The following is a 141,898-nucleotide window of genomic DNA, read 5'->3' as shown; positions in this document are numbered from 1 at the left end:
GGTTTCAGAGCTCCTCACAGTACAGAACGATCTTCTCACAGCCTCAGATAGAGGACTGGTCTCTGTTCTGGTCCTGTTAGATGTCAGTGCTGCATGTTGATCATGACATCCTACTACAGAGACCAGAATATTTTTTTGGGAATAAAGGTTCAATATTAAAACTGATTTCATCATGACTCTTCCCCTCGTATCAAACATGGAGTTCCACAGGGTTCTGTTCTATGACCTATACTTTTCACATTATACATGCTTCCTGTAGGGAATATCTCTCCCATTAACTTCCACTGTTATGCAGATGATACACAGATCTACCTATCAATGAAGCCAGATGACAACGATCAACTTGTCAAACGACAGGTTGATCTTAAAAACATAAACAACTGGATGAGTCATAATTTTCTGCTTCTAAATTTGGATAAAACAAAAGTTATTACATTTGGCCCAGAACACGTGAGGGAAAAATTATCTAAACAAATAGTGACCCTAGATGGTGTTGCTTTAACCCCCAGTAACACTGTGAGGAACCTGGGAGTGACCTTTGACCGGGACTTATCCTTTAACTCCCCCATTAAACAGGTCTGCAGGACCTCCTTTTTTCACCTGTAATATTTCTAAAACTAGAAATTGGCACTCAGAGAGCGCAGACCTCCGCCACAGCTCAAATCAGTCACCAACAACCGTAAGAACACCATATATAATCGCACAATATTGTGATTGGGGGGTGTGATCGGAGCAGAGCGCTGCAGTGTGCGGTGCCTCTCTCTGTCGCCCTGTCGCCCTCTCTCCCTGTGTGTATGTGTGTGTTTATCTGAAAAGGAAAACCGAAAAGTGACATAATTTATGTTATTTTACTTCATTTTAATTCGAAAATTGACCGGATTCTCTCGTATTTTCCGTTCCAGACTTCCTGTGTGGTGCGATCTGCTCTGTCCAGCTTTACAACTGGCGGTAAACGGCGCGCAGCTCGTGGAGAAAATAGAGAGGAGCAGAGCGGCCGCGATCCACGGTGCGGGCCGCTACGGACGCCGCGGTCCCCCGCGCCTCCTGTATGAACCATCAGATAGGTTAACGGGGTGCCGATCTGACAGTTGGTGAGCGGCACTTCCCACTTCCGCGTCGGAGGCGGCGCGTCTTGTGTGAACCAGGCGTTTGTCGCCCCCTGTCGGCGGGCCTGCTCAACCATGTGAAAGACCCCTATCTCTCAATGATAAAGAATCCTTTAAAAAATTCCTGGATCCAGACAGTGATCCGGATCATCACCAAAATTTAATCAATTCTAAGTTAGCCCAACACCCACCTTTCCACAAAGTTTCATTGCAATCCGTCAATTACTTTTTCCGGGATCTTGCGAACAAACCAACCAACCAACCAACAAACCAACCAACAAACCGACATGATTACATAACCTCCTGGCGGAGGTAATTAGGAACATGTTGACTCAAAGCGACACTGAGAAATGAATCCATGCATTTGTTCCCTCTAGAGTAGACTACTGTAATTCCTTGTTATCAGGGGCCCAACAACTGGATGAAGTCTTCAACTGGTTCAAAATGCTGCAGCAAGATTTCTGATAAGAACCAGCAAAAGAGATCACATCAGCCCAATATTAGCTTCTCTTCACTGGCTTCCTGTTAAATCGAGAATACAATTTAAAATCCTTCTCTTAATCTATAAAGCCCTGAACAACCAGGCCCCATCATATCTTACAGAGATGTGAGTCCCATATTGCCCCAGGAGAACGCTTCATTCTCAGAGTGTTGGTCTGCTGGAGGCTCCAAGGTTCTTCAAAAGTAGAACAGGAGGTAGAACTTTCAGCTATCAGGCTCCTGTTATGTGGAACCAGCTCCCAGCTTCTTCTGGGGAGGCTGACTCGGTCTCTGCTTTTAAGAATAGGCTTAAGACCTTTCTATCCAATAAAGCTTACAGTTAGGACTGGTTCAGGCCTCCCTGGATCATCTGCTTAGTGGCACTGCTTGAAGCTGAGACCCAAACTTGCAACCTAAAACTCATCACCACATCACAGACCAATCTTCATAAAAAATAGGAACAAAACAAATAAAAAACACATTCTCAGTCTTCTCCACTCTGTCGGGGGAGTGGGAACTTCCAGGCTGGTCCTGGCAGGTGGAGAGATCCAAGCCTGTTCAGGCTGCCTCTCCTTGGCTCAGACTCCCTCACACTCTCTCTCGCTCTCCTTCTCTCTAAAAACATATCCTAACCTGCTTAACATTATCCTTAATCTTAACTGTAAGCCTAACATTATCCTCTATCCTAAACTGACTCTCAGGCCCCTGCCATGTGGAACCAGTTTCAGTTAGGGAGGCCGTCTTCTATTCTTTCTCACCCCACATGTTTCACTGTGACATGCCATTAACTACTGTCTCTTCTAGTCCGTTAACTCCTTCCAGCAATCTCAATTCAATTCAAAGAAGCTTTATTGGCATGACAAACATACATTCACATTGCCAAAGCGTTACATAAAAAACACACAATCTAAGCAGTTTAAAACACTTCACTGGAGTGCAAAACGGTATAAAATAAGAATGAAGGTTAGATCGAATAGAAATATATCGTCTCTTTGTACTTCCTACATGCTAAAAGTACAAGTGTGCAGTAGGGGTGTAAAGTGTTCACAGTGATACTATTTTTATATACAAATGCAGGACCAGTTCCATATGCTTCCACACAGCCTCATCTATAGGATGGAGATGGTCTTGGTTCTGGTCCTGGTCCTGGTCCCGGTCTGTCTTCCTGCTCGGGTTCATGGAGGTTTCAGTTTTTCAATCCGACTCCTGTTGCAGCCGTGCACAAACCTGGTTGCTGTGTTTGCACACTGCTGTACTTCCCCAAGCAGGTGTGGCAGTTTGAGCATGTCAGGCCTGCTCTGAAAGTCAGTGTGTTTGTGTGTGTGTGTTTGTGAAGAGGGGGAAGTAGCTGTCCCTGAGATCCTGGTACAGGGGGCAGGCGGTCAGGAAGTGCAGCTCGGTCTCCACCTGACCCTGTGTGCAGTGGGGCACAGTCTGTCCTCTCGGGGGGTCCAGGTCTGTCTGTGCCGGCCTCTCTCGATGGCCAGGTTGTGCTCGCTGAGCCTGTGCCTGGTCAAGGATTTCCTGAGCTGTGGGTCGGTCACAGTGCTCAGGTATTCTGCCACCGTGTATTTCTGTTTAGAGTTGAATATGTTTCCAGTTTGCGCTCTCTCTCTCTCTCTCTCTCTCTCTCTCTCTCTCTCTGTGCATGCTGGGAGTGGGAGGTGTTGGTGAGGCTGCAGAGTGGCTGTGCAGAGTTTGACCAGACAAAGTGAGTTTTTGAGACTTTTTCTCACCTGTTCTAAGTGTTTCCAGCCCCTCCTGCAGCTCAGTGAGCTGTGTGGAGTGAGGTTTGGTGACTGACAACTTTTGTGGACTTGTTCCTGGTCTGCGGGGTCTGTGGTGCTGCTAGCAGGGCACTAGCTGTTAGCACCATGGACTACACCAGGCTAACAAGGAAGCATGGTTTCAGGTTGAAATCTGACTTCTCCTGCTCGGTGGAGGAGTGTGTCCAGGCTGTGGCAGGGATTATTGGAGCTGCCAGCATTGTATCAGCCGCCAGGATGAGTGGAACTGTGGTAATGTTTGTGACTGAGGAGGAAAAAGCTAACACCGTCATCTCAGCTGGTGTGGTGATCAGAGACCTGCCGGTTCCTGTCATGCCTCTGACCACACCGGCTAGAAGAGTCATCCTGGGCAACGTTCCTCCGTATATTAGAGACGTGGACATTATTAACGCCTTGTCCAGGTTTGGAAAGGTGGTGTCTCCTCTGAGGAAGCTGTCCTCTGGCTGCAAAGACCCTGAATTCCACCACATTGTGTGCTACAAAAGACAGCTCTTCATGGTTGTTGAAGAACAACAACCAGGAATTAAACCTGAGCTTCAGTCACCATGGAGGGCTTCGACTACACCCTGTTCACCACAACAGACAATATGAGACGCTTCAGGTGTGGCCAGGAGGGACACCTGAGGAGGACCTGTCCTGAGGGGGACGCTGCTGGAGGAGGTGACGGAGGAGAGAGGAGTGGAGCGAAGGAGGAGGCTGCTGGAGGAGGTGACGGAGGAGGAGGTGGTGAAGAGGGAAAGAAGAGCGGTGGAGGAGGTGACGGAGAGGAAAGAGGTGGTGGAGGAGGTGGTGGGGATGACAGGAGCGGAGGAGGAGGTGAACAGGAAGAGAAGCGTGGAGAGAGGACTGGAGCAGAAGGAGGTGGAGGTGAAGGCAAAGATGGGGAGCAGACTGTTGGAGGTGGAGCAGAGGTGGAGCCTCTCTCTCAGGAGGGTCCTGTGGGTGGAGCTGCTGGTCTGGACTCTCAGGAAGGTGGAGTTCTGACTGGAGGCCAGGAGGCGTCGGAGCAACCTGTGACAGGAGGAGAGAGGGTGGATGTGGAGATGGAGGAGGGGAGCAGCAGGATGGTGCTGCGAGAGAAACGCAAACAGAAAGAAGTGGGTGGAGCTAAAGAAAAGAGGGTCAAGTCGAATAAAAGGAATTTGGTGAGTTCTCAGGAGACTGAGACTGATCAGAGTTCTGGTGAAGAGGGTGGAGGAGGGACCAGAGACTCTCTGGAGGAGGGTGGAGATTATCACTGGGACTTTTTGGCCGAGGAGATCCAGGAGGGAGCTTATGGTACAACAGCAATGAAGAGTTTCTTGGAAAAAACCAAGAATAAAAAAGGTGTTAAGGTGGAGGATTACTTTTCAGATCTGGAGGATTTAGTTTGTTTTGGTACGGTCAACATAAAGTACAAAGGAAGCGGGGAGCTGACGGATCGGGAGAAATTCAGACTGAAAAGACTGGTGCAGAAAGTGAGAAAACAGCTAAAAGAACAGAAAGAATAGGAGTTCACATTACTCTTTTTTTTTTTTCTTTCATGGAGAGGATTCTGTTTGCTGGGACTGATGGAGACTTTAAACCATGCAGGGAGTCTGTGACCGATCCTGATATGTGAATTTCTTTAACAACTTGTGAACATGAGAATGGTTATGGAAATGTAAAGGATTATTTGAAATGTGAATAAAGTGTGTTTTTAAAATCGAATCTCTGTCTGTCTGTCTGTCTGTCTGTCTGTCTGTCTGTCTCTCTGTCTCTCTGTCTCTCTCTCTCTCTCTCTCTCTCTCTCTCTCTCTCTCTCTCTCTCTCTCTCTCTCTCTCTCGATGCATGCTGGGAGTGGGAGGTGTTGGTGAGGTTGCAGAGTGGCTGTGAGAGTCTGACCTGGCAAAGTGAGTTTTTGAGACTTTTTCTCACCTGTTTAAAGCACTTCCAGCCCCTCCTGCAGCTCAGTGAGCTGTAGGGAGTGAGGCTTGGCTTCTGGGAGCTTTGTGGACCGGTTTCTGGTCTGGTGGGTCTGTGGTGCTGCTAGCAGGGCGCTAGCTGTTAGCACCATGGACTTCACCAGGCTAACCAGGAAGCATGGTTTCAGGATGACACCTGACTTTTCCTGCTCCGTGGAGGAGTGTGTCCAGGCTGTGGCAGGGATTATTGGAGCTGCTAACATCGTCTCCGCTGCCAGGATGAACGGGGCTGTGGTAATGTTTGTGGCCGAGGAGGAAAAGGCTAACACTGTCATCTCAGCTGGTGTGGTGATCAGAGACCTGCCGGTTCCTGTCATGCCTCTGACCACACCGGCTAGAAGAGTCATCCTGGGCAACGTTCCTCCTTATATCAGAGACGTGGACATTATTAACACCCTGTCCAGGTTTGGAAAGGTGGTGTCTCCTCTGAGGAAGCTGTCCTCTGGCTGCAAAGACCCTGAATTCCACCATATTGTGAGTTACAGAAGACAGCTCTTCATGGTGTTGAAGAATAACAACCGGGAGTTAAACCTGAGCTTCACAGTCACCATGGAGGGCTTCCACTACACCATGTTCGCCACCACAGACAACCTGAGATGCTTCAGGTGTGGACAGGAGGGACACCTGAGGAGGACCTGTCCTGAGGGGGACGCTGCTGGAGGAGGTGACGGAGGAGAGAGGAGTGGAGCGGAGGACGAGCCTGCTGGAGGAGGTGACGGAGGAGAGAGGAGTGGAGCAGAGGACGAGCCTGCTGGAGGAGGTGATGGAGGAGAGAGGAGTGGAGCAGAGGACGAGCCTGCTGGAGGAGGTGACGGAGGAGGAGGTGGTGAAGGGGGAGAGAAGAGCAGTGGAGGAGGTGACGGAGAGGAAAGCAGTGGCAGAGAAGGCGGCGAAGACGACAGGAGCGGAGGAGGAGGTGAACAAGAAGAACAGCATGGAGAGAGACTTGGAGCAGAAGAAGGAGGTGGAGGAGGGGAAGGCAAAGATGGGGAGCAGACTGGTGGAGGTGGAGCAGAGATGGAGCAGCCTCTCTCTCAGGAGGGTCCTGTGGGTGGAGCTGCTGGTCTGGACTCTCAGGAAGGTGGAGTTCTGACTGGAGGTCAGGAGGCGTCGGAGCAACCTTTGACCGATGGAGTAAGGGTGGATGTAGAGATGGAGGAGGAGGGGAGCAGCAGGATGGTGCTGCGAGACAAGCGCAAACAGAAAGAAGTGGGCGGAGCTAAAGGAAAGAGGGTCAAGTCAAATAAAAGGAAGCTGGTGAGTTCTCAGGAGACTGGGACTGATCACAGCTCAGCTGAAGAGGGTGGAGGAGAGACCAGAGACTCTCTGGAGGAGGGTGGAGATTATAACTGGGACTTATTGGCCGAGGAGGTCCAGGAGGGTACGTATGGGACAATAGCAATGAAGAGTTTCTTGGACAAAACCAAGAATAAAAAAGGTGTTAAGGTGGAGGACTATTTTTCTGATCTGGAGGATTTTGTTTATTTTGGAGGAGTCAACATAAAGTACACCGGAAGCGGGGAGCTGACTGATCGGGAGAAATACAGACTGAAGAAACTGGTGCAGAAAGTGAGAAAAGGGTTAAAAGAACAAAAAGAAAACGAGTTCCCGTGACTCTTTCTCATGTGTAAGATTCTGTTTGCTGACAATGATGGAGGCTTTAAGCTATGGAGGAGTCTGAGACCTGATATGTGAACTGCCTTAACAATTTGCGAACATGAGAATGGTTATGGAAATGTAAAGAGTTTTTTGAAATGTGAATAAAGTGTGTTTTAAAAATCAAAAATCTCTCTCTCTCTCTCTCTCTCTCTCTCTCTCTCTCTCTCTCTCTCTCTCTCTCTCTCTCTCTCTCTCTCTCTCTCTCTCTCTCTCTCTCTCTCTCTCTCTCTCTCTCTCTCTCTCTCTCTCTCTCTCTCTCTCTCTCTCTCTCTCTCTCTCTCTCTCTCTCTCTCCCTCCCTCCCTCCCTCCCTCCCTCCCTCCCTCCCTCTCTGGATATCCCCGAGGATCTCCATCTGAGGACTGAGGACTCGCATATTTGTTTCAGAGAGTCAATCTGTCCGTCCTATTCTTCTCTTCCTTTATATCCCCTCTCCCCAACTGGAATAGCAGAAAGCCGCCACCTCTGAGCCTGGTTCTGCTGGGCCCTTCCTTTAAAAAGAGAGTTATCCCTTTCCACAGTCGCTTATGTTTGCTCATGTGGATCTGCTGGGTCTGTTGTAAAAGCAGCCTTGAAATGACGATGTTGTATTTGGGCTGTGTAAATAAAGCTGAATTGAACTGAATTGAATTCAAACTGCTGGAACAATTGTGTTCCACTTTTGTTGTGAATCAATAAATCAATCAATCTGTCGGTCTTCATTTATACATCACATTAAGACCAGACCTTTTCAAATATTTTAATTGTATTTGCGCAGATCTGCGCTCCTCAGTACATGGCAGACTCTTCGTTCCTTTTTGTGGATTTTGGGACTTTCTGTTTTGGACATTCTGAGATTTTGAGTTTTTATGAATAAAAATAACTTTTTGATTGGATGATGGAAGTGCCTGGCTTTTCGGGTCCTCCTCTCTGCAACTTTCACCCTCAACTGTGACATCCCTCGTATTTTATGGGTCTGTTGAATCCATTACTCAATTTTTTTTGATGGCCACAAATACACGTCCTCTAAATTTCAATAAAACACATGTAATTTGTCAGATAAAAATAAAAACTTGTTTGACTTGCAACAAACAGTTAACCATGTGCTCACGAGGTAATGATCCAGACCAGAGGATCGTTAACTGAACTCATGCATTTTAATTTCATATATATTGCCCAAAACCAAATCTGCTTTGCACATTGATATTCAAAGTATTATCTGATACATAATATTTCAGCAATGATATATCACTTTGCATCTTGAACTCATACAGGCTCAGCAGAACCCAGATCCCCTGGGTTTTTAATCTTGGGCGCCACCTGCAACACAACAGTGCACTGTCAGTGGGATTCTAACTTCCATTAAAAAGATTCACATTGCAAACAGTGAGGAGCCGACTCACCGCACCGCAGCAGGAGCAGGAGAAGGTTGCACGACAGGCGTATTCTGCCAGGATCATTGAAATAGCGAGCTCCAGTAACTGGAAGACAGCCACCACAGCCGAATAGCCACCATAGAAATGCTGCAGAGAATTTCAGTTAGTATCCGCATACAGGGAATTGCAGCTACTTGCTTTACTTGGATACAACTCGTACTGAAAAGCTAAAGGAGAGAAGAGCCATTGAAACACACACAGGTCAGGGTCATGTTTAGCTATAGCAATCTACTGACGTGACTGAAGCTCGAGCTGAGTGTCTCCAAAATATGAAAACTATCCGGATGTCCTGGTCAAAATCCCGAAAAGGAAGAACACTATCTAATAAAGTTGACTTATATCCTCTTCGCAAAGGACTAGAATACCTCTGGATATCTGGTAATTTGTGACTTTCCCCCTGACGTCTGTGTTTCTTTCGTTGCATTGGCACGGGACAAGAGAACTCTGTGTTTTACTGGAATTCACAGACATTACAGCCAGATATGATCCCAGATGGATGCATCCATTCTGGTCAACATATTGTTTTAGTATATTTTTATTGCGCAGAGCTGTTGGATCTTCAGACCCAGTAGCACGGAAGCCATAAAGATGCTTTTTATTTCTGCACCTTTTTGTCTTGATCATGATTGATTTGTGTGTCCATCGTGGATGGGTCTATTTCTAAAAGATGCATTTCCGGACAAATTCAGGTCAAATATTGTTGTATTACCATTTTTATTATATAGACATAATTACAGACTTTTTTCTCTTTTTTTTCCATGAACATGTTGCACTGCCCCGGCCCACAGACAGAGGAGAGGAAGGTTATGTCTGTTTCTTTGTGCTGCTGCATATTTGTGGTTTAGAGGCACATAAATTAAAAAACAGTGTCCTGTTCCATGAACGAACACTAACCGGTGGCTTGATTGTATGCATATATGTGTGTACAAATGCTTATGATGTCCCCCAGACACACACACACACACACACACACACACACACACACACACACACAAAACAGAAAATGACCTCTTACAGTTTTTCTCCATTGGTTTGGCTCATTTCTTGAAACCGAAATTACATTTTCAAAAGTCGAAGATCGTTTGGCAAAATGGCCTTACAGTTCAGCTCAGCACCATAGTTCACTTGCAAAAGCTCATCTCTCTCCCAAAACTGGTCACACTTGTTTCATAGCTTCATTTCTTTCCCATATAAACAGTCGGAGCCTCCAAAATGTAAAGATCCTTCTTAACAGCTTTGGCTCGTTTCCCAAAACAGAGCAGGTGTGTTTGTGTGTTTGTGTGTGTGTGTGTGTGTGTGTGTGTGTGTGTGTGTGTGTGTGTGTGTGTGTGTGTGTGTGTGTGTGTGTGTGTGTGTGTGTGTGCGTGCGTGTGCGTGCATGTGTGTGTGTGTGTGTGTGTGGTGGTGGTGGTGGGGGGGTTCTTCCTCACTTGCTCCACGCCTCCCCTAAAACCCTCTGGCGCCCCCCAGGGGAGGCGCACCTCACACTTTGAAAACCGCTGGTTTAGATCAACATGACCTTTTCATTTGGGAATTGTGCTAAATATATCCTTACTGTACTTCAATCATTTGCAATGATTTTCTGATACATTGTGACATGTACTAAGACATTTCCAATGTGATGATATGAATGAGAAACACCGTTCTGTTGTGAGCAGCTACAGGGTAGTTTGGAGGTTTGTCCATGTTGTTTTGAAAATGGAATTTCGGTTTCAAGAAATGAGCCAAACCAATGGAGAAAAACTGTAATACTAAATGACAATAAACCAACACAGGAAATGCTTCTGTTTCTCTCAATAATCTGGAATAAAAGAGCAGATAAACAGCTTGCAGGGCCAGAATAATTGACATTAAAATGCAGGCACTCTGCATCAGGAGGCTAAATTACACTTCAAAGGGACAGGACAGATGTTTTTTTATTTACATGCCCATAACTCTGAACCTGAAATGTGCAAAAGCACAAAGAAATGCAGATATAAGCTAAAGGCAGGTGCACAGGTGCACAGTGGGGGCGTCCATTAGGGACTGCACCGCTGCTGGTTCTGTGTGTCTTCCAGATCAATATCCTCCTCAATCATTCCTATTACAGCCTCCAGTACACTACCCAATACGTCCAGGATTGTCATCCTGGAATTATGAGAGAATGGTGGAGATTATGCTTGTGTCCCCCCCCCCCCCAGTTACTAGTTTGTTAAAATGGCACAGTGTGTGGCCATAAATTCAACCAAGAAAAAGTTGGAAAAAAGATGGGTAACTAAAAAAAAAACCCTACTATACACCCTAAATCACTGAGGTGCAGATTCAGACTGGACTTCTATTATCACAGGACGTCGGTGTTTGGCAAATTAAGGTTAATTTAGTTGGCAGAGGAATTATTACTAAACAAATTACTGACATCGAACAGGAATGGACTAAAATCACAGACGTCCTCCATAATTATTACAAATCACCAGATGATCACTGTGCAAATAGGGCTTCAGTGCCAAAAGATGCTGTGCTGTGGTTAATACAGAGATGTTTTAAATCACCATTAGAAATCTTACGTGAGAATTGACGTTGAGGAACATCAAGAATAAAGGATCCAGAGCATACAGTCCAACACCAACTACAGCAACAATTGCTGCAATAATGTTGAACGTCAAAGAAATGCTGATCTGGAGACAGGAGAGAGTCAAGACATGAGACGGAAAGTCTGACAAAATCTAATGAAATGTTTAAATTTTCTGATTGTCAAAGACTGTCAAACACTGTCCTGTTTATGAGCAACAATACTGGTGTTTTAAATTCATAACTCAAAGAAAACTCATCTATAGCAGGATAAATGCCTTTTATGGTCATCTTTTACTAATGTTAGTAAATAGCAAATATTAATTGTGTGTAAGTCTGTTCCTTAGGACAACTGTTATATTACATCTATGAGATGTGGTTCTGCATTAATAAGGGTGAGTTGTTGAGAAGTGGTTGGTGGAACCTTTGCATAAGGACCACCTGTCCCCGGCTGCCCTTTGCAAATGGACCCATTTCAGATGAGATCTGGAGAAAGGAGTGGTCTTGTGGTTCTCCTTCAACATTCGCTTCAGCATCTCACTATGGGACACGGCCCCTGTGCTGTTCCACAGAAGCAATACTACATTACGTCAGTCCAGACTGGCCGACAATCGTAACGGTGATTCCCCAGGGGGAGGGGCTTTCCCCCTGCTATAAGAGCCCTACGCCACCGTCATCTCAGTCTCAGTCTTTCACCTCTTCACACTTCTTAAAGCAACTCTCTCAGATACTTTTGTGGATAATGGGTTAGCATACTGTTCAAAGAGCGAGCTAACACCTCCTAACACTACCTATTGCTGCATTAAATTCCTGAGATTAGAAGCTGGTCTGTCTCCAAACAGCAGCTGCTGTAGCTCGTTGCAAAACGACTTGCCCCTCATGTCCCCTATTTTTCACAGAGCTAGCTGACCGGAGGAAGCGCTCTCATTCATGGCTTTTTGTCAGCATTGTGTTTGTCTTTCTCTTAAAACCCATCAGTGCAGACTAGCGCACCACGCTAGTCTGTCAAACATAGATCCTGTGATGGGAGCAATCATTCCCCCAACACAGGAATCACTGAGCTCACGTGCGGTTGCCATTTCCAAGGAAGCCAGTTGATGAGAACAGCTGGACATTGTAGCCCCTCGTCTATGACGACGGTGTCAGCCTGATGATGGAGCAGTACAACATCAGCGGGGAGCACCACGAACCCAGGGAGGAGCCTGTCAGCCTCGGTTCCGACGAGGATGATGAGGATGCCAGGTCATTCACCCCCCTCCCGACTGCAAAGCCAGTGGCTGAAGATGACATGCGCAGCGGATCAGCAAACCCAGCTGCCAGCATGGCATCTGCCGGAGAGAAGCTGCAAACCTGGACATTGCTTGTCCTGAAGGCCCCACCGAGACCACCACATCTCGCTATGAGGGAAAAAGGCTCCCATTAGCCAAAGCATTTGCCAGACAACTCCTGCCAGTCTTCCTTCAGTGCCTGGAGGAGGCCACCCAGTCATGGAGCAATCCTCTCACCGCCAAGAACCTCATCCATGGAGGGTTGGCGATGGATTGGAAGAACATGGGTACAAGATGGGGTGATGTCGGTGAAGTCACTGAATGCTTCGTCATTGTTTCTAGCCTTTCAGGCTGAACGAGAAGAACTCACTGACACCAGATCTGTGGGAAGAGCTGTGCTAGGTGTGCATCTGCACAGGTGCGCGGTTCAGGCTTCTGGACAAACCTTGGCCTTCATGATTGCTAAGGAGAGAGCCAGATGCTGAACCTGTCCAGCCTCTACCAAAAAGAGAAGGGGAACCTCCTCGATGTCCTGGTGGACCCAAAAAGCTTGTTTGTGTTATATATTTCAGACCCAAACATCTCCCTTCCAGCGGCTCTTTCCTTACTGGAGCAATTTGGTTCTATATCCGGCTACAAGATCAATATGCATAAGAGCAAACTTTTCCCACTTCATAAAGAGGCATTTAATCTAGACTACAGCGGTATTCCACTTCAAATTCAAGATAAACAATTTACCTACCTGGGAGTGGTGGTCACTCGACGTTATAAGAATCTTTTTAAAGAAAATTTCATTGCTTTGTTGAATAAAGTCAAAATATCATTATCACAGTGGTCCCCTCTCAATTTAACGTTAGCTGGTCGAATTAAAGCTATAGTGCGTAACTTTTAAATGTCTATGAATGTCCGTTTTAGCCAAGCCACTACTACTGGAGATGACAAAATGCAGATTAAGCCGATCAGCTCCTACAACATGTCGCGGGACTTTTCAATATATATAATTCTTGCTTTGCGTGTCGACTGGCGACATTCCCGCGCTGGCGCGCACGAAATTACGCATTTTACGTCACAACAAGAAGGGAGGGGGAGGACGCACGGAGGGTCTCATAGCAACAGGCTCAGCTCACAGTCTCAGGCAGACCGAGGAAGCGACGTGCTACTTCAGGGTTTCTGCCAGATCTTTTCAGTCCGGGCGCCTCACCCGCGCTAAATTGTGCAGCGCCCGGACAACGGAGAGGAGAAGAAAAAAAAAACCTCTCCTACCATCGAACACCGGCAGCATTAGCAGCATTAGCAGCGTTAGCAGCGTTAGCCAGCTGTTAGCAGCGAACCACACGCTCCCCCCACTCCGCCCCTGGCCAAACTCTTTTCCTGCAGGAAACACTGTATTTTGTGTGTAACACTTCGTTTTTCATCAAGAAGCAGCTACTGGAGACCAACGGACAACAAATGATTTCCGCTGACGACCACTGGGACTCTGAGACAGTGAACCGGGATGAGGGGGCCTTTTTGTTTTACGCACTATAGCTTTAACTCCATAAAAATGAATATACTCCCAAAATTTATATATTTATTTCAATGTGTTCCAATACTCATTCCGAACTCATTCTTCACTTCACTAGATTCAGCTGTGTCTGCATACATATGGCAGGGTAAGAGACCTCGACTTAATAAAGCTTTTCTTTAGAGACCTAAAAAAGATGGTGGTATGGGGTTACCGGATTTTCGCCGTTACGACTGGGCCACCAACATTTGGTGTGTTGCATTCTGGAATCACTTTTATCTCCAACTCGATGGTCCCAATTGAACATCCCTGGAATTAAATTCATGCTGCGATCTGTCCCTACCCACGCTCTTAGGTGCACCACTTGACTGTACAATACCGAAATCACTAAATAATCCAGTGGTATGCCACTCCCTTCGAGTGTGGATCCAGTTTAGGAGAGCCTTTGGGTACGAAGCCTTTCCCTTTCTGAGTCCAATTGCCTCCAATCATCATTTTACTCCTTGTCGCTCTGATTCAACTTTTGGCATGAGAAAGGTATCAAATCGTTTGTGAACATGTTTCAGGATGGACACTTTGTTTCCTTTAGTCAACTGACTGAAAAATATAATCTTCCCAGAACACACTTCTTTCGGTATTTACAAGTGAGACACTATGTTCGTGCAAACCTGCCTACGTTTCCCTCAACACCTATCGCTAACCCTATCGATACCTTTCTATCTTTTGACCTACTTTCTAGGGGCGCTCTTTCCAAGCTCTATAGTATTATTGCAATGCAGAAACACCCACAGCTCGAAAGGATTAGGGTGGCCTGGGAACAGGATCTAGGACACATTTCTGATAGTCATTGGGACTCTATTCTTTCATCAATACATAAATCCTCCATCTGTGCCAGACTCTGCTTACTCCAATTCAAGGTGGTTCACAGAGCCCACATGTCCAAGACCAAATTATCTAACATCTATCCTGATACATCCCCCATCTGTGACAAATGCAATCAGGGTGATGCCACCCCACTACATATGTATTGGCTATGCCCTAAATTGCAAATATTTTGGCAGGATGTATTTCATACTTTATCTACGATACTAAAAAAGAATTGAACTCTTATCCCTACTCTTGCCCTGCTTGGTGCTACTGGTGGAGATAACCCTCATCTGACTCCGTCACAACTCCGTATGGTTGCTTTTGCCTTGCTTTTGGCCAGACGTGCGATTCTACTGAGGTGGAAAGGTGCTGCACTGCCCACGCTTAACCAGTGGCGTCAGGATGTAATGTCCTGTCTCACACTTGAGATGCTGCATTTCTCTGTGAATGGCTCAAGGAAGGGGTTTATGAGACATGGGAACCTTTTCTCACCTACTTTCATAATATACAAACTAAATCATGATTGGTTTAACCCTTGACGTGAAGTGCGGTTTGACTCTGTATGGTATTTCAAAATAGACACTTCTAGGTAGTGTGCCTTATCTATCTGTTGTTAGTTCTTTCTACACCGTTGAGTGGGAGGATTGGAAAGGGCTGACGTACATGGTTTTTTTTTTGTTTTCTTTCTGTACATGAGTACATTATTTGTGAAAACATTGAAGGTTACTGTGCAACCCTGTCCTCCACTTATTTTTTTTTCTATCTCTCTCATTTTGAGTTCTGTCATTGTGTCTATGTGTGCGTTTTCCTTTTTTTTCTCTCCTTTTTCTTTTTTCTTAGTGATAAAAGATCAATAAAATATTTGAACACTAAAAAAAGCTTGTTTGGCTCAGCCATGGCCGTGCAGAGCCAGTGTGAGGAGAAGAAAAAGAGCCCCTTAATCAAGGCGGGAAAAAGGGGTTCCGCCAGACCCCAGTTTCATCCCTCCCTCTGTTCCACATTTGAGGCATGCTCCAGCCGACGCAAGATGGTTGCAGAGACCATGGAGCCACTCACAGTTGACGACTCAGTGAAGAGGAGGAAACTCAGACCGGTAGAGTGGTCAGTGGTTCCTCAGCTGAGTTGAGGTTTTGGTTTGCTGTGATGGACTTTCTTAGATTGTTTGCAAAAAAGACTTGGAAAAAATCCATATTGAACATTTTACAAGGTACGCATCCAGGGCCAGTGCACCTGCTGTAAGAAGCAGAGTTGCTTCCAGCCCTGTCCAGCCCAGCACTCGGGCAGGGTCTCTACTCAGCCCTTGAGCGGCCTAAGCCCAACAATGGCGGGCATAAGGAACGACAGATTAGGTGATAAAGACTGTAATCAGAGGTTACAGGCTCCAATTGGTGTCCACTCCTCCCCAGCTTAAAGAAATTGCTCCCTTGCCAAACAAAGGAGCTATTCGAATAGTACTGCTGGAACAGAGCCAGAACGATTCTATTCAAGATATTTCCTGGTCCCAGAGAAGGGTGGGGGGTTCTGTAAGCAAATCAATGAGACAGTACAACAGGGATCTTCAGTTCTGGTCCTGGAGGGCAGGTGTCCTTCATGTTTTAGTTCTCTCCTTGCTTCAGCACACCTCTGTCTGATGTTGATGTCTTCATCATGGTTGTAAAAAAGCGCAGTAACGAGCCCTCATTGCAATCAGGTGTGTTGCAGCTGCGAGAGACCTCAGACTTGCAGGACACCGGTCCTCCAGGACTGCAGTTGAAGACCCCTGGCCTGAGGTTTATAACCAGGCATCATCCTATTGTCCTTAAAATTGCACTTCAAAGAACACTTCAAAGTTTTTTCTCAAATGCAAATATCAGGGTCACTCACCAGACTCAGATCCTTCTCAGCAGCCACTGCCACAGCTCCAGATGTGATGTACTGCAACAATATTTATCAAATGAAGCATTTTTACAATCAGATTCAGAATAATCAAATACAACCAGACCACAGGCCTTTCTTAAAGATAAAGAAGATAGTGTTACCATTGGTATTCATGTTTCTAATAACACAGTTTATACTGAACGGGTGATTTTGGACAAATCTCAGCAGCCGCAATGATTGGGAGAGGAGAATTCACTCCGAATTGTCCCGATCGTTGCAATTTCAGATTTTTTTTAAATGTTAATGATAAAAATGATATAATTGCAACTGCCAGGTGGAAATCGCCGTGCCATCACAGTTCCAACTGTGAACCTCAACTGAGCCTTCTTGGCTCTTTCAAATAAAAGCAAAGCTCAATCATAAAGAGCTCAGCAAAGGGAGATGGCCACCACCACCCACCTCCCATTGCTGAGCCAGGCAGGGCGAAGAGTTCACCACAATGTGACGTCTTAACTTTTGGAAAAAGTCCAATCTAGAGGACGTCAACCCCAACAAGGGTAAATGAATTTAAAATTAAATCACAGACTGATAGGTTACAAGATCATTAAGACACTAAATGGAGTCAATGCAGTGATTTCTAAAACCATTCCAATGTGAAACCATCTTCTGGTCCTCAGCAGCACGGTGCAGCTGAATTCTGGGGTCGTGGAAGGTAGATGATACTATCTTTTTAGGAAAATCAGAAAGCTGCAGATTGGTTAAATCAATATCAGCATCACGAAACGTCACTTCCTTCCACTTTGCAACTTGGTCAGTTTCTGTTGACTTTGTTGTCAAAAATTAAACATTTATTTCATTAAATCAATGAAATGAGACTCAAAACGTAACCACATGAGTGCATCACTGATCTTCCATAATCATAAGTTCGGCCTCTGAGCTGATGATTTCACTGTGAATACACAAAAAAATCTATCAGATGCCAGTTTGACCGATGTGACGTTCTGATGGTCAGTTTGACAGATTGGACAGAAGAGCTGGATCTTACGTCCTGTAATTTTTAATTTCGGTTGATAAAAGAGGCCGATTTGATTGAAGTATTGATAAATTGATATTGAGCTGCACCTCTCATGATGTTCTGTAAATGTTGTCAGCTGCTCCATTCTCACACTTAACTAAACTCAAACTGAAGACTCCACCCAGTGATTTTCTGAAAATAACGAGTTCAATGAATGATCAAGTCCTGTCTCTGAAGTCATGTACGTTGTGTCCTTCTCTTGATAATAACTGTATATGAAAATGGACAGAGACAACTTGAAGCCTGAGGAACATAAAACCTGGACTTACAATAAAAGCTGCCCAAATAAAGAACCTGGTGAAATCTCCGAGTGAAGGTTGGTAGAAATTCGTCGCGATCCCAAACAGCAGCGTTAATGCACCAATCATGATCCCAACGGTCTACAGAGACAAACAGAGGACACCGGACTGATGACAGACCCTTCAGATAAATAAAGGGTGGCATACACAAAAATGCATTTTATAAAATATTCAAATGACTGAGTCAAAAATAGACTTTACGTAGATTATTCGAAATACACTCATTAGTTGTCAGAAGTCTCCTGTCATGGCATGTGATGGGATTGCGGGAACGTAATCGTTTAATTAATTCAGTGCACCTGGTCGGGTGGCCATTTTCCCTTCCAATGCCCCTATAACGCTGAATCTGTAGGAGCAGCTCTGATTGGCAGTAGGGAGACAACAAGGCATCTGGTGAGTGTCTGTCGTTAATCATGTCAATGTCTGAGAGCTGATATGAAGGAGTAGGACGGTCAACTGTGCACCTTCAACTGAACTAATATTTTCAGGGAGAACCATGGTGAGGTTGAGTGTGAGGGGTGTAGAAAGCCAGGAAGTAGGGAGGTGTTTGGCTTGACATGGAGCGTGTGTGTGTGTGTGTGTGTGTGTGTGTGTGTGTGTGTGTGTGTGTGTGTGTGTGTGTGTGTGTGTGTGCATGCTGTCCAGTCAGTGGCGGGAGCCGCTCCGTCACATCATCCTGCTCCTCCCAGAAACTGGCGATGTGCGGCAATCTGGAGAAGCAGTCTGCAGGGCATGTGTTGTCCTGTTTGTGCTTGTGGTTTTTCTGTGTCTCTTGTTTCAGACTCTGAGGTAGGGCTGCACGATTAACCGACACCTCATCGAAATTGAGGTTTTAACTCCTGCGGTAATCGAACCGCACAGGGCTGAGGTTTTTCTGAGGCATTTGAGTGACAGACCTATCCGCCAATCAAAACGTTCGAGTCTCTCGTTCCGGGCCACCGGCCAATCAGAAATGACAACAGGAAGCAAGTATGTATGCACTGCACTGCTGCAGCTAACTAGCAGCATGCTAACAACAAACCCTGCGTGTGTGCTCTGCGGTGTCGTGAGGAGCAAAAAGTTTTCAGTGCGACTCGTTCACGGTGTGAAAATGGCTGAGATGACAACAGATGAGGGAGCGCAGCAGCTGGTATTAAAAAAGAATCTTAGTTCAGTTGTTTGGTCTTACTTTGGGTTTGAAAAAAACGACGTGGAGCCAAATGTAGATTGTGTCACTGTGCAGCAGCCAGATCAAGAGGAAACACATCTAAATTGTGCCAACGCCTGAAGACTCACCGCTACACATTACAGAAACGTCGACAAGTCGTAGGTTATTCTCTCTCTCACCCGATCGCCCCACAGCTCAGCCTTCATCCAGCATGTGAATGCGATCATCTTTCTCCATGAAAACATGGAGCTGCAGCCCAAGAATGTGAGGGAAGATGACCCCGAGTAGGATTACTAAACTGATTGTGATCTAAGAATATTACAGCAATAAGGATTCATTTGTTCACCCTTTGTCTTTAGAGGCTGGTGAGTTGTTTTTTTTTGTTTTTTTTTAAATTGCAAGTTGAAGTTGGTTTCACAGTGGTGCTTATTTGCGGTTCTGGTTTTTAATTTCCATGTATTTCATTTTGAAAACTGTTGTCTAAGTAATTTTCTATGAACCATGCAAGCAAGACCAGTATTGAATTACAATTTCGACAGCATTGGGTTTTGATTATTTTGTTATTTCATTAAAACAACTCACTCTTTTCTTTTCAAACGTGATGCAGACAGCACGGTGGCATCTCGACTGCCGCTGCCTGAAGCTTTGTCAATTGTCAGTTTACATTAGGTTATTTTATATGTCAACTTGAGCAAGACCATGTAAAAGTAACAAGAATTTTTTTCAACCATAGTTTTAGCTGTTTTCTGCATTTGAAAGAATAAAATGTGAAAATTGCAAATCGAATCGCAATCGCATTATTGGTCAGAAAAATCGCAATTAGGTTTTTTGTCAAAATCGTGCAGCCCTACTCTGAGGCTCCCTCTCCCAGTGTTGATTACTGTTCCCTGTCCTGATGTGGTTCACCTGTGCCTGGTTCTTCATTACTGTCACCTGGTGCTCTGAGCATATAAGACACTCTCTGTCTGTGTTCTGGTTGTGGGATAGTCTTGTCTCCGGCACCTGTCTTCATGCTATGTCCTCTATGCTGTGTGTCCATTCAGTCAGTGCTGCAGTGAGAGCTGCATGCTGAGCTCCTGCATGGTCTGGAAGATCTCAGTTCCTGCCTCTCTGTCCTCTGCTGCAGCAGCCCTGGCTTTTGGAGGTTTTCACCTCCTGAGTCCTTAGCGGACTCCTCCTTTTGTTTGGTGTGGACTTTTTGGATTTTCAGGTTTTTGGACTTCATATGTCTTTAAGGACAGAGTTTCACTCTGGCAGTCCCTGCATTCATGGGTCCTCATCCCTGAATATTCCTTCCTCACACATGAAATCTCCAGGGTAGATTTAAACTATTACAGGTGTTACATGTTCAGTGATTAGCTTCAAAAATATAAAGAAATATGGAATTTGTTGAGTGGAAAGTGCTTTCAGGGGAATTTTAAAGGGCTTTGAATGGATTCTGGAGTACAGTTATGCAGAATGTACTGATCGGTTGACTCTTAAATTTCTTTGCATTGTTGAAATTTTACTCAAGATAATAGTTTTTGATACTGTAGCTTACAAACACAGATGGGCTCATTCAGTTGGAAAATATTTATTTCAATAAGATAAATTTGTGGTGGCTGGAGGAGCCGATGGTGCAGAATGGCAGCCTTGCTTCAGTCAGTCTGCTCCAGGGTAGCTGTGGCTCCAGACGGAGCTTAAACTCACCCCGAGTGCCTGAGGATGTCCCTCCCTGAAGTAGTGTCTTCTGTCCAACGATGGCTGCTGCTCCCTGTTGGGAGCCGCTGGGAGCACATCGGTGACCTCCACCGCATTTCCCGGGGTGTACGATTCAGAGGAAGAAGCCATGTTCCACGTCCAGATGTTCCTGTTATCCTCTGAGCTCCTCCACTTGCTGTCACATATAAATCCACAGGTTAATCACAGTGTTAATTTTGACAAATTTTTCATTTCATTTTAGTTTTAGTCACTCACCAAAGACTTGATTTAGTTAAAGTCACATTTTAGTTTTTTAGTTTTGTTTTGTTTTAGTTAAAATTTAGTCTGTGGAAATTAGTTTTAGTTTTAGTCTTAATTTTAGTCTTGATGAAATTTGACAGGTTTGTTGTACTGTAGTAAATTAGATAGATAGATAGATAGATAGATAGAAAACTTTATTGTCCCAGTAGGAAATTTGTCTTGGGCAAAGTGCACAGTGCTACATCAACATACATATGCACATAAAAACAACACAACATAAAACCACAGTAACAGAAGTGCAAAAGGATACGTGTCACGGTTGTAAAAACTCCACTGTAAGCATATCTTTAATTATGTTTAGATATTTAAATTTAGAATGTATCATATAACTCTTGTATCATAAATACGAAAATCTATGGCTTGTTGGAGAAAAAGTACATATATGACCTTCAGATTCTTTCTGTAAATTCTTACAACAAATGACAGCCTGCAAGAAAAAAGCTCCAATCATAATGACCAGCAGGTGGCGGTACTGTAACCAACGGGATGCAAGCTGCCTTAAACATCACAGAAGAAGAAGAAGAAGAGAAGCACAACAACAAACAGTGCTGCTGCGGTGCTCAGACCGGAGCCTGACCGGAGCCAGTGAGCCCGGCGTGAGGATGGTTGTAACCCGGCTTGTCCGGCGCCCAGACTGAAAAGGTCTGGCGGAAAACCTGAAGTGAAAGAGCAGCAGTATTAATTTTGGTCAATGATCCATAACAACGCCCTTTATAACTGTAAGTAATGTGCCCTGCATTAGAAATGTTTAACTTTTTTATTTTTCTAATAGTGACCATCACCAGCCCTTACAGAGGTAAAAGGTCTAGTACCTCATACTCATGATAGAGGGCAGTGTAAGACCACATGGGGGTTTAAAAAAAAAAAAAAGAAATGTTTAACATTTTGCATGTGCGACCTTGTTAATAAATGCATTCAAATGAATTTTCATGATTTCTTTCTAATAGCCTTTGTAAATATTATCTGTGATGGAAAGTTAATACAATTACTCCCAAAGTAATATACAAACATTTATATTAATAAAATAACAGCAAAACGAACTATTTAAAAGGCATTCTGGGTTATCCTTAACTCCAAGGTAGGTCTCATAGAATCTCAAAATTAAGGGAGATAACGCTCCTCAGTCTCGCTCCTTTCCTCAGCTTGTTTAGGAATGGGACAACACTTAACTTCACGGGAGCGCGCATTTTGAGGAATGAGGAGTAAGATTGAGGATTAAGCAGAGAATTGGGATTCGCCCTCTCTGTCTCCTCAGTCTCTGTCTGCTTCCACTTATTCCTAAGAAACGCATCATTGCTGGGAAATCCCACGCCCCCAAGAGGACATGTGCGTGCATGTCCTGAGTTTATTTCTCATGAAATTAAATGGTTCTGCTCTGGTGTTTATTAGTTGTGAGAAAAGGGAGAGGAGTATTGCAGTTTTACTTCTGCCCAGGGGCGTGACTGTCATCTCAAAAATGAGATGCGTTTGATCTTGATGCGTTTAAAGAGACATGTTAATGACGGATTGTGCATTTGTAAACGGCTGAAGAAAGTGCAGGGAACCAGAAGGCACAGATATGAGAAGAGCGGTTACATGTCCCCCTCGTCCGTGATGCCCATGCTTCTTCCAGCCTCTTTTCAGACATGTTAGTTTTTCCTCAGTCGCTTTGATACATTTCTCAGATCAGAATTGAAATTCTCAGAACTTCTTCTTCTTCCTTCACATCACTTTGTCACTTGTCCCCATCACTTGGTGCACACAGGCAAAATATCTATTGTCTCCTGCATTATCAACTATGTCATGTGGATCAAAATGTTTTATAATGGCTCTCTATTGAATATTCCAACCCCCCATACACACACACACACACAACATTTAGGCATTAGTTCATCATGTCTTTAGTAAAGCATATTTCTATATATCGCCCATTACTTTTTTTTTCTAAATCGGTCCTAAATTGGTAAATTGCTCCCAGACGAATCTTGACTTCCTCAAAGGAGGAGCAGGTGGTGGAGCTGGTGGAGCAGACCCAGCAGCTGGGGCGGTCCGTCCCTCTGTTTGCCAAATTTACCTTTCCCAGGATGACCAGCACAGACAATCCCCCGGTTGTTTACCGAGGTGATCCAGACATTGGGCGGCGGACGAGTGGGCAATGAGGCTACTTCCCCTCCTGACTGGGGAGGCGCTGACAACGACACTGTATCTGTCGCCAGCAGCCCGGCGGTACTTCCGGGTCGTGACATCGGCGGTCATGGGGTGGCGTGGTGACTTCCTGGAGGCCTACTGCCGTCGTGTCCAGGAGCTCCACTACGACTGCAGCAGCGAGGTTGAGTCACACGGTGTTCAAAACGACGACGTTGGAGGTGGCGGCCCACCACACATCTTCGCCGAGGGGGTCCAGTGATGTGAACAAACTGCGCAACAGCGAGTTGTCTAAAGAGCTCCGTGGCAGACTACCAGCGGCCCGCCCAGCCGGTGTTTTGGATTAACTAGTTCCCATGTTAACAAGTGACAGATTTCTGTCAACACATGCTGGTTACAGCAGATGTTGAAATAAGACTCACAAAAGGCTCTTAACTTATAAATGTACTGTAACTGTAGATAACCGAGGTTCGCCAGAACATCTGCAAGTTTCAGTCAGTTTTTCAACATCAGTTGGTCACAAGTTAACATGGACACCAGTTAATTCGAAACATTGACAACATTTTTTCCTGTTTGTCACTTTGTATGTTTAACAGATGTGCCTCCCCCTGACCGGGTGTGATCTCAAGAAGTGTTTATGAAGATGCATCCCCAGCCACAAAGGGGTTGAGGTGCGTTGGGTTTGTTCATAGAATGGATGTCATAAAATGTTGGTCTGCTTTGCAGAACTTCAGAACTCGCACTGAACTTGTGACTTCAGGTTTGTCTTGTTGCTGCAGCTGGAATACAAGAATCAAGGAACCCATCGCTGGTGCATGTATTTAATAGAATTTCCACAACACAATGACAGGAGTATTGTGGTTGCCAGGGGCTGATCCTCAACCCGGAAGGAGGTTGATCTGCATCACAGATGTTTCTTTACGGAGGGAATTGCAGCTTTTTTTTTGTCCACAAATCCATTTCTGTGCCTTAAAAACTTGTTTGTTTGTCAAAAGATATTTATTGATAATTTATTTTTGATTCAGACCTGTGTATTCATACTGCAGGAACAATTTTGTTCCTCTTCTGTTGTAAATAATCAATCATTCAGTTTGTCTGCCTGCATTTATGAATTAAATCACAAAATTGATGGAATTCCTTTTCAAATGTCTTGATTATGACATATTGCCATAACAACAATGATAAAGGATGATAAATTAATTTCTTTGAGCAAAGGAAGACAGCAAACTTCATAAAAATGTTTACAAAATTTGGGTTGACAAGTATGTGTGTGTGTGTGTGTGTGTGTGTGTGTGTGTGTGTGTGTGTGCCAGCGTCCCATTTGTACCTGCAAATAAATATCCTCTGAATTTGAATAAAACACATGTAATTTGCCAGATAAAATCAAAACTTGTTTTACTTGCAACAAACAATCAACCATCCATGTGTTCACCAGCTAATTATGAAACAGTTCTAGACCAGAGGGTTAACTGGACTGAAGCATTTTAATTTCATAGAATAACCTCAAACCAAACTTATTGATGTTCAAAGTATTATCTGATACATAATATTTCAGCAATGATACATCACTTTGCAGCTTGCAGTCATATATTGACCTTCTATATGTTTCTCCCTTAATCTCTCTTCCTGGCTTAGTAAAAGTCTCAAGCAGAATCCAGATGTACCACCATGAAGGTCCTTCAAACATTCTATGAAAGTCTGGTTACAATTTTTATTTTTGTCCTTTGTAGTTCATCTGTTTCCACATCTCTCACTGACATATTTTTAAGTTGACAGAAAAAGAAAGACAAGCTCAAGCTGTAGCTTTGCAATGATCAGAGTTGATGTGTGTGGGTCAGTAAGGTGAGTAAGCTGGAGGCTCAGCAGAACCTAGAAACCCTGGGTTTTTAACATTGGGCGCCACCTATAATACAACAGTGCACTGTCAGTGGGATTTTAACTTGCATTAAAAAGACTGAATTTGCAAACACTTATTTTATCTACCTGAGGGTATGGCTGTGCGGGGGCAACAGATGCTGCTTGGAAAAGGGGCGGAGCCTGAGGGATGAGCGTTCCTTCTACAGCTTGAAAAAAGACTTGCGGCTCCTGGAAGATGAAAAACACAGACAGTCACTGAGGCCCCATTTACATGAGAAAGTTTCAAGTGTTTCACTTTGGAAAAACGTTTACACTGAAACATTTTTAACATGTCCGTTTCTCCTGAAACGACAGAAACATTGGAAATGAGGTTGTTTTTCATTTTGGGCCATGAGTTGGTGCTGTTGTCTGTTTATATGCTGAAGCCACACACACAGACTGAAGGATGGGGAATAAATATGGTAAAACAACACGAACACAGATCAGCAGTGAGAAGCCAACTCACCTCCGTGCAGCCGCAGGAGCAGCAGCCGCAGGTTGCATGACAGGCGTATCCTGCCACGGTGATAGAAATAATGAGCTCCAGGAACTGGAACACAGCCACCACGAACGAATAGCCACCATAGTAATCCTGAAGACAGTTTTAGTTAGTATCTGCACACAGGGAATTGTAGCTACATGGATACAAGTCATACTGAAAAGCTTATTTGCACAATGTGGAGTAAAAGTAAAGTCTAACAGGAGATTTGAGCACAGACTAAAGTTTTTTTTATTGAAACACACACAGGTCAGGGCCATGTTTAGCTATAGCATTCTAATAACTTGACTGAAGCTGGAGTTGAGTGTCTCCAAAATATGAGCAGGAAAACTATGGTTATCCAGATGTCCTGGTCAAAACCCTAAAAGGAAGAACACTATCTAATAAAGTTGACTTATATCCTCTTGGCACGGGACTAGAATACCTCTGGACCTCTGGTAATTTGTGATTTTCCCCCTGACGTCTGTGTTTCTTTCATTGCATTGGCACGGGACAAGAGAACTCTGTGTTTTACTGGAATTCACAGACATTACAGCCAGATATGTTCCCAGATGGATGCATCCATTCTGGTCAACATATTGTTTTAATATATTTTTGTTGTGCAGAATTGTTGGATCTTCAAACTCACAACCACAGAAGCCCTAAAAATGCTTTTTATTTCTCCACCTTTTTGTCGTGATCATGATTGATTTGTATGTTCATCGTGGACGGGTCCATTTCTGAAAGATGCATTTCAGATAAATTCTGGTCAAAATATTGTTGCATTACATTTTTTTTATTGTACAGACATAATTAATTATGTTATCCTTTTTTTCTGTGAACAACATGTTGCACCGCCACGGCCCACAGACAGAGGAGAGGAAGGTTATTTCTGTCACGGGTGCAGGGTGGAAGGACCCACGCGCAGGCAACAGCAGAGTACAAAAAAGGGTCTTTTATTTCCAAAAGGAACTGAGGAGGTCAGGAAACCAGGAACTCAGGAGGTCAGGAAACCAGGAAACCAGGAACTCGGGAAACTCAAAAAACACAGCAGGTGCAGGCCAGGACACGCAAACACATGGACAGACCCACAAGGAGCCTACAAGACACACCAGGACATCGGGGCTTAATAAAGGGGGCAGGACACATGCAGCACATTAGGTAGTTAACGAGACAGACCAGACAGGAGAACAAGAGGAGCAGGCAGGTGACCAGGCAGGAGAACATGAGGGCAGACAAACAAAACAGGACCCGAGCGCCCCCACATGGGTGCAGGGGCACAGGGCGTGACAAATTTCTGTTTTTTTGTGCTGCTGCACAATTGTGGTTAAGAGTTATGATGAACATACATGAAAGACTGCCCTGTACCATGAACGATCACTCACCAGTGGCTTGAGTGTATGCATATGTACATGCAGCGTAGATACTTAAGATGCCCACACACCCCCAACAGAAAAAAAAAAAAACAACAACAACTCAGCAACACTTTACTTGAAGCTCCCTCTAGAACTGCCACCTTGGCGTGGTGGGAGAGTTTGAGTTCCCGTGTGATCCCAGGAGCTATGTTGTCGGGGGGCTTGATGCCCCCTGATTGGGTCTCTCATGGCAAACAGGTCCTGGGTGACCGGCCAGACTGAGAGCAGTTTGAAAGCCCCTATGCATAGAAAATGAACAAAGGTTGCTCGGTCTCCCAGTATGGCGCAGTCGGGGCCCCACCCTGGAGCCAGGCCTGGGGTTGAGGCTCGTAAGCGAGTTGTTTCGGCTCACGGGCCGAACAGCAGTGCAGAGTATCCGGCCTTCTTGGAGTCCCTGGGAGGGGTGCTGGACAGTGCTCCATCTGGGGATGCCATTGTTCTACTGGGGGACTTCAACGCCCACCTGGGCAGCAACAGTGACACCTGGAAGGGGGTGACCGGATCACACGGCCTCCCTGATCTGAACCTGACTGGTGTTCTGTTACTGGACTTCTGTGCTAGTCACAGTTTGTCCATAACAAACACCATGTTCGAGCACAGGGGTGTCCATAAGTGAACTTGGCACCAGGACACCCTAGGTCGGAGGTCGATGATCAACTTTGTTGTCGTGCATCTGACCTCCACCTGGTGGTGAGTTGGATTCGCTGGTGGAGGAGGAAACTGGACAGACTTGGCAGACCCAAACGCGTTGTGAGGGTCTGCTGGGAACATCTGGCGGAACCCTCTGTCAGCATGGTTTTCAACTCCCACCTCCAGGAGAGCTTCTCTCATGTCCCGAGGGAGGCTGAGGACATTGAGTCCGAGTGGACCATGTTCTCCACCTCCATTGTCGAAGCAGCTGCTCGGAGCTGTGGTTGTAAGGTCTCCGGTGCCTGTCGTGGCAGCAACCCCCGAACCCGGTGGTGGACACCGGAAGTAAGGGCTGCCGGTCAAGCTGAAGAAGGAGTCCTATCGAGCCTTGTTGGCTCATGGGACTGCAGAAGCAGCTGACAGGTACCGGCAAGCCAAGCAAACTGCAGCCCGAGTGGTTGTGGAGGCAAATCTCAGGTCTGGGAGGAGTTCGGGAAGGCCATGGAGGAGGACTATCAGTCGGCCTCGAAGAAATTCTGGCAAACCGTCTGGCGCCTCAGGAGGGGAAAGCAGGTCCCCACCAACACTGTTTATAGTGAAGGTGGAGAGCTGCTGACCTCAACTGGGGATATTGTTGGATGGTGGAAGGAATACTTCGAGGACCTCCTCAATCCCATCGCCACGTCTTCCGTAGAGGAAGCAGAGGCTGAGGTCTCAGAGGCAGACTCACCATCACCCAAGCTGAAGTCACCGAGGTGATTGTTAAGCTCCTCGGTGGCAAGGCACCGGGGGTGGACGAGATTCGCCCTGAGAACCTTAAGTCTCTGGATGTGCAGGGTCTGTCTTGGTTGACATATCTCGGCAGTCGGGGATGGTGCCTCTGGATTGGCAGACCGGGGTGGTGGTCCCCCTGTTTAAAAAGGGGGACCGGAGGGTGTGCTCCAACTATAGGGGGATCATACTCCTCAGCCTCCCTGGAAAAGTCTACTCCAGGGTACTGGAGAGGAGGACTCGACCGATAGTCGAACCTCGGATTCAGGGGAAACAATGCGGTTTTCGCCCTGGTCGTGGAACGGTGGACCATCTCTATACCCTCTTCTGTTCATCATTTTTAGGCCCGAGCCCCTGGCCTGCCAAGGGCGAAGGGCCTATTGTTTCTGCAACACAGCTAACAACCAGTCGAGCGCACAGCGCTCGACCAAAGGCTTTTCACACACTCAAAACACACAACAATGACAAGTCGAGCGCACAGCGCTCGACCACAGACATAGGCCAACATGTCCAAACACACACACCGACATGCACTCACATGTACACATGTACAAACACAAAAACGCACACACACACACACAACTTGTCGAGCGCACAGCGCTCGACCACAGACACAGGCCAACATGTCCAGACACACACACACCGACATCTACTCACACACAAAAACACACACACACACTCTCACACACAAACATGAGTTGTCGAGCACATAGTGCTCGACCACAGACATTCACACTCTCAAACACCTCACAGACGCGTCAGGCTTGTCGAGACCTTTCCTAAAATATATAACATGTGGGCGAAATAACGGCAGAAAAAAAAAGATCGCATATTGTTTTTGCAAAAAATATTATTCTTTCTTTCTTTCTTCTTCTTCTGCTCTTTAATCAGGAATTTCACCCCCTAAACATGCTTGAAAACTCATCAAATTTTGCACAAAATTCAGTTCCGGCGAAATGTTTTTTTTTAATGTGTTTCAATCACTACGTTTACATGCAGCTAAAATTCGGGTTCAGGTCAATATCTGGGTTTCTGAAACATTAGGAACACCCCATTTACATGCTGTATTTTTTTATCATACAAATACGTTTTTAACGTGCATTTTCAACCGAGATGGGGGTTTGGGCTGCTTTCTACGAGTTTCAGATTTTTTTACGGCCTAGATCGACAGATCTGGCAACCTCCTCCACTGGACTGCAGAGGCAGACGCTGCTGCGGTGACTCCGTTCTGTAGACGGAACGCAGACAGAACGGTTGTTCTGTTGTTCATGATTTTTCTGCAGGCCGTACAAATCGCCGACTTTCAGAAGGAAGCATGTGCGATGTGCGCGCTCAGAATAACAGTTCGTATCGTGCGTTACGGGAGCCTAACACGGACAAAAGAGTGGTGAGTTTCGCGCCTACTCGTTCCTGGACTCAAAAGACCATGATTCATTGCGGATGGGAGCATGCGCAGAACCAAAAACAATGTCCCTAAACTCGTTATCCGTTTACACGGCGGCACTTTCGAGTTTGAAAAGGAGTAACCCAGCGGTCTTTATCGGGTTTTACAAATCTCGAAAATGAGCTTTTCTGGGTTTTGGCGAGTGTTTACATGGCCACGCGCTACTGGGTTATTGCCAACATTCGAGTTTGAAAAGGGTTTGAAAAGGGTTATTGGCTGCATGTAAACGTACTGAATATTGGGATTTAAAAATTGGCTCTACAGCGCCACCTGCAAAACCCAAAATGCATTGCGTCAATGAGAGGGGGTCCACAATAAACTTTGTCGTACAGCCACAAAATTCGGTATACACATGCGCCTTGTCGGGACAAACAAAAAATATCACTGTGACCCTGTCCTCAGAACAGCAGGAAAGCAGCTATCTGTGATTGAATTTTCAAAAATGCCGAGTCATCGTTTTCCAGGACGTCGTACAAAATGTTCGTTTTGATTGCGCGCTTCTCCAAATGAGCTGAAATTTGGTGGATACCATCTACACAAGTAGACAATTAAAAGTTATCCAAATCACAAATCTGGCTGTCATTCGTACATACCAAATCCAATCTCAACCAAATCTTAAACACTTATTGACACTTCCTATCTGGACACATTGACAGTGAAATTTTGACAATCGGCATTACAGCGCCCCCTACAGAATCAAAATAAAATCTGTATGGGGAGTAAAATCCTTAGTTTGTCAGAAATGAATGAAATTTGGGGGGTAAATTCTTCATGTGGTCCCCATCAAAAAAGCAAATGGTAACCATATTGTAATATCAACGGTGTTGACGTGGCGATGGCTGAAGTTCCCTATGTTATTCTAATGGGCCCAAGTGGAAAATCTCCCATCAAATCAAATGTACTTGTTGCCATGGAAATGTGCCAAATTTGACAAACATCAATGAAAGAATAAAATGGAGCGGGTCAGGTAAGCAGCGGGCGAGGGCCTTTTGACGCCGCTTGCGGCTTTAATTTATTTTTATAGTTATAAATACTCATAAATGATTACAATGCCAGGACTTAACCCTAACCCTAATCCTATGCTGTATAGTGGGTTTTCAAGCATTGTGATCATTTATGAGTTTTTATAACTACTTATAATGTGTGATACCGGGTGCTTCAAGTAAAGTGTTACCAAAACTCTTAATATTAAATTACAACTAGAAAATACCAGAGGAAATGTTTAGTTTGTGCCTGCCAGCACTGAGCATATGTGTGTATGTGTTTGTGTAACTCCTCCATATTCACTGTAGCTCTGAACTGAGATCAATTATCCATTATGGGGACCAAACTGCTGCTGGTTCTGTGAGTCTTCCAGATCAATATCCTCCTAAATCATTCCTATTACAGCCTCTATGACACCACACAATACGTCCAAAATTGTCATCCCAGAATTATGAGAAAATGGTGGAGATTATCTTTGCCCTCTCCCCCTAAAATTACTGACATGACGCAGGACTGGACTAAAATCACTGACATCCACTGTAATTATTACAAATCACCAGAGGTCTCTAGGTAATTCAAGTCCCATGTAAATAGGGCTTTGATGCCAAAAGATTGATGCTGTAGTTCAGGGGTCGCAAACTCCAGTCCTTGAGGGCCGCAGCCCTGCATGTTTTCCATGTCTCTGTGCTTCAACACAGCTGATTGCAATGAGACTCGTTATCTGGCTTTCTGCTGAACCTGGTGATGGAACCTTCATGAGATTCACGTGGATTCAAACAGGGAGAAATGGAAAACACGCAGGGCTGCGGCCCTCCAGGACCTGAGTTTGAGACCCCTGCTGTGGTTAATACAGAGATGTTTTAAATCACAATTACAATTCTTACATGAGAACTGAAGATGCTCATGAAGCTCATGAAGACAGGATCAAATGCATACAGGAACACACCAGCTGCAGCAGCCATTGCAGCAATAATGTTGAACGCCAGAGAAGTGTTGATCTGGAGACAGAAGAGAGTCAAGACATGAGACGGAAAGTTTGACAAAATCTAATGAAATCTTCAAAAACCTCTAATTGACAAAGACTAGTATTCTATTACTAGTGCTAAGATAAAATTTCAAATATTAATTTTGTGTAAATACAGTCTGTTCCTTAAGACCACTATTATTTTACATTTATGAGATGTGGTTCTGCATTAAAGGATAAGTTTGGTTTAAACAGTTTTCACATTGTTTATAGAATGAAGTACAACAATATGCTCTCCCAGAAGGCTTTTCTGAGCTGAACAGTGCTTCGGGAGAAATTTAGATCCAAAATTGAGCGGCACACATCCCTGAACTGTTAGCAGACGGGGCATCGGTAACGCCACTCCTAAAATGACTTTAATCGTCCAAAAACTCATTAGTTTCACCAATATTTCATCACGGTCCGCTCAAGCCTCTCCTCCACGACAGCCCGGTGTTGCGAGATATGTCATATATGCAGATATATGTTCGATTTAAATGTACTACTTGGCGTCCACAGGTATCTAGACAGCTATATCTAGATATCTTTGTCTATATGTCTCTAAGTAGTGTGTCGCGGTAGTGTGACGAGAGCTACAGAAGCCGCAGTGTTGTTGTGTGTCTGGTCCCAGAAAAGGGCGAGGGGTTACGGTTGATATTGGATCTATGTTCTGTGAACAAATTGATGAGACAGCACAACAGGGATTTTCAGTTCCGGTCCTGGAGGGCCGGTGTCCTGCATGTTTTAGCTCTCTCCCTGCTTCAGCACACCTCAGTCTGATGTTGATGTCTTCATCATGGTTGTAAAAAAGCCCAGTAACGAACCCTCATTGCAATCAGGTGTGTTGCAGCTGCGAGAGACCTCAGACATGCAGTACACCGGTCCTCCAGGACTACAGTTGAAGATCCCTGGCCTAAGGTTTATAACCAGGCAACATCATATTGTCTTTAAAATGCACTAATAAGAAATCTTCAAAGTTTTTTTCTCAAATGCAAATATCAGGGTCACTCACCAGACGACGACTCAGATGCTTCTCAGCAGCCACTGTCAGAGCTCCAGATGTGATGTACTGCAACAACATTTATCAAATGAAGCATTTTTATCAACAGATTTGGAGTAATCAAATACAACCAGACCACAGGCCTTCCTTAAAGATCAAGAGGATTTTGTCAGCATTGGTGATCATGGTTCCAAGATCACAGTTTAAACCGCACAGGTGATTTTGGGGAGATCTCAGCATCTGTAACTATTGGGAGAAGAGAATTCACTCTGAATCTTCCCAGTCGTTGCGATTCCAGATTATTTTATTTATTTATTTTTTAATGTTAGTTCCCACATACAAGGCGGTACCGGAAAGAAACCGGACTGTGTTTATAAAATTAAAACAAAAATGATTTCAGATTTCTGGTCGTTAAATCTCGCTACAGCATGTTCTTGTGCAGATCTCTGCAAAGTATCATCTCACAAAGTTACACAAGGAGAGCACAAACAGCGCTAACGTCAGCACAGCGGGACTCGCTTCTTCGGAAAAGCACAAAACGACGGAACACATCACTAAACGTGATCAGCGCGCAAGCATCAGATTATTTTTTTTTGCTGGGAAAAACAGCGTCAGAAACACTCACCATGGTCCAGGAGGTGTATAAAGATGATGTCCTGGGGAGAACGCAGGTTTTCGAGTGGTATGGGCGCTTTAAAAGGGGCGAAATGTCCATTGAAGACCAGCCCCGCTCCGGACGAGCCGCATCCTCACGCACGCAGGAAAAGATCCGCGAGGATCTTTTTTCTGGAAGCCGAAGACAGCGAGTTTGTGCCACCTGGGCAGTCTGTTAACCAGGACCACTACATCCAGGTCCTGAGGGGCTCCGAGAAGCAGTGAGGCAGAAGCGTCCGGAGCTTTTGCGGGATGGCGAGTGGTGGCTGCACCACGATAACGCGCTGGCGCACCGGGCCCTGCGCGTAATGCAGTTCCTGGTGAAAAACGGGATGATCCTGCTGCCTCACCCACCCTATTCACCGGACTTAGCCCCCGTGACTTTTTCTCTTCCCAAGAATGAAGAAAGAGCTGAAGGGGCGGAGATTTGAGGACGTCGAGGAGGTTAAACAAAAATCGAAGGACGCACTGCACGGCATCATTACACAAACGCCTTTGAAAGCTTTAAAACATGGATGCAACGGTGTATTCAAACCAGCGGGGATTACTTTGAAGGCGACAGCTTTGAAAAATTGTTACAATTAAACACATTAAAAGTTATAACCACTGTCCGGTTTTTTTCCGGTCCGCCCTCGTACACGACCGCCCACATGGCACATGCAGGACTCGTGGGATTGGTGTGCGGCCGGCATGTAGCAGTAAACCAGAGAGCAACTGTCTGCATGGCAGCAGACAGTACCCGTGTGGCTGTCTGGGCATTACCTCACCCCAACAATGACCGCTCACCAGGCGCCAACCGCCTGCACATCACTCACACACCGCCCGCTCACCAATCTCCTTCCCACTGCTGCTGATCTTGCGGTCGACGCCGTTCCCCAATTTTTCACAAAGTGGTGCATTTCTGAACGTTCATCTTTTTCGGGCTATAGCAGCTTACTGTCCTTGCTGCTGCGGGAAAAAAAAATCACAACTGCCAGGTGGAAATCACCGTGCAATCACCTCAACTGAGCCCCACCCACCTCCCATTGCTGAGTCATGCAGGGCGAAGAGTTCACCAAAATGTGATGTCTTCAATATGGCTGCATCACTAAACATCACTTCCATCCACTTTGCAACTTGCTCAGTTTCCGTTGACCTTCTTGTCAAAAATAAAACATTTCTTTCATTAAATCTATGAAATGAGACTCAAATCTTAACCATGAGTTCATCAGTGATCTTCAATAATCATTATTTCAGCCTCTGAGCTGATGATTTCACTGTGAATATACAAAAAATCTCTAAAATGCCAATTTGACTTTTATTTTGTTTCATTTTCACAGGTTGGACAGAAGAGCTGGACTTTGTTTCATGACATGTCAGAGGAAAGGTGATTCCTGGAGCTTTCATCCTGAAATGTTTAATTTCTGTTGATGAAAGAGGCCAATTTGATTTAAGTGTTGATAAATGGATATTGAGCTGCACCTCTCATGATATTATGTAAATGTAGTCAACTTCTCCATTCTCACACTTAAAGGTGCCTTAAGGAGTTTGCACGTTTTATGCGAAACAGCGCCCCCTGCAGGCCTTGGGCGTAACGCAGCTTAGTGAAAAACACGTCCCTGCGGCTCGCGTGCACGGAAGAGGAGGACTCCGTCTTCGCTCGTTTAGAAGCGCTCAGGTAAGATTTAAGTTTCTTCTACCTGGTGGAGTCTGTGCTGGAGCTGTGGCAGTGCTAGAAGCCAGTCTTTTCTTACTTTCTGGAAGATCCTGCTCAGTTGTTGCTCACTAAGCATCTGGCGGAGTAATGGCGGACATAACGAAACCTAACCAGCCGGAGCGAGCATTACGTCATTCCTTTCAAATTCTCCCCAAAAAAATGCTGGTGCCGGACCGGCACTGCAACTTTTAAGTGACAATTTAGCGCTGTCAGAGGTACTTGCAATGAATATGTCAGGGCACATTGTACACATCATTAAAAATGTGTAACATATTTATGGTGGAAAATAAGTATTTTTAAGGTTGTAAAACTCCTTAATGCACCTTTAACTAAATTGGAGCTCAAGACTCCACCCAGTGATGTTCTGAAAATAACTTGAGTTCAATGAATGATCAAGTCCTGTCTCTGAAGTCATGTACGTTGTGTCCTTCTCTTGATAATAACTGTATGAAGACGGACAGAGACGACTTGAAGGCTGAAGAACATAAAAACTGAACTTACAATCAAAGCTGCCCAAACAAACATCCCGGTAAAAACTGTCAGTGACGGTTCGTAGGCAGCCGTCGCAATCCCAAACAGCAGCGTTAATGCGCCGATCATGATCTGAACAGTCTGCAGAGACAACAAAAAGAAACCCAACTGATGACAGACCCTTCAGATACACAAAGGGTTACATACACAAAAATATATTTTATAAAATATTCAAATGACTGAGTCAAAAATAAAGACTTTAATCAGAGCTGATGCAGGTCAAGGTTCATGTTCAGGGACCCGAGAGCCAGGAGGTAGGGAGGTGTTTGGCATGGAGCTCGTGTGCATATGTGTGTGCGTGTGTGTGTGTGTGTGTGTGTGTGTGTGTGTGTGTGTGTGTGTGTGTGTGTGTGTGTGTGTGTGTGTTGTCCCTTCAGTGGCGGGGGCCACTCCTCCCAGAGATTGGCGATGTGTGGCAGTCTGCAGGGCATGTGTTGTCCTGTTTGTGTTTGTGGTTTTTCTCTGTCTCTTGTTTCGGGCTCTGAGGCTCCCTCTCCCAGTGTTGATTACTGTTCCCTGTCCTGATGTGGTTCACCTGTGCCTGATTCTTCATTACTGTCACCTGGTCCTCTGAGCATATAAGAGACTCTCTGTCTGTGTTCTGGTTGTGGGATGGTCTTGTCTCGTGCACCTGTCTCCATGCTATGTCCTCTATGCTGTGTGTCCATTCAGTCAGTGCTGCAGTGAGAGCTGCATGCTGAGCTCCTGCATGGTCTGGAAGATCTCAGTTCCTGCCTCTCTGCCCTCTGCTGCAGCAGCCCTGGCTTTCGGAGGTTTTCACCTCCTGAGTCCTTAGCGGACTCCTCCTTTTGTTTGGTGTGGACTTTTTGGATTTTTAGGTTTTTGGACTTCATTTGTCTTTAAAGACAGATTTTCACTCTGGCAGTCCCTGCATTCATGGGTCCTCATCCCTGAATATTCCTTCCTCACACATGACATCTCAAGGGTAGATTTAAACTATTACAGGTGTTACATGTTCAGTGATTAGCTTCAAAAATATAAAGAAATATAGACGTTGTTTACTATAGTTGTTCCCACCCTCATCTATGGTCATGAACTTTGGGCCATGACCGAAAGGACAAGATCCCAGATACAAGCGGCTGAAATGAGCTTCCTCCGTAGGGTGGCTGGGCGCTCCCTTAGAGACAGGGGGAGGAGCTCAGTCACCAGGGAGGAGCTCGGAGTAGAGCTGCTACTCCTCCACATCGAGAGGGGCCAGCTGAGGAGGCTCGGGCATCTGGTTAGGATGCCTCCTGGACGCCTCCCTGGGGAGGTGTCCCACCGGGAGGAGACCCCGGGGAAGACCCAGGACATGCTGGAGAGACTATGTCCCTCGGCTGGCCTAGGAATGCCTTGGGATCCTCCTGGAAGAGCTGGAGGAAGTGTCTGGGGACAGGGAAGTTTGAGCATCCCTGCTGAGACTGCTGCCCCCGCGACCCGGCCCCGGATAAGCAGTAGAAAATTGATGGATGGATGGATAGAAGTTGTTTAGTGCGTTGAGTGGAAAATGCTTTCAGGGGAATTTTGAGTGCATTCTGGAGTGCAGTTAAGCAGAATGTCCAGATCAGTTGACTCTTAAATTTCTTCGCACTGTTGAAATTTTAATCAAGATAATAGTTCTTGGTACTTTACCTTACAAATACAGATGGGCTCATTCAGTTGGAAAATATTTGGCAACACTTTACTTTAAGCACCCAGTGTAACACATTATAAGTAGTTATAAACACTCATAGATGAACACAATACTTTATAACTCACTATACAGCAGTATACAGCATAGGATTAGGGTTAGGGTTTGGTCCTGGCATTGTGATCATCTATGAATGTTTATAACTATAGCTACACGTGTTATAATGGCATTAAAATGCTTTATAAATGTACTTATAATGTGTTATACAGGGGGGCTTCAAATAAAGTGTTACAAAATATTTATTTCAATAAGATAAATTTGTGGTGACTGGAGGAGCCGATGGTGCAGAATGGCAGCCTTGCTTCATTCAGTCTGCTCCAGGGTAGCTGTGGCTCCAGGCGTAACTTAAACTCACCCCGAGTGCCTGAGGATGTCCCTTCCTGAAGTTGTGTCTTCTGTCCAGCGATGGCTGCTGCTCCCTGTTGGGAGCCGCTGGGAGCACATGGGTGACCACTACTGCATTTCCCGGGGTGTACAACACAGTGGAAGAAGCCATGTTCCACGTTGAGAATGTGTGATCTTCTGAGCTCCTCGTCTTGCTGTCACATATAAATCCACAGGTTAATCATTAATTACTGTTATGAACGGTGGTAGCCAAAGCCCACGGCACACATTTACTGGAAAACACAAGGTAATGATCTAAACAAGAGTGTGTAGAGTTGTGTGGGACACATTTTTTCTGTGAACAATAAAACTATGCTGGATGCAGTTCACGGTTTGACATAAATAAACAACAATTAAAGTTGCAATAAAAACATAATGTACTGCTTCTTAGAGTTTCCGAGGTTTTGATCTGTGCTGAATATAAACTAAAGATGTCGTTCTAAAAAAATGAAACATGAACCTTACTGAAGATACGAGGGCGTACCCAAAAGAAACCGGAATTAGGTCATAAAATACTAATAATAATGAGTTCCGACTTCTGGCCGTCAGATGTGCTGCAGGTAAGCCTCGTGCATATCTGTGAAAAAGCTGAGCTCCCAGAGTTACACTGACGCCTGTCAGGCGCTACAGCGGCAACAGAGTGCAGCTGCATCTGCGATTTTTTCCAAAATGGCGACATTAACTCGAAAGCCAGAGCAGCGCGCAAACATTAAATTCTGCTTTTTGCTGGGATAAACAGCAGCAGAAACACTCACCTTGTTGCAGCAAGCCTACAAGGATGATGCTCTGAGAAAGACTCAGGTCCATGAGTGGTCCGGGGGTTTGAGAAGGGCCAGATGTCGGCGCGTCAGGTCCGCTCAGCCGTGAAAACAATGCTGAGCTGCTTTTCCGCTGTCCAGGGTCTCGTCCACAGCGAGTCTGTCCCTCCAGGTCAGACTGTAAATCAGGACTACTACAGGAAGTCCTCAGACGCTCCGTGAGGATGTGAGGAGGAAGCAGAGCGTAGTGGCGGAGTGGAGCCGGTTGATCCACCACCACAGAGCGCCAGCGGACATGGCGCTGCGCGTCACGCAGTTTCTGGCGAAGAATGAGATGAATCTCCTCTCCCATCCGCCTGATTCGCCAGATGAAGCCTCCAGTGACTTTTTCTTGTTCCCCAAGTTGAAGAAGGAGCTGAAGGGACGGCGGTTTGCAGATGTGGAGGAGGTGACAGAAAAATCGCAGCCGGCCCTGAATGGCACAATTACGCACGGGTCTGACGACGCATTCGTGAAGTGGGAGACACGGCTGGAGAGCTGCATTAATGCGGATGGAGATTATTTTGAAGGCAACGGTGATGTTTTATTTTGAAATGTCAGAAATGAAAAGTTACAGTCAAATTCCGGGAACTTTTGGGTACGCCCTCGTACTGCTCTCAGGGAGAAGAAACCAATCCAGGATCAGTGTGATCGATCACAGATTTACAGATTCTCCATGACAACCACAACAGGAAGTCTAAATAATTGAAATTTTCTATTTATTCAATAGAAGGTCGCCGAGGCTGTGGATGTACAACTCACTGTGACAAAGGGAAATCTTGAAATGAATTGTATCTGCAGGGTTAGAATGAAGAATACATCAATTATGCTAAAACACACAAAGCACTTTAAAATGTGGAATAAATGAAATGCTGAATAAAACAAATGGAAAACCCATACTAAATGTTCCTGTTGTGTTGAGAATCTTCTCCTCAGTTTCCTGTTCAGAGGTAAAACACTTTTCACTCCATGCAATGCAGAACAAACACATTCAAAAAATGTTTCCAGTTCGCTAATTGAATAAAATTACTAAAGCAGTTACATGGATCAAATTGAAAATGCTTTGGTACATTCCTGCAAATGTTTTTGTTCAGTTCTCTGCTGTTTCCTACATTTTCAACTGCTTGTGTCATGTGGATCAAAATGGATTCGAATGGGTCTCACCCCCCACAACATTTAGGCATTTCAGGCTTTTAGCTTGACATGCAAAATAGCTGAACAAGTTGTCACAATATGTCACAATCTCAACTTTCTCTCACGAGGTGAAACATTTGATCAACCGATGATTGATTGATAATGATTTTGATTTTGAAAAATGCCATGATCAGGAGGCATAATGTCATTCTAATAGTCAGCATTTGAAAATGAACAAACGCAAAATCTCCAAACTTCAATCAATATATAGGAGACCATGACTGTGTAGGATTTTTGCATGCATTACAGTGAAATCATTTAATGTGGTTAACATTAATTAGAAACTTCCATTAATCCACTGTACATAACAGTCAAGTTATTGAATGGTACTATTAAAAAAAAAGTCATGAATAACTTTTTTTTGGCTCAAATAATTGCTGTAGTATGATCAACAGAGCTCATTTGATAGTTGGACAGTGTGTCGTAAGTGTACTGTACATTGAAATGAAATTATTGAAAGTTATTACTAATAAAAATGATTAAACATTATGATGTATTTTTTGTCAAACTGATTGCTGTTGTATGATCAGCATGACTCTTCTGACAGTTAACACAAGTTTCATAGGCACACAGTACTTCACAGAGAAGTTATTTAATTTCATTATTCAAAACATGAAAAAGCCTTTTTCATACATATATATAAAGTCAAGTGTTGCGTATGATCATCATGTAGCATATTGCATATTGTCCTCCTCACAGCAATGGGAAAGTGTTAATTGTGTTAGGTGTTAGTCATCTGTTAGTTCTGTTATGACAAGTTGAGTTATGATAACTGCTCGTTGAGTTACAGATGAAAGTGGATCCTTTCACATTTCTATCTTTCCTCACTCACCCTCTGGACGTTCCGCTGTTTTTTAGAGAGAAAGTTTCCGAGCTGGATGCGCCGATCTGTGGGGTTGAGCAGGCTGCAGCAGCAGGGAGAGTCTGTCTCCTCAGTCTCCTCCTACTTCCACTGTTATTGCCAAAAAACGTATCACTGCCTGGAAACCCCCAACGCCCCACCCCCCTGGCTCTATTAGAGAGCAGCTGGGAGGAAGGGGGTAGGAGTAATGCAATCTCAAAAGGGAAGGGGCCACATTTTTCAGAGATGATTCATCACGGCTATGTTTACATGCAGTCAAAAACCCTTTCATAACCAGAATATTACAGTAACCCGGTTACATACAGCCATGTAACCATCAGTGCATGTGCTGGGTGGCGTCTGTTGCCCAACCCAGCAGAAAGACACAGGCAGAGGTAAAGAAACACGGTGAAACTCTGACACAGATGCAGCACAGCGAGTATCAAGGCAACAAATAACTTTATTAAGAGTCATTTGCATGTTGCAGCGATGTCCTCGGCAGCCCCCTCCTCCATCAGCCACCACCGGTTCCACCGCCAGGGGCGGGGTTTAGGGGCGTTTCAAACCTTTTCCATGTTGTGACCACAGCATCCACAAATCAAGCAGCTGCCACAGCTTCAGTTCTTAAATCTGTTGTTTCTAGTTAAATTGTTCTTTAGTCTTGATATTCTTGCTTTCAAATAGCAATTTGTAATTGTTTTGCAATCCCCTGAAAAAAAGTTTTGTAATCGTGTATTATAGTTGTGCAGTATAATTTCTGTGACTAAGTAACACAATGTGTAAATGTCTATTAGCAGAGAAGATTCTTTTATCACTTGTTTTTATGTTTGTTGTTTAAAACCTTTAAAAAATGTCTTTACAATGATTGGAAAAAATGTCAAGACAGCAAATGGCGTGAATGAAAGTTTGGATCATGGAGTGCAATAATAATGAAGACAAAAAATAAACATGACAAGAAAACTTCTCTTTATTCGGCACATTTTTTTATCCACACCATGGAAATTCACTACAACATGAAAAAAAAAATATTTAAACGTACAAAATAGAGCATGATTTATAAATGTATGTATACTGTGGTATATAAACTAAACCTTAGACTTTGTGAACTCATTCCTCTGACCCCTCTCAGTCATGAACATCATACGAGGAGAAAACAGCTTGTAAGAGGGAAAAAGCAAAAGCTGAAGTGCACCAGCTTCACTGTTACATGTAAGGGTCCTGAAATCTGGAATGAGCTCGATAAATCCATCCAAGAATCCACAAGTCTACATGTATTTAAAAAGAAACTAAAAGCACAATTACTTCAGAAATATGCGTGATCCAAACCCCAGGTGGCTGATGAACTTCATTATACTGTTTGAAGCCCTATAATAATATTGTGTTTATTGAGATGCTCTCTTAATATTGTAAATATAATAATATTGCAAATTTAAGGAATACTGAAAAGAATATACATTAATTGTAATTATAAATTGTCTGATGTGTGAGTTTGTATGCAAGGTTTGTAAGTTTTTTTTTTGTTGCTTTTTTCTTTCCTTTTCTTCTCTTTGTTTCCTTTTTTTCTAATGATGTGGGATTCAATTTGTGCGATTCTTAAATGTGAAGGGGTAAATTTAAGAAGTTCTTCGAACTTCTACCTGCTCCTTTTTGAGCAGTTCAAATATTACTGTACTATTACTACTATAAATGGACAATTGATGCTATTATTGTTGGTCAAATAAAGAGATTGATTGATTGATTGATTGATAAAATGATATCTTTCAAAGAATAAGGATGACAATCCAGCATCATCTCCAGGGATACTTCATCATTCCACTACATGTCAGTATCTTCATCAAACCTTATTCAGAGTGTTGTCATTTCAAGTACAGAGGTGATGGTTCGAATCCCACAAAGAAATACATTTAATTCAATTCAATTCAATTCAGCTTTATTTATGAAGTGCCAACATGGTCGTTTCTCGACACTTTTACAGAGAAACCCAACAGATCCACATGAGCAGCATAAGTGACTGTGGAAAGGAAAAACTCCCTTTTAACAGGAAGAAACCTTTGCAGAACCAGGCTCAGAGGAGAACCCTGCAGAACCAGGCTCAGAGGAGGAGAACCCTGCAGAACCAGGCTCAGAGGTGGCGGCTTTCTGCTGCTCCGATTGGGGTGAGGGGACAGAAAGAGAAGGAAATAGGATATACACTTTCTTGTATCTACATACAATTCATAGATAAAAACGGTACATAGGCTACAAGAGGAACAATCATCAATGGCATGTATCAATACAATGAGATGAAATTACAGTAGTACAATGAAATTACATTGAAACGATAGAAAGAGCAGAACTGGGAGCCGGTTCCACATGGAATGAGCTTTCAGCATCAAAAGAGAGCCAGAGGCAATGAAAGTCTCTGCAAGTATACGTATATGACACAAGATGCTCCATGTTTCCTCCCTCACTGTCAACCATGACATCCCTCATATTTTATGGGTCTGTTGAATCCACGACTCATTTTTTATGCCCACAAATACACATCTTCTAAATTTTAATAACATGTAATTTGTCAGATAAAATAAAAACTTATTTGACTTGCAAAAAACAATCAACCACCCATGTGTTTATCAGGTAATTATGAGGCGGTTTCAGACCAGAGGAGGGTTAACTGAACTGATGCATTTTAATTTCATATGACCTCAAACCAAATCTACTTTGCACACTGATTTTCAAAGTATTATCTGATACAAAATATTTCAGCAATGATATATCACTTTGCAGCTTGTACTCATTTATTGACCTTCCTACACGTTCTCCCTTAATCTCTCTTCCTTTATTAAAAGCCTGAAGGAGAATCCACATTTACCACCATGAAGCTTCTTCAAATACATTCTATGAAAGGCTGGTTTCGTTTTTACTTTTGTCCTTATTGTTCAACTGTTTCCACATCTCTCACTGACATATTTTAAGGTCACAGAAAAATAAATACCAGCTCAACCAGCAGCTTTGCAAGGATCGGAGTCAATGGCCCAGTTTACATGGGTGTTTTTTCAATCCAATTGAAAACAATCGTGTTAAACGCATGTATATATATGGACGGCATACAAAGTGATCCACGATCAATATTCATTTAAAAGGGCCCTGGGTGAAGCGGATTATACACGTCCTGTGACATGTGCACAAAGTCTCTCTCTGAATTTTCAGGTCTTTTGCAGCCAGCAGTCCTCAGCGCCGAGCAGAGTGTTTTTATCTGCTGGTTATCTGCTCAAATAATGTTCCAACATCTTCATGATACGGTGGTCAAAGAGCGATCACTCCCCCGGTTGGAGTACCGCCCTGCCGGCACATCCCGGGATGTGCACCGGGACTCCGCTCCGCCTGCCGATGTTTCGAATTAACTGGTGCCCATGTTAATTTGTGACCAAAAGATGTTGGAATACGACTGAAACTTGTAATCGTTTTCGTGAACATCGGTTATCTACAGTTACAATAAATTTCTAAGTTTAGTGTCTTTTGTGAGTCTTATGTTAACATCTGCTGTTACCAGCATGTCTTTACACAGAATTCTGTCACTGGTAAACATGGGAACCAGTTAATCAATAACACCAGCTGGGCGATCTGCTAGTAGTCTGCCATGTAGCTCTGAACAACTCGCTGTTGCACGATTTGCAGCCATCTCTACTCTCCAATGTTTGTCTTTGTAGTTTTATAAAAAAAAAAAAAATCTCAATCACTGTCAAGTTCTGTCTGTTTTTGACTTTCCTGCTTTCGTTTACTGCGCACGTCATCACGTCACTATGTGCAAGGGAACGCATGCGCAGAATGAATAATCCCCCATTTAATCCGTTCTGCAGTCAAGGGCAGTATATATAAGACAAGGACCGGATGATCAATCAGCGCAGACTACGTCGTACAATCAGATCCAAAATACAATCGTCTCCGAGTCAAGCACTCGAGTGTTTATATGACATACTGACAATCCGTTTCACTTTTCAATCCCATTATACGGGGCCTATGTAAACGTGGCCAATGTGTGTGGGTCGGTTAGGTTGTAGGGTGGAGGCTCAGCAGAACCCAGATCTCCTTTTTTAAAGTAGGACACCACCTGCAAAACAACAGTGCACTGTCAGTGGGATTTTAACTCGCATTAAAAAGATTCACATTGCTTACACAATTATTTTATCTACCCCAGGGAATGGATCAGTGGGGGAAACAGATGTTTGGTAACAGGGCGGAGGCTGGTTGGAGTTGTTCTACAGCTTGAACAAAGACTTGAAAATGAAAAACACAGACTGTCACTGAGGCCCCGTTTACATGAGAAAGTTTCAAGTGTTTCACTTCAGAAAAAAACATTTTCCTTTCTGTCCATTTCTATTGAAACGACAGAAACACTGGAAATGAGGTTGTTTTTCATTTTGGGCCATGAGTGAGTGTTGTTGTCTGTTTATATGATGAAGCCACACACACAGGCTGAAGAACGGTAATTAATCTGGTAAAACAACACGGACACAGATCAACAGGGAGGAACTTACTCACCTCCGTGCAGCAGGAGCAACATTAGGAACCGGCTGCATGACAGGCGCATCCTGCCACGGTGATCGACATAATGAGCTCCACGAACTGGAACACAGCCAGCACAGCCGAATAGCCATTGTAATCCTGAAGAGAGTTTTAGTATCTGCACACAGGGAATTGTAGCTGCATGGATACTGTATCGGCGACTCCAAGCCAACCTTGTCGCCCTGAGAGGAAAGGTGAGGGTTCCTGTTTGTCCAACGCGCTGCCGCGTCCTCCAGAAAGCACACGATGACGTAAGTGCAGTTCCAATCGTTTAATTCACATCGGTCAGCACACACTGTCGGCTGCACCTCCAATGACCTCTTTGTGTGAACGTGCATCAACGAAAACGGGCCAAAAAACAGCAAACGGTCAACAAAAATTATGGCGACCCCGCTCTCCTCTCTCCACCTGCCTGCAGGTGAGCACACCTTTTAATAACTACCTGACAGTGACCGCCCACCACCGCTTGCGTCACGTGACCAAGCACCCGTGCATTACCATGGAAACCTTAAACACCCAGTGACACACACACACCCTATATTATGGCTCCTACATTACGCATTTCTGGATATCTAAAATAGAGCAACGTCATTCCGACGAGTCACAGTGACGTTTAAGATATCTTTAACTTACATTTCGCCTAGTGGAAACTGAATTCCGGATATCTGTAATTGTCATTTAGGATATGTGATGCGTTTCATGACGTTTCAGTGACGTCATTGGAGATATCTAAATCTCAGTTTCGACTAGGCGAAACTGAAATTTAGATATCTCTATCAGTCCTTTCGGATAGATATCCGATATAGATATCTTTAATGAAAATTCCGGATACCCAAAATTCATTACGCCTAGTCAGAATGGAGTTGTGGATATCCACAGTCTTAGTTCCGGATAGTGCAATCTAGGCATTAAATGTTAAAACGGCTTGCCATACACAGAAGCCAGATTTTGAGACCGCGTTGCGCGCAGCTCGTGGCGGTATACGCATGCACCAGAGCGCCACAGCAAACAAAACATGACGGGAAAAGTGAAAGTAGACGGAGCTCCAGCCTGATGGCTCCACTTAAAGACACCGAGAGAGTGAAAAACTCGTGGAAAGAGAGAGAGACTGTCTGGAGGGAGGAGAAGGTCCGCAGACAGAAGTGGAAAAGTAACTAATCGCTCAGGCGCTGCCCCGCGATTCAGAAACAGGAAAAAAAAGGCTAAATAAACTTCAATACTTAATGATAATGTACTGACAGTGTATGTGCTTAATTTTCTCTAAATAATCCGTAATAAAGGAGCAGATAAACAGTCTGTAGTGCCGGAAAAGCTTCGAGGATGCGTGGGTCAGCGTTCCTGCATTGAACGTTGCACAGCTGAGCTCAAAATGTAGTCTGGGAGAACTATGGGAGAAAGCGCGTGCGCATCGGTGGTGCGCGGACACTCCAAAGCGGACGCGGAAACGCGTACATGTGAAGCATGGACGAGCCTATGGGTTGGGGAGGCGCGGAGCGGCGCGGTGCCTGCATGCTGCGTCGGGAACCCCAGAACTCCTCGGTACAAGTCCTCTTTGGTGAACGTCTCTTCTCCCTCACAAAGTGGATCCACCACAATACTACATTTTGAGCTCAGCTGTGCGCGTCTCATGCAGGTGCGGTGATCCACGCAGCCTCGAGAAGCTTTTCCGGCACTACAGACTGTTTATCTGCTCCTTTATTACGGATTATTTAGAGAAAATTAAGCTCATACATTGTCAGTCCATTATCTTTAAGTATTAAAGTTTATTTAGCCTTTTTTTCCTGTTTCTGAATCGCGGGGGCAGCGCCGGAGCGATTAGTTACTTTTTCACTTCTGTCTGCGGACCTTCTCCTCCCTCCAGACAGTCTCTCTCTCTTTCCACGAGTTTTTCACTCTCTCGGTGTCTTTAAGTGGAGCCATCAGGCTGGAGCTCCGTCTACTTTCACTTTTACCGTCGTGTTTTGTTTGCTATGGCGCTCTGGCGCAGGCGCACACTTCCGCGACCTGCGCGCAACGCGGTCTCACCGCTAAATTCCACTGCGTGCGTTTGCGTTTGTCCTGCGCTCCGGACCGCTGAGCTCAGCTCTGCTCCATTTGTTCAAAACCCACAGCGTCCGCTTTGCTCCGCTGCGTCTCTGTTGCGCCCGGCAGGAGAAGCAGAGCAGCGCATGCGCTATTTAGCATCGACCTCCAAAAGCTGAGCAGTCTGGGCCACACTGGCATCTTTCTCTGTACATCCTTGTAGAAAGGATGACTGGGGTCATATAAAATTTTATGATTCTCCACCTCCAAAATCAGCATCTCTTCATCCTGGTTGTTGTGCTTCAACACGCTGAATTTCGTGCAACAGGATGTTGACATTAGGGCCTTTCAGAATAAAATGCATACATGGTCCTGAATAGGCTATGTATTTTGTAGAAAACACGAAACTTATGGACAATAGCCTGTAAATGGGCCATATATGCAGCTGTGTAAACATTCAGAAACGTTAGACTATAGCTTGATTACAGGCAAAACAGAAGTTTGTCAAATAAAATTTGATAGTGTGTTTTAATTTTTGTTTGCCCGCTTTTTAAAGTGTATATTTTAATCAGTATGGTATGTCTATTCGTGATATACCCGACAATTAATGTGACGAAAAAAAACCGTCTTTTAACAGTTTAAAGTTTTTAATAAAGACAAAATGATTTTATTTTGTATAAAACCGGAGGTTGTTGGAGTTCTCTTTCCTGTTTGATGGAGCTGAACTGTGGAAATTTATGCGTATGGAGACCTGACGGACCGGACCGGAGAGAAAAATAGACCTTGGCTCTATTTTGGACTGACGGAGCGGAGCGGAGCAGAACGGAGGCTGTGAAATCAGCTACAGTCATTAAAATAGCAACGTATTTGCTGCAGCGGTCGGACCGGAGCGGAGCTGAGCGCAGACGGAGCGGACCGGAGGATGTGGAATTTCGGGGTCAAATTCTGGCTGCTGCGCGGACGTCCGCGCGGACCCTCGCGGACAGGAATTCATGACGATTTTTACGTCACGCGGACCAACGCGCAACCCGCACCCACGCGGACATGTGAAGCATGGACGGGCACCGCATGCAGGCACCGTGCCGCACCGTTCTGCGCGCTGCCGCACCGATCCACGCGTCGCACGCCGTACTACTCCGCACGCCGCGGCTCCGCTCAATATAAGTCCGGCTCCATATTGGATAGCGCCTGGGTCCGGATCCGTACCGCGGTCCGCCAGTTAGTGACCCCTGGTGTAATACTTTGTCACTTTTTCATTTGTAGAATCCGTATCGGGTGGCTGTCTTATGGGGAGTAAAAGACGGGAGGCTCAGGCGCGAAAGGCAACCAGACACAGGCTGTGAGTTGAACAGGTTTATTTAACAGATGGTAAACTGGAATGAGTCCGAGGACCGAGTCCGAGAGCTGAGTCTGGAAGACGGGGCACAGACTCAGCAGCCAGGCGGGGAAGCTGGTGCTGCAATCCAGTAGCCAGGCGGAGAAACAGTCCGGGAGACGAGTCCGGGAGAACCGAGCTTCAGAGCAGCCAGGTGAGCAGGGTGACAGGTGAGGGAAAGACAGGGGTGATCCAGGTGAGGGAGTTCAAACGTCCGGCATCGGAGAGTGGACTGCAGCCAGCTTAAATACTCGTAGACAGAGCAGCAGGTGGAACAGATGAGGCCACTCTCCGAACAGGTGACTCCATTAGCTGATTGAACCTCCCCACACCGCAGCCTGCTCACCTGCAGACAGAAGGGGAGAGAGGAAGACAGCAAAGCAATAGTGGTCGAGGAGCGGGCATGACAGGCTGTGGTTCAGTGGGGAGTGCGACCGTCCCACAATCGGGAGGTTGTGAGTTCGGTGAGTTTGGTTCTTGCCTCCCCCTGCCTGCATGTTGAAGTGTCCTTGGGCAAGACACTGAACCCTGAATTACCCCCTATATTGTAAGTCGCTTTGGACAAAAGTGTCTTTGCCTGCATGGCATATAAAGCGATCCATGATCAATCTTCATTTACAAGGGCCCTGGGTGAAGCGGATTATATGCGACCTGTGACCAGACAGTCTCTCACTGAATTTTCAGGTCTTTAGCTTTGCAGCCAGCAGTCCTCAGCGCCGAGCACAGTGTTCTTATCTACTGGATATCTGCTCAAATAATGTTCCAACATCTCCATGATACACTGCTCAAAGAGCTATCACTCCCCCGGCTGGAGTACCGCCTCGCCAGCACATCTCGGTGTGAGCACTGGGGCGCCGCTCCGCCTGCCGTTGTGTTGAATTAACTGTTGTCCATATTAACTTGTGACCAACAGATGTTGAAATACCAACTGAAACTTGTAGTCATTCTAGCCAACGTCAGTTTTCTACAGTTACAGTAAATATATAAGTTTTGAGTCTTTTGATAGTCTTATTTTAACATTTGCTGTTACCAGCATGTCTTTACACAGAATTCCGTCGGTCGCTAACAAGAGAACCAGTTACACCGGCCGGGCAGTGTGATTTTAATTAAAAAAAAGTGTTTCTCAACCACCGTCGAGTTCTTCTGCCTGTTTTTGGCTGTCCTGCTTCCCGTTTACTGCGCACGTCATCACGTCACTACGCACGAGGGAACACGTGTGGAACGAATAATCCCCCATTTAATCCATTTCACTGTCAAGCACTGTATATATGAGACACAGAGCAGATTATCGTTCTGCATAGACCACCTCGTACAATTGGATCCGAAATACAATCCACTCCGAGTGAAGAGGATCCACTCGGGTGTTTATGTGACACGTTTACAATCTGCTTCACCTTACAATCCGATTATATGGGGCCCATGTAAACGTGGCCAATGTGTGTGGGTCAGTTAGGTTGGTAGGGTGGAGGCTCAGCAGAACCCAGATCTCCTTGGTTTTTAACGTTGGGCGCCACCTGCAACACAACAGTGCACTGTCAGTGGGTTTCTCACTTGCATTAAAAAGATTCACATTGCTTACACACTTATTTTATCTACCTGAGGGCAGGGCCGGATTAGTAATATCAGAGGCCCCTGGGCACTGAAGCTCACAGGGCCTCCGACTCTAACCAAACCCCCAAACTCTCACAGCAATTATATATTTATATATACATTTAGACATGGGAAACATATCGACGTGGGAAGATGTGGTGCACTGACAGTGCAGTGATGGTAAAAACCTGCCATGGTGGTGTGTCTGACAGCTGTCAGTGGAGTGTTAAATAAAGGCCATCTTCACACATACTCGACTGCTCCGTTTCTTCAACATCAAAAATATATCATTTTTGTCTTTTTTCACACACACACACATTGAGTTGAACGCTTTTGTCTTAATTGTAAAAGACAGCTCTGTATGTCTTTCTGTGAATTTAACACGATACCAGGGTCGGCCATGCCCCACCTTTGGTCTGACTGGCCTTTTATGGGAAACCAAGTACTGCCATCTCACTGATAAGTCACAAAACACTATCATGAAATAAATCATAACCCAGTGCATGGCGAAAGATTATGACAATAAAGTATTCACCCAAGCAGAACGCACACCAGCACTTGTCAAATGTCACGAACTGAAGATATAACTATGCCATAACACAACACAAATGAGTGCAGGTTGCATTACAACATCAGCAAGTTAACTGGACAACTTCATATACTGCAAAAAAACAAATAAACAGCACTATAACTCTCAGCATCACACAACAATGATGCAAAATGCATGTTAGACAAAAAGCATATCAAATAAGAAAATAGATTCATTATCTGTATCATAACAGCTCATAGTGGCCTCCTCACTCCACAGAAAGCACAGTGGCTCTGGCCTTTTGAAGTTCTTCTTCCTGATCTTTTTCTTTGAAAAGTCAGTCACATCCTCAAAGTCCAGCTCCCTCTCCAGCTCCCTCACCAGTTCATTTTTTATTGTTTTAAATAGTGAGAAAGGCCTCTCTCAATCACAGCTGGATACAGGCAGTGCCACTCACAGTCCAATGAAAGAGCAGACAAACAGCTCCGGCCAGGTAAAGTCACCTGTGAGGCAGGCCACTGCCTCCGGTGCGTCTGCAGTCCGCTGCACGATGTTGCCAGATTTGCCATTGTGTTTCCAGCACAGACATGGTGTAAAACCAGCACAACTCAATAGAAAGCAGCCCAAATCTCCATCTCTGCAGAAACTGCTTGTTAAAACCGTGAAACTCTTATTTGTATCATAAAAAACACATCAGAACATATAACCATTTCATCAACCTGCCGACATGTTCAAAAGAAGCCAATCTGGCAACACAGCAGGGAGCTGCTCTCCTCGTACAGCTGTTTATAGCTCCACAGTTCCATCGCTCTTCAGCATTTCTTTGTCTAATTGTGGTGTCATTTCACTTTACTGCAACGACTAAGTCCAAAACAGTTTAGTCTTCTAATGCGTATTATGTTGCTGCAAAAAAGAAAAAAATTCCTGCCAGCAGAGGGCCCCTCTGAGCCCGAGGGCCCCTGCGCACGTGCCCAGATTGCCCATATGGTAGATCCGGGCCTACCTCAGGGTATGGATGAGTGGGGGCAACAGATGTTTGGTAATAGGGCGGAGGTTGGGTGGAGTTCGGTCCTTCTACAGCTTGAACGATGACTTGAGGGTCCTGGAAGATGAAAAACACACACTGTCACCGAGGCCCCGTTTACATGAGAAAGTTTCAAGTGTTTCACATCAGAAAAAAAAGGTTTTCGTGGCAACATTTTGAAACTGATGTCTGTTTCTATCGAAAACTGAAGCGACAAACATTGGAAAAGAGATTGTTTTCATTTTGGGCCATGAGTGAGTGCTGTTGTCTGTTTATATGATGAAGCCACACACCCAGGCTGAAGGATGGGTAATTAATCTGGTAAAACGACACGGACACAGATTGACAGTGAGGCGCTGACTCACCTCCGTGCAGCAGCCGCAAGTTGCATTACAGGCGTATCTTGCCACGATGATAGAAATAATGAGCTCCACAAACTGGAGCATAGCCAGCATAGCCAAATAGCCACCGCTGTAATCCTGAAGAGTTTTTGTTAGTATCTGCCCACAGGAAATTATAGCTACATGGATACAAATCGTACTGAAAAGCTAAAGAGAGAACAGTCACAAACCCACAGTGTTTTTGGCACACCGTAGAGTAAAAGTAAAGCCTTACAGGAGATTTGAGGACTGACTGAAGTTTCATTTATTGAGACACACACATGTCAGGGCCATGTTTAGCAATAGCAATCTAATGATGTGACTGAAGCGAGAGCTGAGTGTCTCCAAAATATGAATAGGAAAACTACAGTTATTCAGACGTCGTAGTCAAAACCCCTGAAAGGAAGAACACTGTCTCATAAAGTTGACTTATCTACTTTTTGCACGGAACAAGGATTACCTCTGGACCTCTGGCAATTTGTGATTGACCCACTGACATCTGTGTTTCTTTCATTGCATTCGTACGAGACAAGAGAACTGTGTTTTACTGGAAATTTCAGACATCAGAGTCAGAATCTGAATCAGATTTACTTTGTTAATCCACAGAGGGGAAATTGTTTGCAGCCATTTTTACAGGCGCCTGTCTTGGGGGTAAAAAACAGAGGTGGGGGGGGGGGGGGGGGGGGGGGGGGGGGGGGGGGGGGGTGGAATAAAAAAAGGTACATCATTTCAGACTACGGTTCCGAAGGGTATCATAGTTAGGATGAGGAACCAAAAAAAATCCTTTGGCACTGGCCAAGTTTATATGGGCCTCATATAATGGGATTGTAAGGTGAAGTGGATTGTAAATGAGTCATATAAACAATCAAGTGGATCCACTTCACTCGGAGCGGATTGTATTTCGGATCCAATTGTACGAGGTGGTCTGCACTGATTGATAAACCGCTCCGTGTCTCATATATACAGTGCTTGACCGTGAAGTGGATTAAACGGGGGATTATTTGTTCTGTGTTATGTGTTCCCTCGTACGTAGTGATGTGTGACGTGCGCAGTACACGGGAAGCAGGACAGTCAAAAATAAGCAGAAGCAACATTGTGTGTCAATATGATGAAATGTTCAGTTCAACTTCATTTATAGAGCACCAAATGCAGCACAGTTTTCCACATGATGGCCTTAAGCATCTGTGCAGGTACGCTCTAAGGCATAGGCGAACTGGACGGCTGCCCAGGGCACAGCGTATGGGATGGGGGGGGGGGGGGGGGGGGGTTCTACACGTGGGCGCCCCAATGTTCCATGTGTCATGTTAGTACTCACCAGCCGCCCACGCTCCGTGGCCATAAACAATGGCTGAAGTCTATGGCTTCTACTGCTGTGCGGTATATCCTTTCGCGGAGCACTATACCATTCGGATTTACTTCACGTGCTAATACGCTATCCCATGGACCACTGTAAGGAGTATTTTGTCCACTTTTGTCAGTTCGGCTCTGATTCCTATTGACTTCCAGCAATTTTGCTAAGCTAACTACGATGCTAACAGCTGGGAACCAGCCACTGGATGCTCAGACACAACAAAGGTATTTATGAGATTGTCTAACTTTGTCAATGATAGGGAAAGGGCGTAGGTCCAAAATCTTCGGAGTATTCCTTTAATCCTGTTCATCTCCGAGCTGCAGTACTATCTCACTAAAGAGGTGAGCGCATTCATGCGACCGTGGAAGTACATCCATCACTCCGCATGCTGAGTGTTCATGTCTTATCTATCGATGTTAAACATCACAGCATCAGCGGATGCAGGCTGGTTAGACAAACACTCACAGCTTGTTCTGTGTTTTCTGGGTTATTAGTCGCTCCTGTCCGTTCAGCTTTTGTTGCAGCTTTCCGGTGTCATACAGAGACATCTAGTGACCACAGATGGTACGTACCGGTGTCTTTTGATATAAATGTCATATTAGCAGCCAGTTGCGGTTTTCATTGTGACTGTTCATGGAGAACAAATTGGGGGGGAAACCACTCAACTCAAAATAAGTTGATATTTGAGGATGAGTTTGTGAATCAGTTTGGAATCATCAGTGTTAAAGTTTGTGTTGATTTAGTGTGAGGTTATCACACTAAATCATAGCGTGTCGTGTCATAGTGCTAATCTGAAGACGTTGCTTCATTACAGATAAAAATCAGGCTGTGTTTAGCTGTACCGGTGAGGCCAGGAGCCTCTGAAGCAGTCCTAAAACATGCAGAACTCTGGACCTGGAGGACCAGGACTCCAGGAGCCCTGAGCTCAGCTCATCGTTTCCCATGTTGACGTGTAAATATAAAAATGAGCAGCAGACAATCCTGTGATGTCTTTATTTTTAATAACTGAATGTAACAGTGTTTAAACATTCAGATTGGATTATTATACTGAACAACCTTCATCTTAAAGTTGGCATCTTGAATTTTTAGTGATTCAAAAGAAGTTGGTGTTATTCTGTGTGCCATAAAGTTTAGTCTGACCCTAATCTTCTACATGTAATTGAAGCTAAAAGTGAACAAACCGAGGAGTGAAAACTGTGATCAAATCTGTCCATGAATTGTGTCGCCTTTCAGGAGCTTTCAGGAATGTTTCCTGTCAGACTGGTCCGCGGAGACTCTCCGCACATGCAGGGAAATGAGCCATGTGGAAGGAGGTCGCAGTTAGAAAGTTTGCTGATCATTTGAGCTTCTCAAGAAAGACATATTTTAGATTCAGTGACAATGCAAAACTTCTAATGAGTCTACAGTGACGTGGGGAGGTTGCATGTTCTCCCTGTACATGGGTGAGTTTTCTCTGCCGAGACATGCCCGATGATAAGAATCCAGTCCACGGATGTTGGACCTGCTGTTAGGCTGCATGACTGAGGCCTGTCTTGGATCCGCAGGTCCACCCAGAGCTCTACGTCGACACTACGAAAGGAAACAAGCTGAAGATCGACATCGACGTCATCTTCCCTCACATGCCCTGCGCCTGTAAGTGCAATTGCGCCCCCACCCACCAAACAGCAAAAAAAAAACCTCTTGATACAAAATGATAATAAACCAACAAGGTTAATGCCTCTGTTTCTCTCAATAATCTGTAATAAAAGAGCAGATACACAGCTTGGAGGGCCGGAATAATTGACATAAAAATGCAGGTACTCTACATTAGGAGGCTAAATGACACTTCTAAGGGAAGGACAGAGGGTTTTTGATTTGCATGCCCCATAACTCTGAACCTGAAATGTGCAAAAGCACAAAGAAATGCAGATATAAGCTATAGCCACGTCTGTATGGGGGGCATCCATTAGGGACCGAACCGCTGCTGTTTCTGCATGTCATCCAGATCAATATCCACCTAAATCATTCCTATTGCAGCCTCCAGGACACTACGCAATACGTCCAGGATTGTCATCCCAGAATTCTGAAAGTATTGTGGAGATTATCCTTGCCCCCTCACCCTTGCTTCACATTCACTAGTTTGTTAAAATGGCACAGTGTGTGGCCATAAATCCAACCAAGAGAAAGATGCACAACTAAAACAAACCTACTAAACGCCCTAAATCACTGAGGTGCAGATTCAGACTGGACTTCTATTATCACAGGACGTCGGTGTTTGGCAAATTAAGGTTCAGAAGTTGGCAGAGGAATTATTACTATTAGTATATTACTATTGACATGGAGCAGGACTTGACTAAAATCATAGATGTCCTTCGTAATTAATACAAATCACCAGAGGTCTCTCGGTAGTTCCAGTAGCGTGCAAATAATGCTTTGGTGCCAAAAGATTTATGCTGTGGTCAATACAGAGATTTTTTAAATCACCAATAGACTTCTTACCTGAGAACTGAAGACGCTGAACAAGCTCATGAAGACAAGACCAAATGCATACATGATAGCAGCAGCTGCAGCAGCCATCGCTGCAATAATGTTGAACGCCAGAGAAGTGTTGATCTGGAGACAGAAGAGAGTTAAGACATGAGACGGAAAGTTTGAAAAAAATCCAGTGAAATGTTTAAAATCTCTGATTGACAAAGACAAGAAACTGTCCTGTTTATGAGAAACAATACTGATGTATTAAAGTCGTTGTAACTCAAATAAAGCTCCTCTATAGCAGGATTAATGCCCTTTACAGGCTCAAATCACATTGCGCCCACACAAATCAACCCACACGTGCTTTGCCTCAGACCAAGTAGCAACTTCTGATTGATTGCTGACGTCCACATATAACATAACATAACATAACATAACACATATAACATTTCAACAGATAAAATGGCAATAGCTGACATAACCTGAGTGAACCACACATGCTTACTATTGTGTTTCGTTCTTTTACTTATCATCCTTTCACTGTGCAACCAAAATTGATCCTCTGTTACTAATGCTAAGATAAAATTTCAAATGTTAATTGTGTGTAAACACAGTTTGTTCCTTGTATTATTTAACATTTATGAGATTTGGTTCTTCATTAATAAGGGTGAGTTGTTCAGAAATGGTTGGTAGAACCTTTGGCATTGGGACCACCTGCCCCCAGCTGCCCTTTGTGAATCGACTTCTGGACCCGTTTTAGATGAGGACTGGAGAAAGGAGTGGTGCTGTGGTTCTCCTTCAACATTCGTTTCAGTATCTCACCATGGGACATGACCTCCTGTGCTGTTCAACAGAAGCAAGACTACACGACGCCAGTCCAGACTGGCCGACAGTTGTGACGGTGATTCCCCAGGGGGAGGGGCTTCCCCCTGCTATAAGAGCCCTACACCACCGTCATCTCTTCAGTCTCAGTCTTTGACCTCTTCACAATTCTTGAAGCAACTCTCTCAGATACTTTGGTGGTTAACAGATTTCATACTGTTTCCAGAGCGAGCTAACACCTCGGTCATCAAACACCTATTGCTGCATTAAATTCCTGAGATTAGTAGCTGGTCTGTCTCCAAACAGCAGCTGCTGCAGCTCATTGCAAAACTAGCTGCCCATCGCTTCTCCTATTTTTCACAGAGCTCGCTGGCGGAGCTTTAACCGTTCCTCACCGAGGACCAAGCCACCGACCAAGACCCGCAAATGTGGCAACAAAATGTCCAGGAAAAACGCCCATGCTGCTTGCTGCACTTGCCTCACGCTGCAACACGGCCAGGAAGTGCTGTCATCCTCAGCTTTTTGTCAGCATTGTGCTCGTCTTTCTCTTAAAACTCACCAATGCAGACAAGCACGGCAAGCTAGTCTGTCAGACGAGGATCCTGTGATGGGAGCAACCATTGCCCCAACTCAGGAATCTCTGAGCTCCCGTGCAGACTCCATTTCCATGGAAGCCAGTTTATGATAACAGCTGGACATTGTAGCAGGTTACATGGGGGTGGGCGCAAACAAGCATTTGCTTCAGCCTACTCCTTTTGAGCACATTCTCTTGTTCGTATTACAATGTATACTGTTTGTACTTAAGAAACTGCTCAAATAAATAAACTACTACTACTACTACTACTACTACTACTACTTGTAGCCCCCTGCCAATGACAACGGTGTCAGCTCGATGATGGAGCAGTACAACATCAGGGCGGAGCACCACCAGTCTGGGGAGGAGCCTGTCAGCCTTGGTTCCAATGAGGATGCCAGCTGTTCAAACGTCCTCTGACTGCAAAGCTGATGGTTGAAGATGACATGTGCAGCGGCTCACCAAACCCAGCTGCCCAGAACACACCTGTGCAGTTGCACTGAGGGCCTCAAGGGGGAGCCATTTCTCCACCTGTGAGGAAGGGGGCCAGTGCACCTACTGTAATCACGTTTCCACCGAACACCGTGAACGTGACTGCTTTCACGCAGCAAATGAAATCGCGTCGTGCTAGACGCGCGAGTTTTATCGCTAGTGTGTTTCCACCAGAAGCATTGAACACGAATTCATTCGCGTGACAAACACACGAGTTTTTATCGCTGCCACAAATATTCAAAACAAAATATCCTGCAGAAACATCACAACCCTCCTTATCACCGTCTCCTGCACAGCAGCAGTGGGCAGGATTCTTCTGATGTTTGTCCCACAGTCCTCTGCATCAACTCATGTATCATTGAGATCCACTCAACATCTCCAGCACTCACCTTTTCATCCAGGAACCCACATTTATCAGTTAAGAAAAAAAAAAGAGTTCTGCAGCTTCGGCACCTCATCTCTAAAATAAAGATCCAATCATGATGAAAAATCCTTTTATATTACATAATTTTAACAAGCACTGCAGAGGTGCAAGACAAATTAACAGTATAACATAGAGGATCTGCAATAAATGTACACATACATGTAAATTTTGTCTGATAATTGTGTGAAGAGATATGAAAAAAAACAACAAAAGTAATGCAATTTTAAGAAATTTATTACAATTTTAAATGCAAAAAAACAAAATAATTGAATAATACAGATAATATAAAATAGACAATATCATAAAAAATGTAAATATTGCAATAAATAAAAGTATAAAATTACAATGAAAAAATGGAAGATCCTCAGGTCAGTATCCCTCGACAGCCTGCCTGTTCCCTGCAGAGATTGGTTCAATACAAGCTAATAAGCTACTCGGCTGGTTCCAAATTAAGCACAACTGTGCTAGCTTCATAAATAATTTTGTGTATTTGAAATTTCACATGTGCCTTCACTTAGGGATGCAGTCGAGCGGCAAGCGACGGCGAGTGAAAGCGCGCATTGACCAGGGTGCAAATTTTCGCTGGAAACGCTTGCCGCTTGCCGCTCGTCGAGTCATCGCTCGCTGCAAGCCGCTCAAGATTGAGTGACAATCCCGTCATTACATTGGCTTTGTATGTAATCTCATCGCGAGAAAAATTTGTGGCCCGGCCGGTGGAAACACGGCGTGAGAAACAGAGTTGCTTTGCCGCTCCAGCAAAACACTCAGCCAGGGTCCCCACTCAGCCCACGAGCGGCCAAAGCCCAGGGATGGCGGGCATGTGGAACGACAAATTAGGTGATAAAGACTGTAACCAGAGGTTACAGCCTCCCATTGGCGTCCACTCCTCCACATTTTAACGTGACGCTGCAGTCATTGGCTCAGGGGGCAAAAAAGCTCATGTTTAGCATGAAGAAATTACTGCCCTGCCAAACAAAGGAGCTATTCAAATAGTACCGATGGAACAGAGTTGTTCTGTGAACAAATCGATGAGACAGTACAACAGGGATTTTCATTTTCGGTCCTGGAGGGCCGGTGTCCTGCATGTTGTAGTTCTCTCCCTGCTTCAGCACACCTCAGTCTGATGTCGATGTCTTCATCATGGTTGTAAAAAAGCGCAGTAACAAGCCCTCATTGCAATCAGGTGTGTTGCAGCTGCGAGAGACCTCAGACTTCTAGGACAATGGTCCTCCAGGACTGCAGTTGAAGACCCCTGGCCTAAGGTTTATAACCAGGCATCATCATATTGTCCTTAAAATTGCACTAATAAGAAAACTTAAAAGTTTTTGTTCTCGAATGCAAATATCAGGGTCACTCACCAGACAATGACTCAAAAACTTCTCAGCAGCCACCGTCACCGCTCCAGATGTGATGTACTGCAACAACATTTATCAAATGAAGCATTTTAACAATCAGATTTAGAATAATCAAAAATAACCAAACCACAGGCCTTTCTTAAAGATCAAGAGGATTTTGTCAGCATTGGTGATCATGGTTCCAATAACATAGTTTATACCACACGGGCGATTTGGGTGAAATCTCGGCAGCCACAACGACTGGGAGCAGAGAATTCACTCCGAATCATCCTGATCGTTGCAATTCCAATTTTTTTTTAATGTTTTTTCCCACTCGCCAGCACGGCACACGCAGGGCTCGTGGGATTGGTGTGCGGCCGGCATGTAGCAGTAAGCTGGAGAGCAGCTGTCAGCACAGCTGCAGATAGTAACTGTGTGGCTGTCTGGGCATTATCTCACCCCAACGCAATGACCACTCACCAGACGCCATCCGCCAACACACCACCCATACACTGCCCGCCTGCTCACCAATCTCTTTCCCACGGCGACTGATCTTGTAGTCGACGCCATTCCCCAATTTTTCACAAAGTGGTGCATTTGTGAACATTCATCTTTTTCGGGCTGAGATGGCCATCACCACCCACCTCCCATTGCTGAGCCAGGCAGGGCGAAGAGTTCACCACAATGTGACGTCTTAACTTTTGGAAAAAGTCCAATCTAGAGGACGTCAACCCCAACGAATAAGTTACAAGACCATTAGTACACTAAATGGAGTCAATGCAGTGATTTCTAAAACCACTCCAATGTGGAACCATCTTCTGGTCCTCAGCAGCACCGGCTAGCTGAATTCTCGGTTAGTGAAAGGTGAATGATTCTGTTTTCAGGATGATCAAAAAGCAGCAGATTTGGTTTAATCCATAGGTGTCCAAACTCGGTCCTGCGGGGCAGACGTCCTGCATGTTTCCCATGTCTCCCTGCTTCAACACACCTGAATTTCTTGAAGATTCATGGCCAAGTCCAGCAGATAGTGAGAAAATGAGCCTCATTGCAGTCAGCTGTGTTGAAGCAGGTAGACATGGAAAACATGCAGGGCTGCGGCCCTCCAGGAATGGAGTTTGACACCTGTGGTTTAATCAATATGGCTGCATCACTGAATGTAACTTCCTTCCACTTCGAAACTTGTTCAGTTTCCGTTGACTTTGTTGTCAAAAATAAAACATATCTTTCATTAAATCAATGAAATGAGACTCAAACACATCACCACATGACTGCATCAGCGATCTTCAATAATCATGTATTTCAGTCTCTGGGCTGATGATTTCACTGTGAATACACTAAAAATCTATAAAGTGCCCATTTGACTGATATCATGTTTTTCTTTCATAGACTGGACAGAGGAGCTGGACTTTGTTTCTTGACAGGCAATAAGAAAGGTGATTCCTGGAGCTTATGTCCTGTAATTTTTAATTTCTGTTGCTAAAAGAGACCGATATGATTGAAGTATTGATAAATTGATATTGAGCTGCACCTCTTATGATGTGATGTAACTGTTGTCAGCTGCTCCATTCTCACACTTAACTAAACTCGAACTGAAGACTCCACTCAATGATTTTCTGAAAATAGCTTGAGTTCAATGAATGACCAAATGCAAGTCCTGTCTATGACGTCTTTTACGTTGTGTCCTTCTCATGATAATAACTGTATGTGAAGATGGACAGAGACGACTTGAAGGCAGAGGAACATAAAAAATTGACTTACGATCAAAGCTCCCCCAACAATGAACCTGGTGGCAACTTCCACTGAAGGTTGGTAGAAAGCCATCGCGATCCCAGACAGCAGCATTAATGCACCAGTCATGATCTGAACGATCTACAGAGACAAACAGAGGACACCGGACTGATGACAGACCCTTCTGATATATGAAGGGTTACATACACAAAAATGAGAAATGGAGTAGAAGTTATCTTGAAGGAGGAGTTTGACAGGAATGTCCTGGAGGTAAAAAGAGTGTCAGATCGAGTGATGAGCCTGAAGCTAGAAATCGAAGGTGTGATGTTCAATGTTGTTAGTGGGTATGCTCCACAGGTAGGATGTGAGCTGGAGGAGAAGGAGATATTCTGGTTGGACCTTGATGGAGTGATGCAGAGTATCCTTAGAAGTGAGAGAGTTGTCATTGGTGCAGACTTAAATGGACATGTTGGTGCAGGAAACAGATGATGAGGAGGTCATGGGCAGGTTTGGTATCCAGGAGAGGAACGCAGAAGGACAGATGGTGGTTGACTTGCTAAAAGGATGGAAATGGCTGTTGTGAATACTTTCTTCCAGAAGAGGTAGGAACATAGGGTGACCTATAAGAGTGGAGGTAGGAGCACTCAGGTAGACTACATCTTGTGTAGACGGTGTAATGTGACAGAGATCAGTAACTGCAAAGTAGTGGTAGGTGAGAGTGTAGCCTGACAGCATGGGATGGTGGTGTGTAGGATGACCCTGGTGGAGAAGAAGAGGGCAAAGGTAGAGCAGAGGACCAAATGGTGGAAACTGAAAAAGATTTGTTATGTAGGACTCGATGTTAATATCACTCAGTAGATACCTATGGCACCGATGAGACACTGTGGCAGGCAAATGAACGATGGCATCCTTTGGGTTGTGAAGTGGACGCCTCCCTTCTCAGGCATTTCGCTGACAAGCCCACGACAGCTCCAGAGGGTTCAGTAGTGAATCCCAGCGTCCCAGGTTCACCCCCATCAGCCATCAGACATTTGAAGGCCCAGGTCAAGTCCTTCCTATTGTTCCACAGCCACTGACTCCCCTTCTCAGCAGCCCTGGAGAGGTCCCTGACAGCCTGCCTTTGGACCTTACCCCTCACTCCCATCGCCCTAAGTAGCCTAGATGATGAGGTGGCTGCGAAGCCTCTGCAGCCTACTTCCACTGGGCGTACTTTCACATTCCACATTCCACATACGTTCTTTGGCGTCTGCTGTGAGATCAGAATAGGAAGAGTGTTGTATGACTTTCAGGAAAGATTTGAGACAGGCTTTGGATGGCCAGGAGGTTCTTCCAGATGACTGCACAACTACAGCAAATGTGATTAGGTAGGCAGGTCGGAGAGTACTTGGTGTCATCTGGAAAGACAGGAGATATTGGTGGTGGAATGAGGAGGTGCAGGAGTGAATCCAGAGAAAGAGGTTAGCTAAGAAGAAATGGGACACTGAGAGGACTGAAGAGAATGGACAGGAGTACAGGGAGATGCAGCGTAAGGTGAAAGTAGAAGTGGCAAATGCCAAACAAGGGGCTTACGATGACTTGTATGCTAGGTTGGACAGTAAGGAGGGAGAGGCTGATCTGTACAGGTTGACAAGGCAGAGAGACAGAGATGGGAAGGACATGCAGCAGGTTAGGGTGATAAAGGAAAAGGATGGAAGTGTGTTGACAGGTGCCAATAATGTGATGGGGAGATGGAAAGAGTACTTTGAAGAGTTGATTAATGAGGAAAATGAGAGAGAACGAAGAGTAGAAGAGGTGACTGTTGTGGACCAGGAAGTAGCAAAGATGAGTAAGGATGAAGTGAGGAGGGCATTGAAGAGGATGAAGAGTGGAAAGGCACTTGGTCCTGATGATATACCTGTGGAGGTATGGAAGTGTCTCGAAGAGGTAGCAGTAGAGTTTCTGACTGGGTTGTTCAACAAGATCTTAGATAGTGAGAAGATGCCCAAGGAATGGAGGAGAAGTGTGCTGGTGCCCATCTTTAAGAACAAGGGAAATGTGCAGAGTTGTGGCAACTACAGAGGAATAAAGCTGATGAGCCGTGCGATGATGCTATGGGAAAGAGTAGTTGAAGCTAGGCTAAGGGCAGAGGTGAACATCTGTGAGCAGCAGTATGGTTTCATACCAAGAAAGAGTACAACAGATGCAATATTTGCTTTGAGGATGTTGATAGAGAAGTACAGAGAAGGCCAGAAGGAGCTGCATTGTGTCTTTGTAGATGTGGAGAAAGTTTATGACAGGGCGCCCAGAGTTTTGGTTTTGTATGAGGAAGTCTGGAGTGGCAGAGAAGTATTTTAGATAGGGATGGAACGGGATCTCGTGTCACAAGATCTCACGAGATCAAAATGCCGCAAGATTTCTCGTCCATGCGTTGAACGATATTAAGTACATTTACATGCAGGCAATAACCTTTTCTTAACCGGAATATTGATGGAATAATACATTACATGGCGCACAGCCGTGTAAACACGTGCAAAAACCCGAATATGCTCATATTCATATTTAAAAACCTGGTCGAAAGGGACATGTTCTGTGCATGTTCTTTCCGCAAGGAATCTTGGTCTTTTGAGTACAACTACTTCTAGTCGCGGCCGTTGGCGAGGTGCGCCGGTGGCGGGAGCGCTTGTTTTGTCCGCCTACACCGCGAGTGGCGGATGGCGTTAGTTCACTTCCGCATTGGCGGGAGCGCTCGTTTCCACACCCGCACATTCCAGGTGGGCAGTGTTGAAGAAACCAGTTTATTAAAAATAATCGTGGCCTACCTGTTGTGTTGTTTGGAATGCGCGGGTGTGGAAACGAGCACTCCCGCCAATGCGGAAGTGAACTAACGCCGCTCGCCACTCGCGGTGTAGGCGGACAAAACAAGCGCTCCCGCTGCCGGCGCCCCTCACCACCGGCCGCAAAAATGTGCGGAAACAATCATTCAGTTGTTCTCTTTTACTGTAAAAACGGTGCATCGCATCATTGAACATATTAGCACGTCTTGCCGGCTCACACTCTTTTTCTAACAACATGCAGAGAGAGTCTGCAGCGCCCTTCTTCTTCTGTGGTGTCTGTGTAAAATAAGGTTGAACATGCAAACAGCACACCTAGTGGCATGAAGTGCAAATGCAGTCATGGCGATGTCTGTGCGCCGTGGTTTGAATGGGGATATCGCTGATCATGTAAACATGAAAATCTCGTCTCGTCTCGATCTCGTGGACTTAATCTTGTGAGACAACTCATCTCGTGGAATTTGTGTCTCGTCCCACCCCAAATTTTAGGGTATTAGTATTGAGGGTTTAGGGTAATTATTTTAGTGCAGGACATGTATGAGGACTGTAAGACAGTGGTGAGGTGTGCTGTAGGTGTGACAGAGGAGTTCAAGGTGGAGGTGGGACTACATCAGGAATCAGCTCTGAGCCCCTTCTTGTTTGCTATGGTGATGGACAGGATGACAGACGAGGTTAGACAGGAGTCTCCATGGATTATGATGTTTGCAGATCACATTGTGATCTGTAGTGAGAGCAGGGAACAGGTGGAGGAGAAGCTAGAGGCGTAGAGGTTTGCCCTGGAAAGGAGAGGAATGAAGGTTAGCCGCAGTAAGACGGAGTATTTCTGTGAGAAAAAGGGACCCATGTGGAAGAGTGAAGTTACAGGGAGAAGAGATCAAGAAGGTTGAGGATTTTAAGTACTTAGGGTCAACAGTCCAGAGCAATGGAGAGTGTGGAAAAGAGGTGAAGAGGCATGTACAGGCAGGCTGGAACGGCTGGAGAAAAGTGTCAGGTGTGATGTGTGATAGAAGAATTCCAGCTAAAATGAAAGGAAAGTTTACAAAACTGTGGTGAGACCAGCCATTTTGTTTGGTCTGGAGACAGTGTCCCTGAGGAATAGACAGTAGGCAGAGCTGGAGGTAGCAGAACTGAAGATGCTGAGGTTCTCTTTGGGGGTGACCAGGATGGATAGGATCAAGGAATGAGTACATCAGGGGGATAGCACATGGTAGAGGCTTTGGAGAGAAAGTCAGAGAGGCCAAACTAAGATGGTCCCGGCATGTCCAGAGGAGAGAGAGTGAATATATTGGTAGAAGGATGCTGAGTTTCCCACTGCAAGGTGGGAGGCCTAGAGGAAAACCAAAGAGGAGATTTATGGATGAGATTAAAGTGGAAATGAAGGTACTCGGTGTGAGAGAAGGGGATGCAGAAGACAGGGTTAGATGGAGGCAAATGATTCACAGTGGCGACCCCTGAAGGGAAAGGCTGAAAGGAAAAGAAGAAGAAGAAGACATACACAAAAATGCATTTTATAAAATATTGAAATGACTGAGTCAAAAATAAAGATTTTAATCAGAGCTGATGGGGCTCAAGGTTCATGCTCAGGAACCAACAGTGGTGGCATGCTGGCTGTGGGAATCAAACCAGTGACACTCACATCCCAAGTTTTCTTCTCAAACATCTAAGTCACCTCTGGTCATTAACATAAAACATATCATATATCAACTCACTGCACACAATCAAGCTTGTTTTCATATCATTTATTTCTCCTGCCCTCTAGTTCTCCTAACTCCACACCTGCCACTCCAGCTTCCAAATTTTCCCAGTTTTTCCCTGTCACAGACAGACAGGTGGAGGACGTTGTTATGGCAATTTTATTTTAATAAAATGCATCAGCCGGCGAGTTCGTTTTGGTCTTTTTATTAAGCTGTACAGCAGGAGAAGTCACACAGTCAACAGAGTAACAGAGTGAGTTCTGCCCTCGCAGGGGCGTGCAAGCCTCTAATAACTATCTGCTGCGTTCACTCCCAGGGGCCTTGACCGCACCCAGCCGCAGGCTGGATACAGGAAGACTCCCACGAGTGCCCGCAGCTGCTACGCTAAGATTATCAGGAAAAGTAAATTCTAGACAAAGCAGTCGCGGTTCCCCACACATCGGAGTGTGGGAGCTACGGTAGACAAAGCAGTCGCGGTTCTCCACACATCGGAGTGTGGGAGCTACGGTTGTTTACAAAAAATACCTCTGTGAGCACTACAAGTGAGAAACAGCATGCATACATGAGAAATTTCCATCACAACGTCATCCGCAAGATGAGGCCCTCCACCTGTCACCTGGATCCACTTCCCACATCCCTGATCAAATCCCATGTTTCCACACTGAGCCCCCTAATCACAACTATCATCAATCACTCCCTGCAACATGGTCACCTGCCACAGTCATTGAAAACTGCAATAATTAAACCACTTCTCAAAAAACCCTCCCTTGACCCTGAAAAAACATCTAATTACCGTCCCATTTCCAATCTTCCCTTCCTGTCAAAAATCATTGAAAAGGTTGTCTCCTCACAAATTCACACACACCTCCAGTCCTCTCATCTGTATGACAAATTCCAATCCGGTTTCCATTCAGCTCACAGCACTGAGACAGCTCTGGTCAGGGTCACCAATGATTTGCTGGTGGCCTCTGACCAGGGCTCTCCATCACTCCTGTTACTCCTGGACCTCTCAGCTGCCTTCGACACTGTTGACCACTCCATCCTCCTTCATAGACTCCAGCATTTCATTGGTCTTTCGGATACAGTGCTCCAGTGGTTCCGGTCCTGCCTGACTGGTAGGACTGAGTATGTGGCCCTTGGGGAAGCCAGGTCAAGGTCCCACGCTGTCACCTGTGGGGTTCCCCAGGGGTCAGTGCTGGGGCCCAGCCTGTTTTCCATCTACATGCTCCCTTTGGGCCACATCATCAGCAGGCATGGAGTCTCCTACCATTGCTATGCTGATGATACTCAGTTCTATGTCAGGCTGGACCGGACCTCCTCCCTCTCTATTCAATCACTCACCGCCTGCCTGGAGGAGACTAAAGCATGGATGAATGACAATTTTCTCTAGCTCAACAGCTCCAAAACTGAATTTCTATTAATTGGAACTGCACATCAACTTAAGTCCTCCCCTTTCCACAGTCCTATCATTTGCCGGCCACATAATCAACCCAACAACTGCCGTTACCAACCTGGGTGTCCGCTTTGACCCCACCCTCTCCTTTGACCTCCATATCCAACACATCTATAAGACCTCACTTTTTCACCTCCGGAACATCTCCAAACTACGCCCCTCCCTCTCCCTCCCCGTTGCTGAGAAGCTGGTCCATACTTTTGTCTCCTCCAGGCTGGACTACTGCAATGCACTCCTCATCGGGATCTCTGGAAGAAGCCTACAACGGCTTCAGTCGATCCAGAACTGTGCTGCCAGGATCCTGATGAGGGTGCCAAAAAGACACCATATCACCCCCATTCTCCATAACCTTCATTGGCTCCCGGTCAGGTTCAGGCTGGAATACAAAATCTGCCTCCTGACCCATCAGTGTGTCTATGGTAGTGTACCAGTGTACCTAAAAGAACTTCTCTCCCCACGCGACCCGACCAGACGCCTCCGCTCCGCCAACATCAATTTGCTGAAGGTCCCCAAAACCAAACTGTGTTCTATGGGGGACAGGGCTTTTCAGGCTGCAGCACCCCAACTGTGGAATGCCCTACCTGCCCACCTCAGGGCACCACAGTCGGTGGACTTATTTAAATGTCGCCTGAAAACGTTTTTGTTTGTGAAAGCTTTTGAATGATTTTACTGTTTTCTGTTGTATTTTATGATGTGCAAAAGTATGAGTGTTTTTATTGATTTACCCTGTATCTGTTATTTTTAATCGTCACTGTTGTTTTTAAAATTCCATTGTAGCACTTTGAGATTTGTTTTACAAATGTAAAGTGCATGATAAATAAAAGTCATTATTATTATTACTATTATTATTTGCTGAATCACACAAATACTGTTGGTTCTGTCCCTTTACGTAGATTATTCAAATTACACTCATTAAATTAGTTGTCAAAAGTCTCCTGTCATGGCTTGTGATGGGATGGCGGGATCCCACCGTGGCTGATGTGACGGGGTTCCCTCCAGGAAATGTTTTGATATGGCATAGTCAAGGTTGACTGCTCAACAAAATGGTGTTGATTTCACCCCTCTCAATATCCTAGTGATGAAACAAAAATACTTGCAAAGTTGAAAAATGAAACAAAAGAAAGTATTCACAGAGTTAGTTGAGGCTTTAGTCTTGAGCTCTTCCATGGCTCCTTCCTCCAGTCAACACAAAGTGTGTTGACCAATTCAGATCAGGCTTCTTGGTCTGGTTGGAACTCTACTTCAGCTCCCTCCTCCCGTCAAAAGAACACCACCAAGACAGTCAGGTCTCCAGTCAGACAAGCTCTCTCTGTACCTGCGTTTGCACATTGACTTTCTGACCCTGACCAACTCTGTCTTTCACCCTGATTTCAACTCTGTCAAAAAAATAACTTACTCTCACGCTCCCCATCAACACTGCCACAAGGACTCACGCCAAGACGCCCTTCTACAAGCCACGACGGCTTTCTTCTATTTGATGAGCCCTTCAATCTAGGTGTGACCAACAAAAATAATACATTCAAAAATGGCATATTGTGGCCCTTAAATGAAAAGAAAATCATTATAAACTCCAGTGGAATGAAAATGAAAACCCACACCCCCCCAGTCCCAGATACACTCTTTAAAGGACAAAAATACACATAATTGGTTAATTAATTCAGTGGAACTAGTCGGGCGGCCATTTTCCCTCCCAACGCCCCTGTAAGGCTGAATCTGTCGGAGCAGCTCTGATTGGCCGCATGAATGTCTGTCTGAGAGCAGCAGGGAGACAACATGGTGTGGGGGTACGCGCACACCTGTCGGCCACCAATCACGCAAAGCCCAACCCTTGATTAGAGCAAGTCGCTACACCTGCTGCGCTCTCCCCTCACCTCTGGCATTCACACAGAAGCCTGCTCGAAGCAGGGCGTCAATCTGCTTGGTTCACAACTTTACTACGCTGTTGGGCTTGTCAGCGTTGAGCTGAGCGCTGTCCCTCTTGTCGCCCAAGTTATTGCGCTTCCCTGGTTGGTGCGAGGGGACCTCCCTTTCTCTGACGGGCGTGTGTCAGTGATCCTGTGCCTTTGTTCCAAATGTGACGCGAGCAGTGAGCTGCTGCCGTTAATATTAAAAACTGTTCGGATAGTAAAAGGCTACAATCATACAATATTGCACGCCCCAGCTGCCGAACAGGACAAGGGAAAAAAAAAAAAAAAAAAAAAGAAAAAAAAGTGAGCTGCTGCCGTGACGCACACCTCGAGTCTGTGCATATAATTCCAGCAACTTTGGCTCCCAGTGGTGGGTCTCCCCTTCTGGCCGATCTGCAGCTGCTCTCCTCTCCAACACGCTTTAAAGCTCCGCTCCACTCCACCTCTTTATACGTCGCTCCTTCACGGACCACGAGGGTGCAGAACTGTTTGTTACCCAAGGACCGGTAATGTACAAATTGGGGAGACTATAGCCCTATTACAAAAGGGAAAAGGGCATTGAGCCCAGAGACTTTGTGGATCCCGGGTACATGCACAGTGTACTCTTTCTATTCTATGTTGGTTGTGACTGGACGAATGAATGCGAGACAAATGTTTTACAATTATGTATTTTAAATGATAGAAATGTCAAAATAAAGATTAATTTTCTACCCTGTTGTCCCTCGTTCCCTCAGTCCACTGACTTGTGTTGCCTTTTCAGGCGGGGTGATTCGCTGTTTAATCAGCTGGTGTTGTCACAACTTTCAAATTTAAATTAGGTATAATCAATTCTAGATTTTATGAATATTTAAGTGCATTGAATTGATTAACTTGGAGACCCATTCGGCTACAATGGCGTCTGGTGACTGTCTGTTGTCCATTGTGTCAATGCTTTAAGGCCTCCACACACTACAGGATAATCGGGCCTAATTTTGCCCCGATCTTCTCCTCCCGATCGAAGCCGACAGGGTCCGATTGTCGGGAGTATGCAAATGAGTTTGGGTCCGATCTTCGTGTAGTGTGCGGTGTGTTCAGAGAGATTTTTTCCGGTCGGAGCCTCTCGGGAGGCGTCAGAAGGGGGGATCGTAGATAATGAACATGTTTAATATTTCTGATCGCAAATCCTGTAGTGTGTGGTACGCTCCGAGAGGCGCCGATCAGCTCCAAGTAGACCTGTCCACACCCTCGGAATAAAGCTTCTTGATTGGCTTAAAAACTCTGTCTCGCCAAGGTGCTGCTGCTTAAAAAAAAAAAAATCCCCTCTCAGCTGTCAGAGCTGGGCACACGAATATATGTCAGTGAAATATATTCACTAGATGACAGTGAAACAGAAAACCAGAGCTCCTAAACTCAGAATTGCAGAAAGTGAGAGATTATTCCTCAATATCGCTCCTGAGTAAACTGTATTTCCTCCATTCAGACCCAAACTCATCTCCGCCAGTCCTACAATTATCCCAATGTTTTAATTCATCTACATTATTAACCATCACGGAAGAATGGAGAAAAAAATAAATAATAAAAAAACTTTCCGCTGACTCCATGCCTTCAGAGACAGAGCGGACTATAATGAAACTTACCTAATCAAAGCTCATCGAGTTTTTATTCTGGTTTAAAATATCAAATCTGGGGACAAAAAGAATGATTTAAGATATTTGGTGATTTAAAAAAGTAGCTTTTATTTGTCATTTGTCTACTAATTCTACTAGTAGCTACTAATTCTACTGCTCCACTCGGAGTCAAAAGTAGAAAAAGAAAAAAAGAAAAACACACATTAATAAACTGAATTATTATCAAATGTGGAGGGTAAATTATAAGAAAATGATCTCAAACTATGTTTCCTTATTCTGTCCTGGAACATTTAAATTTTCTGACAAGGTGCTGACAGTCCGTGCTCCGTCCACACGCGGGGTGGGGGGCTCTGTGCTGACAGAGCGATACCGATGTGAATGAATGAACTGAGGGAATGAATGAGTTCTCCACTTATTATTTAAAGTCCAGATGAATGTTAAACACAGGAATATAGGGAAACCGCGCAAAGTCACGTTGGACTATGCGAAATTTGGAAGAGTGAGGAGCCGATTCTCGACTGAAGAATCTGCTAGTGTGTGTTCTGCTCCAGAGCGACACCACACACTAGAAGATCAGGAGAGGAAGATCGGGTGCCATCTGTCCTCTGTTGTCTTCTAGTGTGTGGTCTCTGACTCTGGCAAGATTGAAAATATCCTGCAGCGTGTGGCGGGCTTTAGAGCTGATGTGGAGGAGTAGGACTGACAAGTCTGCAACTTCAACTGAACTTCACAATATTTTCAGGGTGAATCATGGTGAGGTTGCGTGTGAGGGGTGTCGAGAGCCAGGAAGGAGGGAGGCGTTTGGCACTGAGCGTGTGTGCGTGTGCGTGTGCGTGTGCGTGTGTGTGTGTGTGTGTGTGTGTGTGTGTGTGTGTGTGTGTGTGTGTGTGTGTGTGAGTGTGTGTGTGTGTGTGTGTGTGCGTGCGTGCTGTCCAGTCAGTGGCGGGAGCTGCTCCGTCACATCATCCTCCTGCTCCCAGAGATTGGCGATGTGCGGCAATCTGTCTCCTGCGCCTGTCTCCATGCTTTGTCTTCTATGCTGTGTGTCCACTCAGTCAGTGCAAATAATTATTTCAATCAGATAAATGACGTGTCTGCAGCGTGAGAGTCGATGGTTGCTGGTGGCTGAAGCAGCTGATAGCGCAGAATGGCAGCCTTGCTTCAGTCAGTCTGCCCCAGGGTGGCTGTGGCTACAGACGTAGCTGACCACCACCGAGTATGGAACAAATGAATAATGTCATTGCCAGCCATTTTGACTTCCCTTAAGTAAGGCACTTCATAAAACCAATGCATTATTATTGTCATTACATTAAAAAAATCATGTGGTGATGTCTTCCTAAACTGTACCTTCGTTATAACACTTTTCAAAAAATCCAAACTTTTACATTTCCATCTATTTCTGTCAGTCTTAATCTGAGAAACAGTGCATTCAGGTTTGTCTGTTATCAGTAACTCACCCCGAGTGCCTTAGGATGTCCCTTCCTGAAGTTGTGTCTTCTATCCAACGATGGCTGCTGCTCCCCGTTGGGAGCGTCCGGGAGCACCGGGGTGACCATCACTGCATTTCCCGGGTTGTACGACACAGTGGAAGAATCCATGTTCCTCGTTGAGATGTTCCCGTGATCTTCTGAGCTGCTCCACTCGCTGTCACATATCCATCCACAGGTTAATCATGAATCATTATGTTATGAACGGTGGTAGCCAAAGCCCACGGCACACATTTACTGCAAAACGCAAGATAATGATCTAAACAAAAAGTGTTTACAGTTGTGTGGGACACATTTTTTCTGTGAACAATAAAACTATGCTGGATCCAGTTCATGGTTTGACATAAATAAATAATCAAAGTTAAAATAACAACATATACTGTACTGCTTCTGAGTTTCTAAGGGTTTGATCTGTTGAATCCAATAAAAGATGTCTTCCTAAAAAAAAATTGAACATGAACCTTACTGATGATACTGTTCTCAGTGGGAAGAAACCAATCCAGGATCTGTGTGCGCACATGCTTCCTGATGGAGACCCGCGTAATCAATCACAGATTTACAGATTCTACATGACAACCTTCTCTCCACCACAATGGGAAGTCCAAATCATTTAAATTTTCTGTTTATCCAATAGAAGGTCGCTGAGACTGTTGATGTACAAGCCACTGTGACAAAGGGAGGTCATGAAATGAATTGTATCTGGAGGGTTAGAATGAAGAATACATCAATTATGCTAAAACACACACAGCACTTTAAAACTTGTGGAATAAATGAATTGCAGAAAAAAATAAAATATTAAATGAAAAAAACATTAAATGTTACTGTTTTGTTGTTAAAGAAAAGTTTCTCCTCAAATTTTCCTGTTTACAGGTAAAACACTTTTCACTCAATGCAATGCACAAAAAATGCATTTTAAAAATGTTTCCAGTTTGCTGATTAATAACAGCTGAATGAAATTACTGAAGCAAGTATGAACATAAGGAGACTAGTAAAGGTTGTAGTGGTTTTAGTGACGCTGCAGTTAATACCAGAGATGAAAATACGTTTGTGTCCTGGTTTTGTTTTGCCTTTTTTTTTTTTTTTTTTTTTTTGTCTTCGCTGCTTCAGCCTCTTCTAATTTGCAGACGGTCCCTGAACTCCTGCTCATCGACATCAGTTTTATCTCTGCTTTATGGCAGACACTTGTAGCATATTGTCCTCCTCACACAGATGGAAAAGTGTTAATTCTGTTAGCTGTTAGGGATCTGTCAGCTCTGTTATCCCCATATTGAGTGTTTCTTATTGTTTCATTGAATCAGCTCCGTTATTTCTGATGACTGCTAGTAGATAACAGCTGAAAGTGGATCCATTTCCGTCTTTTCCTACTCACCCTCCGGACGTTCCGCTGTTCCGCAGAAGTTTCCGAGCTGGAGGCGCAGATGTGCGGGGTGGAGCAGGCTGCAGCGGCAGGGATAGTCAGTCTCCTCGGTCTCCTCCTACTTCCACTGTTATTGCCTGAAACGCATCACTGTCTGGAAATGACCCTGCTGTGCTGCGCAGCGTCTGATGCCCAGCCCACCAGGAAGACACAGGCAGAGGGAAAGAGGCACGGTGATGCAGCACAGCGAGCGTGGAGGAAATAAATAACTTATTACGAGTCATTTGCATGTGTAGTGGTAGGCGTGCACCGGCCTCCAGCACGCCCACCGAGTAACCAATCCCGCTGCGGCGGAGTTGTGATTAGAGTAAGCCGGGAACGCACTGGACGCGGAAGCGCGCCGGTGCTTGGCTGTTCGCACTGGAGGCTTATCTGCTGCCTGCGCTCTCCGCGCTGGTCACACATCGGCTGCACTCGGCTCGCTCCGTCAGCTCTCGGTTTTCACGTTTGTTCCCTGTTCCCTCTGTCTCGCTCTGCCAGTATGGATGTGTGTGTTCTGGTGACCTGTGGAGAGACTTTTTCTCCTCCTGTCCTCTTTTTTTCTGCATCACGTGAATGTGTGTGTGTGTGTGTGTGTGTGTGTGTGTGTGTGTGTGTGTGTGTGTGTTCTCGTATTTCTATCCTTGTTGGGGCCAAATGTCCCCACAAGGATAGCAAAACGTGGAACGACGTGCCTTGTGGGGACCTTTTTCCGGTCCTAAGTAGGAGAAACAGTGTTTTCTTGACCATGTTGTTGTTACTGAAAAAAGTAAAAGTGCAAAAACATTTCTTTAGGGTTAGGCTTTGTTGTGGTGTGGGTTAGGGTTAGGGTAAGGGTCAGGGTTAGGGGCTAGACATGAATGGGAGTCAATGGAAGGTCCCCACAAGGATAGAAATACGAGACTGTGTGTGTGTGTGTGTGTGTGTGTGTGTGTGTTTGGGTGCGTACATGCGTATGTCTGTTTGTGTGTCCATCTGTCTTGTGATTAGACCCAAGTGACAAAATATAGACGGACGAGCAACACCGCCCGTAACTAATCGTCATTTAATTTGTTATATTTTGAAAATTGACCGGATTCTCTTGCCTTTTCTGTTTCCGACTTCCTGTCTGGTCCGATCTGCTTGATCCAACTTGACATATGGCGCTCCCTGCGCTCGCGGCTCGCGTGAAAAATAGAACGAAGCGGAGCGGGCGCGCTGCAGAGCGCGAGCCGCGGCGCGCGCGGCGCTCCACTGCGCGTTCGGTGTGGCCGGTCAGATAGGTTAACATGGGAGGCGATCAGAAGCGCCGTGCGCGGCGCTTCCGCGTCCAGTGCGTTCGGGCCGTAACTCGCCTCACCTGTGCGTCTCCTCTCCTCTGGCGTCCACACTCCATGCAGCCGATTCCAGAGACAGACATTTCTCCTTAACGCTAAAAGAGCTGGTCACAGATTCCTAGCTCAGGCTTGGTGACCTTGCGGCCGTTCATGAGCTTTGTGGTGAGTTGTACTCGCTCGTTGTTCATTCATAAAATTATTTGCATCTAATCCGCGTCATCATAGGTCTCCGGTCTCGTATGTGTGGGCTGCCTTGTAGTTCCTCGCTCTCTATTCTTGCGTGAAGCGCTTTATTGGTGAGTGTAAGCGAAACGTTCATTCATAAAGCCATGTGCAAATTATCATGGGATGTTTTGCGCGCTGTTTCAGACTTACAGCTGGGTGCGAGGTTTGTTTTCCTCCTGCTGCTCCTGGTTCAGAGCGCTGCCTTGGTGAGTAGTGGGGCTCTTCAGTCACAAAGTTAATCCATAAAAGCATAGGCTAATACAGTTTGCTTATTTAGGTTTCCAACCGGGCCTCCTCTTTTCCCCTGATTTGGTACTCCTCTCCGGATTTTCGCGTTCCTCTCCCACTTCCTACTGGCTCCTTGTCTGCCGCTGCGGAGCACTGACGTATAGACTGTTGGACCGAGCGACCACTTGAGGGCGCTGGTGCCTTCCACAAAGACTAAGGCTGAATCCCATTTCACCCCTTAGCCCTTCCCCTTGGCCCTACCCCTCGTTTTGCGCGTTCACGTGGAGGGGTAGGAGTGTCCCAATTGTCATTATGACGGAGGGGTAGGGCCAAGAAAGAGGGCCAGTCACCCCTCCAAAAGCAGATTCTCGAGAGGCACACTCCAAACGGAGGGGTATCGGCCGATGGCGAGGGGCGCTTGTTCTTTCAGCCTAGGTCATGCCTGGCGGGCGGGGTGAATTCACTTCCGCATTGACGGGAGTGATCGTTTCCACACCCGCGCATTCCAGGCGCATTCCAAACACAACAGATAGACGATTATTTTCAATAAACTGGTTTCTTCAACACGGCCCGCCTGGAATGCGCGGGTGGGAAACGAGCGCCCCCGCCAATGCGGAAGTGAACTAACCCCACCCGCTACTGACGGTCCAGGCGAACAAAACAAGCGCCCCTCGCCACCGGCGCCACTGGATGACAGATTTCTCAGAAAGCCTTCCAAGATCGGCAAGATGGCGGCGTCCGCAAAGAAAGAAGTTCATAAATGTAAGTATTTTGTCAATTAATAAAGTTTTAAAATGTAAGAAAAACATTCTTCTTCGGCAGATAATTGTCGCATCTGCCTACGTCATCGGCAGCGGCGACTACTGATGACGTACGCGATTGTCGGAGGGGTGTCCCAATTCGGAGGGGTTGACTTTCTCCCCTACCCCTTAGCACTCCGTTTCATAGGCGGAGGGCTAAGGGGTAGGGCCAAGGGGAAGGGCTAAGGGGTGAAATGGGATTCAGCCTAAGTGTGCAAAATGAAACCAAAACAAACTGCTGTGTGAAAGTGTTTGGGTGGAAAATATTTTAAACCAACCGGAAATGTTTTATTTGATTAATACACTGTAAAATAAAGGTTATATTTTTTTCTAAATTGCCTCTGTCCTCTTCAGTCCACCTACTTGTGCTGCCTTATTTAACTGCGGGGTTATTTTAGTTCAGTTGCTGGTTATACCAGCTGGCGTTGTCATTGTTTACAGTTTCTAAGTTAATGTTTATATCATCCCACTTCTGACGCCACTCGGCTACACATGTTGCAGCGATGGGAACTGCTCTCTGTGTCATTGTTTTTACACAAACATGGTAAAATGTCACACGCTGTCTGAGAAGTGTTATGAGGAAACATTCGTAACGCTCATATGTCCTGTTTGGAGTCACTGGAGGACAGAACAAACAGAAACAGATGTTTGGCAGCTCAGGCTCCATTGCCAGTTCTCTCCTAGAATTAATGAAGATCATGAGGAACAGTCACGTTATGTATGTGGTAAATGACCGAGCACTAAACCCCTTTTTAAATTTCACATGCACAGGTACATGATCCGGCATTAAAGAAAACCAAGGCAGTGATAGCAAAATATAGCAGTTTTATTTTAGACTTTTGCTGAAGTTTAACAATTTAGATAAAATATTTTAGTAAGCAAAGTAGCCCAAATAATCGAAAAGTAAACATGGAATTCAAAAGTTAAACAAATTTAATACACACAAAATTAGTAAAGAAACTCCAAGTCAAACAATTAGTAATGGCGAACCAAAAAGAATCCCAAAACCCATATCTTCTTCGATTTTAAAGTGCTGTAGTGCTTAAAGGGGAACGGTCGTTTTTACAATCTGGACCTTATTTCACATTTGTAACAATACTTACTCACCCGTTTGACTTTCGTGTGATTTGCAGTTAGTTCAGAGATAATTAGATCCTCCCATATCCATATAACGGCAGCGGGCGGGGCACCGACATGCAGCCATTACAGACGCTCTTTTCTCTTATGTTTGTTGTGGTGTGGTAGATACATGTACATTTATTAACTCAGCATCACTTAGCGCTATTGGGAAGTCTGTAAACCGGCTAGATTGAGCAACTGTCAGACCACGGCATCTCGATCGGCTTTTTTTAGGCAGTCAGTTTATTTTCAGCTGGTTGTAACTTTGGTACAATGGTTCCAGTGTGCATATATCCTGGTTGTGAAAGTAAAATGACAAGCTGGACGTCATTGAGCTCACAGACTCCCACTTCGTGACCGGGATTTATTGAAGCTATGGCTAATAGTGCTCAACACGGACCCCAGCATCAAAGTTCAAACTTTACGACGTTTGGATTATCGGGTGTGTAGTGCCCACTTCACATCTGAGGACTTCTTCCCAGTTCAGGAAAGAAATGAAGGCCAGAAGATCCAGAGAATGAACCTCAAAAAGAATGCCATTCCAGAGGCTGCAGGAGGAGAACAGGTCGAGGTAACGTGATGCTAATGCTATTCATTTTTTTCTTTACTAATGTCTAGAGGCTGGGATGTTTACTGTTTAGTTCATTTGAGCAACAACAAATGATGATACAAGTATATCTGTCAATAACAAGAGTTGTACATAAACAGTAAACTATTCTGTACACTGTTGCTCAAAAGGAGTAGGAACAAGTTTATAACACTCTAGCCAACTCTAGACATTAGTAAAGAAAAAAATGAATAGCATTAGTGTGACTGCAGAGCAGAGACGCTGCTTCCATGCAAACAAACAGAATGAATGTGCGCCATGGCGCAGTGTGATGACATCATCACTTCAGAGTTCCCGGAGAGTTGCTCAATCTAGCCGGTTTACAGACATTAAGTGATGCTCACTTACTAAATTTACATGTATCTACCACACCACAACAAACATAAGAGAAATGAGCGTCTGTAACGGCTGCATGTCGGCGCCCCGCCCGCTGCTGTTATATGGATATGGGAGGATCTAATTCAGTTCAGTTCAGTTCAGTTTATTCATTTGTCCCTTGGAGGGCGATTCAGTGTGCAGTAAGTTCACGTTCATACATAACATAAATATACAAGACAACATAAAAGCATAACAAACCTCGGTGCATAATCAGCTCCAGTACAAATAAAAAGCAGATCAGCAAGGTGGACCCATAAAACCAAGCTGTGCGAAACATTCCAGACGGCAAACAAGAAATGACAAACCACTGTCAGCAAATGTGCAGTAGTTGCATAGTAAAGCATGGAGACTGGTGGACATGCTGTTACTTCCTCTTCTTCTCGGCATTTAAAGCGCGGATGGAGAGAGGCACAAAGGAAAATTTATATCTGCTACTACTAAAAAGTAGCTAGAGGGACAGTGAAGCGGAGGCCAGAGGGAAGGAGCTTATACTCCTGATGCAGAGGGTGGGTTTCGTCTCTGCAAATGTTCTTGGCTTTCTTAAGCAGCTGAATATTATAAATTTCCTCCAGGCTGCTGAACTTCACCCCGGCTACTTTGGAAGCAACGCGCACAATTTTCCCTAAGGAGTTTTTGTCCTTAACAGTAAGATTACCGTACCAACAAAGTATACAAAAGGAAATAACGGACTCGATATAAGCACAGTAAAACATTTTCATCAGGCCTCTGTCTACCTGGAATTTAGCGAGCTTCCTCAGACAAAATAGGCGCTGCTGACCCTTTTTACAGAGCATTTATCTCTGAACCAACTGCAAATCACACGAAAGTCAAACGGGTGAGCAAAAGGTTGTTGTTACGAATGTGAACTAAGGTCCAGATTGTAAAAACGACCGTTCCCCTTTAAAGTGCTTGAGATGTTAAATTGCTTTGAGTCCAAAGTGCAATTGCTATGCAAATGGGCAAAGGGTAAAGTGCTATTAGTTTTGAGGTAGATGTTGAGATATTAAACACTAAACCACAAAACCCAAAAGCAATCCCATTATTAACTCAAAGAAAACACTAAACACTACAGAATTGGGACAGGCTATCAGTGTTAAGGGGGAGGGGGGAATTAAGCAAACTATTTATTAGAGATATCTTTTTGTTAAAAAAAAAGTAAAGTTACTTTCTAAAATGTATAATGAGAGCTGAGGACAGCAACAATACTAGAATTAGAAAGCTTAATGAACTCTTACGGCAGATAGAGCTTAAAGAACAGCAGCGGCCAGATTCAGCACAACAGACCCTGCACCCGAGCTCTCAGACTCAGAATCGAACCCACCAGTGGTCAATCAGCTGATTAGTAGCCTGAAGGAGGGAGGGGACCGGGCGGTGAGTTCAAGGCCCCTCCACTCACAGAACACTACAATAAAATATGGGGTGTTCATGGTAGTGTAGTTGTCGTGAATTTTTACAACCCTTGTCATAGGCTGGAGACAGATGCGTTAGAGAGGATGGAAGGACAAGATGATAGGAAAATAATCTGGTTGGGTGATTTTAATGCACACAGTTTTCTTTGGGGAGGGAGTAAAATTCATCATAATGGAACAGTTGTAGAAGAGTTTATTGATAAAAAAAAAGGATTGGTGTGGTTAAATGATGGGTCACCTACACGTGTCGGGGTTACAGGGCAGTCGGTGTTGGATCTGACCTTGGTTTCTCAAGCTCTGGCTGATCAAGTGAGTTGGGAAGTTTTAAGTAATACAACAATTGGAAGTGATCATTATCCTATTGTTTGCAGTCTTGGTAGCTGGAGCTGTGACACATCTAGGATCTTTTATGAACGGTGGAATTTTAATAAAGCAGACTGTACATTGTTTAGGTTTTTAAAGGGGCTGTATCATGCTTTTTTAGCTAGTCCAAACCCTAGAAATGGCATTAACATGGTAATAGTTTATTTTTGGCGCAAAGGAAAAGTCATTTTGTGTGAAATAAAAGATTTTCTGGGGCTAATTCTGAAAACCGGAAGAGAAAACGCTCCATTTCACTGAAAATCCCGCCTCTCCCCCTGTGGACTTTGACTGACAGCGTACTTCAACCAATCAGCACCTCGTTAGCGTCTCTAAGGGTTAGCTTTAGCTCTTTAGCTCTAGCTTCTCTACACGGAAATACACGCGAAAACATCTTTTCCTGTTAGAAACTCACCAGGCGCAGACCCTTCAGACTCTTGCTCTTGCTTGACTGTTGCTTTCAGACGATGGTTAAAGTTTATCTCCTTAATCAGAGTTAGAAAAAAGCAGCAACGCTGATTGCCGAGGGCCTGCGGGAGGGGGGCTCAGGGGAGCCATCTTCACAGTGTGACGTGAACGTGGGAAACAGAGCGTTTTCACGGTGCGGGAGGGGCTGCCTCTCTGAGCAGCACAACAAGGAGGAAAGCTCAAACATGCAGGTACGAAGGAAAAAAACGCTTTGGGGGTGTTTTTGGTGAGTACATAGCCATATAACAAGGTTAAAACATACAAAAAGTGAATTTTGCATGATACAGCCCCTTTAAGTGAGAGGAACATGAGCCAAATTGATATCGTAGATGATGTAGATGTGCTTAGTGAAAAGCTAACTGTTGCTATAGCAGATGCTGCAAAAACCTCTATAGGGCAGAGTAAGATAGGAGGTAAGAAGCGGAAGTTGGTTCCTTGGTGGACAGAAGAATGTTCTCAAGCTGTAAAATCAAGAAATAAGGCCTTCAAAAAGTTAAGAAAGTGTTTTAATATTTCTGAGCTTATTGAGTATAAGATAGAGCAGGCAAAAGTGAGGAAAGTGGTGAGGAAAACTAAAACGAGCTATTGGCAAAATTACTGTAACACGATAGGGAGACAAACATGTATAAATGAAGTTTGGGAAGTTGTTAAAAGAATGAGTGGGGTGCAGAAGTCTTGGAGCTACCCAGTTCTTGAGAATGATGGGAATGTTGCAGTGAAAGATGTAGAGAAGGCAACACTAATGGCTAGGACTTTTGCTAAAGTACACAGTAGTTTTAACCTGACAAGTGATGAGAGAACAAAAACAGAAGAGACAAAGAAACAGTATCAGCATCTCTTGGAAAATGTAGAAGACTCAGATAGTAGCCTGAACATGTTGTTTTCTTTGAGGGAGCTTAAAAGGCTATAAACAAAGCAAAAATTACAGCCCCAAGAAAAGACAGAATAAGTTATGCAATGTTGAAACATCTTAGTGACGATGCGCTTAACGTGTTATTGGTATTATTTAATAAAGTGTGGGAGTGTGGTAGAGTTCCAAAATGTTGGAAAATGGCTGCGGTTATTCCAGTTAGGAAGCCAGGAAAAGACCCAACGATAGCATCAAATTACAGGCCAATGGCATTAACGTCACACCTAGGTAAGATAATGGAGAGGATGGTTGTGGAAAGAATGAGTTTTTATGTTGAATTACACAATCTAGTTTCCCCGTTTCAAAGTGGGTTCAGAAAGGGAATATCAACAATGGATTCCATTATAAAATTAGAGAGTGACATAAGAAAGGCACAAGGATGTAAGGAAGTAGTTGCAGCTATTTTTTTCGATGTAGAAAAAGCCTATGATATGCTTTGGAAAGAAGGTGTGCTAATTAAAATTCGAAGGCTTGGAATTGATGTAAAGATGTATAAATGGAAAAAACTTTCTCAGTGATAGAGAGATCCAAATTAGAATTAATAGTAGCTTCTCAGAATATCTGACTCTAGAAAATGGAGTGCCTCAAGGCAGTGTTATATCTCCTATCCTTTTTTCAATAATGATAAATGACATATTTGAAGGACTAGATTATTCTATTGGAAAATCATTATTTGCAGATGATGGAGCCATCAGGAAAAGAGGAAAGAATGTCTCATCTATTGTAAATGGTTTGCAAAAAGCTGTTGATGCTGTTGAAGTGTGGGCGGGGAAATGGGGATTCAGGTTTTCTGTGGAAAAAACTAAAGTTATGTTTTTCTCATTTAGGAAAATTCAGGAAAGTGTCACATTTCAACTGTATGGTAAAAATCTAGAAAGAGTTAATTGTGTGCGGTTTCTAGGTATGCAATTTGACTCCAAGTTGACTTGGCAAAACCATATTGGAAAGCTGATTAATAAATGCAAGAAGGCTATAAATATCATTAGGTGTTTAAGTAGTAAGGAATGGGGGGCAGATATGATATCAATGAAAAGGTTATATGCTGGTCAATTAGATCTGTCATTGACTATGGCTGTGTAGCTTATGGGTCTGCAGCAAAATCTGAACTACAGAAGCTTGATGTGATTCAAAGTACAGCACTTAGACTCTGTTCTGGAGCATTGAGATCATCTCCAGTGTGTGCACTTCAGGTGGAAGTTGGGGAAATGCCGTTTGAGCTGAGGCGTCTGCAGCTGACATTGGCGTATTATGTTAATTTAATAGGACATGAGGATGATCATCCAATTAAGAGTGTATTAGTACCAACATGGGACAACTCAAAAATTAAGAGAGAGACTTTTGGTATAGTGGTGCTAGGAAAAGCAGTAAAAGCTGGTGTTGCAAATCTAGAGTTAAAGCAGAACTTTGCAACGTTTTTACCTCAATAAATGTGTTTCAGAATCCCTGTGGGGGTAAACAAAGACTTGTCACGGTGATTCGCCTGTCCCTTCACTCTCCCTGGGGTCTGTGTCCTGAAAACAGCGCTTGCAATTTCAGAGGAGCGGACCCGACTACATCTCGCGAGAACAAACCTGCTTTGCGGCACTCATACGGGAGTACAAGTATTAAAGCTGTTGGAGTGTGATATCTGTCATTGTGTTGCAATAGATGATCTTTGCATGATGTGTTGATTGGTTCTAATTTCCGTTTGGTAACTGAAAAATAAAGAGGAGTGGCACCTCCTCTCGTAGACGTGAGCGCCAGTAAATTCGCTGCGCTGAGCTGAAAGCAGCATATCTCCGATTGTGTTTGTTTTCCAATAAGTTTGAGTGTGCGAGGCAGGCATGTCTACGACAGAGGGAGCAACCGGAAGAAGTTCCTGGGCAGCGCGAGGAACTGCTGCTGCAGAAGATTTAACAAAAGCGCGTAAAACAAACATGAAACCCTCGCTAGCGTTAGCAACGCCACCCTGAGGTGCTCACGGATGGCAGAAACAAAAAGACAGAAAAAAAACTTTGTCCAACGAGCGGAAAAAAGGAAACTGGAGTGGGACGTTCTCTGCATGCGGGGCGGGAGGGGGGGGGTTGAGGTGTTGCGGAGGACGTTTACGACAGTGAGCTTTCACAGGAGACCAGCAGGGGGAGCGCTAAAGCAAATCTTGCATAGTACTGCTTTAAATTTATTTACATGCTTGTAATGAGTGTTTATCACTGCACTGGCTCGTAGTACTTTGGCATTACAGCTTTAAGTTGCGCTACAAAACTTTATTCTAAGTAATAAAAGGCAAACCCATAAGAACATCATAAAAACAGCGAAAATGCCTGACATTATACATTTCGTCCTTGCTGTCCTCGGGGCTCCATGGCTTGGTGGAGAGCGGTGGACGGATGCAGTGGCCATCCAAGATGGAGGCGGACCGGAGCGGAGACGCATCTGGTGGAATTTGCCCTTTAGGGTCCTCCTCCCTGCAACTTTCACCTTCAACCGAAACATCCCTCTTATTTTATGGGTATGTTGAATCCACTGCTGATTTTTTTGATGGCCACAAATACACATCCTCTAAATTTTCATAAAACACATGTAATTTGTCAGATAAAATCAAGACTTTTGTGACTTGCAAGAAACAATCAACCACGTGTTCATCGGGTAATTATGAGGCAGTTCCAGGCCAGAAGAGGGTTAACTGAAGTATTTTTAATTTCATATAAAAACCTCAAACAAAATACACTTTGCACATTGATTTTCAAAGTCTTATCTGATGGATAATATTTCAGCAATGATATATGACTTTGCAGCTTGCACTCATATATTGACCTTCTATACATTCTCCCTTAAGGCCTTTCTATGCTTCTCCGTCGCAGCAACGTAGAACCTACGCCGGCAACCCTACTGCGTCACTGAACATATCTTGCTTCTGCGTCAAGGGAACGCCCTCCTCTGCAATTTCACCGCCAAGCCGCTAGGCGGGTGTGGCGGTATCTTCATTTCGCAATCGGCAGTCACAACAACAATGCGGCTTCCATAGCTCCGGCTTACCTAGACATAGATATCTAGACATAGTTATCTAGACATAGATATCTATACATGCGTGCACTTACCGAACATATATCTGCATATATGACATATCTCGCGACACCGGGCTGTTGTGGAGGAGTGGCGTGAGCGGACCATGATGAAATATTGGTGAAACTAATGAGTTTTTGGACGATTAAAGCCGTTTTAGGAGCGGCGTCATTACCCATGCCCTGTCTGCTAGCCTTATACAGATGTCCACCGCTCGATTTTGGATCTAAATTTCTCCCGTAGCACTGTTTGGATCAGAAAAGCATTTGGGGTGAGTATATTGTTCTACTTCATTCTATAAACAACGCGATAGCGGACCAATCACAGCCCTCGACGTTCACGTCACCACGTGTAGTGGCGACGCGTGGTTAGGATTTTTGGGAGGTGCACGTCAAGCCCTAGCGTAGGGCCTACGTAGGGCGCTGCGTAGATGGTGTAGGTTCTACCTCGCTGTGAGGGAGAAGCATACAAAGGCCTTTAACCTCTCTTCCTTGCTTAATAAAGGTCAGAAGCAGAATCCACATTTACCAGCATGAAGCTCCTTCAAATACATTCTATGAAAGGCTGGTTGCATTTTCATTTTTGTCCTTTGTAGTTAATCTGTTTCCACATCTCTCACTGACATATTTTTAAGGTGACAGAAAAAGAAAGACAAGCTCAAGCGGCAGGTTTGCAATGATCTGAGTTGATGTGTGTGGGTCAGATAGGCTGGTAAGCTGGAGGCTCAGCAGAACCCAGATCCATTGGGTTTTTAAAGTTGGGTGCCACCTGCAAGACAACAGAACACTGTCAGTAGATTCAACTAGGAATTAAAGCTGCAAGAAGGGAGAATGGGTCGCTCACATCCGCGTGCTCGCACATCCACGGGTACGCACAGAGGAGCATGTACACAACACTTGTTTCTAGCATCAGGCACTATTGCCAATGGTGGAGATCGTCATATCGTTGTGACGAGATGTGGACTGTGCAAATGTTCAGCCAAAATGGAGCATGTACACACTACTTCCTGTTTCCTGCAGTTGGTGCTATGACTGATAGTATCAACTATTACATGGCAGTGATCAATAATGGCCTCTGAATTTTCTTCAATGTGAGTGAAAGTTGCACAGTAGAGCTGAAAAATGTGTAAAATTGTAGGTGGCGCTATGGAGCCATTTTGCTAGGGTAAACCAAATATTGTTGCATGCACTCATTGAGGGTGAGAGTCTCATGAAATGTGACAGGTTTGGTGTTAATTGTGCCATTTTTGTGCATTTTATAAGACTTTATTTGTTGGCGGCCATTTAGAAAAATAAACCTGAAATCGCAAACTTCCTGTTCATCCGAAAAGGTGATAACTTTTACAGATCTGTACATCTGAGCATGTTATGCGTGTCCACCAACTTTCATCTTCTTAGGTCAAGCCACTGATTTTTCATGCTTTTTTGAAAATGTCTAGGTGGCGCTGTGAAACCATGTAGCCCCACCCATGTTTGAATCCAAATAAATTTGTACAGTTCACCAGTGCTGATTTTTGTGCCATACTTGGTGAGTTTTAAAGCATGTTCAGGCCTGCAAATGGTAATGCAGTGTGCCACGCCCTGGAGCCTCTGCCAGCCATGTTCTCAGGATGTCATCACAAAGGGTTCAAGTTTGTTCTTGCCGATTCTGAGGCTGATTGGATCAACCATCTCAGATTTTCGGCTTTCAAATAAAAACAAAGACATTTTGTCTTGCCAATAGGTGGCGCTATCACAATCTGAAGATATTTAGGATGGATGCTTTCAAGGCTGGACCTTCAGGAATCCGGAGGAGTTTGTTGCAGAGCAGAGAACGTAAAAGGCTCCAAAATGCCCAGAACATGAATATTCCGCTCATCCAAATTTGCCACCCCGTGGTCGGCCTGCTGTGAGCACGGTGTTTAACCAACGCTCAGGATTTTCCACAATGTTGTTCATCCATGCCTTTTCATGACCTTCACCAAGTTTCACGTTGACTGGATCAAATCCAGAGGAACACCAGGTTACATTCCAAAGCCTTTGAAAATAAAAAAAAAAACTATTACCAATAAATGGCTCTGTTACTATCAAAAATAATTTTCCTATGAATGTGTGCAGGGTTGGACCTTCATGAATCATGTTAAGTTTGGTGGAGCTTTGACAATGTACAGTGAAGTTACCTGTTTTTGCTTCACTTCCTGTTTTCTGCGAAACGCCAAAATCTGGCGTCAAACTGTCTCCTGAGATGAAACTAGACCAATGCATGGTTTTGATAATTTTTGACAAATTTTCAAATTCAATTCAAAATAGTGGCTTTCCTGTCGATCTGGCCAAAAAGTTCCAAATGGCAAGTCTGACCATCTTGGTATGCTCTATATGCCTACCAAATGTCATAGTCATAGTTCAAACCACAAATTTTTTTATGATTGTTTTAGCATGTCTAGGTGGCACTGTGGAGCCATTTTGCCCTTTCCATCTCAGACGACCATAACACCCAAATCTGTCCACCTAGCCAGATTTTTCCTCCAAATTTGGTGAGTTTTTATTCATGCTACAAGCCCTAAAAAGTATGATTTGCTGGTGAGAAACAATAATAATTCCTACAGACACAATAGGGTCCACACCCTTCGGTGCGTGACGTCCCTTGGGCTCAAACCCTAATAAAAAGATTCCCATTGCAAACACACTTATTAAATCTACCTGAGGGTATGGCTGCGCGGGAGCAACAGGTGCTGCTTGGAAATGGGGCGGAGCCTGAGGGTTGACCGTACCTTCTACAGCTTGAACAACGACTTGCGGCTCCTGTAAGATGAAAAACACAAAACTATCACTGAGGCCCCGTTTACATGAGAAAGTTTCAAGTATTTAGTGTTGCGTCATTTCAGAAAAACTTTGCATTTATGCTGCAACCTTTTGAAAATGATGTCTGGTTTTCACAAAATAAAAGAAACACCAGAAAAGAGGTTGTTTTCACCAGTGGGTGCTGCTCTCTGTTTTTATGATGAAACCACAGACACACACACACACACACACACACATGCTGCAGAGAGCAATGCAATGGAAGCATCAAGAGTGTGAGAACACAAATGTTCCTATGCACAGACGACCAAGTTGGATTGTTATTACGGGGACTGTCATCTCTAAAACTATCAAGTCTAGGAGAAAATGGACTGGCAGTCATGACACTCACGTTGTCACATAAAAACAGATACCAAAAACAGAACAAAAGCTTTCACTTGAAAACACTGTCATTGTGTAAACGGGCCCCGAGTTGCTCGGGAGGCATCGGAAAGGGAGATCGTAGATAATGAACATGTTTAATATTTCTGATCACAAATCCTGTTGTCTTGGAGCCAATTAAGAAAGTAAGTTTGATTTGTTTAATTGATATGAATTTAAAGGTGCATTAAGGAGTTTTACAACCTTAAAAATACTTATTTTCCACCATAAATATGTTACACGTTTTTAATGATGTGTACAATGTGCCCTGACATATTCATTACAAGTACCTCTAACAGCGCTAAATTGTCACTTGAAAGTTGCAGTGCCGGTCCGGCACCAGCATTTTTTTGGGGAGAATTTGAAAGTAATGACGTAATGCTCGCTCCGGCTGGATAGGTTTCGATTTGTCCACCATTACTCCGCCAGATGCTTAGTGAGCAACAACTGAGCAGGATCTTCCAGAAAGTAAGAAAAGACTGGCTTCTAGCACTGCCACAGCTCCAGCACAGACTCCACCAGGTAAAAGAAATTTATATCTTAATTGAGCGCTACTAAACGAGCGAAGACGGAGTTCCCCTCTTCCGTGCACGCGAGCCACAGGCACGAGTTTTTCACTAAGCTGCATTACGCCCAAGGCCTGCAGGGGGCACTGTTTCGCATAAAACGTGCAAACTCCTCAATGCACCTTTAAGTTATGATGAGAAATATTAAGGATTGTGTTTGGCTTGTTGATAATTATTCTGGTCTGTATCTCTCCTCCTCCCAGTCAGGCCCTCCTCTCTGCAATCAGGATAAAAGCTCAGGTGTAAGGGCTTCTGGTGGGGTGTGGAATGAGGTAGGCGAGAGAGACAGTTTTTCGACCGTAGACAGTAGAAAGCGCAGATAGATTCGATTTGTTTCATTTCGTTTTGAGTTAAGTCAACCACGGAGAGTATTTTGGTTTGTCTAAATAAATTTGGCACATTGAAACTGAGGAAATATCTCCGCAGGTGCTTTTTCAATCTGCGAGTGAAAACCCTCCTCCTCAAAGGGCAACTCTTATTATTTTCTGTTGGACACTGGCACGAAAGAGTCGCCATAACATGTGTGTGGTGCCCTGCGAAAGGAGCCGATCAGCTCAGAGCCAACCTGTCCACACCCTCGAAATAAAGCTCCCTGATTGGCTGAACAGCTCTGCCTCACCAAGGTGTTGATGCCACTGCTTAAAAAAAAATCCTGTCTCAGCTGTCAGAGCTGGAGACATGAATACATGTCTGTGAAATATTCACTATATATGAGGGTGAAACAGAAAATTCAGAGCTTCTAAACTCAGTAGTGCAGAATGTGAGTGGTTAATTCTTATTAACTGTATTGCTCCTGGATGTACAATATTTCCTCCATTCAAACCCAAACCCTGATCTGATTCATTCATCTGCATCTCCGCCAGTCCTGCAATAGCTGTCAGATATCCCAATGTCTTCATTCATCTCCATTATTAACCATCACGGAAGCATGGGGGGAGGGGGGGAACAAACCTTCCGAGGACTCCGTGCCGCACAAGAGCAGGCCGAGCAAACGTATGATGAAAGTTTTCCTAATCAAACATGTTTTTATTCTGGTCTAAACTTTCCAGTCAGTGGACAACAAGCATGACTTGGGAAATTTTGTGATTTATAAAAGTAGCTTGTATTTGTCACAGACTGCAACTTATTTCTACTGCTCCACTCTGGAGTCAAATGTAAAAAAAAAAAAAAAAAAAAAAATTTAATAAGCTGAATTATTATCAAATGTGGAGGGTAAATTATAAGAAAATTATGTCAAACTATGTTTCCCTCTTCTGTACTATACCATTTAAGTTTTCTGACAGTCCTCACAGTCCGTGCTCCATGCGCACAATGCTGCCAAAGGATCAATGCCAATATGAATGAATGAACTGAGGGAATTTAGCTCTCCGCTTATTATCAATAGTGGAGATGTAGTCCGATAAGGTTCATTAGGCCTTTTTTTGTATTCATGGTTTGGATTCGTATATACAGGCCAGAGGTTATTTTGCCTACCTTGACATGTTTCGGCTGCCAAGCTGCAGCCTTCCTCAGAAGTGTCACGTGATGTTGTCTGGTCGGCTGATTTATACAGGTTTTGGCGCCAGCTTCCTACTGGGTGCAGTAGGACGACAGCGCCATCTGCAGTCCGACTTCTTCAGAACTGTGTCCCAGGTATGGGAAAGTTGATACGCCCCCTCTGCCCGGTTACCACAGTCTGGGGGGCACGTTTCCAGATCTCGATGGCCTCCCTGATCCAGCGGTGGTACTTGTTGCTTTCCGTGCCGATGATCTGGGCATGATCCCAGTCCATGAGGTGGTTTTCCCTCTTGCAGTGTTCGGAAACGGCAGACTTTAGCTGTTCCTGCTCTGCCTGTCGTTTGGAGGAGCGTGTGCACGCTTTAGATGTTTCTTTTTCGCATTCCGTGCGATGTTCTTTTGTCCTGATGTTGAAGGCTCTGCCAGTCTCCCCGACGTAGGATTTGTTGCACGACAAACAAGGTATTTCGTAAATGATATTGCATTTGTGTTGTGGCTCTATTTTGTCCTTGGGATGTACTAGTAGCTGCCGTAGTTTTATGTGTGGTTTTACTGGGGTGCTGATGTTGTGCTTATTCATGGCCCGTTGTATTCTCTCTGTGATCCCTCTGATGTATGGAAGTGTCACCATGGCCCTGTTTTGTTTCTCAGTTTGTTTAGTTGTTGTTCTCTTTTTTGTGTCTTTGTTTTGTTTTGCTTGTTGGCGGCCTTTGTTTATGGCCCACATCGGATAGTTGCACTTTCGTAGTGCTTTTATGATGTGTTGTTCCTCCTCTTTTCTGTCTTCTTCCTGCGTGATTAGTTTTGTGCGTTCGAAAAGGGTTCTTACGACTGAAAGTTTGTGGTTAATGGGATGTTCTGACGTCCAAAGGAGATATTGGTCTGTGTGAGTGGGTTTCCGATATATGTGAATTTTAATGCTGCCATCTTCCAGGTGTTTTATGTCCAGGTCCAGGAAATGTATGGTGCTGTCTGTTTCCTCTTCGTGGGTGAACTTGATGTTTTTTGTGTCATCCAGTGTGTTGAGATGATCCGTGAGTTCTTGTGTATGTCCTTTCCTTGTTATTTCCAAAATGTCATCCACGTACCTCTTCCAGAGGGAAAGGCCGCAGTGTGGTGGGACTGTTTTGAGGGCCCGGGCTTCAAGGTCTTCCATGAAGAAGCCGCTCATTATGGCAGACAGCGGATCCCCCATTGCAAACCCCTCCTTCTGCCTGTAGATGGTACCCCGATACTGGAAGTAGGTGGAGGTGGAGACGAATTCCAGGAGCCTTGTGATGTCCTCGACAGTGAGTGGGGTCCTTCTTTTTAATGATTTGTCCTCCTTGAGGCGATTATGTACGATGTGTATTGTGACGTTTATGGGAGTTTTTGTGAATAAAGAAACCACATCATGTGAGATAAATATTTCATCTTTTTGAATTGTTATATCCTTCAGTTCCTGGGCCAAGAAACCGGGCAGAGGGGGCGTATCAACTTTCCCATACCTGGGACACAGTTCTGAAGAAGTCGGACTGCAGATGGCGCTGTCGTCCTACTGCACCCAGTAGGAAGCTGGCGCCAAAACCTGTATAAATCAGCCGACCAGACAACATCACGTGACACTTCTGAGGAAGGCTGCAGCTTGGCAGCCGAAACATGTCAAGGTAGGCAAAATAACCTCTGGCCTGTATATACGAATCCAAACCATGAATAGTGGAGATGTATGTAAACATGGGGATGAAGGGAAACCGCATAAAGTCACATTTGACTACGCGAGAATTGTAAGAGTGAGGAGCCGATTCTCTGATGAAGATCTCTGAATGGGGAAAGATTGGAAAAAAAATCCTGTCGTGTGTACCAGGATTAATTAATCTGGTAAAACAACACTAACACAGGTGAGGAGCTGACTCACCTCCATGCAGCAGGAGCAACAGCAGACTGCATGACAGGTGTATGCTGAGAGGATGATTGCAACAATGAACTCCAGGAACTGGAACACAGCCACCACGCCCGAATAGCCACCATAGCGATGCTGAAGAGAGTTTTAGTTAGTATCCACACACAGGGAATTGTAACTACATGGATAAAACTCATCCTGAAAAGAGAGAACAGCTGCAAATTCACAGTGATCCTTGTAAAGGCAAGCAGGAGATTTGATGATAGGCTGAAGATTTTTTTTTTGTTTTTTTTTTTTTAGAAAGAATGCCATTTGTTGAGTCAGAGCAAACTTAGGGCATGACTGAAGCTAAAGCTGAGTGTCTCTAAAATACGAGCAGGTAAACTGCAGTTCCAAATTCAGCAAAACCCCTAAAAGGAGGAAAACTATCCAATAAACGGACCCAGTGCTATACTGACTATACTCAATCAAACTTTGTTTCTATAGCACATTTCCCATTAAAACAAAACAGCAGAACATGCTCACCAGCATTTAAAACAACCTTAAAATGGAAGTCCTTCCTCCCATAATATGTTTTGGTTAATATGGAGATGCTTAAATAACCATTAGAATTCTTACACGGATAATAGGGATGCAGGACCCGTAGGAGTCGTCGCAGTCGCCAAAGTCATAGGGGTACAACGTGACTACGGGATCCAGCGCGTAGAGGACAATACCAGCTATAGCAAAATTTGCTGCGATAATGTTGAATGCCAGGGAAGTGTTGATCTGGAGACAAAAGAGAGTCGAGACAATAGATGAAGCGTTTCACAAACTCTAATGAAACGTTTAAAAGTTCTGATTGACAAAGACGAGAAAAACTGTCCTGTGATGAGCGACAATATTGGTGTTTTAAAGTAATTAGAACTCAAAGAAAAGGCATCTATATCAGGATCACTGCCCTTTACAGAGTCAAACCACACAAATCACCCCACACATGCTTTGTCTCAGACCAAGCAGTAAGTTCTTATTGATTGGCTGACCTCCACATGCTTCTCAACAGATAAAATGGTAAAAGCTGTAAAATCTAAGTAAAAGATTCAAACACATTATTGAGGATGCCTCTTAGTTTGGGCTCAATACTTTATAAACAGTCTCCTGCTGTTGTGCTTCTGACTATGAATTTGAGTTAAATGTTATCAATTTGATTATCATTAACAAAACTGACCACTCAGTCCATATTTTTTACAAAGTAGTTCAAGTACTTCTTGAGAACCCAATTTTAAAATCGCATTGAAAAAAAAGACGTTTCAAGTTTTTTTTCTCAAATGCAAACATCTGTGTCACTCACCAGACAACGGGTCATATACTTCTCAGCAGCCACCGTCAGAGCTCCAGCTGTGATGTACTACAACAACATTTATCACATGAAGCATTTTTACAATCACATTGAGATTAATCATATACAAAAAAAAAAAAAAAATACAATTTCTTAAATTCAAAGAGGATTTTGTCATTCTTGATGTGTGAAGTCTCTCTCTCAGACTGGGAGTTCTCCAATGACAGAATGGACACAGATTGCCAGAATCCGGCATTTTATTGGTCAGCAGATAATGCAGCAGAGTGCACGGAGAGGACAGAACACCTGTCTGCACAGCTCTGTGCTTAGAGCTCGTGTCCGGAGTTTTGAAAGAGAGAGGGTTTTTTTTAATCCAACGTCTGGAGGTTCCGCCCTCCCTCTGCTTTCATGAGCGACCAAGCCACGCCCCTTTAATTGTGCACGCGAATTATTTGTCGGGTGAAAATGAGAGCCTCCGAGTCCTACAGCATCCTACATGTTTAGCTGTTTACGGTGGATGTTCAGCAGACAGTGGATATATCCGAGGTAAGCGGGGTGGCTGCTGCGGAGCTAACTCACCTCTGCCTGGGCGAGTGCGCGTGCTCTCTGGCCGCACACTTTGATTGACAACACGAGAATGCGGAAGCTCGAAATCTATTGGCTGACGCTGACCGGCGCTTTTTCGGATAACATGGGGGTCTATGAGACGAAGGCAGAGCTCATAAATACATTTTTATATTGCTTTATGCTAATATTATGTTGTAGTATCGAACCAGACTGACACATTTAAGCTCTGTTGAAAAATGATACATACATTGGAAACGAACGGAAACTCCGGACACGAGCTTTAAATATATGTGTTCACCTCCTGTTTATACATGTTGTGGCCACAGTTTACTCAGTCACATTAAAGATGCAAAAAAATCACCCTTGAAACAAATAGTTTATTTAAACACATCTCCTTCCCCTTCCTGCGGGTTTTCAGGTTGGAGTCTGTGGGAGGCGTGGATATCTCCTGCAGGAGGAGGACCGGCTGCATCCGCCAGTGCAACGAGGCTGGAGCCAATGGAGGAGAGATGGAGCTCCAGGTCATGGAGCCAGGTTTCCACACCCTCGAGCCAGGCGTTCAGTCGCCTCTCCAGCATCTGGCTCTGTAAGCAGACCTGTCTCTACTCGCGTCTCCCACCTCTCTGTACGTACAGGCAGAAGCTGGTCATGGCAGACCCCGTTGACGCTACGCAGGCAGAACCTGGTCTGCACTGCGCTTGCACATGGTCTTCAAAAATAGAGGTCTCAGACCGAACTTTCTTCAGGCTCCAGAATCCACTCAGTGATGTTCTGAAAGTAACTGGAGTTCAAGGAATGACCGAATACAAGCCCTGTCTCTGAAGTCATGTACGTTGTGTCCTTCTCTTGATAATAACTGTGTGTGAAGACAGACAGAGATGACTTGAAGGCAGAGGAACATAAAAACTGGACTCACCATTGCAGATCCCCAAACGAAGATCCCGCTTAAAATCCCCAGGGAAGCTTGGTGGGCAGCCGTCGCGATCCCAAACAGCAGGGTCAACGCGCCGATCATGATCTCAACGGTCTGCAGAGACAAACAAAAGAAACCCGTCTGACGCGAGTGTTTGAACAGAATGAGACAGAATTTGACACAAAAATATATCCTTCCGCGGAGCACTGTTTGTGCAGATCTGTGTGTATCAAAACGTTATTTTAACGGATTGAAAAGAAAACAGGTATGTTAAAATGTTTTATAACCATTTGGATTTACTTCATGTGCTAATACGCCATCCCCTGGACCAATGGAAGGAGTATTTTGTCCACTTTCGTCAGTCCGGCTTTGTTTCCTATTGACTTCCAGCAACTGAGCTAAGCTAACTACAATGCTACCAGCTGGGAACCAGCCACTGGATGGAGAGACACAAAAAAGGTATTTAAGAGCTTGTCTAACTTTGCCAATGATAGGGAAAGGGCATGGGTCCAAAATCTTCAGGGTATTCCTTTAAAACAGTGATGGTGACGCTCCTTCTGAAGAAGAGCAATTTAGATCCCAACGTTCTTAATACCTACAGACCTGCATCCAACTTACTGCTTTTAAGTAAAGTTTTAAAAATACTTTTTTTTGACCAAGTCAATGACTTTTTAATCAGAAATATTTTAGAAAGACATCAATCTGGTTTTAGAGTGAACCACAACACAGAGATGGCCCTTTTTAAAAATATGTCATGACTCACTGCACACAATCAACATTGTTTTCGTGTTATTTCAGTGCTGAATCACACAAATACTGTTGTGTTTTGACCCTTTGCTCAAATTATTAAATTAGACTGATTACATTAGTTCACAAAAGTCTCCAGTGCAGAGTTCAACTCTGAGGGTGTCATGTTAAGTGATTAACCTTAGAAATTTAACAAAAGAAAGTTGATCAGTGCTTTTGGTGGATTTTAGTTGTTTCAGTGGATTTCAGAGGCCTTTGAATGAATTCTAGAGTGCTTATGTATGATGTACAGATCAATCAACACTTACATATTGTGACTTGTCACAATTATAATAAAGATACTTCTCTATCTTACCTATACAGGTGGGCTCATTCAGTTGGAAAATCATTATTTTAATAAGATAAATACATAAAATCATGTCCTGATGTCTTCACAGTCCGTACATTTGTTCCAATGCTTGAGAAAAATCCCAAGCTGTTGTATTTCCATTTAATTCTGCCAGTGTTAATCCAAGAAACAGTGTGTCGAGGTTTGTCACTTATCAGAAACTTACCCCGAGCGCCTGGGGATATCCCTTCCTGAACTTGTATTTTCTATCCAACGGCGGCTGCTGTTCCATGTTTTGAGCCGCAGGGAGCATGTGGGTGACCACCATCATATTTCCGGAGGAGTACGGCATGGAGGAAGAAGCCATGTTCCACGTCAAGATGTTCCTGCGATCTTCTGAGCTGCTCCACTCACTGTCACATTCAAATCCACAGGATAATCATTAATCACACTGTTACGAACGGTGCTAGCACAAGCCCACAGCACAGTGAGCACACATTTACTGGAAATCACTTGGTAATTATCTAAACAGATACATCTACACAGATGTTCTGCAGAACAAGTTGGAGTATTCCAATTAATCACAACAATGTATATCTGAAGCCAGCATGTGGATCTCAAGGAGGGCTCATCAGTTATTTCTGAAAATAAATAAAAACAGCTGGTTTTAACCCTTTAAGCTCGGGGTCATTTTCGCCTAAAAGTTCAACTAAAGACGTACCCAAAGTAAACTGAATGCTGTTCTTGAACTGTTTGGAGTACATGCATGGTTGGGGTCTCATTTGAAAGCTGACAACCTGTATTTTCACCCAGTGCAGTCAGAATTACTCTAGGTGCTACTGGCACAGATTTATTTATGTTGCAGCACACTGAATTAGGATGAATTTCATTGTCGCCTGAATTTTTTCCCTCATAAAACACCTGGAAATAAGTGTGGAAGCACTGAAATAGCTTGAAAACACAATTTTGCTAAAGCCTGCGGTCTTACATAGTTCAGGCCAAAATGTCAGAGCAGTAATACAAGAAATGAGTGTTTCACACATGTATTTGTACTGCTATGCCCCGGCGGGGTCAATTTTGGACATCCTCTGTATACCCTCTGGATGCCCTCTGTACAATGGTATATGTTGGTTTTTGGCCCGTTTTTACATTATTTTCACTCCAAAAACTCATAAAGTACTCAAAAAATCACTTCAGATAGGCTTCAGTGTGGAATAAGGCCCTCAGATTGAGAGGAGCAGGGACAGACAGCAGGTGCATCCCTCAGCAGATGTCTGAGAAGTCACAAAACCCCGCTAGCGGGCCAGCCAGCCATTCAGCAAGCTCATTGGCTACCAGCCCTGTCAGTCAAACATTTCCACCGACGTGATTGGCTCAGAATCCATTGATGACGAGTGATGACCGCCGATGACGTGGGTCCATCAGTCTCGGCAGCGGTTGGCTGGTTAGCCATCGGAGGCAGGGATAAGTCACTTGATTGGTTAAAATATGATGAATAAGCAACGGAAACCGATCAGTCGCCATATTGGATATCCTCAGCATGAGTGAGAGAGGTCTGGATGTTTTTATCTGATAAAAAAATGGATTATTATCGGACGCGCACGCGCGCAGTGGCGCGTCTAATTCTGGATTATTCGCTTATTTCAAGACATTTTTTGGACAAAAGGCTATACTTTCTAGCTTTGTCTGGATGCATACGTTTGGACTGTGGCAGTTTTTGCTGGATTATCTGGATTATGGATCATCTGTGATCAGTTATGAGCCTCCAAAGGTGAGTTGCGCTGTTTACTTAATTTGCTGTATGTTGGACAAATGTGTTTATACTACCCGCTGTGGTAATCACATCTGAAAGTGGTTTATAAAAGCGGATTCATGGGAATATCAGCTTTCTAACTGTACATAGTACGTCTGTGGAATATGCAAAATGCGTCTGGATAATTGATAAATGCATCGGGAGAAGGCCGGTCTGAGCTTAAGGGGTTAATTACCTTGAGTACTGCAGAGTCATAAAAACATTGTAAAAACAAGGGAAGCAGAGGGAAGCAGAGACGAACATACCGACGACCGAGCTCCAGACGTGGGGGAAGGAGGCAAAGAGGGGAGGAGATGAGAGACGACTGGGCAACAACAAAAGTAAAAAATTAAAGGAATGCTCCGAAGATTTTGGACCCACACCCTATCCCTATCATTTACAAAGTGATATAAGCTCATAAATACTTTTTTAGTGTCTGCGCGTCCAGTGGCTTGCTCCCAGCTGTTAGCATCGTAGTTAGCTTAGCTCAACTGCTGGAGGTGAAGAGGAGACAAAGCCGGACTGACGGAATGCGAATGGTTATAAAACATTTTAAAAATCGTGTTTTCTTTTCAATCCATTAAAGTAACATTTTGATACACATAGACCTGCGGATGCGCAGTGCTCCGTGGAAGGATATACCGGAGCACAGCAGTAGAAGCTATAGACTCAGCCCCTGTGCTCCGGTATATCCTTCCGCGGAGCACTATGCTTGTGCAGATCTGTGTGTATCAAAACGTTATTTTAACGGATTGAAAAGAAAACACGTCTTTTAAAATGTTTTATAACCATTTGGATTTACTTCACATGCTAATACGCCATCCCCTGGACCATTGGAAGGAGTATTTTGTCCATTTTCGTCAGTTCGGCTTTGTCTCCTCTTCACCGTCAGCAGTTGAGCTAAGCTAACTCCGATGCTAACAGCTGTGAGCCAGCCACTGGACGCACAGACACAAAAAAGGTATTTATGAGCTTATCTCACTTTGTAAATGATAGGAATAGAGCGTGGGTCCAAAATCTCCAGAGAATTCCTTTAAAGGAGTGAGGCGAGGTGAGGAGGCAAGGTGAGGGAACCAGAGAAAGCAAAGGCCACAGGAAGGATGAGAGACCAGAAGAGGCAGAGACATGAGCAGCAGCTCAGAGACACACACTCACAGACACACACACTCACACACTCACAGAAGAGCAAGGACACACAGAAGCAGAGAGCGAGACCTGACAATTACTTTTTCCAGCGATACAACACCTTTACTGTTACTGACCAATATAATGCACGAGTTTATTTGCCTAGTAGTTAGTTATTTTTAAGATACTGTAACTCAGTTACTAACTCAGGTACCTTTTTGAAGAGGTGAATAATAACTACAGCTAATTACTTATAAAAGCAACTCACCCAACACTGCTCTAAATTCTGTAAAAATCTAATCAATGTTTTTATCTTAACATGTCAGACTTTAACAAGGTGTCTCAAAACTTCAAGTCAAAGTTCTCACAGTTTTTGTTCAAGCTCAGAATTATGACCTTCGGAATTTTGAAAGAACTTTATAAAAATGGAGAAATCTCAAATTCACTTTTAAGTTTGTTTTTTTTTAAGAATCACAAATGCTACGCACATGTAATAAAAACACTGGTGAGTAGAAACTGCAGGAAACCTTTCAGGTTCTCACTGCTCGAGTCAATCAGGAGTTAAATGAGAAACAGGATAAACAAAGACTTTAACTCCACTCACGTTTTCTCCCCAACTTGAAGAAGGTGTGGTGGGAAATCATTTATTCCGTTGGAAAGTTCCTCATCTACACTTCCTGTTTTTGTCACTGGAACTAAGAGTTTTACTGGAAATGGTCACAACATTTTGTGATGGAAAGAGAAATTGTTGCTAAGATCTAATGAATATGTTTGGGATTAAAATGAAAGAAAATCAGATAAAAGGGATTAAAAGTAGAATCCTTCCCAACACAGAGCCTTTCTTCCTTCCCTGCCTGTTGATCAACAGATCTCACAATTCTGTTGTTAGTCAGTGTTGATCCTCTATATGTGTAAATCTGTTGATTTTAGTTGTATTAGATGATTTACATATGTGCTGAATTCAAGATTAGGCTGAACTCTATAGCTGCACTGTGATTAAGTAACAATCTGAAATTTCCTGTTAATTCAAGAGACTGGATGTACACCCTATTGTGAAATTATCTAACTCGGTGAACGTGAGCTGGGACCATTGTGGGAGAGGTCTAACAGGCACGTCCAAATATAAACACATTACCCCCGAGCTGTCGTGACTCCACTGGCTTCCAGCTCTTTTTAGAATCCATTTTAAACTCTGTTGTTGGTTTACAATCCCGTTAACAGCCGGGCTCCCTTTGACTTGTCTGAGATTTGAACTGTGACCCTGGCAGGGCCCTGCGCTCTCCAGGTCAGCTTCAGGTCGGGACTCAGACAGTGGGGTGAACGCTCTTGCTGTCACTGCTCCCAGACTGTGGAACAAACTGCCCCCCCACCCCCCCCCCACCCCCGCCCACCCCCACCCCCCCAAACATTCAACCACCACTGATCTCAGCCTTTTTAAATCGAAGCTGAAGCTCGACATTTTAATATTGCATTCATTCTCTGGAGATCTCATTTTTCTGGAAGGCTTCAATAACCTGGGGCATGGCGGTACTTTCCTCAGCACTATGGCACCTTCCACAGCCACAAACTCATTGTTTACCCATTAGGTTACAACAACAATGTTAGTTGAACTTCACCTCTGCAGTAGTTAGCAGATCACGTATACAGCAAAACATCCTTAATGTCTTTATATGAGTTACAGGGCAGCTGGATGGAGTCAGACAGACGTGCAGCACATGAGCACTTCTCTCGTAGAGCCCAGGGCAGCATGGGTAATCAAGTCTCCGCAAGATGGAGTAGTAAATGTGTGCTCAGCACTGTAAGGGCTGATGTGTTGCGATAAGAGGCGGGAACAGATATTTAAAGGATTAAATTTAGGCTGACTAGATCCTGACCTCCCAAATATGAGACAAAGACTATGTTTGAGTTGCACGAGGAGAGAGAATGTGCAATGCCAATGCGTTCTTGATCTATCGAGTCCAAAATAATAATAAAAAAGTATTTAAAAAAAAAATTCCACTATGTCCCTCACCTTATGCTTTGCTGTGATAAGGAGTGTTGCCAGAGGCAGCTGGTGGTGATGGGGCACCTCAACATACTTCAATTTCACCCAATATTGTTAGTGTTAACTAAGCGCCAAGCTCCACGAGTAAAAAGAGAAGTGAAAGCAGAAGTGTGGAATAGCTGTAATTCTGAGGAAATTCCAGCAGGGGGCTATGATGTTGGATTTTTTTTTCTCTTTCCCTTGTCCTGTTCGGCATTTGGGGTGTGCAATATTGTATAATTGTAGCCTTTTACTATCCTAACAGATTTTAATGTTAGCAGCAGGAAGAGACTGAATCTCCTCCTACCGCTGCCTTTATTCAAAACTGGCATCCGGCATGGCTGAGGACAGGACCGGGACGGAAACGCTCAGAGAGCAAGAGACAGAAAGGGAGAAAGATAAAGAGAGGGGGAATGGGGGTGGGGGCGTGGGGGGCACAACTTATATACAAATTCACAATACAAAACAGTGTTGTCGACACACCACATGCAACCAAGAACAATCCAAAACCCCAATCTAGACAGAATCAAAACAGAGCCGGATAGCACCAAAACAGAGCCAACAACCAACACAAAAACTAAAGGCCCGGTCACACCGCCCGAACTTTGCTGGAGCGTCCCTGGAGCGGTGAAAAAAATTCATCACGTTCACCACCGTTTAACAGAAGTTGGCGCCCGTTAAAGCAACGCCGTAAACGCTCGGCCACCGCTGGTGTTACCGGAGGGGCCCTCCTACCGCTCCGAAAGTTTTGAGCTGCATAAAATATTGCGAGCGGTGATGAGCGGGGAATTTTCCGCCCCGGCAACGTTCACCCCCGCTCCACCAACGCCCAGTCAAAGTTTGGCACCGCCAGACGCAACTTCGTGGACGCTCGGGTCCGCCAGGCCAACGCAGAAATCTTGAACTCTGGACCACCGCTGCTTCGCCAGCGTTGCCCGGGCGGCGATTAAACATTGCACAAACTTCGGTGGGCGGGTGTAAGCGTTTTACGAGCGGACACGGGGTTGCTGGAACGGTGAAATGGAATAATAAATGAAAACAGTTGAAGTAATATACATAACAGTATTTTTTCACAGTTTTTAACACTAGAACAGCCAAGACGGTCTGACAGACCGTTTGGGTTTTTATAATTCAAATAAATCTGTTAAAAATAATTCCCCTGTCCTAATTCTTTGACTTTTCCTAAATATGTGTCTTGTATGTTTTTCTGAAGCAAATAAGGTCCTAACAATGACACACATATTACAAAGCATTTATACCTCCAAAAGATAAAAAAAGATGCACTTCGCGTTGCTTTTTTTCTGCGATTGATTTGTTTTGGTTCATATGCGCTCATCTGAACAGGGTGCTAGCTCTGACAGCAGACAATCAGACAGACGGCCAAAAATATCAACCAAATCCCCCCCCCCCAAGAAAAAAGACAATAAAAAGAGACATAAGAGACATAAGGTGGAAGAAGCTTTAGCAATGATACAGGAGGTCAGTGAGGGGGAATCGGATGGCGGAGACGTGTCGGACATCAGCAATCTTGACTGGAGTGAAGAGGAGGAAAGTTCTGAATCACAGTCAGAACAGTCACGGGCCAAACAGCGAAAAAAATGTAATCCTGCTGCCCCAAAAATGCCCGATCGACTCCAGCTGCTGTCCAGTCCAGCGCAGAACCTGCAGTGGCGCATGGAATCGCTCACGCATCACCTCCAGGTATAGAGAATTACTGTAGGCTGCTGTCAGTTTACAACTAAATAATAATAACATAAAATGGTGCAAAAAATAAATAAACTAATGTAATAAATCTCAACACAACAGTGAACACGGTATTGACAGCAGGAGCACTGCAGCGTTTCCAGAGGTACCAATTACAGATTCAGGTAAAATATTATATCCTCCATCAAAGTACAGCAAACCATGCATTTCTCGTTTCCAAAAATTAATTTTAGAACGAACATATTTTCTGAATAAATACCTTTGTCCTATGGAGCCTGCAGTCCCAGAATCAAATGAGCAGGGTGAGGACGGGACCGTGTGGGAAGGTGTCCGTCCTGGTGCGCAGCCGAGGAGACTTATTTTACTAATTTTAATATGTTCTTGATTATTATTGATGGTTAATAATACAACTATTTTGTGTGTTTTGGTGTGTGTGTGTGCATGTTTATTAGGGAAACGAGTGTGCAGAGTATGAGAGGTGACGCTGCACAAATGCGCACTGTACAAAGTTAAATAAACTTTAAAACCTGATTTGAGGCATTAATACAGCAAACATGAGGCATTAAAAGGTTTGCTGATCCTCTTGACTTAATATTTTGTTTATGTATCTTAATTTCTAATACATTAGATTACAGAAAAACAACCTGTTGGTGTGCTCCTGCGCAAAAACACTGCAAAATGTATGACGGTCTGGCTGACCGTTGCGCCTTTGGAGGGGGTGTAAGAATGCTGGCTATTCTAGTGTTAAATATTGCTTGCCACAACCAGTGGGCCACATCTATTTAACTGACTCCATTGCTTCAGCTGCCTGCTCAGTAATGATCTTCTTGGAGGCTGCTGCCTTTCCTTCTCCAGCCTTCCTCTTCTTTTGCCCACGTCACATGATGAACTTCAACTATCGACTTCTATCAAAAATCTATCAGAACTTGTATCAAAACGGTCCTTTCAGCTCCGTAGTCACAAGCGGTATGCCGCTAAACCAACTTTAAACCCCCGCAGAGCCAACACCCGCATGCGCAGAACACCGCTATACCAACGCTCGCGTCACCGCTAAACCAACGTCTGCTACCGCTCGCTACCGGTGAACCAACGATAAAGCAACGCTGGCTTCAGCGGTGCACCGCTAAGCCAACGCCCGTGTTTTTGATTTTTTTTCCATTTTGTGCGCGGTAACAAGCGTTCGGCCCCCCTCCCTACTGTTCAAGGAACGGTCCAGCAAAGTTCGGGCAGTGTGACCAGGTCTTAACAGAACCAGAAGCGATATATATATATATATATATTAGGGGTGGGACTCGATTAAAAAAATTAATCTAATTAATTAGGGCCTTTGTAATTAATTAATCTCAATTAATCGCATATCGATATTTGACCCGAGATCAGTGAGAACCTTTCTTTTTCTAATGGATTTTGGTATAGTGAATCAATATAGTGATACATAAGCTTAAGCAACAAAACACTGTTCATCTTTTCAGCAAGGAAGGAGGAATTTAACAAAGACAAATAAACCAATACACATTGATTAGTGCAACTTTTGTTGGGCTGGGCGAGGGTCCTTGAAGTAGTCGGAGTGACGTCCTCTTCCACTCTAGCTGTATGCCAGGCTTGCGTGTTGGCCGCTGCTGCGACAGGCTTAGCATTCAGATGATATAGCAGGCTCGATGTGCTGCGATGGTATGCAAATTCTTTGCTGCACAATGTGCATACAGCTTTGGTTTTATCCACGCTGCCATCCGCTGGCTTTTTAAATCTAAATTTTCTGTGCACGAGACCAAGCAGTGCGCTGTCGTCGGGAGCAGTGTTGCCAACTCCCCAGTAAGGAAAGTCACTATTGGCTGTCCTAAAAGTCTCCGGAAGTAGCGAGATGAGGTCGTTACCTAATTTGCAATTTGCATGTAATTGTAATGGACGCTGTAGGAGAGAGGAATAACGTCATGGGAGAAGCAAAATGTGAGTTAAAAAAACACCCTAAATATGTTTAGAACTACAAATGAATTTTCTTCTGTTGATTCTTGGTTTGTCAGCGAGTGAGCAGTGGCGTATTTGCGCACACGCGATTCATTTGAAGTGTGGAGGAGTGGTGTGGGTCTCCTCTCTGCTCTGACTGCAGCAGGGGGCGCTGCTGAGACTGGCCGCCTGTGAGTGCTTTGGGACGGGGGAGGGGCTCACGCAGCTCCGCAGCTCATTGAGGACAGCAGCTGCAGAACGAGACGTCCTGTCACGTCTCCAGAGCTCCAGAAAAAGTCGCTAAATTTGTTGCTAGTCACTTTTGACAAAAAAAGTCGGCAGGAGGCTTAGGGAAGTCGCCAGATTTAATGAGAAAGTAACCAAGTCGGGAGCTGTTTCGTTGTTGTGTCACAGCGAAATATGTCCGGGTGAAACTCGTCCGGTGACAAACGTTCCGCGACAATTTGCGATAATTTTTTCATCGCGTTAAAATTTCTGTAATTAATTAATCGTAACTAACGCGTTAAAGTCACAGCCTTAATATATATATATATATATATATATATATATATATATATATATATATATATTAGGGCTGTCGCGGTAAACCGGTATTGACGATAATCGTGGTATTAAAAAAATGAAATTTCAATATCGTGTTCAAAATGCGCACATGATAATATCGTAAAGAGGATCTAGTGCCACTTGAAACGTGTATTTTCAAAATTCGCTCCTGTTCTTCCGCCCTGCTTCGTCTCCCTCCTGCAGCACCAAAGCCTCTCCCCCTCCCCTCACATGTAAACACAGCAGAGCAGCGGTAGCAGCAGGGCTCCTAGCTAGCTAGCTCCCAGTTAGCGAGCGTCACGAGTGAACTAAACATGTCGGCGGTGGCCGACAGCGACAGCGAGACGCTCTATCCTAACCCGAAAAAAGTGTGTTTAGCAACTTTTTTTAGCAACACTGACTGCACGTTGACGCAAGCCGGGTAGTAGTGGGGCCCCATTAGGTAGGTTCCAGACGTGTCATTGTAATGTGTCCGGGGGATTTCAAGTTGTGTCGCTGATATCCGCCGCCTTCTCCGCCAGCCCCCTTCTAGCAACTAACCGGTGAGTCCTCGGAAAAGGGTCCCATGCGAGGGATTTTCGACACGTTGTCGTTGCAGCGTCTAGTGTAGCGCCTTAAATTTGTCATTGAAATTGACTGATGTCAGCCGTTCCTCGGGGCCCCCTTCAGCTCGGGGCCCTAGCCAGTAGCGGCGCCTCTGGCTGGAGAGAAGCAGCTGCTGCTCATTTCGCCTCGGATTTAAACAAACAAACAAACAAAAATTCTCGGCAGTGTGGTGGTGGTACAGGATTTCACCCCAACAGGGTCCGTGGGTTTTCATAACCCACCAACCCTACGTAAATGACGCCTCTGCTGTGGATCCTCTTTTAATCAGTTCATCACATTTTAATTAATTGAGTGTAACTAGACTTTTTGTGTGCAGTTGTACAGTTACTGTTCTCATATTGTTTCAAAACCTCATTTGACAGGTATTCTGAATGTAATTCATCTGGGAAAAGAGAGAAAACAAAAAAATAAATAAAATTAAAGATGAATCTGAATGTTTGTACCATTACTAGTTAAATTTTTGCTGATATCGTGATAATACCGTTATCGTGATATTTTTTGCCCACGATAATCGTGAAGAGAAAATTTGATATCGTGACAGCCCTAATATATATATATATATATATATATATATATATATATATATATATATATATGTGTGTGTGTGTGTGTATGTATACATATATATATACATATATATGTATATATATATATACATATATATATATGTATATATATATACATATATATATGTATATGTGTGTGTGTGTGTGTGTGTGTGTGTGTGTGTATATATATATACATCGATTAAAATAAATTACTGGCGATTAATTGCGTTTTGAACCTGTAATTTCCTGCACGCCTGCATGAGGGCGCGCTTGACGCCAGACAGCCTTGACACACGCACTGAAGAAGCCGGCCTCTGCTGAGGATTTCATTGTTGCTGCAATAATGGACTTCACCAAGAGAGGCAGCAATGTGCCGTGAGGTACCTAGTCTGCCTTAAATTAGAAGAAGAAGAAGCTGGCCTCTGGCAACAAGACAGACAAGAAGCGGTAAGCTGGCAGGATGAAGGCGGAGACGGAATTCGGTATGGAACCACTTTCAGTTGGTTAATGACGACAAAGACGCCAAATGCACAATCTGTGGAAGTATTTTAAAGTACAACTCCTCCACAACTTCGCTAAATTATCACCTCAATACATGACATCCAGCCGTGCTGCGAGGAGCGAGCAGCTCTCAGCCTACAGTCACCGCAGCGTTGGGACGAGGAGTGACTCCAGGAAGGCAGAGGGCGCTACCGTTACTGCAGACATGCTGCCAACACATGTGGTTGAGGGACAGGGGTTTAGAGAGGTAATAAACGGCTCATATTTTTAAACAAAAGTAGATAAGTCTCACACTTTGCAATGAGGACCACCATGGCATGAATGTTTTAGTTCTGTTTATGGGCACATCCATTATTCTCAGGGATGTTTTTAGTTGTTTACAGGCAGCCTGTTTTTTTAATGTGAAGAAGGATTATAAATGGTGCTAATAGTCCAATTGTGACTTAATTTCTTTTCAGATTTATGTATTTTATTATACTGCTAAATAAGAGACAGTGCACTAATTTATTAAGTTAAAGTCACCTTAATTTCATTTGTTTTGCTTTTAACAGAAAGTGCACATATTTATTTTCATGTTTCAAATAGCCCTAAAATAGCATTGTTCCATTTGTGAATGTGTTGTTTGCTGCTGTTAATAAATGTTTTGTTAAGGAATATGATTTGCACTTTCTCTTTCATAAGAAAGACAGCATTTTAATAGAAATGAACCTATTGATTCAGAGGGAAATTCAGCTTCGCAGAAAATCGATAAGATCGATAACATATATATAGGCCTGGGCGATTATATGATCGTGATTGTTGATCGTGATTAATTTCCAGTCGATCACGGTGATCAGCTGTGAGCACATTTTCTCGATCAGACAAGGCAGAAATGTGCATGACCACAGCCAATCAAAGTCAGATTTTTCCTGCTCAACTTCCGCCTGAAAGTTGTCTGAGAAGTAACCAGAGATGGACCTGAACGTGGAGCCGAGGGCAGCGAAGCAGATGAAGTCAGCCATGCCTCGGCGTTATCCTCTGAAGATGAGGCTGCTGCTGACAGGAAAGGCTGCTCCACCCGCACCGCTGCTATCACGCTGCTGCTAGCACACCGATCCGCAAATAATCTGGTCTTTTTAGTAGGAACTACTTGTGATACAGTTTAACTAACGATCGTTCAGTTCTTCTCTTTTACTGAAAAAACGGTGCATCGCATCATTGAACATATCTCCACGTCTTGCCACTAACACTCTTCTTCTAACAACATGCAGAGACAGCCTGCAGCGCGCCCTGCTTCTTCTGTGGTGTCTGTGTAAAATAAGGTTGAACATGCAAACAGCACCCCTAGTGGCATGAAGTGTAAATGCAGTCATGGCGTCGTCTGTGGCCGTGGTCTGAATGAGGATCTCCCTGGGGTTATTCCAAATGTTTCAGAAACCAGAATATTTATCTTAACACGAATATTGACGGCATGTAAACGTAGCCAGTGTCATCTTTTCAGGCCACTGCACCATACGAGCAACATTCTAAGAGGACAAAAACAATTACTTTTGTCTATTTTTTTGGTGTGTTATTGTAGTTTTGTACTGCTACATTTTAAATCTAATCTGTCCAATCTAGATTATTTAAATTTTGTACATTTGATGCAAGCATTAATGATGGCAGCAGCATATTTAGCATCAGAACTTGAAAATAATGTTTATATTCTAAAGCACCTTCATTATCTCCAGGCGGTTTCTTTAGTTTTTTAATCTTTTATAGCAACAAAAATCCTCAGAGCTGTAAACTGTCACACTGTAACTAACGATCGTTCAGTTCTTCTCTTTTACTGAAAAAAAAACGATGCATCGCAGGATTTTATTGTCTTGGTGCTAGATTTTTTTTTCCATTTACTGCACTGTCAAGTGAAATTGTTCTTATTTTTCTATGTTTATATTATTTAATTTGCATTGCTATTTACTTAGTTTGTTAATAAAATGTTTAACTATTCTATGCTTCTAGTTTTCAGTGCAGATGCTTTAAAACTGGTTTAAAAACAATAGAACATATCGTGATTATAATCGAGATCGAATGATATGAAAAAAAAAATCGTGATCATTTTTTTGCCATATCGCCCAGCCCTACATATATATATATATATATATATATATATATATATATATATATATATATATATATATATATATATATATACACACACACACATACACACACACACAAACACACACACCCCAACCATACTAGTGAGCAGACCAGGCCGCAACAACAAAAGGCGGTGTAGGGAAGGAAGGAAGTGCAGGGACACCACAAACCTCACAAACCATTTTTTTTTTTTTGAGAATATAGCTGGTAGTAAATTCGGGCGTGCATCAGAGAGGTCTACTACAGATCATCAGTAGTCTAAGCAGCACAAGAAGACGGGGTAATCGAGTATGTGAAGAGTGATTAAAAATCAGCGTGGTCATGCAAATGTGATGGTGACAGTGTTTCATGCATATATGACTTAAGAGCCCAGTTCTCATTGGAACCCATTGAAAAATGACGATTTTCAGAGTGTAAATAAACATATAAAGTGCCCAGTTCCAAACATGTTCTGGTCTCTATCACTAGTTTCAACCGAGTCGTATTTTCGCATAGATCATGTTGATTTTATTTTATGAGTTAGAGTTTTGCAAGAATTGCCCTGTGTCCTCTGTCCACATGATAAGGTCACGTGAACAGTGTGGTGAACTTGGTGATTTCAGCTGCTGTTCCCTCCTCTGTGTTTGAATCTTCTTTGGGTTCGATCAATTTGGACCTGGTCCAAAGTGGTGTAAGTTTAAAAAAATGCAGTCACATATGCTAATTTTTCCATTTTCACAAATCCAAGAAATGATTCACAAATCAGAAACAGTGTTCTAATGAAAGTTTAACATCTTTAGAATAATCTAGTCCAGATTTGAGAAGCTTAGGTCCAGTAGTTTTCCATCTGGATCTTGTTCACCGTGTTTATGAAGATTACTGTCAAATATGCTCTTTTTTTTATTTCCACAAATATAATAAAGGTTGTAGAAATTCACTATTGGTTGTTTCGCAAAGTTTTTTGTCTCAATTACAATGTTAAACGTGGTTTTACATCAATAAGTAGTAAAGAGAGCGGGAAAAATAGCCGCTCCAGGTAATAAATGACTTTTCCCTTAACTTTCCCCTGAAATGCCGACTCGGGAGCAAACGTCAGCCTCGGTCTTTATTTGTCTTTTCTCACTCACCCTCTGGACGTTCCGCTGCTTTCAGGTAGAAGTATCCGAGCTGTGGGCGCAGATCTGCGGGGTGGAGCAGGGCAGCAGCGGCGGGGAGACTCGGTCCCTCAGTCTCCGCCTGCTTCACTGTTGTTGCCAAAAAACGCATCGTTGCCTGAAACGCCCCCGCGTCCCCCGCGCGCGCTCGCTGAAGAGCATGCAGGGTGGGATTCAAGTGTTTATTTCCCATGGAATGGAAGTAATTATGGGAGAAAACGGGGAGGAGTTTTGCAGTTTAATTTCTTCCAGCCTCTTTTTCTCAGTGACTTTGGTGCATTCCTCAGAAAAATTGAAGTTGTCAGAACTTGTTGTTCACTACAACGGAGTTTGTGCACATTAGAGAAGTAGTTTCTGTTTTCTTCTTATTTAAGTTGCAAATGCTTTGGTGCACCCATGCAAATGATCACATACAGTTCTGTGCTGTTATTATCAATTTCTTATGTCATGTGGATCACAATATTGGATCTCTATAGAATCGTGATTTGTTGGCTTGAAAAAGTTGTTCTGTCAACTGAGCCTAAAAGTGACTTTGTTGTTGAGGATTAATCTATTTTTAAAATTGGTTTATTCGCCCTGATACCATTTTGATTGTATTCTTCTTACAATATCTTTGCCATCTCCAGTCTTGCCATGTTTTAAAATAATTGTATTGTATTCTATTCTATCATGTTTGTGGAGCAATGTTGTAAAATGCATCTAGGATTAAAGTAGTATTTTCTATTCTATTCATATTAAATATAACTTGCACTACATTCGTGTATCTTGCTTCACATTATGTTAAAGAAAAATGTATGAAAATATAAATAGTCTGTGGAAACATCCGGAATGTGTTCCCCTTCAAAAGTTATTTAAGGTCAGGGTTGATCATGCAATGTAGGTTAGACAGTATTATGATTATTTTAACTTCACACTTCGTTCAGAAAATTCTCTCTATGTCTGATATGTCACTGGCAAATCTCAAATGCAAATATCTGTGAATATATATCTACCATGAATTAGTAAAGCGTTGTTTGATAATATGTTACTAAACTGCGTTGTGTAAGTTTTGTTGAAGTTACACAGAATAAGATATGTTTAAATGTCCGGTTCGAGGTTACCTTCAAAGCAAGAGCAGACGCGGACGCGTATCATTGAATTAAGGAGACTTCAATTTCTTTTTGTTACTTTTTTTGTTGTTGTTTTCCATAGAGTAGCATTGGAGGGGGTCATTATTCGTACAATAGACTTAGTTTCATTTATTTTTCGTCACAATTTTTGGTTTATTTTGGTAGATGCGACCGGTGTGTTCTAATAAACAACGCAGCGCTTCACGCTTTGTGTTTTATTTTGAAAGCTCGGACAGGATATAATGTGATTCCTCAGTTGCGCTTTGATTCCATCAGAGAAGAAGACACGATGGCGGCGTTACGAGTCGTGGTGCTAACGGGGAGTGGGAGAGCTCTCCTGAGCACCCCCAAAACCCTCAAGACCCCCAAGGTTGGTCTATACATTCACATATTTCTTCTCTTTCGCCGGATGTTTTATTTGTGAAGATTGATATGGAGAAATTAAAGAGAGCTAGCTGCGAGCTAACGTTAGCTTCTTATCTACAAGGTCACTCGCCTTACAACACGTTGCAGATTGTCCACAGCATTTTAGACTTTCTGTCCTTATAGTTAACCTTATTATTATATTTTCTGGGTGAATTCCTCAATTCACGCACCTTAAAGTTACACGTTTTGAGTAGACCTCTTTTAACCGGTGTCCATCCCGGTGTGTCCTCATGTAGCCTCTAAGCTAGCTACTAATGTCTCGCTTAAATGATAACTTTCTTTTAAAGTACTTTGCATCAAACATATTCTACGCACTTGTGTGTGTATTTGCAGGGTTTGTGATTATCTCCATCCAGATTTGAGTCACGATGAAATCATGTTTGAGCTGGAAATAGATTCGGCTAAAGTTAGCCTGTTAGCCTGCTAGCGGTTCAAGGACTGAGAGGACTTCCGGTGGAGAAAATCCGGATTTAGCAGTTTTTTACTTTACATTTCACCTCCTGATTAAAGTGTAGTTTTGTCTGTTTTCCTTCTCCTTGTATCGAGAATAATCTCCAACCCATAAGATTTGCTGGAGAGGTGATGTTCATACTAATTATGACACCGGCAGCATCTTCACACTGTTTATTCCCAAGAATTTAAAGTGTTTGGATTATTCGAACCACCCCTTTGTCAAGGGCTTGCAACGATTAAATGCTTCATTCTCTGTTAAATCACACAGTTTGATGAGTTGAATGTAGAAGCAAATTAATCTTGCACATCCTGATGTAAGCTAAAATCTCCACTTAGTCGATTCAGTCTTTTGTACTGTATATATAGAGCATGGTTAGTTAACTGCAGGCACAATTCGGTGCTTTGTAGAAATATACTGACACAAACAAGTACATACCAAACAAGAATGGGGTCAGAATATATCGTGAATAAAATGTCAGGTAGAAGTTAATTAAAAATACTGCTAAGTCAAAGTAAAATTATCAAAACAGTATAAACATAAGAGGCTACAATGAGAAGAAAAAGTTTAAGTTCAGCGCCATTGGTTTTCTATGTACGTGAGAGAGATCACTTATTAAATTAAACATACTTTATTATTCCCACGGGGAATTTCATATAGTAGAATTGAGAGGTTGGTTTAAGGATGAGACATGATACAGGGTGAGATGGAGGCAGATCATCCACCGATGAAGATGTGAGTAGAGGCAGTGACAGAAGAGAATGTCTGCTTATGATTAGTCAGTTCAGTTTTTAGCTCTAAATACAACAGACTTAGAGGAGGACACTTTTTGCTGTTCCGGTGCTGTTATAGGATTGAAGGAGGAAAAAGGAGAGGACAGATTGTGGACCGAGTTTCAAATGCATGTAGATGGGAAACCATGTAATAGAAATGTTATGGGGCTCAGGATTTAAATCAGTTTCTCAGAGTGTTGTTTGACAAGATTGTGATCCTCAAGAAGATCCGAAGTTGGTCCTTGTTATGAATTGTATGTAAAGTATTGAAAAATTGCCCAGTAAACACCTATGCTGTTAAAACTAAACTGGAGTCAGTTCGTGTGTTTGAGGCTGTTCTTCAGATCGTGTGTGTGCGTGCGTGCGTGCTCCCGTTACGTGATGCCCGCTGGCTGCTGATGAAAAGGCAGTGAAGGACGATCACATTGCACATTGTGATGCAGCGAAGCTGTGATCTCAAGCAAACCTTTTTGAAGTTGTTTATATTTTATTTTAAAGAACATTAGTTTTCCTATATTTTGGTGACTTCACCTGCTGTATCATTCATTTAATAGTTCATATTTCATCAGTGGTATTTACACTTTTTGTATCTTTCAGTTGAACGATTTCATTGTGATTGAACAGTTTGTTGAACTTCATGCTGAAAACACAGATTTGTTCATCCGTAGTCAATGCTTAAGGACTTCCTGTGGGAGCTCGTGCATCAGTCATTAACGAGACCTTGTGATTCTTCGTAGGCAAACATGTCCTTCTCCGCTCTGCCTCGGGGCCAGAAGGTGGCCCTGACGACGCTGGGCGTGGTCGCGGCCGGCGGGGCGGGTCTCGCTCTGATGCTGCACCAGTCGGTGAAAGCCTCGGACCTGGAGCTGCACCCCCCTCACTACCCCTGGAGCCACGCCGGACCGCTGTCCTCTCTGGACCACGCCAGGTGATTCACGTCTCCTCGTTGAGCCAATCGGAACATCTCATCGTGGTGTTGACCTGAAATGAGCCATTCATTCATTAATTCCGGGTTGTTTCTTCCCTCGTTCCTGCAGCGTCCGCCGCGGTTACCAGGTCTACAAGCAGGTGTGTTCAGCCTGCCACAGTATGGAGTACCTGGCCTTCAGAAACCTGGTGGGAGTGTCACACACAGAGGACGAGGTCAAGGCCATCGCTGAGGAGGTGAGAGACACTGAGATCCAGTTTCCACAATGTTTTCAAATGAAAACGCATCGTTTCAGGGTTCTTTGAGAGAAAACGTTCACATCTTCATGTCTCCGTCTGGTCTCAGGTTGAGGTCGTGGACGGCCCCGATGAGAACGGAGAGATGTTCACCCGGCCAGGAAAGCTGTCCGACTACTTCCCGAAGCCCTACGCCAACCCCGAGGCGGCCCGCGTGGCCAACAACGGCGCGCTGCCCCCAGACCTGAGCTACATCGTCAACGCCAGGTAAAACCTCGACGGTCTGACCGCAGAGAAATGAGCCCGGAGGCGGCGTGCTGACCGGTCTCCTCCCCCCTCAGACACGGCGGAGAGGACTACGTGTTCAGCCTGCTGACGGGTTACTGCGAACCCCCCGCCGGCGTCTCGGTGAGGGAAGGACTCTACTACAACCCCTACTTCCCCGGCCAGGCTATCGGCATGGCCCCGCCCATCTACAACGAGATCCTGGAGTACGACGACGGTACGCAAACGGAGCGATCTGAGGCACAAACATTAAGAAACAAGCTCTGCTCCTGTTTTTATATACAGCACTTTGCCTCAGCTGCGTTCTTTTAATTTTTTTTTGAGTGTTACCTGCAGTTTGTAAAGTGTATGAAGTTGAGTACTTGTACTCACCTTTTAAATCCCTTATTGATGGAGCTTCACCAGAGAACGACCTGAGGGCTAATTTACAAAAATGAATAATGCTTCCCTCCACATGGAGGAAAATGATCATTTAAAAGACATTTGAACTAAATATTAATTGAAGTGACCATGTTACTGAGTTTATTTTGAAATGAAAACACTGAAGTGCATGGATATTGCTGTTGATCAGAGAGTTTTTATTTATTTTGTTTTGAATGAGCTGCTATAGATTTTACTCTCTGGCTGTGAGTGTGAAAGATCAGCAGCCTGAATCATGAAATTGACTGTTTACTGTTGGCAGTGTGTGAATAATTCCGTTCATTTCAGTTGAGTTTTAAAGTTCCTCCTCCATGGTCTTCTGAGTCTGCAGCTCTCTAAAGATGTGAAACCACAGTGACTTCACTGCATTGACTTTAATGCTTTAAATAAGTACAGGATTTCCTCTGTTGTGACTTTTGGAGAGAGTTAGCTTTGTGTTTTTGAAGAATTCTGCTGCCTGGACTCTACAAAGTTGAAATGACGGAAACATTTCCAGAGTTTTAGGAGTGAAAACTTTATCAAATCAAACCAACAGTCTCAAACCTAAAGAAAAATGGACATTAATTAAACGTGAGGGTCGCCTCCTGGCAGTCTGAGGCGTGTCACCCGGTCCGGATGTGGCTGATCGCCAACTGTTTCTGGTTGCCATAGGAACCCCGGCCACCATGAGTCAGGTTGCCAAGGATGTGTGTACCTTCCTGAGGTGGGCCGCCGAGCCGGAGCACGACCAACGCAAACGCATGGGACTGAAGGTAACACACACAGACACACACACACACACACACACACACACACACACACACACACACACACACACACACACACACACACACTAACTGAAGACTCAGATTGAGAGACGAACATTATCATCTCAGCAGACTCTCAAAATGTGTTTTCACTTGAAACTGAGCGAAGGGCTCGCGAGTCTGACGCGTCTCGTCCCTCCCCAGCTGCTGATGGGCTCGGCCATCCTCGTCCCGCTGCTCTACTACATGAAGAGACACCGGTGGTCCGTGCTGAAGAGCAGGAAGATCGCCTACAGGCCTCCCAAGTAAAAGGAGAACAATCCCCCCCGATGCGGGCCTAAAACCATGAGGGCTGCGTTCATCCACCCCACGACGCTCACGACACATACACACACATGCCTTTCTGAGAGCAGGTAGACAGAAACCAAGAGTATATATGTTCCGTACAGAAAATGCCTTTTTCTTTATTCTTTATTTTTTTTGTTTTCATTAGCGGCATGGATACGACGAGCGTGTGAATCTAGAACACTGGTGCGAGTTGTGGCGTTGTTGAACGCAGCCTCTTCAAAGTTTTGCTTGTTTGATCTGCAGCGAGTTGCCTCCTGTAGCACTACAGATCTGTGCATCTCACATCCGTCATCATCGACCCATTTTGTAAAGAAAAAAAAAACTTCAACTACAGGGCAAACATCCCGGGTGAATGTTTAAGTGTCTCCCCACATCTCTGTTTTACTGTACAAATAAATTATCTTAAAGGAACGCTGCAGGTGTGACAGTTTTATCTTCATTTCCAGCAGCAGACGAGGCGACGGTCCGACGCCGCCCGTCGTTCTGATGCTTTCTGTCGGGCTCGCTGTGGAGTCTGCAGCTTCGCTTTGTCATGTAAATATTAAATAAAGCAGGAAATGAACAAACCTCGACGTGACGCAGCAGTTTGTGTTCAGATTAAACAGTAAATGTCAGTTTAACTATGATCATGTTTGGTGTTATTGTTGGAAAAAAAAAAATCACAAGACTGTAGGAGAGCACCTCCTCCATCTGCCTCCAGATGTTGAAGCTCAGGTTGCACAGATGTTTGTCCAGGGCGGCTGTGGCTCCTCCAGCAGGGGGCGCCGCTGCACTCTGGTCCTGGCAGCCTTGTGGCTGTTCAGGAACAGGATGTGTTCGGCTCTCGGCTCCTCCTCCGTGGACCTGATGGTGTCTGTCAGAGCGGAGATCAGACAGTGGCTGCAGGACAGGACGACGGCGTCCCTGCAGACGGGACAGGACAGGTCCTCCTCCACTCGCTCAGACTTGTCACACAATCTGACGCAGTCCTCGATGTGACTGGAATGTGTCGGCTGTCATTGAAGAAATGCTACATGTGCTCTCTGGTATATTCAGGTGTATTCTCTAGAAGGTGGGGCTTTCAGGAAGACGTTATCTTGCTTTGATAACCACAAGAAAGTCCAGCAACAGTCCAGTCAGCCGGTCCCTGACCTGCCATGAGTCGTCAGGTCAGGTATTTATGACGTTCAGCCTTCCAACATGATCTGACTTGAGCTGCCAGACATGACTAGTGGAAAAACTTGAAACCTCTCTGTCAGAGGTGGAAATTCTTCTCATTGCATTAGTACAGAAATCTCTCTGGTTGAACCCTGGTGATTCAGCTACAGTGGGAGAGGATCATTCTAACGGTCAGGCTGACATTATTACTAATTAAGACCCAAGACATGCTGCTTCCTCGTTTTCTAAAATTAGATTACTTGAGGAAATACCCGTGATGAAGCTGCTGGAGCCTCTCTGACAGCCGTTGGCGCCAAAAAGAAGGTGTGCAGTTTAGTGACTTGGTGCATCGTTGTCATATAAACACTCAAAACACAACGAAAAGTTTACGTCCTCACTTGAAGAGCAGGGCCTTAAACTGCAAACTTTTTGTTTTGCTGACGCTGGAGCTCCTCATGGTGCAGCAGTGATCAGCACTCTCATGTCAGGGGGCGAGGAGGTTGATGGTTCAAATACCTGCCTGGAGTGTCTATGTCTAAAAACGTACAGGTGATGTTAGCTGGTGACCATAAATCACCCATAAAACCGTCTGTATCTCAGTGTTTTCCATGACTGTTGCTGAATAAATACCTGGGATATTTTAGACGTGGACTACATCTTCTATTTTTCTAATTTTATCAACTTTGAGATTTTTTTTTTTTACATGAACATTGAAAAAAGAAACAAATATATTTTTCTTCATAAATACCAAGATTGGAAGTTGCAAAATCACACTTTTTTAACACACTGTCAAATGCATACTAAACATTTCGTGTGTGTGTGTGTGTGTGTGTGTGTGTACAAGAACTTGAAGTGGAGTTAGATAAAATTTTGATTGAAATGCTGAAAATCACTAAATACACCAAAGAAAAGTTATATTACTACATTATAGAGCATTAACGAAGCTTTCGCGCCTCGTGCTGGATTCATACATATTTATTGCCGTCTCATTGTGTTCCCGTGGCTTTCAGTGTCTTCAGCGGCGCCGGCCTTCCTCTCCACATGTAATCACCTCATTCCTCACATCCGCCCGCCCTCCATTCAGGGATAAATCAATAAGTGTGCTGCGGGTTTAAGGCGGCCGCGGCCCGCCGTCGGCGGCTAATCTGGGCCTGAAAAGGATTCTCTCTCCCTGCTGCTTCCCGCGGCATTCACACATCTGCATCACAACACACACAGATTAGGCTAATGGCATTAGAGCATCTCTCCGGATCAGTATTATTGCAGCCATTATCGGTATTACTGTTGTTATTATTGTCATTATTAGTTTAAATTCTGCCGCAGAGCCGTTAAAGGCCAAAACTGATTTTCTACTTTGGTAATTCTGAAGAAAAGGAAGCGGTTTCTGCTTTGTTGGTAGTTTTTAGCTTCTCATGCTAATCTGGTGCGGCCTTAGGGAAAACGCACGCACACACACACTCACACACACACACACACACACACACACACACACACGGTGTGAGCAGTCTTCAATCTCAACTTCAGCTGGTGAAAAACTGAGCTGAACAAGAGTAAACTTTCATTAATGTCAACCTGGATTTTTTTTCTTCCTTTTGTTCTTTAATCGTCTTTTCAAAATATTTAAATCAGATCATTTAATGTCATTTAAATGTACAAATTACTGTTTATCCCAACTTGTTGAGGGGAATTGTTTTTAAACCAGCGAGAGCTACTTCTTAGGGATCCCTCCCTCCATCTATCATCCGTCCTTCCACCCGTCCATCTCAGCTCCCCCTGTTTAAACCCAACACGTCCATTGAAATGTACAGTTTTTTCCTCATCAGTGATTCTTCTCTGAAGCTGAGAAGATAATTCATTCTACCTGAACCACTGTTTGGAGATGTCGTTGCTGTGGGTTGTGTAAGCCCTCGTCTCGTGGAGTTTTGAGGTCACACACACACACACACACACACACACACACACACACACACACACACACACACACACACAGTCAGCAGAGCTTATCTGCTGTATGGCTCCTCGGGGAGCCTCATTCACATGGAAAAAGACGTCCTCCTTCTAATTGGCGGCCGTTGTAAATCCTCCCATTCGGTGGTCCTGCTGGTTCCCGTCATCGCCTCAGTTTGTTTTACGGCGCCGAGCGGCAGAGGTTTCCCACGTCTCTCCCCTTGTGAATCTGAGGACTTCTTCAGCTGTCCCTCCCGGTTCCTGGCAGGACTGCTGTGGCACACTGGGGACGTTGGGATCAATCAGGATCCGTCACGATGGCGTCCAGTCTGGCTCCCTTGACAGCGGAAAGCAGCTTCACCTTTTCCATTGATCGGATTCTGAGTGTGGAGACGGAAAGGTCTGGAAACTGTCTGAAACTCCACCGGCCGTGGACAGGTGAGGAGGGACTCCCGAACGCACCGAAACCATCTTCCCATCCTGGGCAATGACATTCATGCTCCATGGTTCTGGCTCTAAATGTCTCTGCTCATTGAGTTATTGGTCTTTCTCCTCCTTTACAGTCTGTCTCACTCGTGTCATTCTCATTGACGTTGCTGATGCATGTCGTCAGGTTCTTTTGGGGATGTTTGGAGATATGAATACTCAAGCAGAATCAGACCTGATACTTGATACTGGTATCTGTATCGGTGCATCTCTACCTGATACTGAGAGTAAAACTTTTTTCTGAACAGAAAACCTATAAATGCTGCATTTCCAGGTGAAGCATTGTTGCTTTAATTGGGTCTAAGTCAGTTTTCCCCAGTCTCTTTAATACAGTTGGGTACTAGTATTGAAATAAAAATGTTTTGTTTGCAGTAACTTTTATATAACACAGATAAAAAAAGTTATTATTGACTTTATTTAAATATATAAAGTGTGAAAAATGGAGAACCTCAAAGCACCAAAACGCCCCCAGGCAGTCTAAACCTAAAGCAGCTTAATTCAAAAGTGGTCCAGTGTGACTTTAGTCAGCAAAAAAAAACTTAATATTGATAATTAAACATCAACAATTCATTTTTTTTTTCAGTTTAGTTGTTGACAAGTTTGTTTTATTGTGTAAGGATGAACTTTTTCTTGCACTTCATTCAGAAATACTACTGAATGTGTGATGTTTCCATCTTTACTCATTTCACATCGATGCAGAAACTGGAGCAGTGAAGGCGAACAGAGGTGGAAGTGTTTGTTCTCAGCATCATCATCATCACTCTGAACATGGGACTTTTCTCAGACCTTCATCCAGCTGGTACATCGGCCGCAGGCCGCGCACTGCCTTCACCAGCAGCCAGGTCAGGATCCACTCTGAGCCACCGATCCAACACGGAACCGCTTTCCTGGAACCGCTCGGTTTCCTGAAGACATGTCTGCTGTTGGTCTGTGCGTCCTGCAGGTGAAGGTGCTGGAGACGGTGTTTCAGGTGAACTGCTATCCGGGAATCCAGCTGAGGGAACAGCTGGCTCAGAGGCTCGACCTGGAAGAGGACCGAATACAGGTGAAGGTTCAGGCCTCCTTTACGCCACATTTTTATGTGATTGGTTGCATTTTTATGGTCCGCTCCAAACTGAGGAAAAAAAAAAAACCAATCCAAAAACGTGATTATTTTAAAATCATCAGCAGCTCCACTTCTCTGTGTTTCAGATCTGGTTTCAGAACCGGCGAGCCAAACTGAGGCGTTCTCTCCGAGAGAGCAGCCTGCAGCTGGTGCAGACGGCCGTGAACGACCTTCAGACGGGGCACGACATCAAAGGTCAGCTGGAGGTCAGCTCGCATCTCCAGCTGGAGACAGCAGAAGAACAGCAGGCTTGACGCTGAGGAAGGACTCAGTGACCACTTTTACCTTCCAGAGCTCTTCCTCTGTTCTTCCATTCTCATCTGTCTTTCACTCCCTGGATTCTGATCTTCTTCTTTCCAAATATTTCAAGAAAGACGAGTGTGAAAAAAATATTGCATCATTGTTTTTGAAAGTTTCACATTTTTGTCATCATCAAAAATAGTTTTCCCTGAAAGGTAATATGGGAAAATATGGGAACCTGTATGTTTAGAGCTGTGTATTTTCATGTTTCTTCAATTAATTTCTTTTTTTTTTTTTAATTCATCACATTTGGGCTTGGATTATATTTATATAAATACCCAAAAAGTCAACTGCCTTTGAATTTCATGGTGTGTGTGTGTGTGTGTGTGTGTGTGTGTGTGTGTGTGTGTGTGTGTGTGTGTGTGTGTGTGCGTGCGTGCGTGCGTGCATGTGCGTGCGTGCGTGCGTTTGTATTGATGTGCCATGCATAAAGAATAAAACAAATCAAAAATCCTTCTTTTTTTTAAAAAAAAAAATAAGTCAACCTTAACGTGGTCATTTTTTACAGTGAAATGCTGTATCACTCCAAAAAAAAAAAAATTATACCACAATTTTTATGATTTTATGTCATTTACATGTATTTAAATGTGGTTATTTTTTTATCTTGAATCGAATAGAATAGAATTATTCATTTTAATGGAATTTTATTCTTTATTTAAATTAATTTTATTAAATTGTTTGATGTGCAGTTTTTATATTTATTCCTGTATTTTTAATGACATTTTATTTTTATTTTTACTTTTAGCACATTTTGTTCTTTTTTTGTTTTTATTTTTTATTTTTTTCTAAATCCATTTATTTATTAAATTTCAAATTAATATTCTAAGGAGGAAACAGGACGAATTACGCGGCGGCCGCTGATTGGTGGAACGTGCCCCCGGTGCGTGGCCCCGGTGCGTGTCCCGGAAGTGAAAGGACTGATGAGTGTGTGTAGTGCAGGAATCTGTCGGTAAGATTTTGGCTTTCCTCGGGGGCATTTGTGGATTTGTAGCGCGGAAAATGGACACTCTGAACAAGCTGAAGCAGTTTGACGCCTATCCCAAAACTCTGGAGGATTTCCGAGTGAAGACGTGGGGAGGAGCGACCGGTAAGAGAGCAGCAGCCATTCAGACTGGCTGTTAGCAGCTAACAGCTAACAACAAGAAGAAGCCTCTGAAAGCTACTAATGATTAAAAATCACCGAAATGAAGCGGGAAACGGCCTCAATTTAATCCTGACCAGACATTAGTACCTGACGAGTTTACAGCAATGTCATTAAAATGTACAGCGGAGTATCTAAAGCAATGATAATGTAAAATCTGACTTGGTTTTTACTCTTTACATTATTATTATGGTTCAATGATGCCTCCGTTTAATCTAGTTACCCTTGAAAATAATGAATTTACAGATGAAAATAACTTCAAGATGTTTATTGTTTTTTTCTTAATAACCAAAGATGTCTTCACAGATATGTGAAACTCTTACAAAAGATTTTCTTGGGTAGTCTGTCTGTCATCTTGAAAGATTATTGTGAATTTTGTCAGTGGTTTCCTTCCATTCATCTTCTGTGCCAGTTAATCCTGTGCATGGATGCTGCAGCCAATCCCAGGTGACAGTAGGTGAGGACAGGATGCACCCTGGACAGGTGTCCAGTCCATCTCAGGACAGACAGAGACAGGGTCACCAATCCCCCTCAGCTGGGAGGACGCTCCAGAAAAGCCCAGACCTTCTCACTGCGAGACCAGAGGGTCTGGACCTTCGACTGGAAAATACTGACTTGAACAACCCTGAGCTGAAGTGGTCTCGAGCTGTCTTAATTACAGAAAAGTTGTCCTTTTTGTTGTTGAACTGAGTCCGTGAACCAGGGAATATGCAATATGTACAAAACAAACATTTAGCGGGAGCCAGATTTCAGATCAGAAGCTTCCTGGTCCTCCAGCACTGTGGAAGTGGATCAGATGTCCATACTTCAGATGAAGCTTAGATCATGTTTTTATATTTCATATATGTTCTGTCACTAGTATAGCAATAGGCTGGACTGCTTTATCCATTGAAAAGAAGTTAACTAATGCGTTTATGAAATATTGTGTGTCGACTCGATATCATGAAATGTTCAGTTCAACTTCATTTATAGAGCACCAAATACAGCACAGAATGCTTTGGGCAAAATCCAACAATTCCACATGATGGCATAAGCAACTTCGCAACGGAAATCTTCACAGAACCAGACTCAGAGGTGAAGTGTTTCTGCTGCTGATGGAGAGAAAAGGAGAGACATGTTGACACATTGTAGGGAGGGATTCAAACCCTGCATTAGGTACGGAGGTGTGGATTCTCCAAATATTAAATATTTCAGAAGTGCAGGGAAAGATTTGTAGGGTTATCCCTGTAATCCCCCTCCTCTCAGTGTTTGAGCATTTCTGACTCACACACACTTTCTTCTCTGTTCCCCTGCAGTGACGATCATCAGCGGAGTCATCATGTTAATCCTGTTCGTCTCCGAGCTGCAGTACTATCTCACTAAAGAGGTGAGCGCGTTCATGCGACCGTGGAAATAAATCCATCACTCCGCATGCTGAGTGTTAATGTCTTTTCTCTCGACGTGAAGCATCACAGCATCAGCGAAGGCAAACACTCACAGCCTGCGCTGTGTTTTCTGGGTTATTAGTCGCTCCTGTCCGTTCAGAGAAAGAGAATCCAGTAGAATTTTTTTTTTTTTTCTGTGGTGCTGTTGCAGCTTTCTAGTGTCATACAGAGACATCTAGTGGTCACAGATGGTATGTACCGTGTGTTTTCATATATATGTCGTATAAACAGCCAGTTGCGGTTTTCGCTGTGACTGTTCATGTAGAACAAATTGAGAGGAAAACCACTCAACTTGAGGATGAGTTCGTGATCAGTTTGGACTATTTGAATCATCAGTGTTGAAATTTGTGTTGATTTGGTGTAAGGTTATCACCGGATTAATGTCACAGCGCTAATCTGGAGACGTTGCTTCATTACAGAAAAAAATAATCCAGCTGTGTTTAGCTGTACTGGTGAGGCCAGGAGCCCCTTTAGCAGTCCTAAAACATGCAGGACTCCGGACCTGGAGGACCAGGACTCCAGGGCTCATCTTTTCCCATGTTGATGTGTAAATATAAAAATGATCTGCAGCACTGTGTGAGCAGCAGACAATCCTGTGATGTTCTTATTTTAAATAACTGAATTTAACAGTGTTTAAACATTCAGATTGGATTGTTATACAGGACAACCTTCATCTTAAAGTTGGCATCTTCAATTTTTAGTGATTCAAAAGAAGTTAGTATGTGCCGTAAAGTTTAGTCTGATTCTAATCTTCTACATGTAATTGAAGCTAGAAGTGAACAAACCGAGGAGTGAAAACTGTGATAAAATCTGTCCATGAATAGCGTCATCTTTCAGGAGCTTTCAGGAGTGTTTCCTGTCAGACTGGTCCGCGGAGACTCTCTGCGCACGCAGCGAAATGAGTCCTTTGGAAGGAGGCCGCAGTTCAGAAAGTCTGCTGATCATTTGAGCTTCTCAATAAAGACAAATTTTAGAAGTTGCAAAAGGCCAAGTAATGTAGTGAGGTTGCATGTTTTCCCTGTACATGGGGGGGTTTTCTCTGCCGAGACATGCCTGATGATAAGAATCCAGTCCACCGACGGTGTTCTTGGTGTTTGGCTGCATGACTGAGGCCTTTCTTGGATCCGCAGGTCCACCCGGAGCTCTACGTTGACACCACGAGAGGAGACAAGCTGAAGATCAACATCGACGTCATCTTCCCTCACATGCCCTGCGCCTGTAAGTGCCGTTGTTACCCCCCCCCCCCTCGTACGTGGACGCCGATGCGCGCTGACCGTGAACTCGCTCCTCTCAGATCTCAGTATAGACGCCATGGACGTGGCCGGCGAGCAGCAGCTGGACGTGGAGCACAATCTGTTCAAACAGCGGCTGGATAAGGAGCTGAAGGCGGTCACCCAGGAGGCGGAGAAACACGGTAAAGCTGCGTCCCGCCGGGCAGACCATTTTCACCACCCCACTTTCAGACGCTGTTTTCAGACAGTTTCCGTGTTAAATGCACGCATTTAAATCTTAAAAATGTCTGTCTGGGTTCCCATGGTGATAACTGGATGTTTTTGGAACTCAGAACTGGGAACGGCGGACAACGGCAAAGTGTTCGATCCCAGCACTCTGGACCCCAACAGATGTGAGAGCTGCTACGGCGCCGAGACGGAGGACCTCAAGTAAGACGTCCCCGCCGCCACCGCCGCCGCCACGTCTGCCCGTGTGCTCCGGAATCCTCCGTTCTCACTCTGTTCTGCTCCTGCAGGTGCTGCAACACCTGCGACGACGTGCGGGAGGCGTACCGGCGGCGGGGCTGGGCGTTCAAGAGCGCTGACACCATCGAGCAGTGCAAGAGAGAGGGCTTCACGCAGAAGATGCAGGAGCAGAAGAACGAAGGCTGCCAGGTGTACGGCTTCCTGGAGGTCAACAAGGTGACCTGAAGCCGCTTACGCGTCGGCGCAGGCAGCGTTCAGAGACTCGCTTCTTCTCAGAGCTACAGTTTTGTTGCTCTGCAGCTTGAAAAGAGGAAGAGTGTGTTTGATCAGCGTTCCTGCAGATCTCCAGACAGGAAGTCAGAGTTGGAGTAACAGAAAACAGTAGAGTTTGTATCATGACATTTGGTTTGTAAAGTACAGAAATGGTTGTTCACATTTTTTTTCCCAATGTTAATGTTTTATCATCAATAATCAGACTTCCTCCCATTGTGTTGTAAATGGAGCCGAAACACACCGAGAGTTTGACGTCTCAGACTTGTTGTCCTCCCAGCAGATTTAAAACGCCACCTGAACCCTAATTTCTTTTTCTTTTTTTCTCTCTCTCTCGCCTCAGGTGGCGGGAAACTTCCACTTCGCCCCGGGGAAAAGTTTCCAGCAGTCTCACGTTCACGGTAAGACGCTTCTCCTCTCTTCTGCACAGAAAACCAGCCTCGAGTTCTCAACGCCCTCCGGTCCGGTTGGGTCTCTGCTGTGCTGCAGAGCAGAACGCTGTCCTGTGACGCTAGCTCTGCACCACCGCAGCATTCTGGGATGAACTGAACGGACCGCCCGTTGGATTATGGGATTTCCAGCAGTTGATGAAATGTGGAAATTCATCCAAACAGCAGCTTTAGTTCAGGCATCAGATTGAGGAGCTTCTGAAGCCTCTAATCCAGAGTCGGGCCTAAACACACCTTCCCGTTGAGGGATTAACGCCGCCGAGGAAGAGGGTCCAGGACGAGTGTGATCTGGAGAGATGAAGGGCGTTGAGAAGCTTTTGACTGGTTTGTTCCTTCATCAGTGTCTCTGCTCATCCGCCACATTTTCCTCCATTTTCATTCCATCACTGTGACTTTGGAGAAATAAACATGAGAACACAGAAAGGAGAAAAAGATAAATGTTGTTTTAAACACGTATTCTGTTTTCTTTCATCATTTTCTACTATATTCTCTTAAAATATCCCCAAAAAACCAAGCAGAAGAGACTTAAAGTTTTATTTCAAAAGGTATCGGACTGTTTGAGACTTTCAGCTTCTACATTTTAGGATTTTTCAACAAACTGTTTAGCATCGATCATTTTTCTTTTCTTTCCATTTGTCTGCATTTTGTTCTGTTTAGTTTTTAAAGTGTGTTTTCTGGTTTTTGTTCCACCGTTCCTTTCATTTTCATCACTTGGTTAAATGTCTCTCAGCCAGAGAAACGGCTGCTAAACACGTTAAAAAAAAAAACAAAAAAAAAAAAAAAATCTGCTGGTGTTTCCTGCTCTCTTCCAGGCAGAGTCCAACAACACAAACCGACTGGCTAAAATCAACATCCACAATATGTAAATCTAAAATGGGATTAATTGTCAAAAATAACCCGGTTAAAGTACTTTTAATTGATTTACAGCTATGAAGCCGTTGAAACTTTTCTCCTCTGAACACAGTAAATCCTGTAATGTGAGATTAAGGAGCGGATTATCGTCACATTGGAAGGTTTGTGTGGCGTTCACGTGTTGAGCAGCAGAAACAAGAGACAAGAATCACTGCGGGACGAGGCTGCAGCCGACCTGAGAGCGGCCTCATCCTCATCCTGCCCCCCCACCCCGCCATCCCTCCATCCCGCCATCCCTCCATCCCTCCATCCTCTGTCGGTCTGCGGCGGCACTGATACTCTGACAAAATCTCCTCTCAATCAGAACCAAAGCAGATATAATCCTTAATCTCTTCACACTTGAACACAAAGCAGTGGAAGTGGAAGGTTTGTGTGTTTCCTGGTGTTTTTGTCAGAGCGGTGCAGCCCCGCCTGACTCCGCCCCCTCTGCCCCGCCCCCCCGCCCCGACATGACGTGGTTTGTTGTGCAGCTGCATCCTCACAGTGACTCTTCTCTCTTCTTTCTGCAGTGCACTCTGTGGAAAGTAAGTCCATCTTTTATTCACAGATTATTTTCCAGAGAGCGCGATAACCTGTTTATTCATGGAGGGGAAGTATGACATGAGTCAGATGTTGGTGTGAAAATATGCAAAAGCATGAACCATCTTGCATTTTTTCCACCATGAATGGACGCCGGACGCACGGTGTCTGGATGGAGGAGATAAAGTCAGAATGAGGGATTAAAGAGAGACAGACGGGCGCATGTTGTGTTGTTTAAGGTCATAATGTTGTGGCTGACAGGTGTCGATTAAAACGTGACGCCATCCAACACCACGGCAACATATCATGGTGCGTTCAGGGAGCTGGGAACTAGGAAATGTCTGGGCTGGTCATTTAAGTACCATGACTGATCATCAAAAACCAAGATAAAGCTTCAAACTGGAGACTTCACATGTTTTTGAAGGTTCAAGCCTCGTAAACTTTTTTTTTTTTTTAACTTTATGACCTCCTCAAGTGGGAATTTCCCAGTTCAGATTCTGTATATTCCTGAAAACTTCATTTCTCTTTGAGACTACCCAGAACCTCCCAGTTTCCCAGTGGGAATTTCCCAGTTTGATCACATTGGATCTGGGAATTTCTCCCTTCTCCCAGTTACTCTTGAATGCATCATCCACTGCGCCTGATTGTGTTGTATTGTGGGTAATGTTAGAAAGTTTTTTTTTTTTCCTTTTTACACATGTATGACTCTTAATTTGAAGGAGTGCATGAAAAAAGGTGTTTGTGTTGGATCCAGTGCTGTTTTTTTTCCCCTCCCATCACTTTTTGTTTACTTCTTCAGGTTTGACTCTTTGAAAAGTGCAGCCGGCATGTTTGCTGCACACTTCACACACTGCGATGTTTTCATTACTAGTTTAATGTGGGTGAAATCACGAGTTTATAGTTTGATGTTGTCAAGAGAGACTTTTAATTCACAGCCATTCCTCCTGTGTAGTTGAATCTTAAAGCTTTAAAAATCATCACATTTTACGATCTGAAATGATTTTTTTTTCCCTTTTTTTCCAGTACACGACCTACAGAGCTTTGGTTTGGATAATGTAAGTCTGCCCATCTCTTTCCTATCTTTAAATTTGCATTTTTAGAGAAAAATCTAATCATATTCACATTGTATCCTTGATTTTTTTCTTTATACTCTAATTGAAGCTAATCAAGAGTCTGTCATTAAAAATGAGATGTCGAAGGAAGCAGCCTCTTTAATAATAGTTCTCTGATTTTACATTTATTTCAGGCTACTTTCTTTGTCAAACTGTTAGAACTGTGGTCTCTGTCCTGCAGATAAACATGACCCACCTGATCAAACACCTGTCGTTCGGTAAAGATTACCCCGGCATCGTCAATCCGCTGGACGGGACGGACGTCACGGCCCCGCAAGGTGAGAAACATCAGCTGATTTGAACACCAACTCCCAGTCCGTTTCCAAGTATTCAGATTTTTTTTTTTCTTCCAGTTGGGAGACATCAGAAATATTTCATTTTCCACCTGCTCAGTTTTTAATTTATACCAAACAACTCAGCTGAGAAGTGTCCCGTTTCACTGTCTTTAAATCAATTAAATCAGAATCTGGAGCAGTTTCCAGCTGAATTAAGCATCAGCAGTGAAATCAGGAGGAACAAGATTTGCAGCGTGTCGAGCGTGGACTTTTATTGACAAAACTAGAGAGCAGACAGAGGGAGCAGCAGAGTGAAGGGGAGGGGGGCGTGTCCTCAGCATCGGATCCCCATCCCGATGGCCATGAACGTCCCGAACGTCCCCCCGCTCTGCATCATGGTCTTTCCCACGCCTCCCATCAGCTCCCTGCCGCGCATCCCGATCCTGCACGCAGGACAGAAACGAGACGCTCATCTTTAACCCACAGGGAATATTACAGCTGGAAGGTTTCAGAATAACTTTAAAATTAGCTCAAAACAGCAGCTGAAGAAAAGAAATAAACAGTTCACCCATTATCCCTGCATAATGATCTGAAACACTTACCTGAGACAGGAGAAAGTGCCAAACATGGCGCCGGCAGCCATTCCCACAGCAAACCCCATCATGAAGCCCATTTTGACCCGATCGAAGCAGCTGGGCTGCGTCTGGCCGTACGGACCGACTGCCACCGGCATCTGGGGCGGAAGAAAAACACAAACTCAGAAATTAATACAATTATTTCAAATAAACGTTGAGGAAAAAAAACTACCCACCCCTTAAGAAAGTTTCTTAAAAACGGGCTAAAAACCAACATATACCATTGTACAGAGGGCATGCAGAGGGTATACAGAGGATGTCCAAAATTGACCCGGCCTGGGCATAGCAGTACAAATACATGTGTGAAACACTCATTTCTTGTATTGCTGCTCTGACATTTTGACCTGAACTATGCAAGACCCCAGGCTTTAGCAATATTGTGTTTTCAAGCTCTCACAGTGCTGCCACACTTATTTCCAGGTGTTTTATGAGGAAAAAAATAAAGGCGAGAATGAAATTCATCCTAATTCAGTGTGCTGCAACATAAATATGTGCCAGTAGCACCTAGAGTAATTCTGACTGCACTGGGTGAAAATACAGGTTGTCAGCTTTCAAATGAGACCCCAACCATGCATGCACTCCAAACAGTTCAAGAACAGCATTCAGTTTACTTTGGGTATGTCTTTAGTTGAACTTTTAGGCAAAAATGGCCCCGAGCTTAAAGGGTTAAACCTCCCTCAGGTCACAAACAGCCATCACTCAGTGGAACTAATCTCCAATGATGCCGTTTCAGGAATTCCCTTTCGACCAGCTCATCCAGAACCTGTTTTTTTTTTTTTTATGAGTACACTGAATTATTTACTGCTGTTTATGCAAATTAATCCAAGAAAATAAGTTCTACATGGATACTCAGATTACAGTCGGGTGCACCAAAATGAAATATCAAAAAATCATTTTTATTTCCACTCTTTGGAAAAAATGACCAGAGTGATGTCGTGGGGTTCTGTTAACCAGGGTTTCCTCACAGCTGCAGCTGTATTGATCTCAGCTTTTGGGATCGACTGGCCTGTGATTGACATGTCTATTGTCGATACACTTTAAGGACTAAAAACTTCAAATGGTGAAAGAATTCAGTTATTTTGCTCATTAAAGTCAAAGAATATTATGTGATTAGAAGTACAGAGTAAACAATAAAGAACACAGAATTAAGACTGACTGGAGAAAACTTAATGAGATAATACTTAGTCTTGCTCTGTCTCAAGCAAATGCTGCAGCTCTTGAAAATAAAAACAGCTGTTCCAGCAGCTGGATCGACTTCAGTTTGCAGCTTCCAGTTACAGTGGGATTTATTAAGCCTGTGACCCGCTTCAGAAAAACAGGTTCTGTGTGGACCTTGCAAATATTATCTAGCAAAACCTGGAGGACGTCCTCAAAGTCAACTACTGGACAGTAGTGTGGCGTCTAAACACAGACTTAAAGACCAGGGTGATAGATAGATAGATTGGTTGATTCTAACGGCAAGCGTTTTGGCTTCAGTTGTTGATTAACTGCAAGCTGCTCCATGGAGGTTAATCAGAAGCTAGGCTAACGCTAGCTCCTTAGCTTTAGCGTCCCTTCACTCAAGCCTTGCATCCCATAATTTACCCTTGAATTGCGGTGTAGTTAAAGCTTTGGTTTAGGACCTGTTAAGTCGTTGGGTTATTCACTCTCTTTACATTTATTCACATATATCCTCCCTCCTGGAGTCACGTTAGCCTAGCATGCTAACGGCGGAGCTAACGTCACCGGTGGCCTTGACACACAAACACGCCTCCTCCGAATAAAACTCCGGTTTCCTCCACTAATCCACCGCGTTTCGCGCGAAGCCCGCCTTACCGTGGACGCGGTGAGTGAGCCGGAGTTGGTTTTGTGGTAGTCCTGCGAAGCAGCTGCAGTTTAAATGTCTTTCTAGTAGACTTCCATAACCGGAAAGAGGAAGCGCGCAGAGAGAGAAGGACGAGGCGGAGGCCACAGCGCCGCCCAGCGGCTCCCTGTGGAACTGCAAGGAGCAGGTTTCCTCCAAGCGTCTCCAACGAGACACGATTGCTGAGAAAACTTCAATATGTAACAAAATACTGAAAGCTTTAATGCACATACAAATAAAAATATCAACAACTATGTGATGCAGATAAGTAACGTGCGAATTTGTGTTTCTAATACTAGTTTTAGTTCTTCTTGTGATCACAAAATAATTGATCCAATGAAAAAAAACACATTTACCACCAGGCTTATTGTCCTTTGAAAAAGAAAAAGTCATACATGAAGATGTTTCATAGATGTGTCTTCATACTTAATAGATGTGTCTTTATGTTCAGATGTCCTATTTTTGGTTTTGACAAACTTTTTCCTTTCCCTCCACAGCGTCCATGATGTACCAGTATTTTGTGAAAATTGTTCCAACTATTTACGTGAAGACGGATGGAGAAGTGAGTCCAGCAGTCTGAAGGGTTGAAGATGAGGATAGATTAAATCAACACATGGAAACTGTTTTTACATACTGTACACTTCCATCTGTGGTGAAAGGAGTCTCCCAACAAAACATCTTGTTTTAATATGAAAACCCTTCTTGCTTCTTGCTTTGAGTCTGCTGGAGCCGGAGTTGTTGTAATAACTGCCATGGGTGGACCGACATCAAATCAGATCCTAATAAATCAAAGTGTTTCAATATTTTTTAGAAATATTATGTGGAGAAAATGTTTTTTATTGGAGAAGCTTTATTTTCTTATTTCTAATAATATTACTTCTAACGTGTATAACATGAAGTGTCTTCAGCACATAAGGAACCAAATCCAGGATTTCCTGTCATTATTAACAGACAGTCCTGACAATTGAACTCCTGTTGTTGTTTGTTGTTGTTTTAGGTGTTAAAAACAAACCAGTTCTCAGTCACCAGACACGAAAAGGTGGCCAACGGGCTGATCGGAGACCAGGGGCTGCCGGGGGTCTTCGTCCTGTATGAACTCTCACCCATGATGGTGAAATTCACTGAGAAACACCGGTGAGCCGTGAGAAACGTCCCAAACCAGCTTTTTCAAGGTTTTTCTCTGAAGTGTTACACCTAATCTAGTTTTTCATTTATTTTTATTTTTTGACATTTTCATTTAAAAATGAAAAAAAGCATTTCTGATTTAATGTTGCTGGACAGAAAGGTCTCGGGGATTTCTCAATGAGCTGCTATTCATTCTTTATGAAATGATTTTCCTGAATTACAAGTTTTCCAGTCAGTTCAGATTTATGATTAACTTGTTTGTCTTTGGTTTTAATTGTTGGAATCATTTCCCTGTAAAGTGCTAAAAGGAAGTCGTCGTTTCCTGTTTCCTGTCTGTAGGTCCTTCACACACTTCCTGACAGGAGTGTGTGCCATCATCGGAGGAGTTTTCACAGGTCAGAAACACAAAACTGGAAGAACTGAACATGATTCATGTTCAGTTTTCATAAATAACTTATTTGATACGTTTCGTACAATCCAGTTTTTAAATGTGATGTTTGGTTTAATTTCACTTTGTCTGATCGGATCGTTTCATAGTCGGACTCCTTTGACAGAAAAGCAGCGTTTATTCTGACTTTAATGGATTGAGTTCCTGTTTGTCCTGCCGTCGATCAGAGATGTGTTTACAGCCTCTGAGCGGGAGTTTGTGGTTAAACGGTGTGTTTTTTCCCGCCGTCTTCCAGTGGCCGGCCTGATCGACTCGCTCATCTACCACTCAGCTCGGGCCATCCAGAAGAAGATAGAGCTGGGCAAAGCGTCCTAACAGCGCCGCCCGCTGGCCGCCTGCTGCAGCACAGACCGAGACACTGAGCCGGAGGGAGACGGAGGCTGTCCATCCGCTCCTTCCTCCCTCTCTCGTGGTTTTTTTTATTTGTTTTGTTTTGTTTTTGTTTTGTTTTCCTTCTGGAAAACCTTCCGGGCCTTTCTGAGCGATGCGTGGAGCCGAGCCGGACGGCGCTCGGTTTTCCGGGAGCTTCTCGGAGGAGCTTCCTTCCATCCAGTTTACGTCCGCCGGGGCGAGAGCCGCACTTTGAGAAACGCTTTAGTTCTTCACCTCCTTCAACAAGCCGCCGATGGCGAATTCAGCAGAAGTCGGTTTAGCGATGGGAACTCCTCTCCACCTGCAGGCAGGCTTCCCGTCTCTCCCTCAACAGATCCCGTCAGAACAAACGGATGGATCCTCGCCGGTCCGGAAAAAAAAAGCACATTTATCAAGATGTTTTTGATCTTTGGTATAAATTGGCGAGTTGGTTCTGAAGCAGAGAAACGTCCTGGTTTGTGATTTCTGGGATCTGTTGACGTGGAAAACGCCTGCAGGCAGATCGTGAAACTGACACTGACGGTTCTCAACCTGCGGTTCAGGGACCCCACATATCGGTGTCAGTGGAAGTCAGTGGGGCAGTGGTTAGCACTGTCACCTCACGGTCAGGAGACCTGGGTTCAATTCTGCACATTAATACAAGAGTGTTTCCCGCAGCGCTTGGCTTTAATGTCAAGTTTTGTTTTTTTTCATATCCAAAATCAGAAACAGTTTCAAAAGAGCAACACTTCATCTGAAAAGATCAGTGATAAATTGCTTCAAAGAAGTTGATATTCTTTGAAATGAATTAAGTATTGAGTAAAGAAATTTAACTCTTTCTGTTTAAAGCCACTTTCTGAAGGATTATTTACTTCATTCTGGTTTGAAGACATTTAAACTGAAAACTGCAAATTCCGACTGTCCCAGTTGCACAGGAAGATGATTTCTCTGTTTTAAATTTATCACACTGAACTTTCAGGCCTAGAAGTCCTCATTCAGTAATGAAACTGTGCACTGGATACAACAGGTAGAAAGGTCTAAATGAAGGTTGAGTTTTACAGCATGTTAACATCTTATACATTCACCCAGTGTTCAAAAAAGTTTTTCCTTGAATAATGGGATCAATGCTTTAGAAAAAATAATGCAATAAACAGTCAAATAACAAAAATGAACAAATCTTTAAAAACAATAGATAACTTCAGAATTTTCTTTTTAAATGTAAATATTGTCTTTCCTCAAAAGATCAACAGATTTTGCTTTTTTCCCCAGGAATATCCGAATTCTTCTTAAAAATTCCATTTTAATTATTAGAATTTTTTTAATTTGATCTATTCATTAGTAAAAAGTGTTCAGAGAAAAAGCAATTTGTCAAAAAAAAATACCTGTTTGAAAATTAACTTATAATAATTTAGATTTTAAAATCCTACACAAAGTGGCTTTAAAAAGAGTTTTTATTTCAGTCCTGGACAAATTCAGAGTTGAATCAGTGCAAATTGAATGAAGCCAAAAGGTCCAGATGCCAAAACTCCCTTCAGTTTTCTCTGAGATGTTTCTAGATTTTCTCTCCAGATGTTTAAACGGAGCTGCACCACCAAGTATTCCCCGTTATTCACGTTCATGTTTACAGAAAGTCTCGTCTTTGGTAGGAAAGTCTCCCTTTTCTGGGCCTCGGCCTTCAGTCCGATCATCAGCAGCTTGATTTACCTCACTTAGTTTTTGTAAATATTGTACAGACAGGATGAGAAGGAACCGGACGAAGTCTGGAGGTGAAGGGTCAAAGGGCTGCTTTCTTTTCTCCCGTTTGTTCCACACACTCGACCCCTTGGACTGCTCACACACACACACACACACTCACACACTCCTCACCGCGCCCAGACGGTGGAGAAATTCAGACTTTTCGTGTTTTGACGCCTCGTTTACCGTCGTTTTCAGGAGTTTACCGTCTTTATTTCAGAAAGACTTGGACGCCGCCTTCAGGTTTTCTGAGTCTGAATCTTAAAGAGTGTTTTATTGTGAAATATTGGAGGACGAGGATCAAATATCCAGGTTTAACTGAAACTACAGGAACCAGAATGGCAGTTTAAAAAAATGTCTGAATAGGAGGAATAAATTGCTACAGAGATTTTAAAGAATGACCTAAATGCTGAAGGAATTATTTTTTTTCTTTTTCTGTCACAAGAACATGGTTTGAATTAAAGATGAAAGTCTGAAGAATGAACTGGAAATATAGTTTAAAAGGAGACGAAGTCAAATCGTCGGCATAAAAAGTGAATTGATGAAAATGTAAGAAGAATAATAAACAGCAAACTGCTGGAGCCTCAAACACACTGAGAGGAGAAGACGACTAATGAGAGATTAAAATCATAATCCGCTTCACAAGGATGCAGGAAAATGCTGAGAATAGATTTAAAACAAATTAAACATCAGATTTTGAGAGTATGTTTTGCCATACAGATATTTATTTAAAGAGAACTACAAATAGACTGTTGTTTCAGTGTTGAGGGGACAAAAATGTAAAATTCAAATTCTGAGAGGAAAATTAAAAAAAAAATTTTTTATGTACGAAATCAGTAGAAAACTTACAGAACTGAATTACAGAGATAATTATTCTCAAAGTGATGATAAATACAGCGTAACTTACTGAAGGGAAAATGTAAAAAAAAAAAATTAAAAAGTTATTGCCTTAAAGATTAAATATCAATGTGAAAAAAAACTCAACTTGTATTTTATGTTTCAGACATGAGAATGAAAAACAGAATTTTTGAGGAAAATAGTTGAACTACCCACGAAAAATCCGGAGGAATCACCTCAAGAAAGAGATTTTTAAATCTCAGATCATGAAGAAAAGGTCAGAGGTTGAATAAAGAGCGGACGTTTGCAGTGAGGGTTTCTCCTCACGTCTCGGTTTTAATCTTCTCCGGCCGTTAATCTGAGCTGATTTTCTGAACTTGGCCTCTCGGTTTTCAGCAAACGCGCCGCTGCTGCAGGATGGACTCAAACAGGGGTCAAAGGTCATCTCTGTGATTCATTCACGTCGTCGTTTCACCCACAGACCACACCGTTTTTATTCCACATCACGGCGGTTGAAGCCGGATTAAACACACTTTGACCCCACAGCTCTGCTCGTCTGTTCTGAAGCTTCGGCCGGCGTCTCGGTTCGCCGAAATCAGGGGCGGGGCTTGTGTGCGTGTGTGCGTGTGTGTGTGTGTGTGTGTGTGTGCGTGCGTGTATGTGTGTGAGTGAGAGAACGTGTGAATCGGTGCGAAAGAGAGATGTATTTATATTTTGATTGTCCTCAAACTGTTTTTAAAATGACAAAATAAATGTTGAATACACCGGCTGGGTCTGCAGTGCGCTCCTTCGTGTTCACACACAGTCTCAGCTGTGGCAGGTTTTCACAACAAACTCGCTTTTTTGAACCTTCACACGTAAATTATTGAAGTAACTGCATGTTGTTTTAATTGCTCTCAGTTCAATAATCTGGGTCAAAAAGCTTATTTCTGTATTTTAACAAGTCATTTTTGACTCCTAAAAGCTCCTGCTGCTGAAGATGAGCACAGGAAACAGCTGTGATCGGTCTGACAGGGATCGACCACTGGGTGGCGCCGTTGTGCTTCAGACTGTCTGGATTCCTCATCTCACACACACACACATATACACATACAGGAAGTCACTGCTGTAATTTCATTCAGATGATTGTCTGGGCTTCAGACTGGGGTGTGTGTGAGCGTGTGTTTGTTTTTATACTCTTGTGAGGACCTGAGGTTGCCACATGGGGACGGGTGTGGTGGGGACGTGGGTGGGGGGAGGGGAGGGTCTCACACCTCTGTCCAGGGCCTTGAACCTTGAAATGCTGAGCTCCACTTCACTTTTTATCTATTTCAGAGGGTTTTTTTTTTTTTCTGAGGAATTACACCGGTCTGTGGTTTGATGAGACTAAAGGGACGAGGAGTCATTAAATGAATCAACACACCCCATGAAGATATATCTCCCTGTGTGTGTGTGTGTGTGTGTGTGTGTGTGTGTGTGGGGGGGGGGGGACTGATCCCATCCATTGTGCAGAAGGCAGACGTCACCCCGTCCATGACCCCGCCCCTCGGCGGCGGAGCTTTGGCCCCGTGACCGTCCCGTCCTCCCGTCCCTTCAGTGTGTCACGCCGCCGTTCTCACTGCATTCCAGAGGAATTTGCCGGAACGATCAGAAGCGAGCAGAGAAATGCATTTCCGCTCCAGATCCTTGATCTTTTCCTTACAGTGTTTACAAACTAACTCACTTTAAAAACAGATGTTCTATCAGCGTCAGATCACAGAGTAACGTGAATCCTCCCGATGAAATCCCTTTATAACGGCGTCTCCTGGGAGGGAAAGTGTGAAATAGATGCTTTCTCTGTGTTTTATGGATGAAATAGTCTCTTCTACAAGACTGAAGAAACACTTGATGCTGCATATTTTCTGATTTTCTGAAAACTTGGACGCTTGGAGCTGTTTCTGTAGAAAACGGTGCATCTGGGTTTGAGAGCAGACGTCAAGCAGAGTGTCTTTCTGGCTCCTGATCGTCGCTGCACTAATAAGACAAACCTGCCTCCTGATTACCTGCCAGACGACGAGCTGCCGCGTCCATCAGACCACGTGGCCTCCGGGCAGAGCCTGGATCCTCCTAGGATCCACAGGAGATCCGTATCTGTGCGTCTCGTCTGCATCAGAGTAAACACATTAATGAGGAGGACAGAGAACAGCTCACCTGATTCCACCTCACAGTTCACAGCCGGGATTCTCACTGAAGTCCTCCGAGCTCAGAATGTCTGCGTTAGGATCTCCTGACGTAACAGAACCTTCTGTTAAAGGGACACGATGTCTGGTGGCCTTATTGGATTTATTGTTGAAAGGTTCTTTTGGGGTTTAAATCAGGAATGAACATAAATTAATTACTATTTTCTACATACAGAAAGTCACAGTCCGTGTTGGATCCCAGAGTGATGGAATCTGGAGTCGAGAGTTAGAATCTGTGGTCAATCCAAATCAGTCCACAGTCTGCAGATTCCACAGCAGGCTGAAAGTTCAACTGCATCTGAATTTTATATTTCCATACTTCCTTTCTCCTTCCTTCCCGCATTAACATCCAGTAACATTTTCATAATTTTTTTTTAAATTTCTGAACAATTATTCCATTCCTAAAACAAACGTGCTTCTCTTCTCTCCTCTTGGTGTCTGATTGTTGCTCGTTGTCCTGATGTGTTTCACCTGAGTGTGAGATCGTCTCCTGCTGCTTCTTCTTCTTCTGTGTTTCTGTGGAGCTTTTTCAGCTTTTGATTCTCCTGGAGTTTGTTGTTTTTGGATTTTCTCCTTGTTGAGGATAAAATCGAGCTTCTGTTTGACCTTCGGTGGTGTTTCATGTCTTGTGTCCTCATCTGAGCCAAACTCAACAATCTGCATGTTTTTCTTCTCTCTTTTTCTGTGTTTCATGTGAATCAACGGAGAAACAGCAGATTATAGCAAACCCCACATATCTGGCTGTGTGAAAAAAAAGTGATAACTAAATCTCAGAGTCTGTGACTGGATCCAACTGATCCGCAGCACGAAATAAGGAATCATTTCCTGAAGACAGAGTGAGAACTGAAAGTACAAAATGTGTAGTTTTTAACCCAGAACCTGAGTTCAAAGAAGCCTTTTTTACAGGAGAGGAGTCTTTAAAAAGGCTACATGAGATACAGGAAGTCTCTCTCGGTGGTAAAGTCATTTCTGGCAGTCAGAGGTTGAGACTGCTGCGTATCCTGAGTCACAGCTGACGAGCGTTATCTGTTGGTACGACGCCCGCATTGTATCAGTAGTGTGTTCTGCTACCAACTCACCTCAAACACTTCCTCACACACATACACACCAGCTCAACCACACCAGTTTCACTCATTTCTACATCTGTGAAAACGTCTTTCTGCCAGTTTCAGTCTTGTATCTCAGTGAGTGCTGGCATCTGTCCTCCTCAAGCCTCAAGCTTCATTATTAATGAAATTATTTTTTTTTCCCACTGAGAAATTGACAAGAATTTTGCTGGCAAATCTGATATTGTTGCCATACATTATGTAACTGTTGCATTTCCCAGAAATGTGCTTCCTGATGCACTAATGAGTGGACTTGAAGAGTTAAAAAGTAATTAAAGAGAGAAAAATCTACAGTTAAACCCTGTGAAATGTGTGGATTCAGCGCTCCAGATGCTCGACAGTGAAGTCTAACCTGATCACATGTGTCAGTAGAGCAGTGCCAGTAAACGCTGAAAGCTGCAGGGATGCCTCAAGGACGGGAAGTGATAGCGATCTTATCAAACAAAACTCCAAAGCTGGTAACAGCTCCTTCTTTTTCCTCGCCGAAGGGCGCGAGCTGCGAGCAGCACTCGAATCAAAGAGAGGCCGCGGTTCATCCAGGGAAATGTTCAGAGATCCCTGCTCTCTGCAGCTTTAAATGTGGCACAGCTGTCTGCCTCATTCAGGGTGTGTGTGTCGGTTTCCCATTCAGGCCTCAAAGGAGGGTTTTCTGTGACGATCCAGACAGGAAGTGGAACTTAGAATGAGAGTTAATAGTTGAAAATCAAAAAAATCAAAGAAAGTTCAGTGTTCAGAATTCCCAGTAGAATTCTTCTTATGGCTGTGTGTGTGTGTGTGTGTGTGTGTGTGTGTGTGTGTGTGTGTGTGTGTGTGTGTGTGTGTGTGTCCTGCCCCCCCCCCCCTCCCCCCACACTTCCTGTCTCTGGATTATGATGACATGAGAAGCAAGCTGCTGCTCTATCAGCTGGGATCTGGCAGCTACGGATGTTAGCTTTGGGATTTAACCACACACGCACACACACACACACACACACACACACACACACACACACACACACACACACACAGAATCCTGTGGTTGACCGGATGTGTTGGTTTGTGAATCAGAACTGAAAGTTGAACTGTTGACAAAAGCTCACTTTGTTGCTCAGAGGTAAAAAAGGATCTCAATGAAAACCAAAAGGTTTCTCCGTGTGATCGATAGCATGTCCAATTCAGTTAGAAACTTTACTTTTTAAGTGCTTTTCCAGTATTCGGTGGGATTATTGAAGTTGAAGCAGCTTCAGTGTCTTTCCTAACATCACAGGTCAGACTGAAGATTACAGTTTATGCAAAAAAGTGAAAAAGCCACAAACTTTGGAAATGACCTAAAACATTCTCCTGCAGCAAAGTCACTGAACAAAAACAACTTCATTTTCCAAACCTTTATTTGAATCCACCCTTTAAATGCCATGAAGCATTTGGCTTCAAGAGTCCTGGAGGGCAAAGAGAAAATTCTAGAGTGCAACGTTGAGCTTTCATTGCTGGTTCAACATGGCAGAGGCAGAAGTTTTTCTTTGTTTTAGCATTATTCTGTTGTCAAACAGTGACATCTAGTGGTTTCATGTGGTACAAATGCATATTTTTTTAATGGATGAGCTGCTTTTGGATATAAGTTGTACAAATTCAGCTATCAGCAGGTTTTCTTTACATATTTCCATGAAGCTGCAGGCCGTTCTTCAGGTGCTTCATGGATCATTCAAGTTTCGCACACAGACGACACACGTGGCATTATTGTTATTATACTAATAGAGAATCAGTCACATGATTTTGATTCATCTGTGGACTTTTAGCACAAAGTATGGGGTTGGTTTGACTTGTTATCAGCTCATCCGTTGGTATCCGCCCGAGGTGTTTGTCACTGAGTTTCCTCAGTCATCCGATGTTTCTGGAAGAGTTTTGGAATAAATGACAGACTGATGAACTTCCTGCACAGATTTCCTCTGCCAGCCGAAGCCGCCTGTTTTAGCGGTGACCGTACTTCCCTGAGGAGAGAAGACAGATGAGTTTGACTCACAGTGGTTCATTTCCTTTGCAGCAAAATGGAAAAAAAAAAACTAACATAAACCAAAACGCACCGAAAAAGAACGACTGAATCACTGAAATCAGCCTCTTTCGGGCATTAATGTGCTCCTGAGCCACAGTGACTCACGCTGAGCTCCGTTAAAGGATGTTTCCGGACCACGATGGCGGTTTGGCACTTTGTGGTTAAAGAAACACGCTGCTTCCTTTTTTCTTTATGTTAGATTCAGATGGTGAAAATATAAAAATGATTTCAAGCAGCCAGAGGCGAGTGTCTCCAGTTAGCAACATCGGTCTGTTCCTGATCAATATTCATCTTTATTTAATACAGAAAAGCCTGAAACACCAGCTTGTTGATCTGTTCTGTCTCGCCTGTTTCCTGCTTCATCCTGAATCCTGAATCCTGAATCCTGAATCCTGAATCGTGACTCCGTCTCTGGTTCCTGGTTCCTGTACTTCCCCCGCTGGTGTCTGATTGCTGCTCCCCACCCTGATGTGTTTCACCTGAGTGACGATCGTCGTCACCTGCTGGCTGCAGAGGAGCTTTAGCTGCAGTTCTGCTTCATTTCCACTTCGTCTGTGTCTCTCTGGGATGTTTCCTCCCTGATCTTTTTGTTCTTATTGTCCATCTACTGAGCACGTGCAGGAGAACCATTCATTCCGACTGTCGTGTGCAGTTGGAGGATTTTCAAAAAGTCCCAGCTTGAACAGCTGTTTTCAAAAAGTTGAGCTCTGAGCATCTTTGAGCACCGTTGTTGAATAAACCGAGCCAGTTGAAGTGAAACAGGCTCCTGATGCTTTTCAGCAACCTGCTGCATTAATGAATCAACTGTGAAGAGTCTTCCTCATCTTCCTCATCCTCATCTTCTGTCCAGTTTAACCCGTTTCTCCTTTTTGAGATGTATTTCAGGACAGTTTCATCTGAGTCACTCATGTTGTTCATTCTGAACCAAAATGGACAGAAGTCAGGAGCCACGTGGCGGCAGCAACAAAATATCCCCGAGACACGTGTCGGTTCACGAACACGTCCTCTGTTAGTGGCGGGAAGCTCATTGTTATTTTCTCTTCCCAAAAACCTGACAAAGAAGATGTTAATGACGCCTTCTCGCTTTCAACGGCTCTCTAAATATTAGTAGCTGGTTCATTGAGTTTAATCAAACCGGTTTCAGGACAATGAAAATTGTCAGAGCATCATTTGAAGAATGTGTAGCTCATGCTGAGTGAATTTGAAAGAAATGTTGACTTTGATTTTGAGCTTCATTATATAATATGACCACAAGCTGTTTTAAATTTACAGATGAGGAATCGAGAGTCACTCCTGACTGTCCAGTTGTTGTTTTGTGGCGGAGGAGCAGACGGCGGGTGAGTCAGTCTGACGGCCGAGCCAGGAAGTGCACGTTTCAAATTTTAAAAAAATATATCATCACAGAGTTCATCTTTCAAAATTTTTTTTTAAATATAGAGGACCTGGTCTGTCTGTCTGTCTGCCTGTGGTCAGACTGCTGACAAAAGGTCTGTTTTTAATAAATGTGTATCCTGTTACACATCAGGGTGTTTCCAGAATAAAAAAAAACACATTCACACTTCATGCTGGAGGATTGTTCTGACACGGAGACGATGGGGCTGAAGTGATGTTTGAATCCAGGCTTTCTGGTGTCTGAAAGGCTGCTTTTAACCACAAATCTAATTATCATTAATGTGATGATG

The 141,898-nt window shown here is 44.1% G+C and overlaps 7 protein-coding genes across 12 annotated transcripts; 3 read left to right on the top strand and 4 right to left on the bottom strand.

Moving 5' to 3' along the window:
• Positions 1 to 23,987: 23,987 nt before the first annotated feature.
• Positions 23,988 to 38,461, bottom strand: LOC115388439 (membrane-spanning 4-domains subfamily A member 15-like). Of its 2 annotated transcripts, XM_030091588.1 has the most exons (8): positions 38,411 to 38,461; positions 37,627 to 37,810; positions 35,552 to 35,662; positions 32,713 to 32,769; positions 31,582 to 31,695; positions 25,442 to 25,567; positions 25,063 to 25,164; positions 23,988 to 24,982 (listed from the first exon to the last, which is right to left on the bottom strand). In XM_030091588.1, the coding sequence occupies exons 2-8, from the start codon at positions 37,765 to 37,767 to the stop codon at positions 24,914 to 24,916; spliced, it is 720 nt and encodes a 239-aa protein (XP_029947448.1). In that variant the 5' UTR covers positions 37,768 to 37,810; positions 38,411 to 38,461; the 3' UTR covers positions 23,988 to 24,913. The 2 variants fall into 2 exon arrangements, with proteins under 2 accessions (XP_029947448.1, XP_029947450.1); XM_030091590.1 differs by lacking the exons at positions 23,988 to 24,982; positions 38,411 to 38,461 and having other exon boundaries at positions 25,081 to 25,164; positions 25,442 to 25,491; positions 37,627 to 38,212.
• Positions 38,462 to 42,735: 4,274 nt separating this feature from the next.
• On the bottom strand, positions 42,736 to 73,664 carry LOC115388441 (membrane-spanning 4-domains subfamily A member 15-like). 4 transcript variants are annotated; one of them, XR_003931476.1, is made up of 9 exons: positions 73,456 to 73,664; positions 72,057 to 72,243; positions 61,159 to 61,269; positions 59,425 to 59,481; positions 55,782 to 55,895; positions 51,938 to 52,051; positions 51,552 to 51,650; positions 49,824 to 49,943; positions 42,736 to 44,577 (listed from the first exon to the last, which is right to left on the bottom strand). XR_003931476.1 is itself a non-coding variant. In XM_030091592.1 (8 exons), the coding sequence occupies exons 2-8, from the start codon at positions 72,195 to 72,197 to the stop codon at positions 49,875 to 49,877; spliced, it is 705 nt and encodes a 234-aa protein (XP_029947452.1). In that variant the 5' UTR covers positions 72,198 to 72,243; positions 73,456 to 73,664; the 3' UTR covers positions 48,410 to 49,874. The 4 variants fall into 4 exon arrangements, 2 of the variants coding, with proteins under 2 accessions (XP_029947452.1, XP_029947453.1); XR_003931477.1 differs by lacking the exon at positions 42,736 to 44,577 and adding an exon at positions 48,410 to 48,671; XM_030091592.1 differs by lacking the exon at positions 42,736 to 44,577 and having other exon boundaries at positions 48,410 to 49,943.
• Positions 73,665 to 83,955: 10,291 nt separating this feature from the next.
• LOC115388436 (membrane-spanning 4-domains subfamily A member 15-like) lies at positions 83,956 to 109,531 on the bottom strand. Of its 2 annotated transcripts, none has more exons than XM_030091584.1 (8): positions 109,391 to 109,531; positions 95,583 to 95,769; positions 94,285 to 94,395; positions 92,814 to 92,870; positions 92,102 to 92,251; positions 91,499 to 91,618; positions 87,023 to 87,124; positions 83,956 to 85,112 (listed from the first exon to the last, which is right to left on the bottom strand). In XM_030091584.1, the coding sequence occupies exons 2-8, from the start codon at positions 95,721 to 95,723 to the stop codon at positions 85,044 to 85,046; spliced, it is 750 nt and encodes a 249-aa protein (XP_029947444.1). In that variant the 5' UTR covers positions 95,724 to 95,769; positions 109,391 to 109,531; the 3' UTR covers positions 83,956 to 85,043. The 2 variants fall into 2 exon arrangements, with proteins under 2 accessions (XP_029947444.1, XP_029947445.1); XM_030091585.1 differs by having other exon boundaries at positions 87,094 to 87,124.
• A 1,244-nt stretch (positions 109,532 to 110,775) lies between these two features.
• On the top strand, positions 110,776 to 115,705 carry cyc1 (cytochrome c-1). Its single transcript, XM_030091579.1, has 7 exons — positions 110,776 to 110,896; positions 112,914 to 113,104; positions 113,214 to 113,340; positions 113,450 to 113,607; positions 113,682 to 113,842; positions 114,697 to 114,797; positions 114,996 to 115,705. Exons 1-7 carry the CDS (start codon positions 110,816 to 110,818, stop codon positions 115,098 to 115,100), a joined length of 924 nt encoding a protein of 307 aa, XP_029947439.1. The 5' UTR covers positions 110,776 to 110,815; the 3' UTR covers positions 115,101 to 115,705.
• A 2,835-nt stretch (positions 115,706 to 118,540) lies between these two features.
• Positions 118,541 to 120,068, top strand: LOC115388508 (homeobox expressed in ES cells 1-like). The gene is made up of 4 exons (XM_030091668.1): positions 118,541 to 118,661; positions 119,409 to 119,551; positions 119,653 to 119,754; positions 119,901 to 120,068. Exons 1-4 carry the CDS (start codon positions 118,541 to 118,543, stop codon positions 120,066 to 120,068), a joined length of 534 nt encoding a protein of 177 aa, XP_029947528.1.
• Positions 120,069 to 121,022: 954 nt separating this feature from the next.
• On the top strand, positions 121,023 to 135,073 carry ergic3 (ERGIC and golgi 3). The gene is made up of 13 exons (XM_030091578.1): positions 121,023 to 121,201; positions 122,551 to 122,621; positions 123,810 to 123,897; positions 123,974 to 124,093; positions 124,244 to 124,340; positions 124,427 to 124,592; positions 124,990 to 125,047; positions 127,550 to 127,581; positions 127,820 to 127,916; positions 130,889 to 130,953; positions 131,389 to 131,525; positions 131,856 to 131,911; positions 132,200 to 135,073. The coding sequence occupies exons 1-13, from the start codon at positions 121,114 to 121,116 to the stop codon at positions 132,277 to 132,279; spliced, it is 1,155 nt and encodes a 384-aa protein (XP_029947438.1). The 5' UTR covers positions 121,023 to 121,113; the 3' UTR covers positions 132,280 to 135,073.
• romo1 (reactive oxygen species modulator 1) lies at positions 128,160 to 130,501 on the bottom strand. Its single transcript, XM_030091600.1, has 3 exons — positions 130,364 to 130,501; positions 128,516 to 128,646; positions 128,160 to 128,356 (listed from the first exon to the last, which is right to left on the bottom strand). Exons 2-3 carry the CDS (start codon positions 128,644 to 128,646, stop codon positions 128,248 to 128,250), a joined length of 240 nt encoding a protein of 79 aa, XP_029947460.1. The 5' UTR covers positions 130,364 to 130,501; the 3' UTR covers positions 128,160 to 128,247.
• Positions 135,074 to 141,898: the final 6,825 nt, after the last annotated feature.

This window comes from Salarias fasciatus, chromosome 5 (genome assembly GCF_902148845.1).
Source record: "Salarias fasciatus chromosome 5, fSalaFa1.1, whole genome shotgun sequence".
NCBI classification, from domain to species: domain Eukaryota; kingdom Metazoa; phylum Chordata; class Actinopteri; order Blenniiformes; family Blenniidae; genus Salarias; species Salarias fasciatus.
The sequence above is the reverse complement of the archived record's forward strand: the minus strand, read 5'-3'. Positions and strand labels throughout refer to the sequence as shown.

What these genes read in the sequence shown, in the direction of transcription:
- LOC115388439 (XM_030091588.1), bottom strand. Translation starts at nt 37,767, where the DNA reads ATGGCTTCTTCCACTGTGTTGTACACCCCGGGAAATGCAGTAGTGGTC. An exon ending in TTGTTTGGGCAGCTTTGATT is followed by an intron (nt 32,770 to 35,551) that starts GTAAGTTCAGTT and finishes ATGTTGTTGCAG; the next exon opens with TACATCACATCTGGAGCTCT. An exon ending in TGAGCATCTTCAGTTCTCAT is followed by an intron (nt 25,568 to 31,581) that starts GTAAGAATTGTA and finishes AACTGTCTTCAG; the next exon opens with GATTACTATGGTGGCTATTC.
- LOC115388441 (XM_030091592.1), bottom strand. Translation starts at nt 72,197, where the DNA reads ATGGATTCTTCCACTGTGTCGTACAACCCGGGAAATGCAGTGATGGTC. An exon ending in TCAGCGTCTTCAGTTCTCAG is followed by an intron (nt 52,052 to 55,781) that starts GTAAGAAGTCTA and finishes AAAACTCTTCAG; the next exon opens with GATTACAGCGGTGGCTATTT. An exon ending in CCACTCATCCATACCCTGAG is followed by an intron (nt 49,944 to 51,551) that starts GTAGGCCCGGAT and finishes GTTGTGTTGCAG; the next exon opens with GTGGCGCCCAACGTTAAAAA.
- LOC115388436 (XM_030091584.1), bottom strand. Translation starts at nt 95,723, where the DNA reads ATGGCTTCTTCCTCCATGCCGTACTCCTCCGGAAATATGATGGTGGTC. An exon ending in GATATCCCCAGGCGCTCGGG is followed by an intron (nt 94,396 to 95,582) that starts GTAAGTTTCTGA and finishes TTGTCTCTGCAG; the next exon opens with ACCGTTGAGATCATGATCGG. An exon ending in GTTGCTCCTGCTGCATGGAG is followed by an intron (nt 87,125 to 91,498) that starts GTGAGTCAGCTC and finishes TTCATCTTACAG; the next exon opens with GAGCCGCAAGTCGTTGTTCA.
- cyc1 (XM_030091579.1), top strand. Translation starts at nt 110,816, where the DNA reads ATGGCGGCGTTACGAGTCGTGGTGCTAACGGGGAGTGGGAGAGCTCTC. An exon ending in TCCTCTCTGGACCACGCCAG is followed by an intron (nt 113,105 to 113,213) that starts GTGATTCACGTC and finishes TCGTTCCTGCAG; the next exon opens with CGTCCGCCGCGGTTACCAGG. An exon ending in GATCCTGGAGTACGACGACG is followed by an intron (nt 113,843 to 114,696) that starts GTACGCAAACGG and finishes TGGTTGCCATAG; the next exon opens with GAACCCCGGCCACCATGAGT.
- LOC115388508 (XM_030091668.1), top strand. Translation starts at nt 118,541, where the DNA reads ATGGCGTCCAGTCTGGCTCCCTTGACAGCGGAAAGCAGCTTCACCTTT. An exon ending in ACTCCACCGGCCGTGGACAG is followed by an intron (nt 118,662 to 119,408) that starts GTGAGGAGGGAC and finishes ACATCGATGCAG; the next exon opens with AAACTGGAGCAGTGAAGGCG. An exon ending in CTGCCTTCACCAGCAGCCAG is followed by an intron (nt 119,552 to 119,652) that starts GTCAGGATCCAC and finishes TGCGTCCTGCAG; the next exon opens with GTGAAGGTGCTGGAGACGGT.
- ergic3 (XM_030091578.1), top strand. Translation starts at nt 121,114, where the DNA reads ATGGACACTCTGAACAAGCTGAAGCAGTTTGACGCCTATCCCAAAACT. An exon ending in GACGTGGGGAGGAGCGACCG is followed by an intron (nt 121,202 to 122,550) that starts GTAAGAGAGCAG and finishes GTTCCCCTGCAG; the next exon opens with TGACGATCATCAGCGGAGTC. An exon ending in CATCGGAGGAGTTTTCACAG is followed by an intron (nt 131,912 to 132,199) that starts GTCAGAAACACA and finishes GCCGTCTTCCAG; the next exon opens with TGGCCGGCCTGATCGACTCG.
- romo1 (XM_030091600.1), bottom strand. Translation starts at nt 128,646, where the DNA reads ATGCCGGTGGCAGTCGGTCCGTACGGCCAGACGCAGCCCAGCTGCTTC. An exon ending in GGCACTTTCTCCTGTCTCAG is followed by an intron (nt 128,357 to 128,515) that starts GTAAGTGTTTCA and finishes TCCTGCGTGCAG; the next exon opens with GATCGGGATGCGCGGCAGGG.